The 105,371-nt window shown below is 40.8% G+C and overlaps 1 protein-coding gene across 1 annotated transcript; it reads left to right on the top strand.

The window, feature by feature from the left end:
• Positions 1-13,245: 13,245 nt before the first annotated feature.
• Positions 13,246-96,328, top strand: DGKQ (diacylglycerol kinase theta). The gene is made up of 23 exons (XM_065745624.1): positions 13,246-13,468; positions 33,700-33,779; positions 43,085-43,184; positions 47,929-48,014; positions 48,997-49,122; positions 50,554-50,707; positions 57,757-57,825; positions 66,117-66,217; positions 67,526-67,749; positions 68,548-68,638; positions 71,106-71,160; positions 73,038-73,099; positions 74,067-74,217; positions 75,093-75,131; positions 76,728-76,843; positions 82,569-82,720; positions 83,943-84,091; positions 84,660-84,841; positions 86,175-86,275; positions 91,869-92,015; positions 92,548-92,659; positions 94,248-94,400; positions 95,207-96,328. The coding sequence occupies exons 1-23, from the start codon at positions 13,261-13,263 to the stop codon at positions 95,303-95,305; spliced, it is 2,757 nt and encodes a 918-aa protein (XP_065601696.1). The 5' UTR covers positions 13,246-13,260; the 3' UTR covers positions 95,306-96,328.
• Positions 96,329-105,371: the final 9,043 nt, after the last annotated feature.

The raw sequence follows: 105,371 nt of genomic DNA, 5'->3' as shown, positions 1-105,371 counted from the left end.
ACTGATTAGGTCTGAAGAGACCTTAAAGCCATTCAGTCCCAACCCCATGGCATGGGCAGGGCTGCCCAGGACACATCCAACCAGGCAACACAGGGATGGGGATGCCCTGGGATGGGGCAGCCCAGCTGCTCTGGGCAGCTGTGCCAGGGCCTCACCACTCTGAGCTTTCTCATGATTTGCGAATAGTATCTTATCTAAATCTATGGTGTTGTTTTTTTGTTTTTTGGTTTTTTTCAGTTTAAAACCATTCCCCCTTGTACTGTCACTATCTGACCCTGTAGAAAATCAGCATCCCTGCTGTTTATAAGCTCTCCTTAAGTACTGGAAGGCCACAAGGGATGGCCTGTTATTTTGGCCATCCCATCACAGCCCTGCCACATCTCTCCTAAGGCCAGCAGCAGCAGCCCCTCACAACCCCGTCCACTGCCCCCTCACAATCCCATCCACTAAAGCGGTGAGAAGGCATGAAAAAACAAAGCCTTGTGTTACTTAACAACTTTGAGAGGAGAAAGAGAGAAAGGAATAGAGGGATCACCAGTCCTTGATCCAGCATCAGACCTGACTGCTGTAGTGTTTGTTGTAGGGAGTGTGCCCCCTAGACCTGTCCATGCCTCTACTGACTGGCACCAGTTCCTGGACTTCTGGAACCTTCTCTCACTCCAGTTCCAGGATAGGTAGAGTGACACTAGCCCCCTTAGAAGAGCTTATGTTGACTCATTCCTTATTTGCATGAAAGGAGCTTAGAAGTCTTATTCGTCCCTGGAGAGCATCTTGGAGAGTAGTGACAAGGAGACTTGTAGCCTAAACACCAGGATAAATAGATGGCTAGTAATGTTTTCTTGTTGTTGTTGTTGCTTTGTTTTTGTTCTTGTTTTCTTTTTCCCCTGAAAAAAGTTCATGAAGTAAAAAACAAACAGGACTACTTGCTGACATTGCAGGAGAGGTGTAGATCTAATATGCAAGGAATAAAAATTGAAGCAATGCTCTCTGCTGGGAAGGGCTGCTTGAACCTAGTAAAAGGCTAGAGATTGCTCTTCTGATTGTTTGTGGGTTGGATTCCTGCATGCTGACCTGTGCCAGCAGGTCCTCCTGCCTACGCACTGCCCAGTTGGAACACGTAGAAATGGTAGGATCTCAGAGTCTAGCAAAGAAGATAACACTGATTTTTGTTTTGTTTTAACTGAATACTGCAGTCCTGACCCTGGCACACTTGATATTGATTTCAGTGATATACTTATGTTTCTTAGAGTCTCTCTGTCCTTAAGCCTACTGTTGTATCGATACCTTTTGATGCCCTGTTATCTACAAAATACAATACTTTTGAGTTATCACTCAAAATCTTTTATAGGCTGACTTGCTTTGTGTTCAGTATAAATACCTCATGGAATAATTTATATGTTCCAACTTCTCTTTCAGAATTGAATGAGTTTTGAGAACATTTGATTGGCTTTGACAAATGGTTAGCTTGGACATGGGAATGGACATTCATTCATAATCTTCTTCTCCTTTGCTGGAGAGATTCACTCAACTGAGTTTCTCAAAATGCAGTCATATGTGTAATTTGAAAGTAGAAGGAGAAAACCAATGTTTTCTTTGGGACACTAAAAAATAGTAGTGTCCTATTATTACCAATAATTTTGGTAGTAAGAAAAGTTGGAGAATTTTTGAAATCTTAGTTCTTTCCTTAGGATTTTGGGTGGTGCATTAATTGTTAGCATTCTTGATTTTTGTACATGTTTAATTAATGATATGATTTCAGTACATTCCTTTTGTTACAATAAACTCTGGGAATAACTCTGGCCACTTCCTCTCAAACAAAAGGACTGTGACTTTCATTATTATTTCCAACAAAACAGACATTCAAGACCTATGTTTGCCACCAAGTTTTGAATGATTAACGAAATCCTGCATGCTTAGAATGCCAAAGCAATTGCTGCAAAATCTAATTGATCTAAGATATCTTGGGTGGAAAATAAAGAATAGTAAAATAGCAACAAAAAGAGGTAAGTTGTTCATCAGCTCTAACTTTCCTCAGTCAATATCAGCAAGGCTTATAATTTCTGTTCTGTGTGGAAGGATGGCCCCCAAGACCTGCTGTGGGAGGTAAGCCTTCTTAGTGCAGGAAGAGGCAGCACCTCTGCAACATTGCTGGTTGTATGCAAGGACACAGAGGCTGTGAGGGATTGAAAGACAGGCTGTTCCTTCACAGGTTTATAGTAATGCTCTCTGAAGGTTACTGTAGGTTGGCCTTTGCAATAAAGAGTGTTTGAGGCTGTTATTCCTCTTAGGAGAGTTGATTTTGTAGTAATATATTTCAGACAATTTAATGACTGTGGTTTTTTCTCTCTCCGAAGATTGCTAGGAGGTGAGTAGTAGGTGAAATCCATTATTTGTATGGAAGATATTCACTGACAGATTCTTAGTTTTACAAGCAGATTGCAGGGACCTCTCACAGTTTTCTTGGGCAATGTGCACTGTATGGAATCTGGGTTAAAGTTAAAAAAGCAATAAATAAATAAATAAATAAATAGAAACAACCAAAAAGGCATCGTGACTTCCTTCAGGACACAAACAGTAGTGTCATGCTTTTCATACTGCAATTCTGGGAGTCCCAGTGCTCGTGACTTCCTGTTTTTTGGTGTTTTTCATGAAATAATTTCCTAACAGATGAGGAACTATATAAGGTACTTTGTCCTTCTCTCATTACTGGGAAAATCACTTTACAAGAGGCTCTTCTAACTTCAAAATGCTTCTAGGAGTATTCTCTGGAGCTATCCACCAAGCAGTGTACTAGGAACCCGGGCAGAGTATCATATCTGTTCAATTCCCTGCTGACTTGGTGGATTAGTGGACAAAAACCTATGAGCTAGCAATGTGCATTGCAGCCTAGGAAGCCACCTGTATACTGTGCTACATTGAAAGAGGAGGGGCTGGTTAGGCAAGGTAGGAAATTCTTCCCCCATACTCTATTCTCATGAGAGATAATCTAGTACTGTACCAACAGATAAATCTAGTACTGTGTTCAGCTGTGTTCAGCTCTAGGGCCTACAGCATAAGAGAGTTGTGGGCCTGTTAGAGCAGGTCCAGAGGAGGACCAGAAGGATGGTGAGAGGACTGAAGCACCACTCCTACAAGATAGCTGAAAGAGTTGTGGTTGTGCAGCCTAGAGAATACAAGGCTCTGGGTAGATGTCATCGATGCCTTCTAGTATCTAAATGGGCATACAAGAAAGATGGGGGCTCGTTAACAGGGTGTGTAGTGACAGGACATTTAAATGAAAAAGAGGGTAGATTTAGATTAGGACATTAGGAAGAAATTCTTTGGAGTGAAGGTGGGAAGGCACTGGCACAGGCTACCTGGAGAAGCTGTGGAAGCACCCTCCCTGGAGGTGTTCAGGACCAAGTTGGATGAGGCTCTGAGCAACCTGGTCTAGTCAGAGGTGAAACTGTATGATCCTTAAGCTCTCTTTCAACCCAAATCATTGTATGGTTCTATGACTTAATTATCATACCTGTAAACTTACCTCATTTGTTCTTATCCTGTCGACAAATTACAAATAAGTGAGATTCTCAAGGGGAAGTTTTCAGCTCATTACAGCCTGAAAGCCTTTGGATAAAGTGTTTAGCAGATTTCTATGTTGTGCACATTCCACCCACAGAGTCAGCTGATCGTTGAGATTGCATCAATCCTCTGATTGCTGCCACCTTTTTCAAACTGGGCTAAGACTGGGATAAGGGAGACGGTAAATTAGAGCTTGTCAGCCTGAAGGATCCACAAGTGTTGGCCTTTCAATGTACCACCTGAAAAAAAGTGTCCCTCAGTAGCACAATATATGTGCATCCTCCAGCTTGTCTTGGCTTTCTGAAGTGGACAAATTGGTTTGCTCCAGAATGCTGTATTCCTCCCAGGCAGCAGCAGAGGGTACATCATATTACATACTACATTCTGTGAGTTCTGAATCGATATTGATATGAGTTAATATTTTCATATAAATCCAGCTCTCACTAGAAGGGCTACACCCCGGGAAGCCATCTATGAATCAGAGCTTGAGAGCTCCTGAAGTGGAAGTTTGCAGGCTATGGCCTAAGTACAGGAGAATATGTTTTTTATGTCCTCTCATGGAGGAAATCACACTCACATTTATGCAATCCATCATTTTAAGCTGTTTGAATTGTTGCTGTAGTACAAGTCTGAAAAGTGAGGACCTAGAGTCTCTCAGAAATCCTGTTAGAAATACCAAAGTGTGTTCTGGTAATTTAAATAAGTGATTGCCTACCAGATGCTTCTCTATCTTTAATTAGATGATTGTGCATCCTCTAAAGGAAATTCTGTGGTCAGAATATTATAATAAATACATTATAATTTGTTTCTGATCATAGCACTGATTTTCTTAAACGCTTTTCTTTAAGTGATTTTTCATTTAACTGTGCTGAGCTCTTCTTGACCATCACTTTAGCTTCAGTGTCAAAACGAAGACCTAACTTACGCCATCTACTGGTTAAATGGGGTTTAGCAGTGTCTTTGTGTCATTCACTGACAACTGGGGGGCAATAACACTGAGTTCAGATGCCGGTTTTACTACCCAGCTAAAGTTCATAGGTGGAATGTCAAAGAAATCCCTAAGCACTCTTGTGGAATAGAAACATTTTTCTGATCCTGACACTGGAACTGAAGAAAAAGGAGAGAGAAAGGGACTATCTGGCTTCCAGAACCACGCTGACAAAACCAGACCTTTGCAGAATTTCTTCAGAACTGGATAACCTCTGATGAGATTATAGTCACTGTACTGAGCATCAGAAAGAAAACCTGTGTACATTACATAAGTAGTGTATTTGCAGCTATGTAGTCAAGTATGCATGTAAGTGTTTATAGGTTTTAAGTGTTATAGTGTTTATTCAGTATGAGTTTAATCCAGACATCATGTATTCTGGTGAAATTCAACACTTTGAGCAATTCTTGTGATGGGCTTTACTTCAGATGTTTGGCTTCAGGACATGTAAGCAGTAAGAGTAATGTATGCCACGTTTATCTTATCTCCATCCCATCAAAACTTTAGATGCATATTTTCTCAGAGATTCATTTTCTAAAACTTTGACATCATTTCTAACATGCCTTGTGTTTGTGTAAAAATAACAATTATGGAAAACTAGTTTGATATGAAGTGTGAAGCTTTTATGTAGAACTAAGGGTGATTTCAGAACCATCTGCAATTGAATTAAAGTAATTGTAAAGTCAGTTGCTTTAAGATCGTATAGAAACTAAGCATCTTTAAATGGTCTTCCAAACGTAGAGTGTGAGAGAAAGTCATGCAAAAATGCTTTGAGAATAAAAACATGATTGAAAAAAAAAGAAACTAAGTCAAAAAGAAAATGTGTTGAAATTCATGATAGTCACTGTAGAAGAATGGGCCAGAAGCCATTCATAAATAAATTCCAGAATATCCCAAGTTGAAAGAGACTTACAAAGATCATTGAATCCAACCCCTGACTTCACGCAGGACCACCCAAAATCTAAGCCCTGTTATCATGTCTAAGAGCATTGTTCAAATGCTTCTTGAACTCAGGCAACTTGGGGCCACGCCCACTGCCCTGCAAGCCTGTTCATGCTCACCACTGTCTGGTGAGAGCTCTCCTTTCATAAATCTGTCATTGAAATAATGTTCTTGCTAACAGTCATGGTATGCATCTTACTGTAAATCAAGTCTGGACTGCACTGTGCAGAACTCATTTTAGTGAGATTCATTGAGGAACTTAGAAGAAGATATGCAAAAAGAACAAAAAAATGGGGAAGAGAGCTCTGGTCTGCTAAAAAATATTCTATTTCAGTTACTGAGAGTGTGAATCTTTGATTGACAATCTTTAAGTTAAAACAAGAAGTTAATTTATCAGCCAGCACACTCATGGTGGGCAATCTAGAAGAAAGACCATTAAAAAAGAAAGACTATTAATAGCTACACAGATTCTTCATAATTATTCTCAGGAAAATCATATTCAAAGCAAAACATTTTTATTTTTCAGTTCCTATTGGATTCACAAGTCTTACCAAGCAGAAATAGTAGGCTGTTATTCCACATGGATATTTACACAGAATCACAGAAGTATAGGGGTTGGAAGGGATCTCTACAAGTCCAACCCCCTGCCACAGCAGCTCCCTAGCCCAGGTTGCACAGGTAGGCGTCCAGGCGGGTCTGGAACGTCTCCAGAGAAGGAGACTCCACCACCTCTCTGTGCAGCTGTGCCACTGCTCCGTCACTGCACTGGGAAGGAGTTCCCACACACATTTGTGCGGAACTTCTTCACATAGGAATATGCTTCAGTTTGTGGCCATTTCCCCTCATCCTGTCGCCACACACTGCAGAGAAGAGTTCAGCCTCATTCCTTTGCCTCCCACTCCTTAGATATTTATAGACATGGATCAGATCTCCTCTGAGTTTTCTCAAGGCTGAACAGTTCCAGGTCTCTCAGCCTTTCCTCATATGGGAGGTGCTCCACGCCCTTTATTACCTTTGTAGCCCTCTGCTGGACTCTTTCAAGGAGATCCCTGTCTTTTTTGTACCAGGGAGCCCAGAACTGGACACAGTATTCCAGGTGAGGCCTCACCAGGGCAGAGTAGAGAGAGAGGATCACCTCCCTTGACCTGCTGGCCAAGGGAGGTGGAAGCAGCTCACTCTACCCAGTGCTTGTCAGCTACCACATGGTAAATTTCTGCATACTTGGCAGTTCAAAATGCAATGTTAGCTATTCCATTCATAAGAATTACTTATGTTCCCTAGGTCCAGGGACAAAACATGTTTAAATAAATTCGGCTAACCATACTTCACAATAAATAAATTAAATGCTAGGTTGTTTAGTTTTTGTTTGTTTGTTTGTTTCATTTCGGTGGGGTTTTTTTGTTTTTGTTTTTTTTTCTGGAGAAGTGATTGCTTAACTCCAAGCAAATCCCTTATGTTCTTTCTCAGGAAGTTATCTGTACTAGCACGTACTCCAAACAGAGCAGGAAATAAGAAATGTTAAAAATCAGTCTATCTGTAGCACAATTGCCTTGCTTGTCCAATCATTACTTTGGCTGGATGACTGGGAATTAAGCTTTAACCTCCCTCCTGACCTGTTGCATGTTTAATTCTGTGATATATTTTATCATTTAGGAGTCACTTTTGTAAGAAGAACCAGAGATGGTCCTGAAAAAGGAAGAAATGAAAATGTTAAAATATGGCATGAGGTCTGCAGTTCTGTCTGCCTGTGATATGTTCTCCTACATTTTTGTTAGACTCTTTAGTCAGGTTGATTATGTTTTGGGTTTTTTTTTGTTTGTTTGTTTGTTTTAATTAAACTGAATTATGTAACCTCTGTAGGTTTTCCCAACAGAAGAGGCTGAAGCAAATAGCACTTCCTTCTCATTTAATTCGTTATATCCATATATGGAGTGCTATGTCATATGTGATTTATACTAAAAAAGCAATTCTGTGGTGTTCAAGAGGATAGACAAAATGCTTATTTTAAAATATGCCTGAAAAGCTATAATCTCTTAATTTGGCTTTATAAATAATCAAATAAAAAATGGATAACCATACCAACTATCTTACCAGCACAAACTGAAACTGAGCCCAAACTTTCCACATCTGTGCTTTTGCTTCATGGACAGTTGGTTTATTTCTAGTGTGGTTAGTGTAATTGTCTTAAAAGCTTTATTGTCTAGAAGAAAGCTACTACAGGCTACTACAAAGCATAAAGAAAATTAATTAGATACTAGCTATCTACTGGTAATCCTTCCTAGTGCAGATCTGAGAAGCTGGATTTCCATTTTGCTTTGCATTGCAATCAGTAGAGTGCACAGACATGAAGGAACGTTTTCCTGATCTTTTCAGTTGTGTGGGTTTTTTTGCAAATCTTGCATTTGGGCTCTGTGAAGTGTCAGTGTCCCCGGACAGTATTAAATTTACTATCTCATTTAAAGGAACAGCAGAATTTGCTTTTGTTTCAGTCATTATTGACTGAAATATGGAGAGGTGAAAAAGCTACAAATCTAACACTTCTGCCTAGGAATCACAGAATTGTTTGAGTTGGAAAGGACCCTTAAAGGTCATCCAGTCCTCTGCAATGACCAGGGACATTCACAGCTCTATTAGGTGCTCAGAGCCCCATCCCATCTGACCTTGAGTGTCTACAGGGACGAAGCTTCCACACCTCTACGGGCAACCCATGTCCTCGTCTTACCACTCTTATCATAAGAAACTTTTTCCTTATATCCAGTCTACATCATCTCTCGTCTTCTACTTTGAAACCAATTCCCCTTGTCCTGTTACAATAGACCCTGCTAAAGGGGCTCTCTTCTTTCTTATTTTCCCCCTTTAGATACTGAAAGGCTGCTCTCAGGTTTCCACAGAGACAGAACTCTGTGTTTCAGTTTGTGTCCACTGACTCTCGTCCTACCACTAAGGACACCTTAGAAAAGAGTCTGTCTGTTTTCTTTGCACCCTCCCTCCAAGTAACTAATACATAAGTGATTATTACTGAATTATTCCTCTAATTCCAAATGCTGACACGCTTATTAATATAAAACAAAGCAAATCAGAGCAAACCTAAAACCCCATAGCTCTTCCTTCCTTCTGGCTTGCTGGAGGAGAATAGATTCAAAGCTCTGTGTTTAAAACACTTTGTTGTGTGAAGCTGCAGATTATTCTGAACGTTACTGCCCTATCTGCACAGATACTTGATGTTATGAACACCTTTCGGTGCCCAAGTGGTTGGGAAAGAAATTCAGAAAACAGAACTCTTCAATACAACAGATCCAGCTAAACACGTGTCACATCACCCAGCAGTCAGCCATTCTTTTGGTGATCGTTGATAGTTATGTATGTCCTTTTCCATCCCCTAGCCCTCATGAAGAAGTGGCATATCTTCTTCATGGAGTCCCAGATGAGAGGGGAGATTCAGGTTGGGTATGTGGAAAAGATTATTCCCTGAGAAGGTAGCTGGGCACTGGAACAGGCACCCCTGGGAAGTGGTCACGGCGCCAAACTTGTCCAAGTTAGAGAATGCTCTCACAGTTTGGACAATGCTCTCAGGCATAGGATTTCAATATTGGGTGCTCCTGTGTGGGGCCAGGATGATCCTTGTGGATCCCCTCCAATTCACACTATTCTGTGATTCTATGATTAAGCTTAGACTTTTGCTCACAAGCTCACTGTGAGATAGATCACAGAATTGTAGGGGTTGGAAGGGACTTTTAGAGATTATCAAGTCCAACCCCCCTGCCAAAGCAGCTTCCTCACCCATATTGCACAGGTAGGCATCCAGGTGGGTCTTGAACGTCTCCAGAGAAAGTACCATTGGACATCACCAGTATGTAAAGAAAACTGTCTAAAGAAATAAAATTTGGCAAGTGCATTTGACGTTTGTGAAGCTAGTAGTCCCTAGCTCTGTTCTGTGAGTGGTGGAAGGTGTCTGAATCTCTCTCAACAAATGATGAAATAATTCCTCCTACCTATTTTAGATTGCCATATTTGGTTCTACTTCTTCAACAAAAGTCTTAAAAAGGACTGATAGTCTTGACTCTCTTTGGTGTCAAACTAATCTTCCCTGTGCCTGACTTTACCCTGATTATTTCCTGTCAGTTCTTTGAAGTTTCCTCATAATTTTGCTTCATAAAACATGAACTTGCTTCAAGAAAGAGTTGGGTAATTGGATTTCATTGTTCTGACTGACAAGAAAGCACTGATACAATTTTACACTGGTACTTAAAGGATAAAAATATGATGTCGTAATGACAGAACATCAAATTTGTCTAATCCTATTCATAAAATGGGAACAACGTACCAGAGCCTGCAATTCTCAATTGTATCAAAGGCTTTTTACCTGTTGAAATGTTTCCTCTTGCTAGATAACCAGAGTTTAATGAGGTTACAAGAGATCTGGCTGCAAAGCTGGAATGATTTATAGAATACACCTCAACCAAGTCCAAAGTCTTAGAAAAATGAATGGTTTGTTTCATGGCCAGACCTAGAGTTTTATCACTGGAGTTTTTAGGTATTACAGAATACTGAGTACTGCAAAATCTTTACCTGAGTGTTATACCAAGTGTAAGATATTTGCAGAAGAATTATATTTTTATCTTCTTTGCTAGTCTCATCAAAACATGGAAAATTGACATTCTTAGCTTCTTTTCATTAGTGTGTGGCACTTCTTTAATACAGAAAAAAGTACAAGAGGTGCTGCTCTGAAAGTGATACCTCCTATTTTATTAGCCCAAAACATCAGAGGTGACTGGAGATAATGCAGTAGAGGCTGAACCTCTCCACCAATATTCCGTTACATGTTGTTGCCCTGTGACAGACGTCAGCAAAGGGGTGGTTTGACAGAATGGTGTCTGGCACTGAAGTGTTTATGGAGCAAAGGTGTGCCACTGCATTCCTTCATGCAGAAAAAGTGACAGCCATTGACATTCATCAATGCCTGATGAACATTTGTGGAGCCCAAACAGTGTATGTAGGGACAGTGAGGGATGAATGGTGCGTTTCAGCAGTGGTGACAGTGATGTGAAAGATAAGCCACGTTCCAGATGGCCGTGCACAGCTGACATATCACAAAATGAAGAGCATCTTGATCAGTTCATCTATGTGATTTACCTAATGTAGAGAAACAGGTGGTTTTTGTAGATGAGAATTTGCCCTATCAAGTAGTGTTACTGTGCTCTTTGCGTGTTGTTGTTTCCATGGAAATTAATAGGAGGCAATACTTTTGGAGCAACCTACCGAAATCTAAGAAGTGGCATAACTTTTTGCTTCATCTTTCAGTTGGCAGTCTATGGAGCAACGATTCCTGCATGAATAAAAATCTCTCATATTTACCTCAGCTTGGAAGTCTATGTAGATATTTTTAAATAATAGTTCATTAAGCCACGATCAGTACGTATATACACATAAACTTAAACAGATAGAGAAAGATCAGAAGAATCAACAAGGAATATTTAACAGTTTGATCTCTATTAGGTCTAAATTTTACTATCAAAGCATACAGAAATTACTTATTCATGTATTCATCTGTGATCCATGACAGAGGATGTGGGAATCTTGGTTTAGAATGGAAGACTTGCCTGAATATCACAAAATCTTCAAAACTGGAAATGCTGCAGGAAGATTACTCATATGAATACATAACTGGTTAATCAAGATGCTTTTTCCCCCAATATGCCTTAATAGCTGAGTTTAATTTCAGTGTTAATAACACTGAAACTAGTTTCTGAGCATCTGAATGTAAAGTTGACAGTTCTTTATAATTTCTTGAGAGTTATCTCCCTCACATAACCCGACCCACCCAATCTAACACAGTTTTACCAGAATGGGCTGCCAGCCATGAATGCACTAATGCCTGAAACTGTTGATAACTCCGTCCTTGCTGAACCACAGAAGATGAACAGTACTAGGACTGAAATTATAAGTGTGACCTTGACCAGTAGCAGCTATTTTCCAAGCTTCACTATGATCCAGTGACCTCAGATGAACTGTTTCTGGCTAAGATTTCGCTTTGACATTTCTGAAGCAGGCAGCTGCCTTTATTCTTTTAGTTTCATAGGTTCCTGTAGTCATCAGAGCACAGACAGACACTTATGCTAGCTGCATACAACTCCATCTTCCCTGGCTCAGAAAAACTGCAGTTTCTTCCTCAAAAAGAGTTTGGATACCACTTTTTTTTTTTTTTAAATAAAGATCAGTAAACGCCTGGCTTATAAAAGACACCTTGACAGCAAATTAAAAAGAAAACTTTCTAAAACTCATCTTGTATTAAACACGCAGAAATACAGTGAGCAGGAATCAAGGCACGCAGATGTCAGGGTGCACAGACTCTATTTCTTAGTCTTAGTTCCCCTCTTCTATGTTCAACTGGAATTTAATCATATATGTAGTTTCTCTGAATTCAAGTGCCCTGTGTGCATGCCTACAGTCTCTGCTGGTATATACAGAGCCAAAACTTGAGGAACTACATTAGCTCATAGCAAATGACAACACTGGCATACCTCTAAAAGAGATAGTGCTTGCATGTGTACTGAGGTCCATCCAGATTTCAAAAGGCTGAGCATAACATTCTGAAAAACAGCATCATGGGATCATTCAGGCTGGAAGAGATCTCAGGCACCTACTCTAGATTCTGATCTTGCAAATGAAGGCAGAACAGTTCGTTCATGGCTTAACCAATCATGTCTTGAAAAGTTAAAAAAAAAAAAAAAAGAGAAGGCATAAGTTCTGCAGATAACCCACTTCTCTGCTGGAATGTCCTTGCAGTGGAAAGTTTTGTCCTTATATCCAGATTGAAAGCCTCATGTTTGAAGTTAGCCCTTGTCTTGTCCTTGCAGCACACACTACAAAGAGCCTCGCTAAGCCTCCTCAGAAATCTCACTATAGATATTAGGGGACTGCGATGAGGTCCCCCTGAAGGCTAAGCAGTTCCCGTTCCTTCACCTTTCCTCCCAGGATGAGTGCTCCAACCCTCGACCATCCTGGAAGTTCTCCACTGAACTTAACCCAGTTTGTCAGAGCTGTTCCCCACCTCCAAGCTGCACAGCCCCAGCTCTCAGCCTGTCCTCATAGGAGAGGTGCTCCATCCTGGGCCCATTTTTGTGGCCCTCCTCAGGACACGCTCCACGTCTCTCCTGTGCTGAGGGCTCCACGTCTGGATGCAGCACTCCAGGTGAGGTCTCCCAGTGCAGTGCAGAGCAGAGGGGCAGGATCGCCCCTCGCCACGTTGGTCACGCCACTCTATTTGCAGCCCCCGGGCTCACTCAGCTTTCCGGGCTGCGAGGGTACAGCGCTGGGTCACGTCCAGCCTTCCATCCAACACTACTCCCAGGTCTTCTTCGACAGGGCTGTGCTCCGTCCTTAATTCCCCCACGTCGGTATCGGTAGCAGAGGTGCAACTCCTTGTTCCGGGACTTTTGGAACCGCGCGATCTTCTCCGGGGCCCGGCAAGCCTGTTGTTTATCAGCAATCAAAAAACAAACGTTTCGGAGGCAGAGAAGAAGGCTAACGCACGGCAAAGTCCCGCTGCGCGCTTCCCAAAGCCACCGGGTTTTCTGCCAGGTCCCGCCGCTCCGCGGGCGGCCGGCAGGGGGCAGCACGGCGCCGCTCGGCACAGCGCGGCGCGGCCCGGCACCGCCTGCGCCCGCCCCTCCCCGCCGCCGCCGCCGCCGCCGCCGCCGCCGCCGCCGCCGCCGCTCCGGGCGGAAGCGAGCCGAGCGGCGGCTGTTGCCGCGCCGCGAGAAGCGGGCATGGCGGATGGAGCTCGCTCGCTGCGCGGCGGCAGCCCGGCCTCCAGCCCGCTGCTGGGCGGGCGGGGCCGCGTCACCTCGTCGTCCTCCTCCTTGTCGTCCTCCATCCCGCCGGGTCACAGCTTCCGCAGGGTGACCCTGACCAAGCCCACCTTCTGCCACTACTGCACCGACTTCATCTGGGGGCTGGCCGGATACCAGTGCGAGGGTAAGGGCGGGACGGAGGCGGGCAGGGCAGGGCAGGCTGCGCGCCGCCGGCGGTGCCACGCGTGCTGGCACGGGGCGAGCGGGGAGTGGGCCCTGCTGCTCCGCTCGTGGCGGGCGCATTTCGGGTGTTTTCCTAGTTGGGAAAGTGCAGCAGCAGCTGGTGGCCCGGAGTCGGCTCAGCCCTCGGCTCTTCAGAGCGTCGGGAGGTGCTGCCGGGACGCAGCCCTTGATAGCGGGTCTGAAACCCGCGGCCCAAACGAGCGGTGCGCGTGGGAGGGAAAGGAGAGAGGAAAAACACTCGTGGAACATCCCGAGTTGGAAGGGACCCGCGGGGATGCAGCCACGGGGCCGCCTGGAATCAAACCCTGCGTCTGAGAGTGCTGTCCCGATGCTCCGTGACCTCCGCGCTCAGTCCGCCGCTCTTCGGTGCCGGGAGCTGCCCGAGAGCCGGCCCTGGCGGACACCGCTCCCCGCTCCGCTTGGCCGTGTTCAGGCACGCGTGTGCCGCGTTCGGCTTCGCTTTTCCTGTAACATAGGGCAAAATGACAGATCTCACGGATAGCTGATGTGCTTGGCTAACGCTGGCTGCGTTTGACAGCCGTGTGCCTGCCTTGGTACCTTGTTGGACAGCTTGGCGGCTCGTTCGTTCTTATTACTGCATGCTGATGCCTTTTTTTTCATGATGTTATAAATAAATTCGATTTAATAATTATCTCCTTGTCACGTTTGCTGTAACTAGTGGAATTTGATCGCTGTTCTTTGGAAAGTAATAAAAGGGTGACCTCTGGGATTGGTTAAAAAAATAACCCACCCTACTTTGAGGGAAGGAACTGTCTTCAGCAGCTTGAACAATTTGGTGGGTAATGGCTATCTCCTCTTTCTTCTCTGCAGAGAAACAGGGCTTAACGTGTGTAATCACAGTTGAGCTGGTCTCTGTTTTATTTGGACTCCTTTTTGGATCTGTGTGCAGGCTTCAAAATGAAGCTTATCAATGGCCTTTCTGCAGGTAAATTACTGTGGCTTGTCTTCCAAATCCAATGTCATGAAGTGCCCGGTCAGCCAATGGCTTTCTGTGTGATGACTGTTGAATGGAATGACCCCCTTGGCTCAGTGCTTCTCACTGCAGCAGCTCTTCCCTGCTGAGCATCCAGCCCAGCCCTGGGCATGTTCCCATTACTAGACAGCAGCCAGAACGTTGATGTACTCTTGACATTGTTTTCACTGAAACCAAGATAGTGAATTACCCTTGTCTGTAGAGTTTTTCAGTAATCCTACCTGTTATTGAACACTGTCTGGCATGTGCTCATGTGGTTTATGTGGCTATTAAGCAAAATGCAGGAAAATGTAGTGAATTATTAATGTACTGACAGCTGTGTAGGCCAAGATGCGTGGTCCTCTCCCTTTTTTATTGTGGTGCCTGAAAAATACATAGGAGAAACGCTTTGATGCCCTTCAGATGTTAGAGAGTCATAGAGTCATTAAGGTTGGAAAAGACCTCTAAGATCATCAAGACCAACTGTCAGCTCGTCAGCACTACACCCCCTCACAGCACCATAGAGTCATTAAGGTTGGAAAAGACCACAGAAGACTGAGGAGTCCAGCCACCAAACCATCACTACCGTGTCCACTAAACCATGTGCATTGGTGCCCCACAGCATCCTGCACTGCATGCCTCTGTTTTAAGAAGCTCACATGTTCAGTGAAGAGCGTGTTTGGCTATTGCCAGGGCTTTTTATGTGAAAGGAGGCCATCCTGCAGAGAACTGCAGCTCTTTTGCTAGAAAAGAGTGAGTATTTAATTAAATGGTGTTTCAGGTTGAAGCTTCCCATGTGGACTGTGTCCATTCGGGTCTGAAGATGTCACTGTATTACAATTTTGTGCTCAGATTTATTGAGGTCTGAGGTCAGCTGGACTTAATTATTTTTTTCTTCAGATTTGTTTTCCATAAACCTTTTAAAATGACTCCCTATTTTTCTTGCCACTTTACTCTCCATAGCTGTCACTTCCTTTGATAGATGTGTGCATGTGAAAGAATAAATTATGTTTGGATTGTAACGTGAACAATGACTCTCTTACATTACTCTTGCTTTCTAAAGCCTGGTTGTTTCAGTTTTGATTAGCTTTTAAATTTCCTCGGACTTGGCAAAGAAGAAGCAGTGTGACTGGGTTTCTGTGCATGTGTGCATGCACCTTGTAAGTGTGATCCACAAGTCTGTTCAATATACAAACTTTGAAACAGAGTTGAGTTCTTACAAGCAGTGTGTAGTGGAATGAATTTCATGCACTTAAAAAGAGTTTCTGAAATTCTTTTGGAGAAAAGCTTAGTTTGTAGCTTTGGATTGATTTTCACCCACCAGTAAGCACCTTTCTTTTCACAATGTTTATTTTTTTTTCTACTATAGAAAAGTTTAAAAAAAAAAGTATGCAGGTAGAATGTATGTTTTGGACACTTGCAAACACTTCCAGTGCTGTGAATCTTTCTAATGTGAAATTACTTTTACTTTGGCTAAATGTAATCTGTAAGGTATTTAAGTTGGTTGGCAAATGAAACATAAGAATAATAAGATGTATAAGTATTCTGTGTTTATTGGAGCAGTTACATGAAGCTACTGTCAGAGTCTGTTTTGTATGTTTTGTGTCTGTTTCTACTGGGAAAATGTCACTTGATGAGATAAGGTGCTTTTAAGTCAAGTATAATTTCAGGAAGAGAGATCCTTGTTTTCTGTGTGTTTGGGGCTTTTTTCAGGCTTTGTATTCTAAGCAGAATGGCCAAGCTTACTTCAAGGAGCTGAAATCCCTGTTTCTCCTAAGCTGTTTCTGATATTGGGTGATGACACTTTTTAGCTTCTGCAGAATAAAATGCAAATGGTGAATTAAGGTTATGTTTATGTCATAAAAACTCACTTAAAAACTGAGGTGTGAAGGACTCTTCTAGGTAAAGCTGCTGTCATTTTGATGTGCGTGTCCCAGTTGTAGGCAAACTGGGCTGTATCTTGTTGGCATTAGAGAATGTGGAAGTGTTCAGACATCGATTCTTAATTGGGGTGGAGATCTGCACTGTGGATGTCTTATGAATGCAGTCTTTTCCAAATGAAGATTAATGCAACTAATTGGAGTCAGAGAGGGTGGGTGTGTAAGCACTCTGATCTTGGTTCAGTCTGAGGCTGGAAGTTCTATCCACAAAGAGTTTCCCTCTCTGGGATTATAGAAATAGTGGTAGGGAAGAGAAACAGTCCCCTTGAAATCTCATCCTTTCTGGTTAGTTCTGTTGTCCTAACAGGCAGCTGGAACATCCTTGACCCTGCTGGTTTAGTTCAGCTCCGTTTTGAGAGAAGTGAATGAAATATGAGATTCCCCAGAAAGTCTTAATGCTTACAGTTCAAAAGAAAAACAAATTATTCTGTCTTCTGATGAGCTTAGCTTGCTTTTGGTGCTTTTTAAAATGAAAATAAAAGCTGTGAGGAGGTAAAACCACAGTAAAATCTTGCTTCTATCCCAGACAGTTCAGAACTTGCTTTCTTATTCTGTGTTGTATTCCTTTGTCAGTGGTGAGGCCTTTCAGTGCAACAATAGATGTGTTTGATGTTGAGATACAATATGAGTTTGTTGTTGAGATGTTGCTGAGTGGATGCAGCTTTGCTGTGCTTAAAAATGCAGCTGAGTCACGTAATGCTGAATCCATCTGAGGATTCAGATGTCAGAACCATGTCAAAACAAGTGCCCAAAAGAAACCCTGAAACAGAAACTCTGTTCTTGTCAAGCTAAGGTAGGAGTTGGGGTAAAGGGCTTGTGACACAGAGTGGCATACTGAAAGATGCAACTTACTTAAATATCTGGATTTGAGGAATAAGCCATTTTGTACTCAGTAGAATTTATGTTATTCCTTCTCTGACTGTGATTCAGAGAAAAATCTCAAAAGTCACCATCAGTGTCAAAGCCAGTAAGGCAATACTAGGCGTTGTGCAGCACTTGTACATCTCATCTCTGTTAGTGCCTTGGACTGTTTTGGTGCTTGATGTTGTTACGAAGGCAGCAAAAAGGGTACTTACCAATCCATCCTGTTGTGGTGTGGCTGAGGGCTGCAGCTTGCTCTCTGTGGTTTTCCTTTTCAGACTTCTGTCATGTTTGGGTGCTCTCTGGTCATCTTCTAGGCTTATATCCTCTAGTTCCTTTCCTCCTGCAGCCATACTTTTCAGCCTTCCTCTGCTGAGTTCCCAGCTCCTGAGTTAAGGCTCTGAAAAGCCCTTTATTACTTCTTGCAGTTACAATAGGGGGATGAATGCCTGGCTAGTTTTTGTTGTGATTTTATTTTTTTTCCTGATTAACAAAACACATTGAAATTGAAGGTTTTCTCTGTAAAGCCTTTTCCTAGCATTGTACCTCAGTGCTTTAACAACATTTAAAAACAAAGTGTAAAAAGACGTCTCCCCCACTGATTACTCTGCTCCTATGGGTTTAGTCATCCACACGTTATTTTAGTAGTGATTTTACCTTTATTGCAATGTTTTCCTGAAATAATCTGTTAGCGTTAGGCATGGTATCCCAGGGTTTCCTATGTGAGATAACCTCATAAAGAAACCATTTTGCATGGGCAGTTACCTTACTGCAAGGAGTATAATGTGAGCAGTAGGCTTTTACTACCCAAGTGTATATGCTGCTTTTAAGGTCTCCTTACAGTCACATGGAGGATGGACATGCAACTGTTTTAGTTTTCATTGTCCTCTCAGAAGCTTATAATGAACGTTTCTGGTGTAGCTTGCCCCCACTTCTCTTGCTTGTTCTGAATTCCAGGCCCAAGAACAAGGAATTCACTTGCGTTACTTTCAGTGAACGTGCTTCTGGGCAGGCTTGTGTCATGTTTTTCTCTTCTTTGACTATGTACACTTTATAACTCATCCACAGAGTTGTTTTTATTTTTACCATCCCATCAGAAACCCCTCTCTCTCTTATTTTGGAGCTCTTTGCTCAGGTGGCAGTTTTTTTCCTGGCTTAGCTCTGACTGAGGTTGTTCCTTTGCTTTTTCCTTATGTTACTTGTCTCCCAGTGCTGTTTTTGGTGCTGCATTTTATTCCTTCACATTGTCATCCCTCTGGACCACTTGTTGCCCACAGGCTCCATCCTGCACTGTCTTAAAGTCTCTGCCTGCTTATGTAAATCCCTTTGGAGAAACTGTGTTTGCAATACCTGGTGAAACCAGATACATAAGTTACTGTAAAGTATTTACTTAGATTCAGCCACAGTGGGGAATAAGCAGGATGTATGTCTAGCATACAGATCTTTCTGAATGATAAAATAAAGTCCTTTGATCTTTCTGCTTAATTGCACCTTGCAGTTGTGAGAGAACACCTTAAGGAAGCACATGCAGGCAAAGAGCAAAACCTAATGTTTGAGTATCACAGTATGAAAAGGATCTCACTGGAAGCCTGCTATCTTATTTAAACATGCCCAGAGCATTCTTCCCTTAAAACTGTATTTTTGCCCACTTGTGGAAGTCCTATTGAGTTTGCTACTCACTGCAGTAGGGAGAACCTCTAATTTCATTTCCTGTTTTGATTTAAGTATTTTTATTGTCTTGAATCCTGAAGAACGTGGGTGCATGTTTGCATATAGACATTTGTACATATTCATTCACACATATACATGTGTTTATATGAAGATATGTTTAAAATAACTTGTGTCTGTATATTTGTATATCTTTTTATTCTTTTTTCCACATCTCAGTGATCTAGTTGGAGGCAGGATTAGGATTATAAATGCATATGTACAGATTATAAATAAATAACTACCTGTATGATGTATAGGTGATACCTCTTACTATGTAAAAATGACATCATTTGAGATTTTAAAGCAACTAAAAATGAGAAAGAAGTATGACTGCAGCAGACCACAATTTAAACCCTGGAGGTTTTCCAAGCAGAAGAGTGCTGGAGGCATTCTAAATACTGAGCTAAGCAGCAGTGCTTGGGAGAAACTGGATGATTTGAACTTCTGGAGTTACACTATGAGCGGTATTTTGTTCTTTGGGATTGTGATAAGGAGATAGGACTTCCAGCTCAAGTGCAACAGTTGATAGCAAAAAATCACGTCATTGCATTTTTACCTTGGTGGAATGTTTCATGCTTAAATGCCTTGGTTTTTTTTTCATGATGTAATTCAAGAAATGTGTCCTTTCTCTGTAGAGTGTGGAGATAAGAAAGAGTGTGGAGATAAGAATTGGTGCATCTTGTTAAATGATGAGTGTAGGTGTACTCTACTAATCAGTTTCAGTGTTTTTAAGGAGAACACTGCCCCACGCTGAAATCATTGCATGGTTGGGAGCTTCAAAAGAAGGCAGAAGAATACAAGGAAATTACTAAGATTCCTCTGAGTATGAGGAGGGCATGAGGGAAGGATCTGAAGGACAGAGTGTAGGGGTTCTCTCAGGTTAAAAAAATGTCTTTTCTGCAATGAAAGATTTTCTTTGGAGCTTCCTTTCTTTGGTGCCAGAGTAAGTGTAAATCATCACAAATACATGTTTGCAGGGGAAATTGATTAGGGCAGGAACTCTTGTGCTGTATCTGCTACCAAAAAAAAAAAAATAGCCTTTAGTGCAAAACAGAGATGAAAGATGAGCACCATGACCCAGGAAAAACAACTTTTTCAGGTTGACATATTCTCAAAACAGTATTAATATGAAAGATTGGAAAGGGGGATTTCAATTTTTGTGAATATTCACAAACTTTTAGGGAATTTAAGGGATTCAGGATGCTCTTATGAATTATTGCAGAAGTTTTTGATGGCCACAGAGGCTGCTGTGTGGGCTGATGATACGGTGCTGGGCTGGGACAGTTGTGCCAGGCTTGTATGTGCATGAGTTGGGTGCAGCATGTCTGCACCACTGCTGGAAAGTGGTGCTGGGAAAAAATAATTACAACAGTTTAATAAAAAATGAAAAATGCTACAACAGCCCCCCTAGATGAGCCTGGGATTACAACATGAGGAACATACTAGATCATGGAGATAGATCTCTATATGGTGAGGAGGCTAAATTGTGCAAACAGTAGATACTGGGTGAGAAACCAATCATGTGACCCAGAATAAGGCAGTATGGAGGAAGAGGTCCAACCTTTCAAAAAGGAGTGAAATATTGAATGTGATCTGTGAGGCACAGGGAGGGGACATGCTGTTTGTGCCATCACAGGGAGGAGACAGGCTCTCTCTGTGGTGTAAACCGCACAGACAGCTAATAAGAGCTTCTCAAGTTTTGAGACAGGAGCTTTTGACTTGAAATGAAGCACCTGCTCCTTTTATGGTTTTCTTGGTTTTTTTGTTTTTTTTTTCTTACATAGGGATGTCTGCCCTGTAAGAACAAAACCAAATGGAGCCGTTCCTGTTTCTGTGCCATTGACTGACTTAACTATAGTTTCTCTTTTTAGTGGTGATGGAAATAAATTAACCGCTGCCTCCTATTCCCAGGAGGAGCTGAGCCCATCAGACCTCCCCAGCTCAATCCTTTGTCAGAGTAGGCTACAAAGGAGGTAAAGTACCATAATGTTATAAGTACCCTACAAAACAGTTGGGTATGCTCATGTCCCTGCTACTTCTGACCTGTCTCATTCAAAACCTTTCATTTTCTCCTTGCTCCAGAATAATTCCTCTTTCACTGAGTGCCTTCAGATTTCTTGAAAATATTTTTCATTCAAGCAGTATTGTTCAGGAGGAGCAAGAAGGTTATTTGAAAAGTAAATCCTCCTCCTCTTTCTTCCCCTGGGTCTGGAAATATAACAGCAATACTTATTCAGATGTATTTGTTCAGTAATTTTGCTGAAATATAACTTTTTTTTTTAATAAATTCAGGAATGTGGGAAGCTGTAAAAATCCTTCACTATATTTTGGTAATAAATGTGTAGAAATTAATCACTGATTATGTTACATAATAAATTAAGAGCTAGTGCCAAAGTCTGCTCAAGAACACCTCCTGCAAGGTCTGATTCATTGAGAAATAAGCACAACAAAACAGAAGCAACAACAACAAAAACAAAACAGAATAAGCAGAATCTTGAGGTCATTTGGCCCCTTGTTAAAAATGATTTATGATTTCAGAGGGGTAGGTTTTTAATTTTTTTTTTCCTTGGTGAGCTGAGCTGTTGCACTCTGAAAGGTATGGTGTGCTTGTGAGTGGTATGTATAACATTTTAACATTGCAGCTTTCTGTTCTCCACTTCAATGACAATGTTCAGCTTCTATGAATTATATATGAACTTAATAATGTGAAAGAGGCTGTTCCTTAAATTTGTGATAAGTGTAGTCCCAAATCTCATTAGTGACTCAAGAAGAATTGAAATGCACGCTCATTTCTTAACAGGAATCTTTTTAAAATACCTGAGATTTGTAATAACTTTAGGGATGGCAATTTAAAAAAAGTGACATTCAGTTTGGGAGCCTTTCTATAAACAGTGCTTCATGAATATTTTATTTTCTCCCTCTGGTCTGGCCGTACAGGAATAAATCTATTTTCTACCCCTCGTCAATACCCATGTAGTAAGCACATTAAAATAAATATTGAGTGTACTTACCCAGCTGGCACAGGAACCTGTTTCTTTGAATATATATATATAAATTCTTGGTTCTAGCTCCATTTTTCGCTTGTATCCCATAGTTCTATACACTTCTGTCTGTGATGCACTTTGGAAATTGAACTCTATAGAAGTGAGAGGGTTGCCATGGCAACTATTCTTTTTTTGTTTTTCTCCCTTTTTGTTATAAAGTGTAGAAATGTGCTGGATAATACTGTAATCACCCACACTAAATGAGTGAGAACTCTTATGTGGGATTGCAAATCAGAATAATTTCACCTGCATTTAAGATGTACTTGTTGCTTCTGCTAAAATTAGAAGTGTGCAATGGAGGTAGATGGATGCTATTGCTGTTAAGATTATCAGTGGTTTTTATTCTACTCTTTTCATGGTTTTTTTTTGTTGTTGTAGTTTTTTGTTGTTGTTGTTGTTTGTTTAACTGCATCTTAATGTTCTGTGCTTGTTTTCTAAGGCATGGTTAACTGCATCTCCTAGGGACCATAGCCCTCCTGCATTTTGGCTATATTGCTGAGTGACTAAGGTTTATTTCACATAATTATTTTTCTTTTCTTGCTTCATACAAAGACTGAAGGTGTTGTGAAGGTTAATATTGCTTTTGTTTTTTTTTGTCCTCCTGAGTAAAACTCATTTTGGCTTGTTCTGCATGTGATGCACATGTACTGCAATGCATGTCTGTGCTCCTTGTGGTGCCCCTGTGGCTGCCGGTCTGCAGTGAGACCTTTCTGCATATTGCAGTGTTCAGAACATCTCCATGTCTTGATGTTTTGTGAGGGATCCCAGGCAGTTGTTTTTCAGTACCATAGTTTGTTATAAACATGAACTGTTTAAACTAAAGTGGGGGTTGATATAAAAAGACATCATGGCATACACAGTCCTACCATGCCTTACATTCAATTACGTTCTCTGTTTATTTAATTCAGATTCTTATTTTTAAAACCTGTTTGTGTGATTCTGTGTTTTTTTTTTCATTCAAATAAGGGAGACATTTTGGCTTGCATTGTGTATAAAACTGCAGGAGCATTAACAGGACTGTTTTTTCATTTTTTTGTAGGAGACCTCAGTGTTGTCTTACCTGAGTTTTCGGAAAGTAGTTACTGAAGTGTGGCACTGACACTGTGGTGTGTGAAAGTGATGCAGGGAACCATGCACTGTATGAGTGCTGGGAACTTACAGTATTCACTCTGGTCCTGTAAGTGTGATGAAGACATAGTTAAAAGGATGATTACAGTGTATGTCAGATTCTTCCAGGGGAGTTTCCTTAAAACTGAGGGCTGGAGTACAACTGCTTTGTGTTTCTTATTATGTTTTCCTCTTTTCTCAACACTGTAAGCTGTAGCTCTTTGTTTTGCCAAGTTAACTGTGAGTCAGCTAGAGAATGATATTAAACAATTGACAAAGTTTTTCTTTGTAAAGCATCACCTTAAAATCCAAGAAGCTGTCCCAAGTGCCATGTTCTCAGTGTTTATGACACTGGTGTGCACATGCTATGGACTGAGTGAGTCATCCTTATCGCTTTCCTGTTTTTAACCATTGCATGTTTCTTTCCTCCTGGCTTCCCACTTTGGTTACAAGTACTGCAGAACTGCTAATTCCCTTCTTCAGTGCATTTTCTGTCTATAGTTCAGTTGATATCATGTAGAAGAAAATTTGCAGTAGAAGAAAGAAGAGGCTCTGATTTCAGTCAGAGTCAGAGGAAAACACTAGTGATGAACTGGTAGGTACTACTTGATTTTCTTCTTACACCTGTGACACTTTGCTGGAATTTTGACTTGAGTGCCATTGGAAGGTTTCTGCCTTTCAGAGGTGTAAGGAGCTACACTGCTGGTATGGGCCTTTGGGATTCCTAGCAGATGGTGATGTGTAGGACCAGCACATACTCTCTCAGTGTTTAAGTGTGTTGTCCACAGCACCATTCTGGGCTCAAGACCAGCAGGACTTTAAGCTGGGAAGGCTGAGCAGGACAAGTCATGCTGTTTTTGGAAAAACAATCGTTTCTGCTGTTCTCAGAGAATGTACACAGTACCCATGGCATTCAAATGATGAACAGTTTAGATTGAATTGTATTAATCTTGTTGGTACAACAAAGGGTTGTAGTTTTCCATAATCTTAATGCTATAACTAGTGAAAAGAATACTGTTCTGTTGCAGGGGCCATGAGTTTGTTTGTCTGTCAGGCCCCAGACTAGGTTGACCTTTCCTAGGTGCATAAGGGCTGCAGTCTGGAAGAGGTGGCAAAAAGCCAGGGCTCAGGGGCACGGGCTGGCATCAGTTTATTTGGGCAGGCTTCATGTGCCAGCCTTTATGAGAGGGACACCAGAATGGTTGATTGTTTGTCCACAGATAGGCAGATTTCTGTGGTTTGCAGCTGCATTTGAGCATGACTTTTGGAGGCTGTGATTCCTCTTGGCTAAGAGTCACAGTTATCCTAGTGGGCTTCTCATGCTAGAACCACACAGCAGACAGAGGAAAATTGCATTGCTCCATGCTCCTTGTGCAATTCCACATTGTGAACTGGATGCCTCTTCCTCTGAAGCATGTTCTTGGGAAAATGCCAGGAGGTAAGGTGCCAGGTTCTCTCCCAGCACTATTGGAAATTTCTGGTTTTCCAGTAGTGAGGCAGTGCCTCATCCCAGAACCCAGTGGACCTGTCTTTGGACTAATGCTTGAGAAAAGGGAAGGCATTGGTGCTTTCTGGGTGTGATTAAGAACTAGCCATCTATCCCTCTGTAAAATCTCTTAATGCCAGGAACTTGGTCTGTGCTGGAACCATGTGCCTTTGAAAATAACCACCTTAATTTCAGAGGCAGGATGTCTGACCCAGCTTTCTATTGAGAGGAAGAAAGTAATGTCTATGCAGAACTCACCTTTCTTATTTCCTTGAAGCTAGTAATCAACTAGGTTGTATGGTTTAGTGTACATATCTTAATGGGTTGAAACGACAGAGGACTTGGTATGCTAGCTGAAGAGGAAGGTCCTTTCTTGGTATGAGTGCAGCTGGTGGGATGTCTCTGATTTCTGATGATTGTGTTTATGACTTAGGAAAGCCTCTTGACAGGTGGAAATGGCACTTTTGCCACCAGTGTAGCTTGCTTTTGCTGTTGTTATTTGCTGCCCAGAGCAAATTAATGCAGCCCTGATGGAATAGAGTGTATGGTGCCAGTGTCTTTGTTACCTCTGCAGCTGTTGGTGCTCTGCCTGCACAGTGAGATTTGGGAGGCTAGCTTTGGTTGAAATCAGGAAAAGGAGAGGGATGAAGATGAAGGATGCTTAACTGACCAGTGAAGGCCTTTAGTTCATCTGCCAGTTTAGGCTTACTGTAGCAGTCAAGATGGAAAAACAGAGTAGGGTTTGTTGTTAGGTCCTGGAGTGTTTCCAACTGACTGATAAGAGCCAGAGAACAGTCCCTGGTGTAGCACAGGGGCTTTGTAAGGCTGCTACAGTGCAAGCAAGCCTGCTATAACCAAATCTGTGTTATTATGATTGACAATTCAGGTATGTCATTGGATTCATTTAACTGCTTTGTTATGCAGTGGTTTGTCTTGTTTTCACTTAGCTTGTTGCTATGTTATTTCCCAACAGCAAGTCTGACGTACAAATGAACAGGAATTCAAATGTGCTGTCTCGAAATTGCAGAGCTCAGATGTTACAGAAACATTTCTTTTGTATTTGTACCTATTTAAAGACCTTGTTGTGTAGACAGTTTTGGAAACGTAAAATACTGCAAGATTCCCACTGTGCAGGGAGAAAATGCATTTTCTCAGATAGAGCATATGCTTGGAGCTCTGTTTAAAGCAGAGTCAGGCATGACTGATTAGTTGGTAAGACAAAGAGAATCCTGGAAAGGACATGGTGTGTACAAGTGATGATTGAGATGTTCATTAAAAGCTGAGAAAACCCAAAGAAGTGTTTTGTTTCCTTGTGCGTTTTCAGAGGAAGAGATGCTCTTAAACCTTGACAACTTGAAGCTTTCAGAGACTTTTCTGTTATTGCCTTGCCACTGTCTGAAGTGTCTGGGCTGGCCACAGCCTCTAGTGACAGCTTCTATGGTGGCATTAACAAGCACTGCACAGCAGACTTCTGAACTTATCCTAGGTTGTGTTTTGCCTAAGAGAGCACACCAGTATTGCATACAAGTCTTCACGTGTTTCTGCTAAAATGAGAAATAAGCTGGCAAGCCTATGGTTGCATCCAGCATTCCTTTCAGTGAATAGTGACAGTATTCAGACTGGCCTGTGGTCACAGGCCTAAACAAAAAAGCTCAATGTGTCTGTGTGGGCAAGCTGTTACAATGAAAAAGTTGTATAATATAAAATTTAATCCTGCTAACTTCCTGTGTAAAGAGAGTGATGCTTTCCAGTAAATCACGAAAATAGCCTCTCATCCAGGAGTGCAAGCACTTCTGTTTGTGCAGGCTGTCTGATACCTGTGTGTTTTGTTTTTTTAAAGAGTTTCTTTTTTGTTGTTGTTGTTTTTATGTCTTTTTCTCCAGTCTAGGACTGCTTAGCTTCTGGGCATTTCCTCAGAGCTATTGTCTTCTAATTATCAGTGGATCTCTCGGTCCTGCTGAGCAAAAGAGCCTATTTGCAGGACCCAGGCCCACTGCAGTGGTGAGTGGAAAGGCCCCTAAATGATCTGTGGTTTTGGCCTGTGTCATGACAGGAACATGCTCTGGAAGAGCAGGAAGGGAGGAAGAAACAAACTGCCTAATTTTGCCCAAAATAAAACCTCGCTTTGATTGAGTTTGAGTGACTTAGCCTCATTTGTCTTGATGCTCATGTGCCCTTTAGGTCTCACCAGTTGTTTGGAAGGCAGAGACTGAGTTGTCTTGCATAACAGCTTTGTAATTCTTGTTTATTCCATAGCTTTGCTAGATTTCTTGCTTGTCTTGCTCTGTCCATCTATGGGCAATTGCCCATCCTTCTCCCATCATTTGTGGACACTGCAGCAGCTATGCCTTCTGCACAGGACACTGCATATGTACTTTTATTAAACTGATTTGAGCAAGCTGAGTTCGATCTTCAGCTACTCTGAACCTGTCTTTCCTCCCCAGCTACTCCTCAATAGCTTCTTTATAAGCTACTGCTACTGTGCTGAAACCTGGAGCCCTGCAGAGTTGGATTGAAATCTACACTATCCTTACAAACGCTGGCAAATAAAACTAGTTTGGGAAAGCTTTCCAGCTCCTGAATTAAAGTAGTTTGGTTTGGTGATCCACCAGAAGGCAAAAGACCCTTCTATATTTTAGGTTAAACGCAGGGAAAGTGGCAGAACTGAATAAATATTTGCAGTTCCTTCCTGCCATTTTTTGTGTTTTATTCTAGCAGTGGTTGCAAGTGCTCTTAAAAACAGTTTTTAAACTTGCTGAGCAGCCTCTTTTCTTTTGAGAGAAAGATAAGTATAACCATCTCAAGGTCTAGATAAGATTTACCACTTTATGTTTTCTGCTGCGCTTTCTGCTCTGTCAGAATGTGCCCAAAGTAAGCCCCTTCAAACTGTTGAAATAACTACCACGTTGCCTCAATGTATGTCAGTTGCAAAGAGCGAGGAGCATAAGTGGTTCTTTAGGGCTTCAATGTATAGAGAGAAAAGTGTTGCACATGCATTGTAATAGGGGAGATTCAAGCACCAGGCTCCTAACAGCTAGCACTTTGGAGCATGTGGAGTGAGCTTTGACCAGAGGCTGTGTAATCTCTCCTAGGTGGATCTTTGTAGCAGGTTTTTCTGATACTTGTTAGCAACATGGCAGAGTCCTTTTAGTCCCTTCCTCCCTGATTATTCTGGAAAAATTAACGTGATACCTCAGTTATTTCATTACAGTTAACTCTGGAGCATGCCAGAAGTAGCATGTACTTTAACAAAAATGATTTTGACAGTGTAATTAGATGGTACAGAAGTAACACTCAGTCTCAACCCTAATCTGTAATGGTTTGAAATCACTGAGACAGATCTGTTATGACTCTTCTGTCTTTCTACGTAAGCTGACTTCAGTTCATAGCTCTGAGAAAACAGTTTGAATCCTAATGCTTCCATCATTGATTGTGTTCAGGGATGTTTTTATCTCTTCCTTCCTGGGTGGACAACTTCTCAGTGGTACACCACTTGAGAACTCTGAACTCCCACAGTGATTTGTTTTGATAGATGTTAGGGTTATTCTATTCATTGCTGAATTTGTAGCATAATCAGGCTGGAGCTGGAGAATCTTTTGTAATTCTGAAAAATCTGTAATAGTTCTGTCTCTGGAGGGAGGAGATGCCTGTAGTTAGAGTAATAGTTGCAATATTGGCTTGATGTAGCATAGGCCACTTAAAGTACTATCTCTTCTGTTCAGAACAAAGGTTTGTAATAATGTCTATGTTGGATGCGTCTTCAGTTCCTCCAGTGGTAGTGCAGGCTGTCCTTGAGGTCCAGTGGTCTTGTGTTGTTTGTTGGTTGTTTGTTTTTTTTTTCCAGACAACAGCACGTGCTCCTGAAGTCAGCTGCTGGGGACCTGTTCAGGTGGAAAAATAACATTTTGATTACAGATGAGTTTTCTCTGAGGTGTAGTATGGAATGATGAATTGAAGGCTGTCTGTGAAGAAAGGGGAAGAATCTCCGGTTATGGTGTATTATGGTAAAGATGGAAGTTGTACAACCTGCATCTAATGCGGGTGTATATTTCTAAGTGTGCTTAGTTTTTAAAGTGAATACATAAAGGTTTAAGTCTAAAATATTGAGTGCAACACATTCCAGTTCTGAACAGAAAGAGTAAAGTTGCACTTGAGTTTAATGACTGAAGACTTTTTCCCCATCTACTGTTTCATCTTTTGCAGGAGGATGTGTTTTGATAGGTATTGTCTCTAACACCTGCTGTTGGACAGAAGCTGTTTACAATTTTAAACTAGCAGAAACATATTTTTTTGTTTGTTTTCATCCTGTACATTTTTTATACATTCCGGAAAATGTAGGCGATCTTTCTTAGTCCTCCCACAGAGTGTACTGTGGTACATTCACACAGGTGGAACTGTAGGCCCAGCAAAGGGTGCTCAAGTGTCAGAGTCAGTTGTCTGTGGTAAGCAAAGCCTTTTCTTCATCTTGCTTTTTTGAACATCTGACTAGAAGTTAGATGTAACCAGAGTGCTGTAGGTGGGAAGGGCCTTTCTAGAACTGAAAGCTGGCATTGGGGATGTGTGAAATGCTGAAACAAAACAACAGACGCTGTAGGCCAGCTTTTGGGTGGTCAACACAAGCAATGAACTTGATCGAAGAGGTGAGTGGGTTCCTGACACTTGGTAGCATGAATGCTACTCAAGTTGAGCACCAGCACTGTTAAAAAGCAGAAGTGAGCTGAGAGTATAGTGCATACCAACTGCTGAGTGTTGCAGGAGACTCTTTGAGTGAATTAATTTTAATCTGAATTTTATTCCCAGCAGTTGATAAATGCAGAGTACATGAAGGGGGAAAAATATTCTTGCAAGTTGTTGAGCTTTGAGCAAACCTTTACAGACCAAACAATAAATGAAGTTAAAGTTGTAGTAGTAAGTGTAAGGAAACATGAGCTCAGTGCGTATTTGTCAAAGAAAACCTAACTGAAAGCAACAAGTTATCAGGGACAGCCAGCTCTGTGCCATTGCAGGAGCTCAGTGTGCATGTACTATGTGCAGCAGCTGGGTGCTGGCAGGTCAGTAAAAGCTTTGTGCAATGCCAGATATGTAGGAAGGGCTTTGCTCCCCACACCCTGAACTCACCAATGCTATCGAGCAGGTTTTGTTTGACAAGGGAGTTATCTGTGTAACTCTTTTTTTGTAGGGGAGTGCAGTTTCATGTTTGCTACACTCTTGCAGGTGTCAGGCAATACGTCCTATAAACCCTTTGAGACAGATTTCTTCCTAGTCCTAAATTTAATGAGATTCCCCAGAGAATTATTTGTTTTCATTTATTTTTATCTATATTCACATTAATGAGTTCAGTATGGGCTTTAATGCCTTGCGCTTAGATTTTTCTGGAAATGAAAAACGTATTGTGTGCTGAAGCTGGGAAAACAGTCTTGAGTTTCTAGTCTATTTGTGGCTAAGCTAATGTTTGTTTTAAAGACAAGAATAAGCCATTTAGTCAACTTGGTCATTTAGTAATCTGTAACCATTGCTAAAAGATTGGAAGAAGCTTTGGCAGAGTTGCAGCTGGATCAGGTAAGTGCAGTGCAAGCTATGGCACTTGTGCAGAATGAAACAAAATGATTTCCCAAGTCACCCAGCCAATATTGAGGAGTTGTGTTGCCACTTCACAGTGGGAAATGAACCCTCCCCACACTGTCTCTGTGACAGGCAGCTGACCAAGATGTCATGGTTTCTCAGGTGCCTCCAGTACACGAGCTCTCTCTGTGTTGGTCCTCAGCCTGACCTGCCATGTGCAACGAGAAGGGTGATGGCTCCCGAGTGAGTAGGGGACCATGTTCTGCAAAACCCAGGGCTCACACCATCCACGAACACACAGCAAGAGAGTGCTGCCAAAAAAGAGGAGAGTGTTACTGCTGCTTGTGATGTGAATTTGGGACATAAATGGGCAGGAGCGTACTGTCAGGATGAGTCCAAAGTGCAGTGTCGAAACTGTTAGGTTAAGCCCTGATCCAAGAAAGTGTTGGAGGGTGTGCTTGGTGGAGGAATTGAAATTTACTTTGGAGGTGCCTTTGTTAAGCTCAGACTGTGTGCCTGCTGAAATGAGAGGAATGCTCTTGGATACAAACACCTCTGTGTGTAGGTACAGGGAGTCTTGTGTTAAATTTATAACACTTCCAGGAGAAAAGCCAATCCACTTTGGTCTTTGAACTGACTTTCCTTGGTTCTCTCTGCAGAGCAATTTATCTTTTAGAGCTACAAGTGCTAAACATTTTCATATTTAGCAAATGCAAAATCAGATACTTATAAATAAAGCTGTTGAAGTTAAAAAAAAAAAAAAACTAGTAATTTTATTATTTATACATTTACATATTTTGTTTCTAAAAGATCCCAGGACTTTGAATTATATTAAACATCTCCTCAAAGAAGCAGCAAAATTTATTTTCATAGCATTATTGGATTCTACTCAAGTCTGTGGTCTGTTCACAAGTGGGAGAAGGTAGTATGTTGAATTTGGCATTTTATGATTCTCACCGTGCCCTCACTTGCACACTGATACATTGCTGTAGTCAGCGCAGAACAAAACTGACCTCTTTCCTTATTCCACTTTTGAAACCTGCTCTGAATTCTGAAGGGAGAATAGAGAGGGAAAAAATGTTATGTGAAAAAATGTAGCGTTTTAGAGATTGCAGTAGCCTTTGTTGTTCTAGTTACAGTTACACTACACTGCTCAGCGCCTGTCTCCTGCCATCCAAGGCTGGGAAGTAATGCTTTGCGTCTACCTGCAGGTGTTTGTTGGAAAGCTGCATGTCCCAGCTTGTTGCCCTATGCTGCCTTTTTCTGCGACACCTGCTGGCCACCTGGCTTCTTGCTGTGGATTGCAAACATCGAATTTTTTATGTGGTTGGAGTCACCAATTTCTGGGCAGCAGAGAGTGAAACAACAAGGACGAGTTGTCAAATGTGATTGCCACTGTATGCCTGAATGTACCTAGGTGCTGAGAATGGTTGCTCCTTACTGAATTCAAACACTCAAAGAAAACCTCTTCCTGTAGAACATCTTAACCTCTTCCTTTCCTTTTAAATCTTGGGGTTTTTTTGTTTTTTTTTTTTTGTTTTCCCTCAAAATTTTGTGTCTTCTGAAACTTCACAGTGTCTTTCAGCTTGATTTCCCTGGTCAAAGATCACCCCTTAAAATATCCTGCATGCTGGAATAAATTGACCCTCCTGCAAGCCTGAGCAGCAGCACTGTGGAGACCTGGAAAGACAGTTCCATCCAAATTCATTCATAGTACTAGTGTGACGAGAATTTACCACTTCATTGTAAGGTCTGACCAGTTTTTGGGGCTGGAGATATGTCTTTCCCCAAATAATTACCATGTTCTTGGTTTCCTCTGTGGTGAAGTGCTCTGTGCTTATTCATGTGACATTTATATGTGTTTTATATCTGCATTTTCTGTTGAGAATCTTCTCTGTCACCTCTTTGTCCGTTTTTTCTGTTCATCTGCACCATTGAATCAGGCATGCCATCCACCCTAAATATAGATGTGATGCTTCATAGCAGCAAACTGCAGGTTTTGATGTCCTCTCTTCCTGCTCCACTTTTCATTGCTGCATTGGTCACAGTGTTGAGCCGCCAATGATGAATGTCTGACTGCAGCAGTGTCTTGCAGTGCAGGTTTTTTTCCCGTCTTGAAGACTAATGAAAAACAAATATCAGCCTATTGCACACATTAAAACGTGAAAGAGGTCAATTTGTGCCATCAAAAAGAGAGGTCATTTGCATGGACTGGCAGTAAACCACATAAATAAGTGGACTTGCATTAAGGTTGTTGTGTTGACATGTGAGAAACAGCGAAATCAGAAGGAAATGAGCTGCAGAAGGGAGAGGAGAAGGAAATGGTCTGTTTTTGATAGCAAGAGTACGTGCTATAAGTAACAGCAATATAAGTAGACTGCATGGGGTGGCAGAAGGGAAGCTTGAGCCAGGTTGGATTTTCTGCAGTTGCCCATGAAACTTGAAGTGATACAGCACACTCCTGAAAAGCAGGGGCATGAGAAAACTTCCTGTGTATGGTGGCTGTTGCTGCTTACAGATGAGAAGTAATGGGAACGTACTTCCCCATGAGCTGTGTATGTTTGTACTTGAACTGGAAGAGTCAGTGTGAAAGTTGGAAGACTCTAAATTCATCACTGCGTGGCAGTTAGTGTGAGGTTGTAAGCATGAATAAAAGAATCCCTTCTTTCCTGTGTGAGCCATAATATATAAATCAAATCCACTCTGTGAAGCTGCAGAGGATATTCCCATGAAAAATGATACTGCAGATGCCATTTTGGTAAAATGTTTGGAATCATACAATTATTTGAGTCGGAAGAGACTTCTAAAGGTCATCTAGTCCAGCTTCCCTGCTATGAGTAGGTATGTCTGCAGCTCCATCAGCTGCTCAAAGTTCAGCCTGACCTTGAATGTCTCAAGGGACAAGACACTCAGTAAAGCCTTAGTGGAATTCTAAACTTCTTCTGAAGTAATAATAGTAGCAATAGTAGTAGTAATGTCTAAGAAGATACTCTTTACTTTCAGAGCTGTACATAAAACTGGTGACATTTGTCTCCTTCCATTACAGTCTGTGTGTACCAGTGCTGTTTTTCCTCCCATTTATTCCTGACACATGCACTTCTAGTAGAGTTTGCTTTCAGACATATCCATCTACTTTGACTACATCAAAGAGTTATTTTGGACAATCAGCTGCTTAAAGTCTCTCCTGAAAATTAAGAAGTAATTTTGATGGTTATAAAGAGTAAGAGTGTGAGAGGGAGAGGGCTGCTGCTACCTTCTTCCATTTTCTACCACCGGTGTCTTGGTAACAAAGGTAGCTGGAGTTCATAAGCTGCAAGAGATATGACATACTCATTGTGTACACTCATAGTTAGTGGGAAGTAAATGTAATTTAAATTACAAGTTCACAGTTGTGTTTCACCACATATGATTTTTGTTTGTTTGTTTTATTACCGCAAACATCTAATCTTTATGAGAGAATTAATCACTGTTCTCTTTTGATTTCCCTAGTTTGCAACTTCATGTCCCATGAGAAGTGCCTCAAGAACGTCAACATACCTTGTTCATGTATTGCCCCCAGCCTTGTAAGGGTGAGTACACAATACTGTTATGTCTCATGTCATAATGGCACAAATTTATCACTAAGTAATGTGTGTAGTACAGTTGTGGCTTGTTAATGTTATAATACTTAAATCAATTGTGTTAGTCATCACTAAAGCTTTTACTGCTGCTTAGAGGCAAAGTTCAGCATTTCCTTAAAAACTTCCCTGCTACAGGCAGCTGCAGACAGTCTGTCTTTGAAGAGCAGTTATTTGCATTCTTTAACTGTTACTAGACCTTTCAAATTGTGTCAGTACCTGGAAGTATCACAGTAATGGAGTGGGATGACTGATGGCTATCAGTACTCTCAGGAAACCATAACGTGGATATCATACTTAAAGAACTCCGTATAACTCCCCCCCCCGCCTTCTTTTTTTTTTTTTTTACAGTAATTACATCTTACTGGGAAAATCTTAAGTATCTCTGCCTAGTGAAGAGGCTGTCTTGCTTCTACTGATTATTGATCTTAAGAATTTTCTTGCTTATTGTGCCTAGAGAATAAAGTCTTTGCATTAAAAACACAGGATTTTTAGATGCCTTGCAACTTGTTCTCCCGCCTGACTTTGGAAGAATTATATTTGAAAAAGAGTCTGAAAGATAGACTAATTTTGAAGATATTAATAGTATGCAGCTGTAGTTATAAGAAACTAAAATGAGGAAAAATAGTGTTTTCTCCACCTGGGAAGGGGTGACAGAATCACAGAATTGTAGGGGCTGGAAGGGACCTCTAGAGATCATGGAGTCCAACCCCCTGCCAAAGCAGCTCCCTAGCCCAGGTTGCACAGGTAGGCGTCCAGGCGGGTCTGGAACGTCTCCAGAGAAGGAGATTCCACCACCTCTCTGTGCAGCTGTGCCACTGCCCCGTCACTGCACTGGGAAGACGTTCCCATGCATGTTTGTGCAGAACTTCCTTTGCTTCAGTTTGTGGCTATTTTTTCTTGTCCTATCACTACACACTGCTGAAAAGAGTCCAGCCTCTTCTCTTTGCCTCTCACTCCTTAGATATTTATAGACGTGGTACAGATCACCTCTGAGTCTTTTTTTTTTTTTTTTTTGAAGGCTGAGTAGACCCAGGTCTCAGCCTTTCCTCGTAAGGGAGGTTTTCCACACCCTTTATCATCTTTGTGGCCCTCTGCTGGACTCTTTCCAGAAGATCCATGTCTTTTTTGTATCAGGGATCCCAGAACTGGACACAGTACCCCAGGTGAGGCCTCAACAGGACAGAGTAGATGGGGAGGATCACCTCTGTCAACCTGCTGGCCACGCTCTTTTTAATGCCCCCCAGGATCCCATTGGCCTTCTTGGCCACCAGGGCACACTGCTGGCTCATGGCCAGCCTGTCATCCACTAGCAACCTGTTGAAGAGGGTAGAAGGGGAAGGAAGCAGGTGAGAACTTCTTATACAAGTGGAAACACATTACAACTACTGTAAGGAGCCATGTGCAAATGTCACACGCAACACTGTAAAATCAGAATGAGTAAATTGTGAACATTTCAGACCTCCCTGTCTAAAAGCACAGTTAAGAGATATTCATTGTGTAGATCTGCAAACTTGTGAAAGGAAGCTGCATTACCTTCTCTGTACACAAAAAATCATCATAGGTTTGTTTGCGTTGTGGAAACCTGGTTAGGGGTTGAGAGGTTTAAACAGCACATAACTAGAATTACTGGAAGTTAGCCAGTCATTTTATTTAATGTGTTTTGTCTTAGATGTTAATACAGTTCAGTCTTTGCTACACACTTCATCTTCCCCACATACTTTCATCTTGGGATGTCTAATTTAGATTGGCAATAAAAGGAGTCTGATGCACAGAATGTTGCCAGTGATAATAATAAGAAGTGTTGCTTTTAGTCTTAGAACCCACAACAAAGGGATGTGCAGATAGTGACAAATGCTATTACTAAGAATTCGCATCTATTACTGTTTCAGTATGCTATCAGTCATTGTAGCATGGGAAAAGGAGTGATGAGTAGAGTATACAGGGAAATTTGCAGGAGTGGTACATAGCTGACAAGCATTCATTTTTTTCAGACTTTTAAATACTTCTTGTTTCTTTGGTGAATTTGCTCCAAATTTTATTTGATGTTCTAAATAATATTTGTTGCTTTGCCTTTGAAAATCCTACGTTTAAACATTGCATCAGTTGTGGACATCAGTTTATGATTTTTTTTCCCCTGCCAATCCCTGTTCTCTACTTGTCTTAACATGTATGTTGTATTCAATTGTGGGTTTTGGGTTTTTTTTTAATTCGAATATTCTTGCTGTGCAAGTGGAACATCTGAGTGCTGATGTCTGTTCTCAAAGCTGCTGGCAGTTTAGTATTGCTGTACTTAGCCTTGAAAAGTCTTGTGCTGAAATCTGTGTTGGGTTGTAGTGGTTATGCATAAAAAACACTAGACTGTGCAGACAGAAAAGTGCAGACTTGTCCTTGAGATGATCATCTGTGTTGCATTAATCCTGGTCTCCTGTGTCAGTGAAGCCTGCCCTATGGGACATGTTGTTACACATGCAGACTCTGCTGAAGTAAATATCAAACTGAGCACTTGGCTTCAGAAAAAAAAGAATAAAAAACAAATGATGAATGTTTGTAGAATGTGTGCAGTTAGTTTTTTTTCTCTCCTATCAGATAACTGAAATCTATCTTTTTATGGAAATATCTGATTTAGAAGGAAGCATGGATAGGATTTTGTTTCTGATACTTTCTTAATAGCTTGTTATTATTCAGTGTATTACAGGTTGATTATAATTTTTTTTTAATCACAGATCTCATCTAGAGAAAAGGGCAATTGTTGAAGCTCATCATGCTGTGTGTCATTCGATACTAAGCCATACTCAAAGAATAATTTTTCAGTAGACAAGTCATGGAAACTTTTAATTCCTTAAATCAGGGCTTCCTTCCTAGGGTCAGGTAAGTGCCCTCGGGGTCAAAAGCATGCCATGTCTGCATCCTGTCTCAGATAATTCTTGATGAGTTCACTCTTAAGGTTACCCTATGGAGATTTTTTCTGCACTATTATTAATCTTTCCCACTTCCACGTACTGTTCCGTATTGGATCCAGGTCATGATGTTTCAAAATGAAAATTCACAGATCTGTCTTCTGAACACATTTGTGTTTTTATGATTTGCAAGGGAAATGATTTCTTTCACTGGTGATATCTCTGCAACTCTTTCAAGTTCAGATTCTTCTTCCTATGTTCTTGCAAGTATTTGCCTACTCTGAGGCATTTGTTAGAAGAGAAAAATCTAAACAAAAGACAAAATGACAATGAAAACAAAAGCTGAGTGGGTGTGAAATGCGAAGTTTCCTTTGTTAGGTCAGAATGAGTTACAAGTTTTTTGCCTCTTAAGTTTACTGTATATATGTGTGGGAGTGTTTTGTATATGACTATACTTTAACTGGAAATGATAGTATAATAAAAGCAGTTGTAGTGAAATGAGGCATTTGTGATGGATGTTTTTCTGGAGTCCTCACTGTATGGATGCATTGCTGTAATTGTTTCTAAACACTTCCACTTCAGGAAGGGCTGATAGACTTTTCAAAACTTCTTAAGAGCTTTTCTTCTTACAGCCAGGTTGTCTGGAGTGGAAACATTCTGATTTAGGTCATCAGCTTCTTGTGAAGATTTTAGTGCTAGAAATAAGATGTGGCTTGTGGTTCAGAGCTTGGGTGGCAGGTGCATTCACAAGTTGTGTTACTGAACAAGATTATGGAGCTCACAGAGGTGCCTGCTGGAAGAGCAGGCTTGCTGACCAGAGCCTCTCCCTCTGGGTGCTGTGTTCTGCAGTTGGCTGCATGGATCAGTTCCTAAGTTTCCCATTATCTGCTAGAAAAGTTGAAAATAGAGAATAAAGATTGCTCTTTAGCATCTTTATTAAGGTAATTAATACATTACCCTTAATCTTTAGGGTAAAGACACCCAACACTGGTAAGCCGCTCTGAATTGAGCGCTTCATTTGTAGTAGACATTCAACAGCAGCATCCAATTCTTCTGGAGATGGAGGGCTTTTATTTTGGGATTCAACCTCTATTTCTCTGATTTTTTTTGTCTCCTTGCCTCTTCTTCCATGCTGAAGAAGCAGTAGGGAGCCCCCAGTAAAATGGTTAAGATCATCGAAATGGCAAAAGATTATCTTGTAAAGTCTTTTCCAACCTTGGTGATTCTACAATCAAAGTTTTTTTTAACTGCTTCACTTGCATTGTAGTTATAAACTTCCCTCAGTCTCATTCAGCTGTCAGAGAGGTCTGATGGATTTTTCTGTCATTGCTTCAGGAGAGCAGAATCCTGTTTTGGATAATCATTACAGCAGTTGCAGGTGTTAGAAGTTCTACTTGGGGAAAGTGCTTCAGTGAATGCTTGGTTGAACATTTTCTGACTTATCAGACTTTGTACAAGACAGGCTGAAATGCAGTATTTGTAAACAAGCTGGTTAGCATACTGTTGTTAAGTCTCATCTTCAAATTATTGTGTGTTTGACCTGCATCTGTCAGTGGACTTTTTTCCTCCCCCCCCCCCTTTTTTTTTTGTTTTTTTTTGGAAGCACTTTTGGAAGAAGGGGAAGAGGTTGATCTGTAACATGAAATTAGAAGCAAAAAATGAATGCTCAATATTTTTCTTACGTTTTATGAAAAACATTTGCATGGAGAAAATTCCTTTTTATTCTTCCCCTTTTGTTTGCCTGCAGTGTAGAGGCTTTGTTAGTGATCTGTGGGGCTTTTTCACCTGCGTGATCTGCTACAGGAAACCTGCTTTCTCAGGTGGACTGGATTCAATGTTATTTCCACTACTTTTGTGTGGTTCTGGGATTCTGTGTCTATCGTAGCAATGGCTGGACTGCAGACTGATCTAATTTTGCCTGGGAGCTTGCTGGATGTCCCTGACTGCCTTCTGCAAGAAGGTCTGACCCCCAACTCAATACCTGGCCCATACCTGCATTGTGATTCAAGTGCAATTGCTTGGAGCATGCCAGCCACATGCCATAATACAGAAGCCAAATAAGGTGTAAAAACGTTAATGGTAATCCTTTATGTGCCCCACGTTTTCCTGTTTTTCTTCCCCAAAGTGATAGCCAGCCACCTAGGTAAAAAGAGAAGGCTGGCACTCCCTAGTTCATGAACTGCAGAGCTCACTACAGTAGGCTATGTTGGTGTAAGCTGCCTGGTAGCTCAAACACTCCCAGAAGAGCCCCATGGCTGTACCAGTGACCCTTCAGATTGAGAAGCTGTATGGGATGTCACTGAGTTTGTTTCTTCTAATTAGTGATGTTCATCTCAACAATAGTTCGTTTCCACTGTAGGAATAAAAGCAAGGAGTGATGGTACCTTGCATATTAGCTTCCCTTTCCAGTGTGAGAAAAGCTACTACAAGAAACTGTTAGTTGCAGTGCAGAGTTCTTACACAGATCTTACTTCATCACTGAAGTACAGTAGATTCCTGATTTGAAATGGTATGAAATTTGCTGTACATTTTTCATCCTGAAGAGTCCTTGAAAGCTAATTTACATATGGGTAGTTAATGTCTAATGTTCTGTCTTAGACATCTGTGGCATGAAGAAGTGGTTTGTGGACATATAGACTTCAAGTGAGTGAAATGGCTGTCTGTGGTTACTGAGCAATAATAACTGAAAAGATGCTAATACTGGGAAGGTTGAGTCACAAAGTTAGCTTCTCTCAGAGAGAGCATGGTGTTTATGCAGCTATCAGAAGAGTGGACATGGACTCCAATCAGATCTGAACACGCTATAGAGCAAAGGTCTGGGTGTCGTAATGAACCCTGAGAGCTCTGGATGAGAGTGTAGTTTTCTACTGAAAACATTAGCCTATATAGATGTTCTTGTTTCAGGAACACCTGCACATTTGGATTTTTATTGGCAATGCTTTTGGTACGCTGTAACAGTCCTGTATTCTTGTTCTATAGAACAGTCCACAAAAAATCTCTGTTACTAGCCTTGTGAGCAAATTATGAAGTAATTTTTTTCCAAGCTAATTTTGCTTATCTTAAAAGTGCCACAGTGCTGTTTGAGCTGAAAACTCTTGACTTCAAGTTGAATTCTCTTTGTCCAGCCTTTGGAGGTTCTTGTGTTTGTATCTTTGACTCTGTCCATGACCCACACAGTTTAGGTGGTAGCTGGGCTGTTCTCTGCATAGTGATTGCATCTCAGTGTAAGAGCATGTTAAACTGATAACTTGCTGTTGTCCATGTGCATGATGCCCTATGGCATTTCAGGATGATGAATAAATTTAAAAGATTCTTTGCCACGCTTTTATTCTAAAGTTCATAGTAGTTTTCTTGCTGGAGATGCATTTGTTGCTGTTCTTTGTGTGAATACAAGAAAGTGTATTCAGAGCACAAGCTGTGGAGCAAGATAAACAGCATGAGAAAGGAAGGCTGAGAACCAAGGACATTCCAGAAGAAAAGGAAAACAAGTTCAAGTAAGCTGTGTGATGGCTGCATGATGATGGCCCTGATTGGATGAAGAGCTTGTGGCTTGGGATGACTCATGACCCCAATTGGATAAGTGCCTGTATGCACAGTTATGGAGTGTTTGGGGAGTATTTTGTTGACATGTAAAGGCGGGTGGGAAAGTTAAAAAAGAAAGCTTGTGAATGTATATAAGGGATGTTAAAACCTATAGTAAATGATTTGGATTGCCCATATCTGAGTCTGTGCCTCAGATGCTGCAGTTCATATGTATGATGCAATTGCATGGTTTTGTGCTCTGCGCTTGCAGAGATCGCACTGAAGGGATAGGAATCAGCAGGCTTTAGATTTCTGTAGAATCAAATTTCATTTCTAGCTGATACAAACTTTTACAGAAATGTGTAATGCTAATGCTTTGGATTTCTTGCCACGTGGCAGTAAACAAAATAGGGACTAGGAACATCCTGTTCAAGATTCCTGTACAAGATCATCGTGGAGGTTATGCTGGAGTGTTAGCATTATACTTTCTGTTGATGGATTTCTGATCAATACTGTAAGGGCACCTAGAAGTCACTTAGTGGTATTGCTAGTAGAAATTTTCTGCGTCTTTCTCTGGAAACTGATTTTAGTGGTTTGCATAAAGTAATTTAAGGAGCTGAGCTGAAAAAGAAGTTTCAACTCTCAACAATTATTAATGTAAGCCCCCTTCTGTATCTGTAGTTTGCTGTGCTTGTACAGGTGAATATAAATTAATGAATAATAGATAGTTTTTCATATGCTGACATGCTGCCTCTCCAGCTTTCCCTGTCTTAAGAGTTTGGTATTGTTTATATATAGGGTGCTTGGAACTTCTTCAACAACAAAAGTGATGTAGTGAGCAGCTAGGAAAAACTGTGTGATTGATCAGCTGATTCATTATGTTGTACTGGCTGTTCTCCATATTTTTTTTTAAATCATTCCATCTCTTTTTCCAGCAGGCTCTGCAATAGTTTTATACATGCAATTTGTAGAGCAAGTTATAGGAGCAGTCATAATAATCAAAGGTTTTTTTTACTTGTTTTTGAAAGCAAGAAGTTGAAGGAAAATTTTCTTTTTTCCACCCAAAGTTTCAGTCAGTTTTGGCACAGACTCAAGTCTTCAGAGGATTGTCACCAATGTTTTAATAAAATTTAGACTGCAGAATTTAGACTTGTCTTTTTTCCCTTTAGCCTTCTAGATAAGTATGGTCAGGCCCTGGATAAGTTTGTCTCTTGTCAAAGTAGAGTCTAACAGTCTTTCCCAAAATAAATGCTGCTTTGCACAAAACTGTTTTTACTTACAGAGTGTCCTCCAGATAACTGTTCTTGCTTATTAAACACTATGGCAATAATGAGAAGCCTGCATTTCTGTGCCAATTGTAAGATAAAACAGCCAGACTCAAGGCAGGGAAAGTAAAGATTGAAATTTCAAACTGGTTGTTGAAAGGATTGTGAGTCCATGCTGGGTGTCCAGAGCACGTTATTGAGCACTCCAGAGCTAACAGAGGTCTCTCCTGATTAACGCCTTGATTAAACTTCCAGCGATACTCTTCTCTTTTCATGTTACATCTGGCAAAGTTTTACCTTGCTTTATTTACTGTGCATGCTCAAAGTACAGGGTTGGATAGCATAATTATGCCTGTGCACTCAGATACAGAAATACAAATGGGAACTAGGCCTTCATAAGTGGAAGGGACATTTTAGGTCTACAAATTCTGTTTCAGGACATGACAGATTTACTGCTAGTTTTTTACAGGAAAACTCCATAAGGAAAATGCTCAAATCCTTCTCAAAACATTGTTTGCTTATGCATCTGATAGGAAAAGATGTTTGTGGCTATGTGTATCTTAAGTCACTATTTCTTATGCTTTTTCTGGGAATGACTGATTATATTTCATGCTTAAAGATACCGTCTGTTGGCCCTCACAAGATCTTTTCTTCTTTCTGTAATGCAAGAGACAGAAGCTAAATCAGATACATTTGTCAGGAAGGGCTTATGTGTTACAAGATACAGAAGTTTAAAAATCCAGAAAGTTACTTACCTAAATCACAGAGAAATTTTATTGAAGTTATTTGAATTCTGAGTTCTTAAAGATGCAGTTCTGCTTTTCGCTTCTAATGTAAATGTGAGTTTTGACAAAGATATGCATCTTGTAGGAATAATGGTCTCTTGACCAAGTATAACACTCAAATATATTCCCTCAGGGAATCACAGAATGCATTGTGGCCACATTCATCTTTTAGAAACTCTCTTGAATGTATCTTCAGAATGTTTTGCTATATAAGTTTTGATATATATGTATTCAGCAATTATTGTTTAATGGTCTTCGATTTAATTTGTGTTGTAAGGGACCTTAAAGGTCATCTAGTACCAATCTCACTACCGTGAGCAGGGATATCATGTTAGTGGTTGTCTTTCTTCCTTCTTCCATTATCTGTTTCTGCTCCAAGTGGTACTGTACCTTCCAGTTTTTGATATGGACTATATCGGTACTGAGCTTTTGTAAATTGTCTCGACCGTGTCTTTAGGGTATTTTGTCTGAGTGTCTGTGTGCAGCTATTACAATTTAATGGTCTTTGATTCAGTTATGAATACTCAAGAGATTAACTGAGGTTTCAGGTAAGTTGTTTGACTCAACACAAAGGAAGTCTTAGCATTCATGGCTCTGTGAATCATCAGAAGACAGACTGGCACTTAAAACTGTATTCATTTATTTATATACTTATATATAGTATTTGTTCTCAGGTTTACTTAAGTACACATTATATTTACTGTTTTGCCTAATAGAACAGCTTCTGTAAGCTGTAAATACCATTCTGTAAGCTGCAGTTTGATGTTTCATTTATTCTTTGACAGGTTCCAGTTGCGCACAGTTTTGGGCCTCCAGGACATTACAAAAGAAAGTTCTGCACAGTGTGCAGAAAGTCACTGGAGTCACCCGCCTTTCGATGTGAAGGTAAATTAAAATGCACAGTTTGTGTGACCATCCAGTAATTTCTGTATCATCCACTAATGTATGCTTTGTGTACACTGCTTATGTGTATACATAAATGTGTGTATGTATCACAGAATTGTAAGGGCTGGAAGGGACCTCTAGAGATCATGGAGTCCAACCTCCTGCCACAGCAGCTCCCTAGCCCAGGTTGCACAGGTAGGCGTCCAGGCGGGTCTGGAATGTCTCCAGAGAAGGAGACTCCACCACCTCTCTGTGCAGCTGTGCCACTGCTCCGTCACTGCGCTGGGAAGAAGTTCCCACACACATTTGTGCAGAACTTCCTTTGCTTCAATTTGTGGCCATTTTTTCTTGTTCTATCACTACACACTGCTGAAAAGTGTCCAGTCTCCTCCCTTTGACTCCTGCACCTTAGATATTTATAGGTATGGATCCTTTTGCTGGATTCTTTCCAGGTGTTCCCTGTCTTTTTGTACTGGGGAGCCCAGAACTGGACACAGTACTCCAGGTGAGGCCTCACCAGGGCAGAGTAGAGCGGGAGGATCACCTCCCTTGACCTGCTGGCCATGCTCTTTTTAATGCACCTCAGGATAACATTGGCCTTCTTGGGCACTAGGGCACATTGCTGCCTCATATGTATATGAACCCCTATATATATGCGTGTGTATACATATACATACATACTTATATGGCAATAATGCCCTCAGCTGTTTTTAAGGCTTTGTTATCCAATTATTGACGATGGAAATCTGTACATTAGATTTAAGGCACCACAGATCTGTAGTATTGATGATGTATTGCAAGTCCATACGGGAGATGTGCAAAGAATGATAAGCTGTTATGTCAAAAACTTCCTCTGTTGAAATAATTCCTTTTTCCAGTGGAAGCTTTTGTTGCACAGAACTTCAGGTATTCCTGTTTCTCAAACCTTCTACGTTCTACAAAAGAATGGAATATAACTTTGTGTATTACTAGTCTCTGATGTCTGTTGCCCTCAATGGGGATGAAGTGCCTTTTGTGGAAAGTAACTTTGATTATCAAAGAGGTAGTATTCTGTGTTCTGCCCTAAGCTCTCTTAAAAAAAAACAAAAAAAACCATAACTCGGGAGATCACTTAAGCACCATGATTTCAGGATACATTGATTTGTAACATATGTTGTCAGTACTTCACTGATTTTGACGTGAGGCAACTCCTTAATTCTCCCCTGACACTTTTGTCTTAAGCTTCTATTGATCTTTGTTATGTTGATGTTGTGAGGTTGAATAGAACGTAGTGTTTTAAATGAATGCTACCTGTGAACTGTTTTTTTCTTGTTTTGTTTTAAAAAGTTAAAAAGCCTCCTGAGAGGCTTTCAGAATTGGTCTTATGCTGCAGATAACATCTTACTTGATGTGGTCACTTAGGTGCAGCGTAAGGAAAATGTTTCTCCTTGATCAGAGAATTTAGACTTTAAATTATGCTGTATCTTTTTGCTTCTGCTTAAATCTGGTGAGTTGCTTAACAAACCTAAAATTTATTCTACTAACAAATTGGAATCTGTCACTTAATATAGTTATCATGTGAGCAGGCTGCTTTAGTGAGATGGTCAAGGAGCTACAGATACCACCGAGTCTTTTCCCATGACCTGTCATAATTAGCTTTTGAAACTGGTGTGGGACATGAAATAAACCAAGAATTTGAAAAGAAAATTTCCTCTAGCTATGTCTTCTTAACTCCTGAAAATAGCTTTAGCTTAGTGGTCTGTTTTAGTTCAAGCTTTCTAAATTTTGCCATCATCTTCTTAAAATCTTAATTATATTATATTACCTTTGTATGTGTTGCAGGTGAATATATTTTTTTCAGAGGTTTCCAAGCAATGTGTGAAATCAAGTTACAATTAGGTAATACAAATGGGTAGGCTTTTTTTCTAGTTTGTTGAAGATTCTGAATTGTGTTCTGTGGATTCAACAGATTTTATTTATTTATTTATTTATTTATTTTGCACGGTGTGACTTTGCTTTTCCATGTTCTGAATACCAGTAGCTCTACAACTTTTTTGTTTCTTTGACTTTTAAAAAATGTAGCACAATCGAGATTAATAAAATGTAAAAAAAAAAAAAAAAAAAAAAAAAAGCCTTCATTTTCTCCCTGAAAATGCTTTTAGAATTTGTTTTAGAACTCAGCTTTTAAATACAAATGTAGATGTTAGACTTGCTTCCTTTTTTGCTCTTTTGTAGTGACTGTGCTTAACAGTATGTGTCTGCTGTTGGTTATGATGTTCTCCTCTGACGCTGAGATTTAAAGAATCTATCTTGGAAAATTTGGTGTAACTAAGACAGAAAGTGCTAGCAACTTGAAATTACGTTTTCTAAGCAAATGACTGACATAATTGGTCATACTTTTAAAACAATTGACTTAGGTTGCTTTGCTCTCTCCATGTCTTGCAGTATCCTTTTTGGTTTTTATTTGTTTGGGTTTTGTGGGTTTTTTTGGAAAGAAAGTTATCAGACAAGTGCTGTTCACTGTGTGTGCTTGATAGGGCATCTTTTTTCAGAAACTAGCATATATATGTATGTTAACTCCTGATAAGTTTGGTGCATATGCTTCATAGGCAAAAAATTAAAATATTTGGTATCCAGCCTCAACTGACAATTCTTAGTTGCTTTGGATAGCTGTTCTTGCTGTAGAATTCACTAGAAAGTGTTCAACCCAGACCCAGGATACTGGATGTCCCATTTCCTCTTCTTTCCAAGAAGGAATTGAAATAAAAGAAGAAAAAAGAGACTATCACAAACATTGGTTAATATTGGTTCCGGCATAATAGTTTCTTTTTAAGCATCAGTCAGGAATAGTAAATTGTGAACTTTTACTTAATAAATGGATTTTATTATTTTTTGAGGAGTGTGGGTAATATTTTAAAGGTTCCTATCCAGTTTATGTTTCTGAAATATATTCAGAGCACTTGAGTGATAAACTTGAACAGAAATCCTTCCTTCTGTTATGACTTAAAGTGCTGATAAAGGTAGAACTGGTAGGCACGCTGATTTGAATTGATCTTTACATAGGAACGACTTTATCTTTCTTTTCAGTAGGATTGCTGCCTTAAGGGTTTAACTCTTGTGACACTCCTGCCTTTCACATGCGTGCATTTTCTTTCTAATTGTGAGTGGGGATTACTGTCAGCAGCAACAGGGGAAACAATAATTTAAAAACCTTCTGTATTCTTACACAGGATAGCAGAGGGTGGTGTGTGTTTGTGTTAGCAGAGTTAATGATAAAAAAATGTTTTCATTAATTCCTTGAAACCATAATGTGATCTACAGAAACTTTTGCCACTAGTGAAGCTATGACTAAAAGCACCTAGCTTTCCTAGTGTGTGAACATTTGTTGTTGAGATGGTAAGCTGTGCTTCGGTGTCATGGCAGATCGTGGCTTTCTTCAGGGTTATAGTAACATAGTTTTCTAGAGCTTGGATAGCACTTTCATAAGAGGTATTATACGTTCAGAAATCAAACACAGTTTTCAGGATGCTTTCTGGTAGCACAGATAACATTCACACTTCCTGCCTTCCAATCTTCAGGTTACAGTCTTCAGATTATTGCAGCATGCTTAGATCAATCACCTGTTTTACAGGGAAAAGAATACATTTGGAGAATACAACTGTTACCTCTCACTTCTGTTTACTTGACCAAGAAATTGGGTGCCTTCCCAGAGCACTTGTGTAGAGAAGTCTTTAGAAAGCAGCTATATGTATATTGTTTTCATACATCTGTCTTCCTTAGAGAAGGGTCCTAACCTTTACAATAATTAAGCTAGGTGTTGAGGTCTTTTAGTTGCTTTTGTGGGGTTATTTTTTAGCTACTGTAGCTATTTTTTCCTATGTACCCTTTTCTTTTACATCTGATATATCAAGTTAGATTTTAAGAAATAAAGAAACCTACCCAACAGTTTAGCCTTCACTAAAACTTCTGGCTGAAGTATCTCAGGTGTTTTGGATGACAGTGTGAAGCTTACTTAAGAAAAGGCTCTGAGAAAAAATATCATTTTCCTTTTCCTGACAACAGTATGCTACCATAGCTTAGACATATCTCTAAAGTGAACGCACCCATTTGTTCAGGTTGAGCTTAAAATTCAGTGCTCAGTATCACATCCAGTAGTGAAGAGGATCTATTTTCTGAGCACATGCATCATTCAGGCCACTGTACTCTGCCCAAGAAGGAAGCCACTTCTTGTGTTTGGGCTCCACCGTGTTTGCAAGGGCTTTGGAGCATACTTTTAGGAAGATAATTTACATTACACGCAACACTTGATGTTCAGATGCAAAAGAGAAGCTTACTTTCTGTTCCTGCTTCCAACATTGAGTTTTTTTTATTTGATTAAATCAAAGTAGACTTCAGGAGTGATAATACTAGAATAGGCATCTGTTTCCACGAAAAGGCGATTCGAGGCTGTAATAGGCCAAACAGTTGCTACAAATTCAGCTTGTTGTATTGGAAGGAAAAAGGCAAGTAGTTATGAGCAAAATTAGCTCAGCCTTTCCTCCTATTTGCAGCATTGATTTAAGACAAAGGAAATGGAGCAACACACAGGGTAATGCTGAGAATCTTTTATTGCCTACCTTTGCCAGACAGAAAAGAGCATGAGGGGATGAAAATATGTTGCAAAAAGGTATTGGAGGGAGGTACAGGATGGAGGGAGGAAGGAACAGAAGAACTGTAGAAACCAAGGTACTCTGGCTTAGAGATTTTCTTGTTTTCATCTTTTCAGTCTGTGAGCTGCATGTCCACACAGATTGCATCCTGTTTGCTAGCAGTGACTGCCGGCAGTGTCACCAGGATGGACACCAGGACCACGTAAGTGTCAGTTCCTCTGCTGCAGAAAGCAATCACACATTTTCACTGCAAAAATAAGGGTTAGAGGTGTCAGAGACGAGAGTCCTGACCATTTTGTTTTTCAGTTTTTGGTGGAGTTTTTTTTGCACAGCTTGACAGTTGACAAAGGTCTTTTGAAGCCTATCTGTAGACAAAGATTTGTGGCTGTGGAATGTGTTGGAGATAGTGAGATGAACTTAGTTTCATGAGGTTTACAGAATTCTTGCTGAAAGTCTGTGCAGCATATACAGTGTCCTAATTAAAAGCTGAAACCAGTATCTGCCATCTTTCTAAATACTTAACTTGTAGAAGCTGGTACAGAATCATAGAATGACCAAGGTTGGAAAAGATCTACAAGATCATCCAGTCCAGCTGTTCATCTATCACCAGTCTTTCTCACTAAACTATGTTCCACAGAATAACATCTAAAAATTCCTTGAGTACCTCCAGGGTTGGTGACTCCACCACCTCCCTGGGCAGCCCATTCCAGTGCCTGACCACTATTTCAGAAAAGTATTCCCTAACATCCCATCTGAATTTCCCCTGGCACAACTTTCTCTCTATTCCTATGAAATTATTTTTTTCTTTCTGTAGAGTAAGCTTTTGGGTGCAGTGCATCCCTGGTGAATGACATTCCTGTCTTCCTGCAGCTTGTCAGCTGAGACCTCCTGACTTCCCACCGTCCAATATATGTGCAGCACTATTCTTCTAGGATTTATTTTTTAGTCTTTAAGAATGTTTAATTTTGGTGGACCGCAAAGACAAAGCAGTGTGTAATAAATGTTTGGGTAGTTCAATAAGGTCTTTCTATGAAATATAATATCGAAGATCTTACTTCTAGTAAAAAAAACAATGTTCCAGATACTCTTTCCTAGAGCTTTTTGAATTACTCATTTTAAATGAGGTTGAAAGTGTTTCTGTAACTGTTTTCAGATGTAACACTAAGTTGTAATGTTTCCACCAGGACATTTACCATCACCACTGGAGGGAGGGAAACCTTCCTTCAGGAGCTCGCTGCGAAGTTTGCAAAAAAACCTGTGGCTCTTCTGAGGTGCTGTCTGGCATGAGGTGTGAATGGTGTGGCATCCTGGTATGTTGTGCTGTTGGGTGTATTTGTGGGAACCAGATCTATTTAGATATATGTAGAAATGTATACATAAATTAATATATGTGTGTGTGTATAGTAGTTGGTTCCATCCCTGTCTATAGCAAGGGGAATTTATATTAGATGATCTTTAAGGTTCCTTTCAACCTATTTGTGAAATAGAAAGAAAATTTTTTTTTTGTCCCATTAGCCACTCAAATGAGCAGTTTGCAAAACTGAAGTTAAATTTGATGTATAATCAACAGAATTAGATCTGAATGGAGGCTAACTTATGCTTAAAGATTTCAGCTTGTAAGCCTGCAGTGATTCTGATACACAAAGTCTGTAGTTCTTTTAAATTATACATGTTCCAAAAGGTCAAAGGCTTACATTCTAATGTGCATTTTCCTCTGCCAGTGCCAAATAGTCTGAACCTGTAATTTCATTTTTAGTAGTGAATGCTAAGTTTCTGTCTTTTTTTTTTCCTTCCACATGACTGACAGTTAGTTCCTGTGCAGGATGACTATGTCCTTCAGTAGACTTCATGAATGCCAGTCTCCTGCATACGTCAGAATTAGTCCCTCAGCTGAATGCTACCTTGTGTTGAAATATAATTGCAGTGCAAATTAGCACCAGGTGTTGGTGGGAACTGAGATATGCATCTGGTGAACTACATCGGTCTGTCACGTAATGCAAGATGAGGCACAATATGTAGTTAAAATTTAAAATAAAAGTCTGATGCTATGCAATATTTCAGACATTATTTGAATCATTTATTTATTTATTTTAAAAATAGTGTTTTTAATTTGGAATCTGATTCATGATTTCTGAGGCGGCTGGAGCTGTCTCTGCAAACAACAAATGAGACATGCTGCGTGGCCACAGTTACAAGGCATGTATATTCGACAATGGTGGAGAATCTAGGACAGTTAAAAAGTCAGAAACAAGCCAAGTCTGACTTGGAATAGAACTCCAAAACATATCTTAGCCCCAAATTTTGCAAGATAGTATTTTGCCAGCAAGTTATTTATATACTTACACTAATAGCAGGTTACTGCCATTTTAAAGTTCTTCAGTTTAATCTGTCTGCCTTTCTCACATAACCCAGAAAGTATCCATGTCAAACAGAAGATCTATTGCCTGAAATAAAAAATTTAATTTAATTTTTCCAGATATCTGTCTGAAAATCTCTAGATTGTAATAGAACAGATTGTCATACAAGTTTCTTCACTTGTTAAAACTTCTCAATGTTCTGTGTTTAATAGTTTAATGGAACAAATTAAAATCTAGTGTGAAAGAATGACTGATGTCAAGAAAGCGATGTACAAAAGGTACATAAACATCAAGAATTTTTGCCATTGCAGAACATATTTTGTTATATGCATGTTAGTTTTCTTGGTGTTTCAAGAAATGTTTAACTGATGCTCCTATTTACAGGCTCATGCTGCTTGCTACATAGTTGTCACACCAGAATGTACTTTTGGAAGACTAAGGAATATGATTCTTCCTCCAAGCTGTGTGCAGTTATTTTCTCGCAACTTCAGCAAACTGCATTGTTTTCGAATATCAGAAAACCTGCAAACAGAATCAGGTAAAGGCTTTCAGAGTTGTATGCAGCTAACTTACATGAAGTTAAACGCACACATCAAAGTCCTCTGGAGCCTATGATCGCTGATTTTTGCTGACATTTTGTGGCAGTGCTATAACTTTTTGCTGATGTGAGGGACAGGGTAGAGATTGTAAATGCAGTGTGCAAACTCTGAAACTTTTGTTTGCTGTTACAGGGCAATTGGAAAGCTGCTTTTCAATAGTAAACATACTGAATGTAAAAATTTAAACTCCAGAAATTTTGTTAACAGATTGTTGTTGTGATAAACACTTGCTGATATACTTGCTTTTTGTTTAGCTTGTGATATATAACACTGTTTATATTTGCCTCTCTTTATGTGTTTGCCCCTCTGGAACTTATTTCCTGAAAGTAAGTTTAGCAGGGTAATGTTCTGCTGCCATCTAGAGTGTATGTTTGTTTAACAGCTCTTTAGTATCAAGGGAATTCTTTTGGACCACTGAAGTATTTTTTGATGGATATTTTGATTCTGTTTTTGAAAAGCCTTTCTTTTGGTGCTTGAACACATTCTTCTACGAGGTAGGTAAAATACAGGCCTTGAAAGTCATATGTTTGCAACTGCTCTTATTCTTTCCCTCTTAGTGAATTTTCGGCTTTGAAGTCCTTTCTAGGATTGCTTTTAGTGCGCTTGGAGGCAGTTATGTGCTAGTAGGAGCTATGTGTTGGCGTATGCAGGAGCTATAGCAGCAGTGATGCTACTGCAGGGGGTACATGACCGTAAGCCTACATAGCATATGTACACTGAAGTTACCTATCAGATGTGCAGGGGAGTCTTACGTGGCTTGTTTGTTGATGATTGTTGTTTCTTGATTTTAATCAGTGAATTATTTTTCTATTTATTGAATTTGCTTCCTTGCCGGGGAAATGTGAAATACAGTACATACTTGAAAGTGGTGCAGTCTTTAGATCTTCCAACATAATACCAGAAATAAATAATTTTTATACTAGGAAAGTCCTTATGAATCTTGATCCATGTGTTGCTAGGTATTTGACAAGTTTTCCAAAAGCTTTAATGAAGGAAAGTTTGTGTTATTATTAACAAAAGTTAATCACAAGCCTTTTAAACAGCCTGTTTTGGTATGATGTCTGTGATATCAAAGAAATTTGTCTTCTAAATAGTGATGTAGTTTTTTATTTTTTTGGTTTTTTTCCTAATCTGTAAATCACTTATAAATAAAACTTGAATAGAGACCAGCCTAAGGGAGAGCATCCAAGGTTATGGCTGTGCCTTCTAGTTTCTTCTTCATTATTTTAAGTGGTGGAAGAGAAAGATTTTCTCTTCAGTTTATAGGGTACTTGTTAACCATGCCAGTTTTATTATACACATTCAATTTTACTGAAGTAATAATACTTGCATTCCTTTAATTAAAATGTACATCTGGTACTTTGAGTCAGAAGAATGCTGTGTAGATCAGTTGTTAGATGGCTGTTAGCTTGACAGGCTTGAGGGGGAGGGGAGGTACCCTTGTCCTCTTCTATGGTAATGCTGTGTGGATGGATTAATCCGTTGTCAGCATGCCCTCTGAGACCTTGTGGTCTCAAGCATAATGCTGAATCAAGTGACCTGAGAAGAACGGTGATCTTTTTTAACCTGGATGCATCTCTGCTGGTTCCATTTGCATTACTTTCCTCTATGGGGTCTACCAGGTAGGATCTAATGTGATTAGCCTAACTGTTGCCCAAAGTAACAAAGGTAAATCAGAGAGAGCACACACTCTGATGAAGAAGATTGGACAATGGCTTGTCATGAATTTAGGGTTTTGTTCTGAATCGACTCTTGTGCACAGTGATAAGTGAAGACTGGAGACTTGTGGGTGAAGGACTATTATCTCCAAGTGATCTAGATGTTATGATGTCTGACGGACTGGGACAACGTGCATTTATTGCACCTCTGGAAACCATGCATCTTAATGCAGAAGGTATTTCAAATTATTGTTAAAGATACCAAGAAGGGATGAAGCTTGTTCTGAACACCTTTGGACTGGTTCCAGAATTTTCAGCTGATATTGAACAAAAGATCAGTCAGGTGATGACTGGAAAAGGTCCAGCTGTTCTAGAGCACCTGGGCATAAGAAGAGAATGGAGAGGTGATTGTCTCATTGGTCTTGTCAAACTGAAAAAAAAAATGAAATCTAACTGAGGTGCACCTTGTTTATCAGGACAGGCCAAATGAAGTCTGGTTCTTCATAAAACTTAGTCATGCAGAAGAAGAGACCAAATGTGCAGGAAGTTATATGCACAAGTAAGGAGACCAATGAAATATTTAGTCCAAATTTGTCATGACATAATTAACAAATAACTGGGAAAAAAAACATTTAAGAATGTATCAAATCATTACATATATGCATCGGATGTGTAAGCATTAAGTAGTTTTAGCAGTATTAATACTGTGGACTGCTGGAATATAGTTATATTTTAAGTTTTTTCAGCTTGCTTTGAAATTCAGCACTTGAAGAATATTTGCTTATGCAGGGAAATTGGCAAACATCAGCTGTTCGTCAGTGGAGAAAATGAGCCCTCACTGCTGATTAGCATGGCAGTGAAGTTAATTTGTAAAGCACTTACCTCAGAAAGGAGATTGTGCTAAGCAGAGAGTAGATGTTTTGGCCAGTGAGCTGAGACCTCAGCAGCACTAAGGATCACTTCAGCTTAGCTCTGTAACCATTTCACAGTGCAGGGGAAAGAATTGTCATCCCTGGAAACGTTCAGGGCTAGGTTGGATGGGGCCCTGGGCAGCCTGATCTGGCAGGTGGCAACCCTGCCCACTGCAGGGGGTTGGAGCTCGATGATCTTTAGGGTCCCTTCCAACCTAAGCAGTTCTGTGATTCTGATTCATTTATTATTTACTTTTTTAAAAAATTGACTTCGCTTGAAGTGAAATTGTAGAAGGCATTCCAGTTTTAAACTTCATCTGTATGTCACTTAAAACAAGGAAAGTATTTCAATACTTTTATATTTAAAAAAAAAATGTACATAAAACAATTCAAAAGCATTACTTTTAGTTATTCTTGCAGTCTGTTGAAGCATTAACCAAATGTTGTAGAGGTTACTTGGCTTACTCCAGATTAGTAATATTCTTTGCATGTCGTAGTTCTGCTTCTTGGAAAAATTTCCTCCATTAGGATTCTGATGTCCCTAACACCTTTTTTGGTCTAAAGTTGTATCTTAATACTTCTGTATTTTTGTTTTTTGTGGGTTTTTGGTTTTTATTTTTCCCTTATTTTGTTCCCCAATTTCCTGCCTTCTGACTGTATGCCTATTTTTTATGAAATTATTGCCTGGCTTGTAGCCCTGTCAAGACTGACTGAGAATTTCAACAGGTGGGACTATGAAAACCATGATATTATAAGTACACTGAGTTTGCTTTTGTGGCATACTGCTGCTTCCCTTAGAGAAGAAAAGTATATCACTTTTAGGATTTGCACCAGTTTCCTTTAATGGACCTGAGTATCAGGCCTGATAGTGTAGGCATGATGTTATCTTCATGGTATCAAATTTAAATGTTAGTAGGTTTTCTTGTAATCTTTTCTAAGCACTGTATGTGTGATTGTACAGGCAGTGTTATAGTGGGATATGTTATCTTCTAGCTTTCAGTGAAAGAGATGAGCTGCATACAAAATCCACTTCTGGAGCACAGTAATTTTTTACTTTGTCAAATCTGTTTTTTCATTTATGGGAGTTATTTATATAATACCCATTCTTTTGACTAGAAAGCTGCCACTACAGTTTCTGGGCTGATTCGACAAAATTTTAAACTTACTTATGGAATTACTGTATGTTATTTTATGAAGGATTATGTGGAAAGTTATATAAAGAAGGGTGGAGGACTACATTAGAAGAAGAGACCTTGAGCTAGAAAACAAATCTGAAGAAGGTCAAGAGACTTGTTTTGCAGTTGTCTAGATGATCACCAAGACAGCAAATGGCACCATGGAAGGCTGGAGAAGAGTAGGACCAAAGAGAAGGAACAAGGAAGTACAAAGCAGTGAATCAGAAGTTGCCACTTGGCTGATGTGGCTCAGTCCTAAGTTGTTTATCACAAAAGTTGTCCGTAAATACTGATCATGTTTGGAATAAAGTGTCTTCGTATTATGACTCTCACAGAGTCACTGTGAAGTCCATTGTGTTCCTCCTGCATGTGGTAACCCAAACATGATCAGAGGAGAGTGTGAGGACACTGCAGGAGAAGCCCCTATTGGAGGTACTGTCCCAGCTGGACCCAGAGACAGGGAAAGGAAAAGTCGACGTAGAAGTCACCCAGCAAGGTGAGCAATTGGGGGCAGGATGAGGATGAGTGTGTCTGACGAAGAGGCAGCAACCACCAGCCTTCACCTGCATATTCTCTAAGAGAGCACATATCCTCTCTAAGAGACGACAGAAGGTTGATGATACTAGTTTGAAGAGATTGCTAAAGTGGTGCAGGTCTCGGGGATTTCAGGCTGACACCGTTACAGCCTTTGATCCAGAAGCATGGACCAGAGTGGGTTACAGCTTTGTGGGACATGATAACTGACAGTGATCAGCATGCACATGAACTCATCAGTACCTGGTGGGTAGTATGTGAATGTATTCAGACATTGAGTGAAGAGAGGAAAGTAGCAAATGAAGCAACTATTACTTTGTCCATGTAGACAGTGGCAGGGTCTGAGCGCCTGTGATCGAAACCTAAGCCCTCAGGGTACAGAGGAGAAACGGGTTGCTTTAAGGGGGGCTCTGACCCCTCTGTCCCTATGGAGAAGCCACTGAGCCTAACGTAGTCCCTCCTGAAAGTGACAATTAAGGCAGGTGATGCGTTTAGAACCACCTGTGCCACCATTTAAGGATCCCCTACACCCTCTGCATGCTCCACCTGTGGATGGCAGTGGGGAAAGGGATCCCCAAAAGCATTGGGAAGAGATAATTTAACAGGTGGCAAGAGAAGGGATTCCTTTCCTGCAAGCATTTCAAGTCTTGGTAAGGGAGAATGGATCCCAAGAACGTAGCCCATTTCATTGAGGATTGATAAAAGACATCTGCAAGGCAGTTCTTACATGCGGTCTGGGAGCACCATTTACACAGGCGCTATTGGATAATGTCTTCAGTGCACAGCTATTAATGCCATGTGGTTGTGACCAGTTAGCCAGTCTGTTGTTGAAACTTCCACAAAGATTGCTAAGGATTGATCATTGGCAGCACTTGTGTGAAGACAAAACGCTTAGGAATTTGAAATGACCACAGACACATCCCCTGTTTGGGATAGGTACAATATCAGGCATGACTACCAGTAGACTCTCTTGAAGGCGCTGTTAACCCTCCATGAGGATGGAAAAAGGGGGTCGTCAATCACACAGATTAGACAGAGACCTCAGGAATCTCACATGCAATTTATCTACAGGATACATGATGTGCTTGATTAGCAGGGGGTAGATGAGGATATGAAAAGTGCCATTACCATGAAACTGGCTGTAGAGAATGCAAATATGAACTGTCGTAGGATTCTGCTGACGTTAGCAAGACAAGCTGCCCTGGTCGATATGATAGAGGCTTGCATTAGGATGAGATCTACAGAGTTCTCAGTGACTGCCCTAGTGGAAGCTTTTGCCACCTCACTGCATCCTGGCAAGGACAAGAGTCATTAGAATTGTGGGAACAGCTGAAGGTTCCAAGCCACCTCAGCCAACAACCTTTAAATTCAACACTAACTTCAAATCTAAGGATGGAGGCTTTAATTTTTTTTTCTCTAGCTGCAACACCACCTGCTAATGGAGCTTTTAATAGCAGTGAATGCCTTCTGAAGCTTTTAACATCAGATAAACCTTTAGAAAATGAGGGATGCATTGAACAATAAGGAGTTGACAGTCATGCAAGTGGCCAGAGTTCCAGAATTGTTTACTGCCTGCTGTAAAGTTCTGAAAATCACTTAGGCTTTTTCTTTCTCCCTACCTACTTTGTTTTCCTTTCTCTATCCCCATAACTTTGTTGTACAAAGGTTGGATTTTTGACAAAATTACATGTGTCAGTGTGTTTATCAACTAATTCACTTAAAATGATAACTACTGTTTACTGGTATATTGTCATTGAAAAGTGCTCTGACTATAAGCAGTGCAATTATTATGAAATGTATGGCCTGGAAGATAACAAGCCACTCCCGTATGTACTAATTGTTTGTGGGTATCTCTTTGTTAGTTGTGCCAGGAGAACAAAGTGCTTGTAAGCCTCTGAATTGTTTCCTAGTCTTCTCCTACGGCTAGAATTCTGTTTGACAAATTGCTTGACCAATTAGTCTCTTTTGGTGCAGGAATGAAAATACTGTTTTTCATTATGGTGGGTGTATTAGTGTACGATTTTGGGATGTTTAGAGGTTACATAGGTAGTGATGCTGTATTGATGCTGAATAGTACTGAAGTAATTCGAGCATGTAATGGCACACAACAGGCGATGACTAAAAGATTTAACTACTGTGGATACGGGACTGCATAGCTGGTTAGCTCTGTAAGGTATCACGGGATGGCTGAAGGATTTGATTGTTCATAGTTTACTACCATTCATAATTGTTATGCTTATGATCAATCCTTGTGTTGTTAAACTGTTAAAAATCATAGAATCATAGGGGTTGGAAGGGACCTCAAGAGACCATCAGCCCCCTGCCAAAGCAGGTTCCCTACACCAAGTCGCACAAAATATGATAGGAAAAGTTTCAGTGTGGCAATGCTAGTGCAAAAACAAAAAGGGCATTGTTTGGTAATTGGCAAATGTCGGGTAATTGGCAAATGATTTCAGTATTAAAGCTAACAGTGGGAAGACTTCACGTATGCTTTCACTCTAGTTACTTAACAATGTAATACGTCTTGTTTTTTTAACACTTTGCTTAGTATGGATTTTTATTCTAAAATAACTAGATGAGAATGAGCTTCTTTTTTTCTGACTGGATTATTTTGTGTTTAATCTTCCATGGAAACTTTAAGCAGTGACTACTTTTATTTACCTAGTTCAGATAAAAAAGAATCCTCCCTTAAAATCTTTCTTTTTCACAGATGAAGGTGATGATGTTGATGGGTCAACACAGGGACCAGCGAAAGATGTCCAAATTTCAACAGATTCAAGTAAGTACAGATAGAGTAAGTGGTAAATATTCACCTATTCTAGTTTTTAATCCATTCAGTCTTAATTTGTTTTAGTTTATGAAAAAAAATATTAAATGGAAGTTCTTCTAGTGCTACGTATCAATTTGAGGTCCAGCATATATCCTGGGGTCTTACCATCTCTGTTTGCCACTGGCAGATTACCAGAAGTGACAATCTGTTCATTAACCTGTCAAAGCAGTAACAAAATTTAGCTTTCCTAAATTTCCTTTCTGCTCTTCAGTACTTCAGCATTAAATTGCTTCTGAAGAGAACATACTGCATAAATCCCAACCAGCCATTTCGCTCAGCATGACAACCAACTAAAAAAGGAATGGTGTTACAAATCCATATAAAAGAAAATAATTTAAAGGACAGACATTATATCTTTTCAAAAACTTCTTCCTTTAAGATAGCTGGATCTGAATCTTACTGGAGATACCAGGTGAATTTATAGCTTTGATCAGAAGTGGTGTAGTATAAATGAATGTATTCCCCTGCAGCAGGATTGAGCCAGGCTGGCAACTTCCAGTGCATTTTGTAAATGCGATAGTTCTTGTATTCTCTGTCAAACCCTGACTTTTCAGATGGTGAAGCCAGACATGATTTAGGGGGCATCCCAGTCCCTATATTCTTATTAGTAAACAGAAAAACATGATATTTGTTACCTAATGTAGCTGCCTACAGCCTGGATTGCTGTAGAAACAAAGCAAAAATCAGCAAGTAGGGTTTTTTCTTCTTCCTTCTTCTTTTTTTTTGGGAGGGGAGAGGGGCAGGGGGTGGTTGTGTGTTTATTTGAAGTTCTCTCACAGGTAATATGCTAATTGAAAGTGTTGTTTGGATTTAAAAAAAAAGTTAACTTATTTATGGAAGTGATCTCAAGTTTGCTTTTATTTCACTGTTTGAAGCTGGAATCTCTTGATGACTGATTTAAAAAGAGAGCGTGGTTGTGCATTATAACGAGTGCAGACTCTGATTAACTGCGTTTCATTTAAAGCCTTCGGCACTGTATTGGTTTAACAATGCTGTGCAGCTGCATTCCGCCTCAGCCACTGTCTCCCTCCTCAGAGGAGCACAAGGAAAAAATACAATGGAAAAGGGCTCGAGGATAGATAGGACATTGCTCATCAATTACTGTCACAGGCATAATACACTCAGTGTTTGAAGATTAATGAACGAGCTTTGACAACTAAAAGCAGATCGTTAACCCTTTCTCCCATCCGTTGTCTCCTACCTCCTCCCCACAAGCAGCACAGGGGAATAAGGAATGGGGGATGTGATTAGCTCATAATCATTTTGTCTCTGCTGTTCCCCCATGGTCACCTTCTGCCCCTTCTCCTATAGATGCCATAATTCCCAAAATGATCCCATGTGAACTTTCCACAGGCTGCAGCTCTCCAAGCATGTTCCAGGGTCCCACCAGTCAGGCACTGCTCCAGCAGAGTCCCCATGGGCAGTAGCTCCCCTAGACACTGTGGGCTGCAGCTCCAGCCTGAGGCTTACTCCTGAAGGGGCTGCCATGGGCTGCAGCCTCCTGCAGACCACATCCACCCTTCTGGCTGTCAACAAGAGCAAATTATGTATCCAGATAGTGCAGCTGGATTGGTTTGGAACTACTAGCACAGGATATTTCAGCTTTAGAAAACCTTCCTAAAAGAGGCAAAAAGGATGTGAAAATGTAGAACTGGATATAAACTTGAATGTTTTGATTCAAATGTCCCTCTATGGACTGGAGAAAGCAGCAATAGATGGTACGTTTTCCTTGAAAATATAAGGAATCATTCCTTGAGTTGTAAATACAATAGTTCTATTAAAATAAACCATTCCCTCTTAATATACATTTTCACAATACAAATGCCATTATAGGTCCTAATCTCTTTGCTATGATTTAGAAAGTAGAATCATTCCCTACTTGTTGAGCTATCTCTTTAAAAACAAATTCAGGAATAAAAGTTGAAATGTTTGGAAGCTTTCATTCAGTTCTGCTATAGGTCTTCGAATCTGATACCCCACAGTTTACACTTCTGCAGCTCTATGTTTCCAAGTTTCTCAGTGGACCTCCCCCAGACTCACCCCCAGTTTATCTACTAGTTAGCCTGGGCCCTCTGGTCTTTCCAGTAGTTATCATCTCCAGGCAGGTGTATCTTCTGCTGAGACACATGCACACATGCCTCCTAGGCTGCTTACCTTGCAGGCCAATAAATCTTGGTTGATTTTTGGAGGTACTGTGGCCCATTCTCATTCTGGTTTTGGGTACTGTGGACATGTGGGTCACAGTGACCTGTAGTCCCACTCAAATTGCTATTCCAAAAAACACATATGAATGCATGCAGAAGAGCATAACACCTAGAAAAAGTTAGAAATAGCCTTTCATGAGAAGACAGGACAGTATGTGCTGACCCAGGTGCGGGCTATGGGGAATACCTGTGTACAGCCTCTTCATATGTGACCAGCACTTTTATCTCCTTATCCCTCTAAGTTTCCCATGCTTGTTCCTTCCCACAGCACTTCCATCCCTCTTCTCCCCTCTAGGGGTACATCCCCTAAGTATTTTTTAGCAACTCTTGTGCAGTCCTTGTAGCGCTCTTCCCAGGCATGTCATTAAAGATCTCCACATCTGTAGGAAGTGAGCTCGGTTGGTGAGGTGACCCACCTTGCTTTTCCTGTAGACCTGGTGGGTGGCACTCCCAAGAGTCTGGGGCTCATTCCCTTGCATCAGGGTAGGGATTTACTTATCTGTTAACTTCCCTGACAGCATTGTTGGGGTTTGCCTGCCTGCCATTGTAAGCTTTTATTAACTTTAAAGCTTATCCACTATAGGTAGTGCTTGATTGATGGTGTTTCTCCATGTCCTCTACTTCTTTTCTCAAAAAATCTTCTATTTGGCAGTCCTTCAAGAGCTATTAACTTACATGTTGAAATCCTGTACATGATGTCATGGCAAAAACTTATTTTTTCCATAAGTTAGCTTCCTTAACCTGCATTTGAAGATATTCTGAATTACTGCTTTGAATGCTGGAGAAGGTTGTACATGTCTGTTTCCCTTTCTTGGCCTAATTGTCTGTAACTACTTGGAAAAGAAAAATAAGACTTTGAGAAACCACATACTACATTTGTTTTGTTTCACTTTCCCACTGCAGTGCTTATCTTTCTTTCTTCCTCCCTTAGCCCCCTTTGCCTTTTCTGGCACTTGATATAGACTGCTACTGTTCTCACTTCTGAGTTGTGTTATATTTTCTTTTGTTAAGTTGTCCATCACTAGCATCTCCTGGTTCCCCTCCTTGCCTAGTAACAAATTTGCTCCCCAGTTTTGCTGCCTGTTTGGTTTGGTTGTCTCTCAGTCACCCTGTCTCTGTTTTGCTCTGTGAATACTTCTTCCTGTCACCCTTGATGTCTCCTACCATCTGGTGGTCAAAACATTTACTACTGTAGCTGTTTTTTTCAGGACAATCAAACACTTTATCTAAGTGTACTTCCTGAAAATTTAAAGATATTTTCCAGCAAATATCTTCAAGAGGAAATAGTATAGAATCTCCCTGCATTTCTGTACCATCATTACCAGAAGGGTATGGAGAGAATTTTAGCTAATAATATTGCCTGTCTTAAGGGTCCGTGTGACAAGGCTTGTCAGGAGATCTTGCTGCTTCTCCCTCTTTTTCTTTCTTCTTCTCTTTTTCGTGTCTGAGTCTTTTGATAATGTTCCAAAGTAGGATGCAGAGTTCTTTTATTAGTTTTAGCCAAGTCTTTGGCTTATTGCTTGTTAGTGTCTTCTCCCAAACCTGCTGACAGAGCGGAGGAAACCTTCGCCTTAATTCTTCAGGCAGGAATACACCATTTTCAGGAATGAGCAAGGACAGTGTGTGTGTTTTTTTTAGGGATTTTTTCTCAAAAGGTGCTTAGCAAAATGTTCAGCTGCTTTAAAAAGGGGCATTATACCCTGCTAAAACCACCTCCAGATAACTGTATGTCACATGTTCTTCTGAAATCCAGTTTAAATGGATTTAGAGCCCTAAAGCAAGGGAAGAGGAAGACACAAGTGAAAACAGCAGAAGTGTTGATATATACAGTATGTGCTTAAAGAAGGAAATCCTGGAGGAAATGGATGAACAGTTGGCTGTGAACATGGAAGAGCTGTCACACAGCTCTGGTCCAGAACTGTTGTATTATCTAAGCTGATCATGAAAACTGGTTCAAGGTTCAAATCTGTCAAGGGCTTTCTTGGAAAAACATCCAGAAAAAGAAAGAATCTGTCAAAGACTCTTCTCGTAAAGCCAACAAAAATGAAAGAAAGAAACAAAGAAATAGGAGTCATACCTGTTTTACTGCTGCCTTGATGGCTCTGAGAGGTAATAATGAAACAGCCCAAAGTTCACGTCACAAGTGTTGTATCAGAGCAGATGGCAGATAGTGCACAATTTATTTGGAAGGATGGTTCTTGATCTTGAGCAGCCTAGCTAAAATTTCAGATTGAATTCCACCAGTATTTTTCGTATTTTTCTTGAATGGAAAAAAACTGTCATTTTCCATTCTGCCACAAGACACAGTGTACATCTTTTCAGAGGCTGCCCTCTGTGCATAGATTCTTTAAGTGAAGAAATATGAGTCATGAGATGCTATTTATCATTTTTTCCCAGTGAAACTTAGTACCTTTGCCTTATAAATCCAGTTTCATAGTTTGGTATGTTATGCCTGCAGTTGACCTGCTTGTAGTTGTCTTCCCCTTGAAAACTGTAATGATGAAGAACAGAGTTTTTTCTTTCAGCTGACAGTTCAGGTTGGGTTGGAGATAATTTTCCATTTTCCACAGTGAGCAGTTCTGTGGTATGGAACAGCTTATTGAGGCTAACCCATAAGAATAATAGGTAATAATAAGTAATAATAATAAGTTTTTCAGAGAAAATACCTGATACTGTGTAGTCTAGTGCATTTGGAAAAAAACAGAAGTTCTAAAGCAAAAGCATTCTGCAGTGAAATATTAATTTTGTAAACTAGGCAGTAACTCCTTCGAACTATAAGACTTTAATGCATCTGTTGCATATTAGGAATAATTTTTTAATACTAAAAATTGATGCATGGGCCTCCTTTCTATGATTTGATCATTCTCTTAAACTTCATATTCAGAGCAGGAGAGTGAAATGGCTTTGTTTAACGATAAAAGGAATTATAGTTGATCTTCTTTTACAAGGTTAGTTTGATATATCCAGGCTCAAAAGACACACGGTAACTTTCATGATGTGGATTTGCACTTGATGGTGGAGTGACTGTCCCTGGAGCTGTTCAGTAAGCATTTAGATGAGGTGCTAAGGGGTATGATTCAGTAGTTTAGTGGGTAGGGATGGTGACAGGAGAATGGCTGGGCTAGATGATCTTGTAGGTCCTTTCCAACCTAGTGTTTCTATGAATCTGTGAATTAGTCAAGAAGTAACTAGTTGTCATCAAATAAGTAGCTGTTAGGCTTTTTATTTGTCCCCGGAAGCTGATTTGCAAGAAAGCCAACTTTCATCAGGTTATAGTAAAAGCGATCCCAATAAGGAAGACAGTGAAAGAGTAGTTAAGATGTGCTTTTTTCTCTTCATAAATATAAACTGTTTTATATGATAAGAAACCATATTACCCTAAGGAAAGCAGAATTGAGCAGACTTTAATACAGTAAAGCTGCCTTAAGGAACATGCTTGAGATCCAAATTCTTCCTTACAAACCTATTTGAGAGTCTGATTCAAGACAGCTGTACACAGTGTTTGTCTAGTCCTAAGAAGTGGAAAGCTCATAAAAACCTTCAGATAAAATTACTTAGGATTCTGTCAGGACATCTAGTATCTTACAAGCAGACTACAAAGGCAGATTGAATGAAAACAAGTTCTAAAACTTGGATGTCTGTTTTTATTCTCAGATGGTTGTCTACCATCTGGATTGCTAGAGAAAACAGTTCAGATCTCAATAATGTTATGAAAGTTTATATTCAGAACATTGGTTGTGCTTCAGCAACATGTTTGTTGTGTTTTCTCAAGTCATATTAGCCCAAGAAAAGGTCACCCAGGACACAGTGTCTTTTGGTTAAAATTTGTCCATGCAGCAGTAAGCATGCAGATCACTAAGACAGAAATCTGTTCCTACAATAAGTTCACTTTTCTGACGTTAATCCAGCAGTTTTTAAATGAGTAGATCATTTTTTGGCTAGTGTTTCACCACCCTCACAGCACATTAAAACCTAAGAAAAAAATGTTTTTAGTATCTGCCTGTTGCCTCCTGCTTGCTTATACCTACACCCTTCTGTTACTAAATTGAACAGGTTAGACTCCCTGAGCATTCATTCTCCACTATGAACACTCACAACCTCTCCTCATATGAGGGATACTCCTGTCCTTCTATCCCTTCACCATCTTTATGAGCCATTCCTGTACTTGTATGTATCTTCTTGTCCTGAAGAGGCCAGGGCTGGAGCACAGTCCTCCAGATGAGGTTTCACCAAGGCGGAGTAAAGGCAGATAACCTTAGTCAGTATGATAACCATCTTTGTCAGTATGAGTTTTCTTTCAGCATGAGCATCTTGTATAAAACATGCTGTTTTCAAACATAACATTGGAAGAACCTTTGGTTCTGCAGTGTTTCCCTTTGGATGAAGTCACAGAGTACACATTGAAACATCCTGCAACCTTTATTTGATCTCCTGTTAGTTAGGATGTTCCAACAGGTGCGTTGGATGGACAGTGTGTCTGGGAATGCTATCAGGGCATCAGTGAAGTGCAAAGGAGTTTTCTGCTGCAGTCTTTACTAAGAGGCCCTCACTGTAGCACTGAGATACATAGCAGTGGATTTCTGCCTGGGACACTTGCTTGCTTTTTCCAGCCACCACCTAGGAATGAGTTGTTGTTATTATTGTGGGTTTTTTTTACTCCTCCAGTTCCAGTTCTCCTTTTCAACCATTAAGCAAGGGATAGTTTAATAGCATAGTTCTTCAAGCCTACATGCCAATACTAATCCAGAACGTGAGGTTTTCAGACCCTTCTGGTATGCTATGAAACATTTCTACACATGAAGTGAATGACGATGTCAGACTCCAGCACGTAAGGTACAGCTCCATCACAGTGTGCATTAACAGGCTGCATGATTAACCAGCTCTTCGTGGCTTTCTGTTAAGCCACTGAGCACTTCAAATCTGCAAGTCATCAGCTCCTACCAGTCATAGTGCTTATGATGACTGCAGTATGGCTTTATTGTGAGATAACACTCCATAACACTGCTACACACAGTGTGACTTTAGTTCACAATTCTGCTGTAAAGGTGCAAGGCTGAAAGAACAAATTCTGACTGTGAAGAACAGGCACGGCTGCTGGAGAGTGACCCCGGGCTCCTTGGGGAATGAGCGAAAGAACCTGCAAAACTGAGCTACTCTTCAGGTCCCTTAGAAGAGACTTGATGAGAAGAGTGCAAAAGGTCCCTCTTCTTAAAGCCTCTTACTTGGTCTGCACAGAGAAACATGGTCACTTCCAAAGAGGAAGGACAAGACAGATGCTCTCTCGTATTTAGAACTGCTCAGGATCTGCCTGTGCTCTCAGGACTTGGCCACACTTTACTGCTGCTTTCAAAAGACTCACTTAAATGACACGAAAACTTGGTCCTACAGTGGACTGTAGCAGAGCAGGTCTTACCTCATCTCTGTGGAAAGACTAATCTGAAATGCTTAATGCTTCACACCTTTCAGAGGTGTTTGTGTGGCAACCTGCGCTCCGTGCTCTGAGCTGGGACTTCATAATGCTGCAGTGACATGCAGTACAGCCAAGTGCTGCAGTTCTTCAGTTGCTTCAGCTCTTTCTTCTCATTTTGCTACTGTTCCTCTGTTTTCTCCTGTCACCTGGGCCAAGTATTTCAGTCTTCCTTCATAAGGATCTTTTCTAAAGTGGCACTGCTTTGGGAATTGTTTTGAAGGCAATGGCTTGGGTTTGATGATGTTGTTCACAATGTCAAACTGGTCAATAATAAAGGCAGTTGTGAATGGTGAGAATGACAAAGTGATGAAATAAGTGCTGTGGTCTCATAACGAAAACACAGATAATTTTTTTGCTACTTAAAATACTCTTCTGTATTTCTTCCATAAATGTACACCTGTTCTAAATGCACAGTGACAGAACAAAAAAGTTCAGGCTCAAAACTTGTGATGAAGAAGCAATTCACTGGTTTAAGACCTGGTTTTGAATAGCTGTATGCTTCCTGTGCAGGTAGCTTTACGTTTTGAGGGGTGTGTTACTGAAATACAATAATTGTTTTCATTCAGGTAAACAAACATTAAAGATATTTGATGGGAGTGATGCAGTGAAACGCAATCAATTTCGACTGATTTCTGTTCCAAGGATTGCAAAAAATGAAGAAGTTGTGGTAAGAAACCCAGTGAAGGTCAATACTACAGTGTCATGAAGGAGCAAATAATTTATATATTGCAATATTCAAAGGCTAACGATTGTAGAAATGTAACTCAACAAAACCTGTAAGTGGTCTAGAATATTTTAATGTCATTTGATTTCTTCGTGTAGTGCTGTTATTGTAGAACATCTGTAGATACTGTTGTCTCGATGTCTGTTGCATAATGGAGCCTACAGTCTGTGCAGCAGAAAATCCTTTGTTAAGCATTCTTTTCCTGTTGCGACACTGAAGTCTGATTTTACTGATGTGAGCTGGATATATGCAGAATACGTATACAATAGTAGATCATCAGCTCCTTAGATCTCATTCCTCTTTTGTAGCGTGGAAGTCTTCATTAATAGTTTGAAGTTGATGCTGCTTAGCCACCAGTGTTTCACTTTCAAAAACTGGAACATGCCACGCTGACACCCGTTGCTTGGTTGTGGAAGGAGTGAATTATTGATCACATAATGGCCGCTGTTCAGCTGTTTCAGTTTTTATTGGATGGAAAGATGACTCGATTCTGAACAACATGTTCTGTACACATCTTGATTTTTAACTAAGTAGAGACCCCATGCTGTGCAGAGCACAACCCAGAGTGTGTATGGGGAGTTGCACCACTGAATGCTAAGAACTTCAAGTCATAAAGCAATTGTCACAGTAGTATGTAGAATACTTTACTTTAGAGATTAAAGCTTTTAGCTCATTAAAATTGTTATCTTGATAGTGTGCTTAAAATCAATAAGAGTTTTGAAAATCACTTCTAATGTTCTATGTGTCAGTAGTCTCCATAGAAAATTGCACAGAAGGCTGAAGGCATTTTTCTTTAGAATTGCTGCTTGTAAGTGCATTTTGTCAGGCTGCTGCATACAATATGTCAGATTACTGCCAGTTTTCCTGCATGACTTACTAGGCTGTGTGCACTGCAGGGTATATGTGCAAAACCAAGTGTAACTTCACATCTTATTTCAGAGTAAATTTTGCCTGCCCTGCACATAAATTTTATTGGAGCTGAATTTTACTTCTAAATATGGAGTTTAAATGATTGTCACTTGGCAAAAGTACTGTGTTCAGATCAGTGCTTTCCAATGACAACTCAGGTTTTCTTTTTATTTTTCCAATGAAAATTTGTTTTCAAAACTTCGTTGTTGTTTTTCCCTATTGTTCTGTGCTTAAAACTTGTAAAGGTTGATTCTTAAAGTAGGGTATTTGTGAATGTCAGCTGCTATATAGGTATTATTGTGCAGTGTCAAGGAAATGATAATTTATCTGTCTGTGTTGTAGGAAGCTGCTTTGAGAGCATACCATATAAATGATGACCAGCAGGAGTATGAGCTGCAGACCTTTACGCAGCAGGCACTGCTGTCTGATGATGTTATCAACAGGAATGATGCTGCAGAGGACAGTAACTTGGGCTCAGTATTCCAAGAATCTATTCCTGAAGCTTGGATTATAAGAGCCAAACCAAAAGACGAGGAAGTGATCAGAATTTATCCTGCCTGGCTGTGGTGAGTGTTAATCTCTTTTACTATGAAGCTGTCTTCCTTAGTTATGTTTGTCTGTAGTTCTCCAGCAAGTTTCTATCATTGAGATCTCATTAGTGTTAACAAGACGATGTCATTATTTCTTTTGCATTGAAGGAATCTTTTGCTTACTTTTCTGAAAAAGTAATGTACATATTACTCATTTCATTGCATTGAAACCTGCTGATGGTTTCTTTTGCATGCACAGAACACATTATGTTCAGTTCTGTTACTGTGCATTTTGCCAAGATGATGGAACTTTTCCATAGCTGCATCTGTAAACAAATGAGGACAGATACACATCATTTGGCAGCTTGGTGTTCTTTTGAAAGAAGTATTAAATGCAAATAATTTAGTACAACTTCGGATGTGAGGGTAGGAAGAAAAAGGCGAAATGTCTGTTCTGTTTTCTACTGACACTGTACATTGTAAGCATTTTTAGCAGTGAAGACTAGCTGATGACCTGTTTTTTTCTTAATAACAATGAAATAAAATATAAACATCTGCTCATTTTAATACTGCAACTGCATTGCCAAACTGTATCAGAGACCTGCTGTTATTTCTGTTGAAAGGAACAGATTCATTTGCAGTGCAACAATTTTAATGATTAGTTAAAGTGTTTGCTTGTCTCATGTGGCTGATACTCAATTTGCCTAAAAGAACATTTTCATTTAGTACAAATTTCTTCCTAACTCTTAGTAAATTTGCCATTTATTTTAAAAGGGTATGTAATGAGGTGAAATGATTGTCCTGAGAAATGTAAGTATTCCTTTTTCTTTCCAGGGAAGGAATGGCATACATTTCTCTTCGAGTAAATAAGAATAGCACTACACAGACTGTGATCAAAGAAGTGCTTCCATTACTTGGAAGGCAGGTAATTACAAGATAATGAACATGTCACCTGGGTGACCTTCAGGGGGGTGTGCATGTTTTCCTCAAAGAGGGATTTCTATTGCTCCATTTGCTGTTAATGTTGATATTGTTAATGCTTTCTAGACAGCCTCTTGTGGATCTTTCAGTGGTAAAAGTTGCTCTTTGGTGAAAGTTAATGGCAATCTTCTCCAGTCAAGCAGATTTACTTGTATCAAGTTTCGTAGTAAGCTGTGTAATTTTTCTGACATTATATGAGTTTAAAATACTTATAGAGTTATCGCTTATCTTAACTCACTGGGGAATTTCAGCCATCATTGCTAAGACAGTCATGTTAGTCTCTGTTTCTGCAAAGAATAAACTCAAGGATGAATGGCACCCTCATGGTTTACCATTTTCATTCCTTCCAACCTCAGTGGGGAGGTCAGATAGTTAGATACATCTTGTATCTCTTGATTATGAACATTTTCTGTTGAATATTATCTGTTTTCAATCTGCCTATTTTACAGTTGGGGCCAAGATAGTACAACTTTTATGAAAGATGTTAGTAGAATTTGTAAGTGTGCCAAGGCACTGGCAGTCTGAATGAAACACACAGCTGTGGAGACATGAATCTGTAGTGTGTGCATTTCATTCAGAAGTTGATGAGCTCACCAGTGATTAGCACATTTCCTCTGCTACAGGGAACAGTTGTACTCACAGAGAGCAACCATCATCTTCCTCAGTTACTTATAGGGCACTTGGAGGCTACACGTGGCTAGTGTTTGGAGCAGGTGATGCAGTGGTACACCTCTGTCTTTGTGCACACACTGTGAAGTACATGGCAGCTCATTTTGCATCACTGGATGATTCTAGGATTTGTTCATTATAGTTTTCTTCAGGCGTTGCAGACCTTCTAACAGAACTTGGAAATTCTTCTCTGAAATCTCTTTTTACCTGCACAAAAGCAGAAGTTGAACAAGATTCTGGGATGCCGTAAAAAGAGCGTGGCCAGCAGGTCAAGGGAGGTGATCCTCCCCCTCTACTCTGCCCTGGTGAGGCCTCATCTGGAATACTGTGTCCAGTTCTGGGCTCCCTAGTATAAAAAAGACAGGGATCTCTTGGAAAGAGTCCAATGGAGAGCCACAAAGATGTTGAAGGGCCTGGAGGATCTCTCCTATGAAGAAAGGCTGAGTGAACTGGGTCTGTTTAGCCTTGAGAAAAGAAGACTGAGGGGGGACCTGATCCAGTTTATAAATATCTGAGGTGTGGGGGACAAAGTGGTGAGGCCAGACTCTTTTCAGCAGTGTGCGGAGACAGGACAAGGGGGAATGGACAGAAACTGCAGCACAGGAGGTTCTGCACGAATGTGTGCAAGAACTTCTTTATGGTGAGGGTGACGGAGCACTGGCACAGCTGCACAGGGGGGTTGTGGAGTCTCCTCTGGAGATATTCAAGACCCGCCTGGACGCCTACCTGTGTGACCTGGTGTAGGGAACCTGCTTTGGCAGGGGGGTTGGACTCGATGATCTCTTGAGGTCTCTTCCAGCCCCTATGATTCTATGATAGCTAGGTTTGGGAAGTGTTTCCACCTCTCTGTATTTGGAAAGCTAGTTTGCATTTGTGAGAGACTTAATTCTCTGGAGTACTTGCAATTTATCTGATACTGGTAGTTTTTAAAAGGTTTTCTCTGATGTCTGCGTGAAATGCATACACAAAGGAAAACACTTCTTAATACCCAGAATTTGCATGTGCTGAAGATCATCTCCAAAGAGCTCTCATCAGATTTCAGGCAAAGCAGGGGTAGTAATTGAGGCTTTTAAGATCTTGGTCCATGGCGTGCAAACTAAGTTCACTTGTCCTCTGAGTCTCATGTAATGAAATGAAGATCTGCTCAGTCCTGAGTGTCATGTGTTTCCAGGGTCACAGTAATCCTTGCAAGTGATTGAACTCCCAGCTTCTCTTCTCCAGCTGCGAGACAGTCATGTGCTCCCTGCAGTGCTGGCAGTACAGTTTGGAGGAGGGACATGTCACGTGAGCAGAGCTTCTTTCTATTAGTGCTAGTGGAGTGCCCCAGGAGATGAAGACTGATGGAGATGAGGAGCCAGACTTTTGCCAAGCCTGGCTCCTGACTGGTCTTCTCAAAGAGCGAGTTCATTCCTTGTCCTGCACGCTAGCTCTGACACTGTGGAAATACATTAGCTGAGCTGCTGGTCACTGAACAAGGAACATCAGCAGTGCCTTGTGGATGTTCTTTCTCAATGGGGCTGTCAGAATGCCCAAAATACTTGAGACCACGGTAGCTTGACAGTATGTGTAAGAGAAGGAGTATGTTAGGGATTGATTTAAAAAAAAAAAAGGTTAATTTTCCATGCTTTAAAATGTTTAATTTTCCATGCTTTATGTGTGTGGTGGATAAGATAATGTGTAACTATCAGGCAAAACTGTGTCATCTTTAGAAACTACTGTTTGTATGCTCTATCTTTTGGCAGACAGAGTGTCTCCAGAATTTCAAACTGGAAGAAGTACTTATGGGCAGTAAGCAAGGTGAGTGAAGGATCATTGACCAAAGACACATCTGTAAGTGATCTTCTAGTGCTTAACTTTCGTTTTAACACAGTCACAGTTAATTAATTTTTTAAAATACATGCCTGCTTGAATGAAACTTCGCCATCATGTTGGAATGCTTATTCAGAAGTTACGTTGACTACTTTCAGTCATGCATGTCCTGCGGGCATAGAACTCCCTCCTGTTTCTTCATCATCACACAGAAATTAATTACTGGTTTCTGATGTATGTTAATACTTCGAACCTTGTTTTGGGAAGCTACCTTTAACTGACATAAATGTCCTAACTGCAGTTAATTAGTAAAGATTATTTGTAACATTCATTTGGCTTCCTTCCTTCTCTTCTCTTTTGTCTTGACACTTACCCTCATACAAGAGCAAATTCAAGTCCTGAGGTAGTTCAAGGGACACTTTTTTCAGGGCTTTTTTTTCTGTCATCCAGTCCAAAGAGTGTCTGTGGATAGCATCTATATGTACTATATTCCTTCATTTGTAAGGTGTCATGGAGAGGGAAATGAAGCCAGTGAAGTGTATAAAAAAGAAAATAAATAAAAAATAAATAATAAAGCAGTGATGGGCCAAGGAAAGAGGCCAGCAGTGTGCCCTCGCAGCCCAGAAAGCCAGCTATATCCTGGCCTGCATCAAAAGCAGCAGGTCAAAAGAGGTGAGGATCCTGCCCCTCTGCTCTGTGCTGCTGCAGCCTCAACAGTAGTACTGAGTTCAGATGTGGAGTCCTAAGCATGGGAGAGACACGGAGTTGTTCGAACGCATGCAGAGGAGGGCCACGAAAATGATCCCAGGGATGGAGCTCCTCTCCTGTGAGGACAGGCTGAGAGAGGCTGAGCTGTGCAGTCTGGAGAGGAGAAGGCTCCAGGAGACCTGAAAGCGGCTTTCGGCATCTAAACAGTGTCTAAACATGGCAGCTACAAGAAGGAAAGGGTCAGACTCTTTATCAGTGTTTATGGTGATAGTACAAAGGGAAATGGTATCAGACTAAAGGAGGTGAGATTTAGCTTGGATATAAGGAAGAATCTATTTGAAGTAAGGTGGTAAAGCACTGGCACAGGTTGCCCCGAGATGGAGTGAGTGCACTGTAACTGGAGATATTCATGGTCAGGCTGGATGGGGCTCTGAGCACCTGATCGAGCAGTGGATATCCCTGTTCATTGTGGGGGAGTTAGACTGGGGACCTTTAAAAGTCTTTTTCAGCTCTAAGGATTCTGTGATTGTAAGTAGTCTAAAGATGTTCTGTCTAGTAAATATCATTGTAATTCATATACTGGACTACAGCTTTGCCTTCTTTTTTTTTTTTAGTGTTTTCAGTTAGTTGTTCTGAAAGATTGTTGGAGCCTTGTGAATCTTTGCTTCTGGTGCTCTGTTTTAAATCATGAGATCATATCATCACCAGCTTATCATTGAATATGATTCTGTGATGCAATTTTGCTTCAGTTGGAAGTTGTTGGAATTGTTCTATTGTTTCCTAGAGTATGGAAGTAGGTTATTTTCAGGGAATTGTTGGTTAGTTGTCAGGGAATGTAGTTTTAAAATCTTCCACTGTCTTAACAATTGGCTTCTTAATAAAGTACCACTTGTCTTTCCAATATCTTCAGACTGTTTTTACCTTTTTTTCAAAAGGAGGTATTTAAGAGCTGTGAACAAATTCAGACAGTGCAAAGTACCTTCATGGTCTTTGAACAATATGTAGTTCAAGTCTGCATTATCCTTTAAGTTAATAATAGATGTATGCCATGTTCTGAATTTTCCCTAAAATTTTGGTTGTTTTTTTGTTTGTTTATTTGATCCTGATAGTAATGTATACTGCTTTCAAACACTGAGTAGTGTTCTTTCTATCTATAGTTCAGCGCATGGTCTTGGACAATCAGGAGCTGATTCTAAACAGACTCGAGGACATAAGAAAGGTACATGTGAAGGAAAAATAAGATCCCTTTTTTTATGGCTGTCGCAATCCAATTACTGGAGGCAATGGTCTGACATACATATACCCAGGGAAGATTAAGGCAGCAAACAAGACCAAATGCTGTCCAATGACTTATTACAAATTCTAAGCTACTAAGAAACGAGGAGAAGATGGGGGAGTTAGTGATAGTAAAAAAAAGAAATCGTAATGAACAGTTTACAAGGCAGGGATAGTCACTACTAGAGATCCAACAAGATCTTGGAGAGGTAGATCAAGAACAAGATCACAGAGAGGCAGCAAGTTGGTCAGGGATGTTGGCCTGCACAGCTGCAGTTCAGCAGAGGGAATAGCAGCTATTCCTTGGAACTGTGTGGGCCTTTATCCCCTCTATAGCATCTTTCTCGTTGCCAGCAGCAGTGGCAGGTTGTCAGGGGCTCTTCTGTTTGATTCATCAGAGGCAACAGTAATTCCAACAGCATGCCAGTAGTACATGCCCCGCCCATTGGGTAGTTGGCAGCTGATGATGTGACTGTCACATGGTGAGCTGCCAGGTATATGCACTGACTGCACGGTGGTCCTCTCATCCAAGATGACCCCCTGAGTCAGCTTGAGTGCCCGAATGAAGCAGCAGCTGAAAAGGTTTCTCCTGGTTGCCCATGTATGTTTCTCTTACCACTGTGCCCGTGGTAACCATTAACCCCAAAAGCTTGTGGAGCAAGTTAAGTCTTGGATGGGTGACACTGAGAAAAGCATTGAGCCAGAATTCATTATGGCCTCTTAAAATAGCAAGCAGGGAGTCCCCTTTCTTCCAGAAGAAAATAAGTACTGAGTTACTCTCCCACGTGGCTCATCTGATATTCTCTAAGCACAGCTGATGTAGTCACTAAGTGCAGAAGTATCTGGGATTTTGTTGCTGATAGCATTGCACAAAATATGTCATTTGTACATATTTTTTTAAATTTTTATAGATTTCAGTGCGTCAGATGAATCAAACAAGATTTTACATAGTGGAAAATGGTAAATCTACTGTACGAGTAAATTTATTTGTTGTTGGGCTTCCACCTCAGCTTTCTTCTGAAGAGTACACAAATATTCTCAAAGATGAATTAGCTATCAAAAGTAAGTAAACAGATGTGCTCTGTTCATCTTATTATATAAAGATCTGTTCATCTTAGTATAGGTCTGTTCATCTTAGTATATAAAGTTTTGTTGTAAAATGTAGTTGTGTCTGATGCTCATTATTTTTCTTAATATCACGTGATCTGCTATGAAAAATCCACCATCTACTTTGGAGCTTTTTAACTTACTTTAGCATGTTCATGCCTGCACGAAAGGTGTGACAGCTGATTATTCAAAAGATGATTGTTATATTATTTGAGTTATATGTGACTGTACCCGTTTTTTAGTGAAAATAATATCTTTTTAGAAGTTAACAAAATATACCTTACACTTTTCAAATTAGGACTGTGTGGTTTAATTCCTGATGCATAAATGTTCTTTGCCTGTATCAACTGCTGATTTTTTTGCATGAGCTGTCCTCCATATTGTCCGTGCCCTCTGTCTCTGGTCACAGAGAAATATGAGCTTTGTGTGTGCATGGACAAGCACTCACTGAAAATAATTTTTTTTCCCATTTCAAAGAAGTGCAAATGATATTACTCTTTCCATCACGTGTTATATACACTGTATCAGGAATGTATCATGCTGCTTGTTTCAGGAAAAGAAGCATTTTTACCAATTTTGTATGTTAATTCAAGAGGAATTAAACTAAATGCCTGGAAGAATGCATAGCCATCTTTTATGAAGATCAGTGTGGCTTTTCTAAGTTGTAAAGTAAACTTAGCAGAGGGAAAGTGTTAGCTGTAGATTCTCTATGTATTTGTATAACTTTTAATATTTATTTATATTATATTTATGTAACTTTTTAAAATACTTTAAATATTTACTCTAAATGTACCCAAGGTTTTATGTGTTTATATTTTTGTCCTTTGCAGCAAATGTAGTATCTCTGAGTCATGTTTATCAAGCACAAGGTAAGCATTAAGATTTTAAGTATTGCAAACAAAGCGTGTTTTCATACAGTAGAGGTTCTAAGCTCAGAGTATTTTAGTCATTCTTCCTACGCAAAAAGCCCTGTAGATAAAATGTAACACGCTGTATTTTTGAAAAGCAGGGGATTAGTGTTTACCGTTGTAATAAAAGGTTGGCTTCATGCCACCTGTACCAGCAGCTGGTAATAATACTCTGTCATAAAAATGAGGTTGGAAGTTGCACTTGAGCTGAACAGCGCTCTTGAAGCACCTTCAAGTGCTTTCTCTTCATTTTGTCTTTGAAACTCTAAAACTGGTGCTGCTCTTAACTCGGTGGGTCAGTCTGACACAGGTCACTGTTCAAGCGTATGGAAATCTGAAGAGAATCAGCATGCTCATCTCTGCATTCTTCCTTTGAAGAGGCTTTTTGAGCTGCTGCTTTGCTTTTGCTGTACAAATGTTATTTGACTGAGAAATGTCAGGGCTGCTGAGAGCTGTTGAAGCACTGCCCCTGTGCAGCATTAATGCAGCAGTCAGGTGTGGATCCACGTCTGGTTGAGCTCACAAAGAAAAGTGTGGAATTTCTTTTTTGAGCTTTCACGTGTCAGTGTTGAAGAATTTTTATGTGCTTTGGGAGGCTTACCTTCAAAACAGCTCTTATTTGGATCTTGCTGTTTTGAAGCACACATTGTACATGTGCTTCCCATGTGTATTTGCTATCTCCATATAGCAATACGGACTTTCATTAGGAAAAACATAAAGCTTTCAGATGTATTCTCTCTTCATATCAGTGAATGGACAACAGTTGTATTTGTGATAGAACACATCTCACTGCTTCATTTAACCAAGTTTACTTGCCTGCATGTTTTTTTTTTTTAATGTTATTGTTAGTATGTATTTTTTTGCTTCTGTAAAAATGGTGAGGTTTATTCACTTTCTGAATATTTTTGTTTCTGACACTTTATAACTCTCATTTTTTGTTGCAGCCAATTTCTGTTGCCATCTTATTTCACATGCAGTCCATTATGTCTTCGATCTTGTCGTGCTCTGTCTTTTAAGTCTGTCCTCCTTACTGAGTATCTTATTTTAAACTAAAGTGCTGGTATTATGTGCTGGATTCCAATGGAAGACCTAAACAGACTTTAAAGGTCTTAAAATGATTCTCTAAGTCTTTGCTTGTGATAATTCCTGTTGACATTTGGCAGTGAATGGTACTACCAGATTTTTAATAATGAGATAGAAAATGAAATCTGATAGCTTTGTCACTTCTACAGCTTGAGAACAGGCTGTTATGTAATGAAGCGATTATGTGTGATACTTGCAAATCCCAGAGGAAGTCTTCAAATATGTGTCAGTCTGTGTTGAAATTCTTTATGTCCTTGAACTGCTTCTTGTTAAAAATCTGGCATGTGTTAGGAGATAAGAAGGAAAGCTTGAAAAACAAAACAGAAAGCCCAGCTTAATGATACCTAACAACCAGAAGTGTTATAGAATAACTTCTACTGAAAAAATATCCTAAGTAAACATTTTCTGTGATTCAATATTGTTGATTTTCTAATAATAGGAAATATGAAAAGTAGTCCAAACGTGTCTTTACAGGCGCTGTTGTACTCGAAATTTCATGTTTTTCTGAAGCTGAAAGAATATATATGCTAGTTAAAGACACAACTGTCAATGACAAGCCTCTGAACGCTGTGGTGATTCCAGAAGTTATGGTAAGAGTTGTTTTTGAGCTTAAAACTTGTGCCTCAAATTAGAAATGCTACCTTCACTCTTTGTTTTTGTTTTTGTTTTATTTCTGGAAGTGAGTAAAGCACATATTTTTCATAGGGCCCTACAGTGACTCTAAGTAAGTAGTGAGAGGAAGAATAATGCATTTCATATATTTTTGTTACTTAAGTTGCTTGTTGTACTATTGAATTGTGAAGAACTGTGAGCATGAGTACACAACTGTAAAGGGGATAAAAACTGCATTTTCATATTTCTCCTATTGATTTCAAAGATGAAAATGCTGGGCACAGTTTTAGTGTAATTCCATAGCAGTTCAAAAAAAAAAAAAATCTCTCTCCCTTTCTAAAAGATTTGTACCTCATGTAAGAGTCCTTTCATAGATTCACACTTGATTTTGATATGTTTTTGTGTTTACAACCCACTTTCCTGTGAATCACGAGGTTTCCTAATAGGCTTTGTATTAATAAAGCAGATTTGGGATAGAAAAAGGGGAATGGTTCATTGAACAAAGTCATTCTGAACCCAGGTAATATAGGTTCTGTCCATAAGTCAGAGTAGCCCTGATCAATTTCTGATGATCATCTTGCTGTTACTTTCTAGACTTGTTCTATAGCAGAAGAACTGAAAACCTTAGTTTGACTTCTTTAAAACTTCAGAGAAAGATGAATACTCACAACAGTGGGAACTGTGAGATAGCTTCATGTGGGATGGTCTCAAGGCTGGTAGTCGCACACTTACATATCTACAGTTCTAATACTCCTGTGCTGGTCTTAGTTTTCCAATGACTATTTTTTTTTTATTTTAAGTAGATGTTAGTGGCAGTGCTTAAATTTAGCTGGAAATATTACAAGCTACTTGTCCTCAAAAAGAAGAGAAAACCTTCTGCTTATACATGCTGTGGGCATTATGTTTTATGAGATGATTACAAACAAATCTTCTGAGTAGGTTTCAGCACTGCTTTTTACCAGAAGCAGAACAAAAGAATGAAGCACAAAGATGAGTCTAGATGTAGTGTAGTGTGTGAAGTTATATTTTTCTACTCTGTTGATTGTGTGTCTGGATTTCTGACATTAGATATGTCGAAGTGAAAATATGGATAATGCTGTAATTCACCTGATGCAAGATATTTCATAGTAAATCTTTTTGGGGGGACTGCTTGGATGAATTTCTAACATAAAAGAATGAGAGAAGGACTGTACATACACACCATATGATTGGCAGTGTGCTTCATAATGGTATGGGGCCTGGTCTTACTCTGTCGGAAGAGAAAGACTGTATTTTTCGGCAGCCTAACCCTGGAAGTTCAACCCTTCATCTTAGTCAGCACCACGACTTGGTGGTCAGTTGATGGTAATCCAACTTCCAGGACCCCCAGAAGGATCACCCCTTTCCTATCTCAAAAGGCAGGGCACAGCACTTTACTCATTGAGGGCTCCATCTAGAACTTTCTCTTCTGTGGAGAATTCACGTCACCACTCTCTGGACTGCCATTTTGACTCTGGCTCTTAGAGGTGACACCAGTTGTTATCCTTGATAAATAAGTGATGTTTTGTCTTCTCACCAAAATGAGCCGAGAGTAAACCTCATTAACATTTCAAGTGCTGTCCGTTTGTGCTTAGGCCACGCAAATATCATGGTTCAGTGGTTTGCTGGGGTAAACTAAAGAGCCTGCTCTGGTAGCAGTTGGGCTAGATGACCTGCTGAGCTGCTTTCCAGCTTGCTGTTCTGTAGCACTATCAGCCCTTGTTTGCACTGTGTGTGCAATCATTTAAATACAGCAAGGAAATACTTTCACAAAATTGAGTAGGATAGTGACGCGTGCTGTTTGTCATTTGTCCTGTGAATGAGGTATGAGGAAATTGGGAACGAAGTTCTAATGTGTAATCTTGACATGGGAATTGGTGATAAGTGAAAGGCCACAGTGTTTTTGGTTACTGAATGGTTTTTCCAAATTACAACTTCAAACGAACAGAGCAAAAGCAGCCTTCTTAAAAGTCAGTAAAAAGACAAAAGGAAAGGGGAATGTGAGCATCTGCTCTGTGTCTTGAGATTTACTCACACTTGTTTTGGTGCACCTATTACAGTTCCTATGTGGCATGGTCACGTCTGCCAGCAGCTGCTAGTCACCTTCTTGGCCAAAGTCCTGCAGAGAGTTACTTCCCACCCTTGAGCCACTGTTCATTTCCCCCAGGATAAGAACCAGTTCCTGGAGGTGCTGCGGTGTGGCACAGCTGCTGGCTCTGGTTGCACCAACACCTTGCTCAGTTTCTCATCAGACTGAAGGCCTCCTTTCCAGCCAGGTGTGGGGGGGTCTGATGCTGGGGGATGGATGTAGGAGTCCTTGCGTGTGGGAGGTGCTGTAGGCAGCCTTCTTGCAAAAGTTCAGTTTTTATCTGGCTTAGAGATTTCCACAGCTTCTGGAAGCAGATCACCAGCCTGGAAGACAGGCCTTAAGTGTTGTGCTGGCAGGCCTGGGGTACAGAACGCCTTGTTCCCTGTTGTCATTGGATGTGATTACACAGTACGCGCAGCAGAGTGGGGATTAGCATGAGTAATAAATATCTTGCTGGAGCCTGAAGCTGCGTTGCGCAGATCCTGACAAATTAAGCCATGTGCAGTGATTTGTGGAATGCCTAAATCACATGCTGTTCGCCAGCGGCCTCTGAGAAACATAGTGAATTCCCTCCTGAATGCTGGCCAGCACACAGCCACTATGCAGGCATGGCCACTCCAGCAGAGCATGGAAGCAACTGGAGGGCACTCTGCTCTGCCATGCAAGCCTGGAAGCTTGTTCTGGGACTTAAAACCCCTACAAAAAAGCTGTAGTTTTCTTACAAGTTGGTCCTTCGGAGCAATTTAGCAGCACCCCTTATCCTTTTAACCACAAGCAGTGGTGAGAAGGAAATTAAATGTGTGGGTAAGCACACTTGAGAGGGCTTTATCCTTTGCTGGGATACTTGGTTTAGTCTGCATAGCCACCTTCAGTCCTAAATGGTTACTGCTGCACATTCATGCTAGAAGATTTTTGAACAAGGATGTGTTTGTGTGGTAGGACTCTTCCGTTTATGCTAAGTGAGGATATTTTGGTTGTTCCAGGCATTCTTTGCTACTGTTTGTTACACTTAGCAGCAGTTGGGGTAGATGTTGCACTTCTTTTTATTTTTTTCAAAACAGTATTGACACTGGAGAAATATGAAATCTAGATGGCAGTTCTGCAGAAACTGTAAATACATATTTGCAGCTTTATATGTACTTGAGTAAGCTCTCACACCACTTTCCAAAACACAGCTGTGCTTTTGCGTATCTTGGAATGTACTGTCTCAAAAATCAGCACAGTTCCCTGAATTTCTTAGTGAACCATTTTAGTTGCTTGTTTTTTTTGACCCTGTATGTAGATTTTGTCTGTAAAAGCAAGCAGTACAAAACATGCGCTTACAATGTCTCTTTTAAATATTCACAATCAGTATTTTTAAAGATTACTTTCCTGAGAAAGAAAAGGTAATCAAGTGCTCCCATCCATGTTCTAGTAAGGTATTTGATGCAAGTTTTGGGCTGGTTTCTGTTCTCTGATTCTTTCATTGTAAAAGTCTTTGTTTACTTTGAACTTGGTGGCTGAATATTTATTATTTCATTTTTCCACCTCCTTCTTCCTCCCACCCCTTGGTTTTTTAAACACCACAAGCCTCCAAGTCCTGGCCCACTGCAGAGGTTCTAGACAGCCTGTATTATTCAGAAATGTAAAATGACAGGAGATGGAATTTTCAAATTTAGGAAGTAAAAAAGGTTTGAAGAGATAAAAGCAGGAACTGATTAGGTGGGAATATAGGGCAGAGCAGTAGCTGCAGCACTTTGCCCTAATGGGAGGAAGCAGCTTTTCCCTTCGGCATCTCTCTGCCTTATCCTACTGGCAGAATTGTCAGGAGCCTTTGTAGTGGAACGTGGCTGATGGGGTAACAAAAAGGACTTGACTGAAAAGCCAAACTTTGTCTGCTGTTTGTATTATATTTGTATACCGTTTGTGTAATGTCTGTAGCAGCTTGAGGGGGTGAAGTCTACCCTTCTTTTTGGATCCTTGAGCTGTTCACCTTAAAATGCCAGAGGTCCTTTTTGTGGCAGGCAGGCAGTGTTTAGTTTAGATTTCTTTTACTGGCTACAAGCATCCTTGCTATCTATTTAACAGACATAAATGTATCCCAGTTTTTATTCATTGGGCTTGCTTTGATGTGTTCTTTCCCTTTTCCAATGGAGCCTGAACGTGCAGGCAAGGCTCATTAGGACTCATCATTCTTTGCAACACGGGTGAGGCTGGTTGCTCAGGGGAAAGAGTTGGGTTGTCTCTCCTTGTGTCATCAGCCTTGCCACCTTCGTCTCTTGTTCTACCAGCAGCTAGAAAATATTCTGGTCTCTCCTGACTCTCTGCCAGCCAAAATAGTCATGTCTGTGCCCAAGGATGTCTGTCTTTGGCTGAAGTTAAAGGGGCAAGAGAAGAAATGTGTTTCTTCTCTGTCACACTTCTCACCTGCTTGGCATTCCAGTTCTCCTGGTGCGTTTTCTCTTTGTGCCTGGCAGTCATAGCTGATGGAAGAGAAGACAGATATTTATGCAGCTGTGTTACCTTAACATATCTGGAACATGGTTAGTGCCTGGCTCTTCCACAAAAGCACCGTTGCAGGACATTTCTTGAATCAATATTTAAACCCCAAGATGTTGTTTGCTTTCCAGCATCTGAGCTCACATGCAGCAGTAACGTGGCTATCTCAGCAGTGGAAGCCAGTTTCCTTCTCCATTTTTGCTTGGTAAAGTGGCCTAATTTCTCCAGCTTTGAGGGTCAGTTCACAGTCCTGGTAGTTAGCACAGACAACAGCTGTGACACTATCTGGGTGCTCCCTCTTCCCTCTGTAGCAGTTCAGCTGTTATCTTCCCATATTTGCAAGCTGTTATCATGCTGCGACTTCAGTGCCCCCTACATCATTCATGTCTAAACTGACATGAAGCATTGTTGCTTCCTGGGTCCATCCTGTCAGCTACCTGACAAATTAGTGTTTCCTGAATGCTGTCCAGTTTGTAAATACAAATTACTGTGACTGAGGGACTGTGGCAGACATTACTGTTTCAAAGTACACTTGCTGACATACCTAACAGACTTCTAACACATACCTACCTCACAGCTTGGTTTACCTGTTTACTGTGATAGGATGAATAAAAGATGTCTTCATGCTTCCTAGTCTTTCTAGAGTCATTTATGAACTGTGTCACTGCATGGATGATGGGGTGTTTGAAGACCAGTCCAGGGGGGATATTTCTCCCCATCATCCCCATACTGTGTGTTGGCTGTCTCAGCATATCTCCTTGTGCTGCTTGCAGGCTCTGCCCTCACTGTGGCTCTTGGAGGGGAGCAGGATGCCTGCAGCACTTCTGTGCCTTGAGAGCCCTTCAGCAGAGGCTTCCACAGTGGTGTAAAGAAGGCACCACAGAAATGTAGGGACTTCCTGACATCATCTAGTCGAACCCCCCTGCTGAAGCAGGTTTCCTACAGTAGGTTGCTAGCCTTGTTGATTGTCTAGATGTTGAGTCTTTTTATATATTGAATCTGGATTTTTTTTTTTTTTTTGCTAAGCATCAGGGAAGTATTAGGAAATACTTTTGAGATGCAGTAGTAATCTTCCTGCCTAGTCATGCTTTGGGCTAATTCTTTCTTCTTTCATTCAGGCTTCCAAGATACCACAGAACTGCTGGCCACTTCTTGTATTTGTGAATCCAAAAAGTGGTGGTCTAAAAGGTCGGGATCTGCTGTACTGTTTTAGAAAGCTGCTGAATCCACATCAGGTCTTCGAGCTTACCAATGGTGGTCCTTTGCCTGGGTGAGTTTTTGATGTGACTTTGTTTGGTATTTTCTGGTGGTGTTTTTTTTTTTTCTTTCTAAGGGAGGATCAGATTCTGTTCATACAAGGTTATTAATTGTTTCTGTTCTTTGCCTGGATGAGAAAGTAGTGGATCAGACTGGTTCGTACTGCTATTTAAACAGGCCTAGACTTTATTCTTCTCTGTAGAGAACAGATTAGTTCCCAATCTATGTACTTTTATCAAGTCTTAACAGATCCCAGTCCTGGGAAATTCACATGTACTTTTCAGTAATGCAAGTATATTTATCATTAAGAATATTTTATAAATAAAAGGATACCAAAAGAGAAATCTCATACTGCTTTACGAAAATGCTCATTTTATTTCCTCTAACGTGCTGTGAAAACTCAACAGGGAAGTATAATATAATTTTCTATTTTGACTCTTGAAACTTGGCCACAGCTGCAGAATTAATGGAGACTGCCTGATCACAGCTGCAGCATTTCTCAGTCTGAGGAACAGAACACAATGTGATTGCAGGGAGGCAGTAACTGATTACTAGATTTAATCTACACCATTTTGTAACACTTTGTAAAACTGAAAGCAGTGATTGCAGCCTACTCGGAGTAGCCTCGTTATGCAGTGCATTTTTAACAAAGAACTCTTGTGACACGACCTTTGGAACAGACGCTTTCAAGGGAGAAATGCCACCTATGCAGTTGCACAAAAGTTTTTGGTCAGAGTTGTGTAATGTTGTTGTCTTCCTAAGGTAGTTGAGGCTGCAGCTGTGCTGGTTAGTTCATTTTGCATTGCCATAATGTATTTTTGGAGCTGTATGGCAGAATGCCTCTACTTGCTCGTTGCTGTGGAGTGTGAATAAAAATTGTTTTGCTGGCTGTCCTGTTATGGAGGATGAAAGTCCAAAAGGAGTGAGAGCAAATAAAATAGTACTACGAAGTAGTTCTATTAGAATTCCACACTTGGCAATGTAGGAATGGCTAAGTAAAAAAAAAAAATTCACAACCTCTTGGAAGATATAAAGCATTATGGATGTTCATGTGGAACCTGTGAATGGTAAAGTCTATTTGGTGAGAAAATAAGTGATTAACAATTGGTCTCCAGCTGCAGAAAACCATAGGCGAGTGTAATTTTCGTGTTACATTAAATAACATAGGTAGAGACTGCTTTCCTTGTACTACATTGTAATGCTTCTTTTCCCCTTTGCTTTGTTTCTAAATGGAGGTTTCATATGTTCTCCAAAGTCCCCTCTTTCCGAGTTCTCGTGTGCGGAGGGGATGGCACTGTGGGTTGGGTTCTTGGCGCGCTGGAGGAGATTAGGCACAAACTGGTGTGCTCAGAGCCTTCTGTTGCCATCCTGCCTCTAGGAACGGGTAAGTACTGGGACAAGTGCTAGTTTGAGGACTACTCAGTGCATGCTGAATACCCAGTCTTCACTCTCCATGGCTTTTCTGTGTTGTGTTTGAAAGGACTAATTGCTGGCAAGAGTGACTGTCGCAGACACAAGCTCTGAGTAATTAAGATAGAAACACGGAGGCAGACAGCAGAAACGTCATCCCACGTAGCTCAGAGTTGTATTAGCTTTTACTTTCTCACAACACTGAGGTTCATGTTCAGCAGATATTGGCCCACGTTCTTTAGAAGTTTATTTTCAAGTAAGGTGTGGATCTGACCTCTCATACCCAGTCTGAAGGTGTCTGCGTGCCACAAGGTTAAATGCATGTGGCCTTCAGTAAATATTTCCTTCATTTTGTCTCTTCAGAAGTTGTCCAGCTGGGAGTTCGGAGGGAGGCATTCACTGGGCCAGTGTGTGGGCTAGCCCCCAGTGCTAGCTCTCTGCTGTCTGGTCTGCATGCAGCTTGTACGCTGGTCCAATATCTGGAAATCTTTTAGCTAACTTACAGAATGCTATCATATTTTGGGTTCTTCATTGTTGCCCAGGTAATGATTTAGGAAGAGTCCTGCGTTGGGGAGCTGGCTACAGTGGGGAGGATCCCTACTCCATTTTGATTTCTGTGGATGAAGCAGACGACGTTCTGATGGACCGCTGGACTATTCTCTTGGATGCTGAAGAGCCTGCTGAAGGTGCTGAGAATAGCATGGCAGAACCTGAGCCTCCAAAGGTGAGCTCAGGTTTGACTCTCAGGAGCTGCTGTCCTCTTGAGAGTCAGAAGGAATGTAATTATTGTCAGAGTTAATCTTTTATTGTCACTTATCTCATGCTTGGGCCTTAGTGAGCTATTTCTTAGTGAACACAGTGTATGTCTAGATCCAGTGCTTCAATTCTGATGGGATGGTTGGTTGCAGAACCCCTTTCTTTGTTGCTTGGCAAAAAGGATCTGATAGCACTCTTATGCAGAGATTTACATGTCAGTGGCATGCCTTTCTGCTTTGCTTAGGAAGAAATGGATTTCTCAAGTAAGAAAAGATTTTTGCAGGAAAGCCAAACGCATCCCAGAAGATTAGTGAAACTGGAGTGTTGAGCAAAAAAACAACTGTAGTTAAAAAATACAGAGGAGGTAAATCCTCCTGTCATCTTAACTGCTGTTGGGTGTCTATATATACAGCATTTGTTTTATATTTTTGGAGGGAAAGGCTGTGAACATTGGTTTGCATTTCTTGTTCCTGTTCAGGAAAGTGAAAGTGTTGATTGTTGATGGTAACTTCAGAATTTTTGTGGATACTGGTTCTGTTTATTTTCAGACAGAATCAAAAAGTAGGGTAGAAGATGGGGTATCAAAAGGAAAGGAGAAAACTATAGTAACAGTAGTCCTCGTCTAAGATTTTAGTCCAGTTGATGGAAAATCATAGGCATTGTGTCAGTCAGAGAACTTAAGTTGCTCCTGTTCTAGGTATTTTTATTGGTTGGAGACAGGGATAGATTTGCCCTGAGTGTGCCTGACCTGGTCCTTAAAGATTAAAGGTGTGAGAATCAAGGTCTGGTATAGAAAAGCTGTGGAGTAAGATGGCATACAAAGGAATAATCAGTAGGGGAGATAGCAGAGATCTGTAGAACCTTGTCGTTATTATATAGGGAGCTATTTGAAATGCATTTGAGTAGGTGAAGTCAAGTTCCATACTCCATGGCACAATTTGCTGCCAAAAATAGTACTGGTGTTAGTGCTTAGTAAGTTATATGTAGTTGTTGCATAGAATTGCTTTGAGAAGTTGGGTTGGCTTTATTTCTGCATTTATTTTTATGTCTGCCTTCTTACATGTGTTTCTTGCAATTTAGAGTAAATGTTAAAAATCATAATAATTTGGAAATAATGACAATGCATACCAACAACTGCTTTATTTTTAGTGCTGTGCTTCTGGAAAATGTTTTCCTAAATTTGTCAAGATGAAAATAACTTGGAAGAATCATCTGCAACTCTTGCTACTGTTGAAAAGTTTTAGAACCTCTGCATTTAGAAGTGTAAGTCTTGAGAAAATAATACTTCTTTTTTTTAACAGATTGTAATGATGAACAATTACTGTGGTCTTGGCATTGATGCAGAGTTGAGCTTGGACTTCCATCATGCTAGAGAAGAAGAACCAGGGAAATTTAACAGCAGGTAATCCTGGGGGAAAACAAGGGGGAATGTAGTATTCCAGAACTTACAATTTACGCTATGGTTGATGATCTTTCTACAAGTATTCACAAATAACATTGCTTGAGGCAAAGCTGGCACAGACTGGAGTTAAAATAGCAACGAGTGCTTAGACATACAATTTGTTTGGCTTTTTGTTTTTCCCTTTTTTGACATTATTTTCCAAGGGGGAACACAAGATAAGTTTTTGGAAGCCCCATTAAAATTATTTACTGTACTTACTTGCCAATAACTTCATTGTCAAATTCAGCAAAATTTGGTAGGTAGTGGAAATACCTCTTATTCAAAGCCTTTAGCAGGAGAGAAAGCAATTCTGCTGCATGCTGTACATTTCCCACCCTTGCTTAGTGCTTTTGTAGTATCTGCATTACAATTATTAAAATATCTCCAAGTCTCAAGTGAGGTAGTGCCATATGGTTTTGTGCTGGGGTCAGGGCAGTCCCATCTATGACTGGGAGAACTCCTTGGGAGTAGCCGTGATGATGAACTTAATGGTCCTGGTGGATGCAAAACTGACCATGAGCCAGCAGGGTGCTCGTGCAGCTCAGAAGGCCAGTGGTATCCTGGGCTCAGTCAGCAGACAGGTGGCCAGCAGGGAGAGGGAGGGGATTGTCCCTCTCTACTCTGCTGTCATGAGGCCCATCTGAAGTACTGCATCCAGGCCTGGAGCCTCCAGTACAGGGAAGATGTGGAGCTGTTGGATCAGCCCGTGAGCGGGCCACGAAGGTGACCAGACAGCTGGAGCATCTCCCCTACAAAGACAGGCTGAGGGAGCTGGGCTTGTTCAGCCTGCAGAAAAGAAGGTGGCAGAAGGACCTCATTGCAGCCTTGGGATTTTGAAAGGGAGATTATAAACAGGAGGGAAATCAACTTTTTACATGAGTAGATTGTGATAGGACCAAATAGTTTAAAACCAAAGGAGATGTAAACTAAAGGAGGGGAGATTTAGATTAGATGTCAGGGGAAAGGTTTTTATAAATAGAGTGATGAGATGTCGGAGCAGGCTGCCCAGAGAGGCTGTGGATGCCCCATCCCTGGAGGTGTTCAAGGCCAGGTTGGATGGAGCCCTGGGCAACGTGATCTAGGGGTTGGCTAATGAAAATTGGTGGCAGGTGCTTGGAACTTGATGGTACTTGAGGTCCCTTCCAACCATTCTTTGATAAAAAAGGTGTGGAAAGAGACCTCTGTCCTTCCTGGCATGCAGATCAGTCGATAACAGCAATTCTTTTTGTTCCTGTTATTACTGAACCTGATGAGAAAAAGAAATCACATTTGTGTAATTAGTAGTAACTCTTCATATAAATTGTTCTTGACTGCTCTTTATTCCCTTATGTTTTCGAGCTGATTTCCTCTCAGTTGCCAGAACAAGCTATTACAGCTGCATAATATTCCAGTCTCATCTATTAAGAACATTATTTGATCTGTTCTGTGCGCAGTAATACTCAGTCTCACCTCTTCTGCATGTTTTATCAGTGCAGGTGTTGCTCATATATTTCCTAAAACAGTGAATAAGATAGTGTTTTTGTCCTTTACTTATTGACACAATATTTAGGAGTTGTGCTTTGATCTTTATTGCCTGGTGTGCTTTTAATCTCTCTCATCTTTACTGTCTTACAGTGTGCATTATCTGCAGTGCAGTGGGCAATACTTTCTACGTGCATGTGTGAACATGGTGCAAGCATGTTTTGGCAAGTGTGTGGGAAAAACAGTGGTTTGGTTGTCTGGGATATTTTTTTACAGTTCTGAAAGGCTGTATAGTTCTGTGATTCAGGGTCTGAGAAAGAAGTATGAATTGATGCTGAAATATTGTTTTGCAGGGGACAAGTAAGCTTGTGCAGACTAATGGTGCTGGCACAATTGTTGCCTTTCAGTATCTGTAATGATGATTGTTAAAATTGTTCTTTCCCCTTTCCCAGGATATGCAAGCTCTTGCCAGCCAGATGAGCACACACTTCTTTTATTAAATGAATTAACTGAAAAACTCCAAATGAAGCAGTGGTTGTCACACAACATAGCTGCATGCAAGATGGGACATTTCACATGGTGGAATCAGAGTCTGCATGTACCCCTTGGAAGAAAATAGGCATGTGTGCTCTTTCTGATTGAGTACCTTAGGTTGGTCAACATCCTGAGAACCGTGAACTCTCTGACCTCATGCTGTGCAGTGCCTTTGCAGGCTCAAGACTCCTTACCTGGGTCTGGTAGCTCACAGTGCAGTGATGACTTCCTGCAGGGTGGTTGGTTGCAAACAGAACAGTGTGTTTTGGCAGTGGTGATTTCTGTGTTGATGAGTGTCTGGTTTTATGAGTGTGTTCCCACAGTGTAAAACTGAGGATAAGGGAATCTGCCGTCATTCCTCCACTCCCATGGGGTCCTGGAGCAGTGTTTATATTGTTGCCTGTTATAGAATAGACCACATCTCCTTTGTGCCACCAGTTGGCAGGAGTCCTTTGTGACCAGCAGGGCCATGGCTGTCAGGTTAAGTGGGGAGAATATTCTGCACATCTTAGTGCAATTAATGCTATTTTAGAATTGTTTTGCAAGGATACAGAACTCCTCTGTCTTCTAGTGGCTTCCCTGGCACAACTTATGGCCACAAGTTGCTCCGGGGAAGGTTTGGATTAGATTTGAGGAAACATTTTTTCTCTGAAAGAGTGGTCAGGCACTGGAATGGCCTGCCTAGGGAGGTGGTTGAGGCACCATCCCTAGCGCTGTTCAAGAAGCGTTTAGATGAGGTGCTAAGGGATTTGATTTAGTAGTTCAGTGGGTAGAGATGGTGATAGAAGGATGGTTGGACTAGATGATCTTGTAGGTCCTTTCCAACCTAATGTACCTATGAACCTATGAACCTAGTGGAGGCGTGGTTTGAAACTGTTGCTTAATTTCTCAGCTCCAGGTTTTAATGTGCTGCAACAAGTAGCATCTGAATGATCATTTTCTGTGCTGGGTCTGCTGAAAGCGAGCCTGTTAAAGTTCTTTCACTGTCAGTAACATGACCTTACACCTTCAGAAAGTCACCCAAACTGATCAGAAAAGAAAGTCATTGATCAGCATTTATAGTGGTGAGGTGGGATTATCAAAGTGCAGGACCAGATATGAATGCTTACTCTGTTTTCTCTGATCTGCTTTCTGAGCTGAGCACTGCACTTCCAAACACTTGTGATGTTACATACCTGTTTGCTAATGTCCGTGGGAAGCTGCAGTCCCTTTGAAAGTGCTTGGCACACAGAATTTTTGTGCAGCACCTTTACAAAACCTTACCTTTCTGGGTACGCAGCAGTTGGCAGGAGCTCTGGAGAGCCTGACTTTTTGCATCAGCTCTGCTTCTCAGCGACTCCTAAAGGGAGGCTTCTTCACTTCATTTTTGTGACAGCTTGGAAAGCAGTTACTGACTTTTCTCTGATCACAAGAGGTTCTTGATGCTTGGGTAACAACCATGGAGACAGTTCAGCTAGCAGTGTAGTGGATGGTTTTGTGTCTCCTTGACTCTATGGAGATTTGGTTGTGGGGCTTGTGTAGAGTCTAGGGTGTTTTTCAGATTTTTCTCTCAGGGATAAAAGCAGTTGTTTACTTTCATAGTCCTCAAAACTGATCCTGCGTAGGATCGCTATTTAACACTGTCTCTTTTAGCATACGCATTTAGCAAAACTGAAGGATCAGTCCAACCTTTTGAGTGTCCTTCTGGAAGGCTGTTGCCCTGTGGGTTTATCAATGGGACGTTAGGTAGTATTTGAATGTTGGCTGTGTTTGTAGTGCGATTCCTGGGCTGAATAGGCCAAGTCTCCACACTGATCAGAGCAATGGGATGTCACCTCAGTCTGCACTCCAGAGCATTCCAGATGATTCTGGGGTGCAGACAAGCTTATACAGAGACTCACAGGCTCCATGGGGATGAGCATCCTATGCAGAAAGCCATGCCTTCCTCCCTCATCACCACCAGCATAATTCACAGGAGTGGCTGCAATGTGAGCCTTAGGTCCCAGTACAGACTTTGAAGTTACTGAGCACAAATAAAGTGCTTCAAAGATAACTTGTCTTTCCCACCTCTCAAATTAAGTGTGGTAAAGTTACTGTCTTCACAATATATGTAACTGAGGGTTTGCTTCAGGAGATCATGCTTCTTTCTACCAAGCAGGCAAGTTAGTTTGTTGTTCAGTAAATCTAGCAACAGGACAGTGACTTTGGTTTGCACTCTTCCCGACAAGTAATACCCTACATGAAGATGCACAAAAAAGAGTGGTGACTGTCTAGTTGGGTAGGCAAGACTCACCCTTCCAAGCCTGGCTAGCTATTTTAACCATAAATTCTGTCACCTTCAAAGCCACAAGGTAGATCTTGATGTGGTAATGCCACAGAAGTCAAATTTTCTTTTTCTTTTTGTCTGTGTCCTAATACAGTTCATAGCTGAAATGGAATACATGTACAAGAACAGAGTGATAGGCTTTGGTGTTCAACAGGTTTTGCTTTTTGTTGTGTGCCATGGGATGCCATACCCAGTGCATCCTGTGGACTCAGAGGTCTATAGCACTTTCTTTGCAGTCACATAATTCAAAACTGTGTCTGCAGTTACAGCTCTTTGTCAGATTCCTTTTGTTTCTGCAGGCTTCTCTCTTGATGTAACTGACACTCTTCTTGGAAGTGTTTAAAATATCCTGTTTCTTACCTATATTATTTTCAGTTGTAATTAATGCATTCAAAGACAGAGCCTGTTTAAGCATAGACGTGTCATGGTTCTTATATCAGGTACCTTTACCTCGGTACTTTTTAAAACTGTTAGCATATATGATGAATCATTCCCAATATAATACTTTAAATGAACTAAACAGTCTCGTCTGGAGAGTGGACTGTAAGCCACGTGGTTTGGCTGTTTTTACCATGTGAATATGTCCATAATTCAGACATAATGTTAGGGATGTTCTGTGGGTTTGATTCCAGTGGCACCCCTGTGCTAACAGGATCAAATAATGGAAATTCAAGCTTTTTATTTCAAGGTTCTTTAAGGTTGCTATGTATCTCAAGGTTTCCGTTACAGAAGAAAAGACTAGAGTTTGTTTGCATAACTCTTAAAATATTTTGACATCTCTAGGGATGCCATAAAATCTTCCTCATCTTTTTTTTACTCTAAAATTAGATACACTAGAGCTGTCGCTGATTAATGCTTTGAAGCATGTTTTTAGTTTCTACAGCTGAATCTGGTTTAAATGAATGAGCAGTATGTAAAGCCAAGATCCACAAGTTTCTGTGCCTTAATTACTCTGTCAGTGCATGATAAAACAGTTTAAAATGTTCCATGAGGACTCCTAGGTCCTAGTCAGCAATACAGTTTTTCAGCTCAAAATTTTACTTCTCAAGGAGCCACTGCCTCTCTGCATCTCTATGTCTTCACAGGCCTTGACACCACAGTTCCTCTCTTAATCAAAAAAATGTATTAAGTAGCACTTTGTGGCTTAGCTTTCTTTCTACAGTTATGCCAGAAGAATTCATAGAAGAACTCTTTAAAGACACCTGCTAGAGAGCAGTGCTTGCATGCGTTCACATGGTGCTTGTCTGCTCCTAGGTTTCACAACAAAGGAGTTTATGTGAAAGTTGGGCTGCAGAAGATAAGCCATACCAGAAACCTTCATAAAGACATAAAGCTTCAGGTTGACCAGAGAGAGGTGGAGCTACCGAATATAGAAGGACTCATTTTTATTAACATTCCCAGGTAAAGTAACCAGTGTGATGTGTCTGCCTGTACGTGTGGCAGTGCTGCTTTTTGTTTGAGCCTCACCACTGTGGTTAAACTGTCCAGACTGGCAGGTCACTGATACTGGGTAGTTTTGGTTACTGCCGAGCTCCAGGCTTGCAGCAGTGCCTGAGGAGTCTCTGTACCATTCTAACAGTGTTATTTTTTCTGACCCTTTGAAAGTCAATCATGCTTCAGTAAAAGGTATTACTACTTGTTTTTGCAGTGCAAACCCCTGTACACCTGCTCCTTCTTCTCCTGTGTCCTAACAGTAACTAAGAATGGTATCATCACTGGAGACAGACCCTTATGGAGTTGGTGATGCTGGTTGTCCAGGAAGCTGTGGAAAGCCCACAGCTCAGGAAACATTCTCACAGTTGCAGACTCTACAAATTTTAGAAGAGCATTTCTTGCTCTTAGTCCACTGGAGAGGGGCAGAGTGCCGAGCTTTTGAATCCTGACAGACCAGATGTCCCAGGTGGGGTGGTCACTGTATGTGTTCTCTTTGCAGCTGGGGGTCTGGAGCTGATCTCTGGGGCACTGACAGTGATGACCGCTTTGAGAAGCCACGCATTGATGATGGCCTGCTGGAAGTTGTTGGTGTGACTGGCGTTGTTCACATGGTAAGTTGTCGCCCCACTGCAAAGAGAGGAAATACGTTTCAGTGAAGCTCTCTGGTAAATGCACTTTCTCAAACTGACGTATTTTCATCATAAACCACACCTTAAAAGTGGATAGTCCTAAAAAAATATGCATCAGTACTAGAGTTATACCATCATTTGTTCAGGCTCTTGTTGTGGAGTACAGAAATGGTTATAGACCATAAACAGAAGTTAGCAAAATCAGTGTCCGTGAACAAATGTTGAGGAGTTAGCTATCACTGCTGTGCCCATTGTTGGGCTGCAGGGCCCTTTGGTAGCCTGTGTGTTAGCCTGCTTGGAAGACTGATTTTTAGGTGTCAAGACTACAGCAGATAGGGTGGAAAGTGAAGAAACTCATGGATGCATAAGAATCATGAGAATTGTAAAGATCTCATTAAAAGAGCAGAATGTTTGGTTCAAAGGTTACATGTATAAGTAGGTGTGGAACACATGCACATATGCACAGATGTTATGGAATGTATACATTACACAACTTCTATTGTGTAATGTATAATGGTGTAAGTAACAAAGAATTAATAAGATTTTCATATCATAAGAACATGTCTTCACTTAGTTTATTTACAAAAAATCTTGTAATACCTGAGCATAATCAAGACAGAGATTCCCTTTAAGAGAGGCAGCTTTGTTGTCTGCCACAGGCTTTCCAATACCTGTGTCTGAGAATCTGATACCAGCCACCTCTGATCCAAGTGCTACATGAAGCAAATGGTATTGGTATACTGGTTCTGCAACAAGATTGTAGCTCAGTCAGTGTAACTTTAATTCTTCATGTGTTATGTATTATTACATGGCCTGCTTTAAGCAATGCCATCCTGAGGAATGGTGAGTTTTTGTTTTATTTATGTCTTCTCGTTGTGTTTCACTGTATTAAGAAATCTGCTGCTGAAACAAATATATGTAGTCAGGTAAGTTGAGACAGCAAATCCATACAATCACCAAAAATGGAAAGGTAGTTATTTGAAAAGAATTGCACAACTCAGCCTTTGGAGACATGCAGCTTTATGGTTTTGTAACGTAGTTATTTTAGGGAAGACAAATGTAAAAACATTCCAGAAGAAGTGGTTCAGTGAGTTGACTTTGCATCATTTTTTACAGCTAACAGTGATCCTTTAGTTGAAGATGAAGTTGAGTATGGCAAAACTCCCTCAGTGTGTTTTATGATAATGTACTTTCAGATTTTGGAGTTCCACCTGCACCAAAGTCTGTACTTGGGTGCTTTGAAAATACATTTACTACTTTATGGAGGGGGGAAGTAAAAGCAAACAAGGCTTTTCTGAGTGCATCAACATGGAAGTCCAAATGACTCCACTGTGTAATTTATTTGGCCTCTGGCAGCGTGCAGACAGAGTTGCTGTTCATCAAGTAACCTGAATAATTAATTTTGTATCAGTAAAGGCATCCTCTGCCGATTTTGCTTACACAATTCATGTACTTGAAACTGAAAATGTCAGTGAGAAGAAAATTGTATCCACCCAGTTCAAGTACAGCAAATATTTCTTCCTCTTGCTTATTGGGGTGATTGATAACATTGGCTTTTACTTCTTAACAGGGTCAAGTCCAAAGTGGGTTTCGATCAGGCATCCGCATAGCACAGGGCTCATACTTCCGTGTAACGCTCCTAAAGCCAATTCCAGTTCAAGTTGATGGAGAGCCCTGGATTCAAGCCCCAGGACAGATTATTATTTCTGCTGCAGGACCAAAGGTAATGGCTGTAAGTTTGTCTCAAAAAACTGGCTTTGTTCCTTTAGTTGTGTTATTTTGTTACCTTGCTCATCAGCTGTGTTCTGATAGTTAGTTTCAGAGGAGCTAGTCAGCACCCTGTAGTAATTGTTGGGTAAGTAAACAGTCATTTCTATGGCGTGGTTTGACAGCCTTCTCCAGCAGCTCAGATCCCTAATATCTCAGTATATACACAGAAGAAAGAGAGCATCATCTGCCTAAGAATTAACTTCTATTTTTACACTGAAATTGTGAAATGAACATTTTGTCTGCAACCTTAAGGAAGCCTTTTTAATTCACAGAGATTCATTGCTGTGGACAAGGCTTAGAGACCACGTAGCCCCATTGGGAGGGCTACCAAAAAATGGCATTTGTAGACAAATGATGGGTTAAAAAGAGAATAATAACTCAGACATTTGGCAGTGTGTAAAGCTGGGAGTTGGGAGTGGGCAGGGAGAGAGTGCAAACTTAAGTTGGCCTTCCAGTGAGAAATACTTGTCTTTAAGGCTGGTGACTGTCAGCGTTATCTGTATGTTTGTGTATTTACATGCTTGTACACTGATATATATGCAGATGTACACTTTGTACACATTATATAAACATGCCTACATGTACAAATCTTATTTATGTAAAAAACTCTATAAGGATAGGTATTTCACTCAGCTATGTATTTTTCAGGGTTTTTTTTTGCAGTTCCAGCACTTATGTATTGGTTGTCTTACACTTGCTAATAGGTCACTACAGGTGTTTGAAGTCTCATTCGTTTTCTTTAAAAACTTTGCATTTTAGGTTCATATGTTGAAAAAATCCAAGCAGAAAAAAAAAAAAACTGGAAGCCTGAGAGAGATGAGAGTGGATACCATGTCAGTAGGCGAAGGAGGACGCTAAATGAAGACCTGTGCTCAGAATCCATGCAGCACGACTACTGTAGGTGCCAAGACAGTTCAGTAAAACTGAGTGCAGACAACGGGCGAAGAAGTGTTGTTCATGAGTGTGCCTTCATTACATTTTGATATTACTGGGTTCTACTTAGTCTTTCAAAGACAGTGCCTCGTCGTTACAAGTAACTGTTGTGTACCACTTGCCTCATTTGAAATGTTTTCTTTGGTTGCTCTTCCATAAACCATTTCCCAGGTTTTCATGCATGTGGACACCAAGGCCAAACAAAGATTCTGAGATGCCAAGATTTCTGCATCTAGTTTCACAAAGACTCTCCTCTCTGCTTTTTCTTGTAGAAAATCATTCCACAGAAAAACATAATGCATCTTTCCATAGATGAAAATATGCTGTTTTAAATTAATGCTTATGGTAACCTCCAAATCAAAAAAAGGCAAAGACATGAGCTGCTGTGAACTCCTTGGATCGGTCCAAATAACACAGCTGAAACAGTACTAGCTTAGAAGAGAGAAAATACAGAACATGGAAGAAATGATTTCTCTGAAAGCCTCTCGTACTATGAAGAAATGAAGTACTGCAACTGTTGGGTCCAGCTATTTCAGAGAGTTTATTTCAACAGCAGTTGGACACTATTAATGAAGGGCAAACAGCTTTTAGAGTATATTATCAATTAAAGTTGATAACAAAGCCTGTTTCAAGGGCATTTGAATTTCAGCAGCTACCCCTCCTAAGTAGAAAAGTAACAAGAATACCTGAGGCAGTACAGCAGTATACTATTTTCTGTCACTGAAAGCATTATCTTTAACAGCAGGCTTTTCTTCTTGTCTCTTTTTGTGTTATCTCATTTTCACTTATTTGTTCAGCTGTTATTTAAAAGCAATCTCCAAGACTTGTAAGTAATTGTTGTAAAACAAGTATCATATATTGTTCTCTGAAGTGAATCAACACAGGTTAGAGTAGAGCTGAAGTGAAATACAGAGTAGCTTCACTCAGGAGTCTTAGGAGGTACTGAAGCCTGTAGAGTGTTTGTAGCATTCTGCAGGGTTCAGGAGACTGGGAATATGATATCCTTCTGAGAACTCAACAGGTCAGCTTGTTTGAGTAGTTTGTGGGTGTTAGCAGTTATGGGCCCAGTGACTCAGTGACTTTAACTTCCCCTGTGATGAGTTTGTGCCCTTCTGAGTTCAGCCCTCTCATCTCTGTGAGATTGACATCACCTCTCTTTGCCTACCTGCCTGCTGATGCTGCAGGGATCCAGTGGCTCTTTCTTAGCTTCTTGCTAGAAACTGGAACTAGATCAGATGGTCCTGTACTACACTACATATATCTGCTGCCCATGTCCACAGTCATCTTGGTCTTGTCACACTTTAGTTCTGCAGCGACTGAACCTTTCCCTTCACACCAAAACTGTGTGCAGAGTGCCCTCTGAGCAGTCAGTTGTGCTGCAGGGGTTTGTACGTTTTTGCCATTTGTCTGCTTGTGTGCATTTGCTCCCTGGAGTTCCTTCAGCTCTGGCATAGGCCAGAGCCAATGAGGCAGCCATCATGTTTGTCCTTGTTGCACAGTAATAGCAAACTCAGCTGTGGATGGTATGAATTTGTCACGTGAGTGACAGCTTTGAGAGGGTACCTTTTCTCAGTGTGTCTATAAAAACATCTCCAGTGACTTCAGGAAACTTCACTGTAACTTTGAAACATGCAGAAGGCACTGTTTTATGTTGGAGACATGTTTGTGTGGGGGGTTAGTTCTTGGTAGATCTTGTTGATGCAGTCTGTACTCTAAGCACTCTGCCAGCTTCAGCAGCATCTACTCATTCCTGTGGTGTGCGCTTTCCAGTCACAGTAAGGCTGTGAATGTGGGCAGTGTAACATGCTCATCTGTACCAGCAGACAGAGCAATAGACAGAACAGACATGCAGAAATGGCAGTCTGTCTGTGCTGCCCAGTGATTCCCTCTGTTAGCAAGTGCTTAGTGTTATCGCACAGATGCATTCAGTGGACTGACTCCTGTTTTCTCTGAAACTTATTGTTTAAATGATAGTGTAATTTTTAGGAATGCTCTTCATGTACTACCGCACAGACAGCAGCTTACCAATATTGAGCATGCAAACTGGATTCCTGCTGTGAAGGAAACACTGCGCCGTGCAGGAGGAGGCAGTGTGGAACTTCACCTCCTGATCACTAGATGTGGGATTATCTTTGCTTCAGAACCTGGACAGGAAGGATCCACTGGAGCTCCTGTGGTGTCCTGGTATGGCATTACAAGCAGCAGAAGTGTGTTGTACTTCAGGCTGTGCTTTCTTAGGATCAAGCTCATAAGTTAACAGAGGAAACCTTACATACATTGTTGCTAGTAGTTGTCCAGAAAACCAGAGAAACTGCTTGTTGTCCTTGGAGATGGATGAATGATGAATGGTCTTTCCAGTTGCTGACTCAAACATGGAGAGGAAAGCTTCACTTTTTGTTGCAGAAGACATGCATAAGCTTTTAAGCTTGTTGGTACTGACCATATAAATGAAAAACCTGTTTGGCTGTTTTTCTAAGTGCATATCATCCTGCAGCATGTATCTTGGCAGTGTTTTGTGTTCTTGGCTTGGTAAGGGCCTGGCTGTGTCTCCCTGTTGCTTAGTATCTGTTATCTGGAATAACATGAAACTCTTAGGCCAGAGTATTTTAATTGGAGGGCTCCATACTGTGACACATCCTTCTTTGGGGATTTTCCATCCCCATAACAAGGCTGTCTTCAGGCAGTGTTGTGGTAGCAAGGTGACACAAATACAAACTTGTTCTCCTTGCAGCTGCCCAAGTGGATCCTGCTGATGCATACAAAGGCTTTTAGTTTTCTTCTTTCCTTTTCTCTTTTTTTTTTCATGAACTGATTCCCACACATTGTTTGAAGAGATTAAGTAGATGAGTGCCACACTGGAATGAAAATGTATGTGAAGAAAAGCAAAGACAGAAAACAAAATAGATTCTTGAGCAGCTGAGATAAGAAAGCTCTTGTAAAGTTTTTAAGAGAAGAAACTCTTCATTGAGTATTTCTATTAAGCTTTTCCAGTTTCAAGTACTGTAAAGGTCAGCATATCAAGGGGATCGCACCATTTTTTTCTTATTTTTATTTTATTATTTTTACATTTTTATTGCACTGGCTATCTCAGAAGGCATAATGTTTTCTTCCATAGTCTGTAAGACTTCCTTGAAGAGAGGTGCTAACTCTTTACACTTAATACGAAACATCTGGACTTCTTAGCCTTTACATTGAAAGTAATGAGGGGGTGCAGTTAATATCACAGCAGGCAGATACATGGTTCTGAGCACTGAGCAGAAAGAGGAATGCTGTGTGAGTACCTGCTGAGTACCTAGTGTTAGACAAGGCAGTACGGAAAGTGTTGGGAAGGAGGTTCGTGCTGCCCAGGCAGGTGTTGAGCAGCACCAGAGACACAGTCAGAAACCATAACTATAGATAGAAGCACAGGCTTGCTGCTGTCCAGGCACACTCCTTTATCCTCTCTCTCTCTCTCTACCCCCTGCCTTCTCTTCTCACCTACAGCCATGTCCGGCACACACAGTACTGCTAGCATCTCTCCTGCTGAGATGCCACCTCCAGATTCTTCACTTGGTGTCTTACCAGGCTTTCATACCATGGTGTAAAGGACCATTTCAAACGTCCTGGTGTAGTAGGCAAGTAAATTGGTCATTTGGTTAGCATCTGCTTTGATGAGTAAATGCACTGCTTCTGTCCTGAATGAGGAGAAAAGATTCAAAAGGTTATCCCTGAGATGCAGGTACTGCATCAGAAAATGTGTTAATTTTTTCTCCCATGACTTTTACACTTAATTTCTATAGTTTAAATTGCTTATGCTTTCGTTATATTGATTTTTATATGAAAGTTGGGTATTTTAACAAAAACACTTTGTTTATATTTGTGTATGTATACATATATGTGTATACATATGCACACAGTGTGGTCTTTATTATATCTCCCCATAGTAGTGTGGTTTTGCAGCTTTTGGTGTGTTGCAGCACTCTTGATAGTACTCTCATTTCTTCTCATTTCTGTCAGCATTGTGTTCTGGAGACAGGGCAGCTTTCCTGCTGGTCCCACCTGGGCTGCCAGCACATACTTGTAATGGATGTGTACTTCCCAGTATGATATGACAGTAATAGAGCCAAAACACAGCTCTGTTCAGAGTACAGTATCCGCTTGTATTCTGTTTGCTCCTCTTGCTTTTTCTATCTTTTATTCAAGTTTTAGGGTGTTTAACATCAATGGCAGTGGTTACTGTAGTGTTTTAAAAGCCAGAAGCTGTAGCATAGTCAGTATAAATACGGAACAAAAAACAAACTGTTGCAGGCTATTGCTCATTAATCTGCATGGTTACCCTCTTCAAAGTACTGTGCAGATTGTGTCTCTTTTAAAGTGCAAATAGTGTACTTGTTCTGAGTGTCAGCTCTGTGGCATCCGCATCATGGAAGGCTCAGGCATGCATGTTACACTGCAGCACAGTCTGCTGACATGTAACTGTACCAAATGAAACTTCATTCTGTGAGAGGAGAACTTAAGATGAACTGTGGACTTACATTGGAGACAGGACAGATGTTGCTGCATGGGTGTTGTGTGGCGTGTGATGCACCATGCATTGCATGGCCACCAGCCCACACCCCAGCATTGATACCAAGAGAGCAGGCAGGAGTCCTTCAGGGTGTTGTGTGGCGTGTGATGCACCATGCATTGCATGGCCACCAGCCCACACCCCAGCATTGATACCAAGAGAGCAGGCAGGAGTCCTTCAGCCTTCACCCCGTGCCTCTCCTGTACCACCACGATAGTAACTGCATCTTCTCATGCTGAGCTGCTGCCCAGCGATCTTTATGCTGAAACCAGTGACAAAGACACAAGTGCCAGGTGCTGAGTGTATGCTGAGGGCATGGGAACAGAGACTGCAGTCTAAGACACCACTTAAGCTACTGTGCTCACACTGCTCTTCCATTTCTGTGTTAGCTTCTGCTTCAGCCATTGCGCAGCAAATGTTCAGCAGCTGCTGGGAATCATGGGGGCAGCACCACCTTGTTCTCAGCCCATGACCTTATGTTCTTCAGTGCACATATGATTTCATGTACTTTTTGCACTTAACAGAAAAGGTTAGATAGTCTTAGGGTTAAACAGGCAAATTAGATAGGCTTAGGGCGTAGCAAAATGGCAGTGTTTGTACTTCTTTGTAAATATGGGGATGATTCTACAGATGCACTTTCAGGTAATGGTGAATGCAAGTTGGTAAAATGCAGCTGTTTAAAATTAAAGGAGCTCCTCTGACCACAGTGCTCCTTGTTCCCATCTCTGATTCTGTTCTCAACAGCTCTGCTTGGGAATGAGCGATGGTATCTTCCCCACATCACAGTATGTATTTATATTTGACTGACTGAAAGTTCACATGTATTTGTAAACAATTACAAATTGGCTGCTAATCTAAGGTGTAGGCTTGTTAGTCTGATTTTATAATGCTTTAAAGTAATGTTGAGGTTTATTTATAATGTCAGCATTTTCTGACTTGACGCTGACTTGGCTTGTAGGAGGGGTCCAGCTCACAGCCTTTGTTCCTTCGCTGCTAGCTGTTCAGTTGCACAGTGTAGCTATTGTGTGTATGGAATGCAGAAACAAATGCGATTTACTGATTTTAACCTGCACCAGACTAGCAGCTTCAATGTTTACAGGACAGTGACTACTGATTGTAAACCCACACACGTCAGTTGATTCCATGTACCCTTTTTGCATCCTGGAAGCACTGTTTCTGCTTCCCATGACAATTAATGACATAGTTGCCTTTTGGCTTAGACTCCTCACTGTCCCTTTAAAGAGATGTACATGTGATTATGACTTTACTGGTGCAGATTTGTGAGACAGAATTTGTACTGTTGCAAGTGTTACATTGAACTTGTTTTCCAAAAGATTGACTTTATATTTTGTGAAGATAATTTATCACAATGTTTATAAGCAGCTCAGTGTTGTAAAGAGGTTAGTCCAAAGCCCTGAAGTTAAATGTATTACAGATGTATCAGAGAGCAAAATATATTTTTAGTAGGACAGTGTTGTTGGTGTCACTACCCCTCTGAGCTCTCCTAGCAATACTTCCTTTTAACGTGGCACCCAGGCTCAAGTATGTTGCTTAGGAGAAAACCTATTTCAGAAGATGTGGCTTCATTTACATTGTGCGTATCCCTATTTCCCTTCTGGCAGCAGTTTCATATGTAAACACCAGCTGTAGCAGGCTGAACTTTTCCCTGATAAAGTCACTCAGTTAAAGAGCCTGTCCTGGTGCATGACAGCAGGGATGCAGCAGGTCTGGTGACCCGTCTGGACCTTACAGCTGTCTCTCCCTGTCCAAAGGTTGTGCCACACACTGGTCTCTTTGCTTTCCAAAGGAAATAAGGCACCAGGCAGACTCTTCCCCTTTGTCAAACAGTTGCAGCTTGCCTAGCCATGGCATCTCTTCCCTTGTGCTGCTAATCTTGCCAAACTGGGTAGCAAGAGGTGCCTGAGGAATTACTGAGTATTTATTGTGTTACTTTTAGGTGCTTATGATGCCTTCACTGCTATTTTAAAAAGAAAATTGTGGGGATCTGTATCATAGCAATAGCTGTATAACTCTAGTTTTCTGAACATGCCAAAAATAAGTAATTCTTGAGGTAGTTAAGTTAGCAGTGTTGTTAGGCAGTAGCAATTAATACCTTGAAGAAGCTGCAAGTTCTAATTAATAGGAGTATCTCTGCTTTGAATGTAAAGCATCAGAGTTTGTCATTCGCTAGAGGTTTTAATGTCACTTCTACTTGCAAACCACTCATGACACATTAACCCTTCTCAGACTCTAGCTTGGCTATTGCTTGAGTAACTGTATTTCACTGCTCATCACATAAATTGGCCAACTTCAAGCAGATTTCCAATGAATGCCTTGTTAATATCAGGATACTTGTAAGTGTCTAGTAACATCTCTTGTGAATGTTGTTGTACATAGGCAACGAATCAGGTTGGCTCAACAAGATGAGGTAAGCTGGCCACCAAACAGTTTAGCCATTGCCTAGTGCTTACTCTTTGTGCACTTACCTAATAGTTCCGGGCAAAGCCTAAGTGTTAGCATCCAAGAGCTCAAAAACTGTTTCCACATTGTGTGCCTCAAACTGGTAATGCATTATCACACCTTTACTTGTGCACTGGTCTCAGAAACAGGGTTTTAACATGTAACTTGTTTCTCAGTGTCTGCCTTGCAAATCACTATGCTGTGCTAACTTGTCTACAAATAACATACCTAATGTACTAATTGGTTTAAAAGAGAGTTATTTATAGATGGTGGGCTTTCCTCGTGTATTTAAACATCTCTTTGTCCTTGGGTCATATCTGTAGAATAATTCTGTATATATTTTGCAATATGTTTGTGTTTAATTTGATTGTACATTTTGCACTGATCTGAAATGGTGTATTCTAAGTGTGATTTACAAGTTCCAGAGATCTATAACTAGAATTTGTCTGTGAAAAATACAGCGTCTGTTCTGCCCTGGTTCTTTGTGGAGTAGTCATGCTTCTTCAAAGCCAGCAAAGTACGCTTATTCAATGAGAAACGTGCTTTCTTTCAGGTGGGCTCTGCTGTGGTGAAGTGTTCTGCCCTGCTGCAGGCTGGGTCAAAAACCACGGCTGTGTTGTACCAGTGTTCTTTGTTTCTTAGTTGCTGCCATTAAAATCTAACACACAGCTGTGGTGTGTGGCAGTCAGCAGCGGTCAGGCACTTCTCAAGCCTTTATTTATGTGGGTAGCACTTATTCCAGCTGCTGAGATCTGAGATAGCAGAGTCAGTGTTGTGTTCTTTGTTTTGAGAGTTACTTCAGTGATGATCCCAGCTGTCCTGGGAAAAGAGGGTAAGCAAACAAAGTACCAACCTTCATATGGAAAAAAAAATAACCTTAGTAAGATGTTCATAATTTAGCCAAGCTGCATGAGGACTAGCCTGCTTTGACAGTGTATCTGTTACTGGAAAAGTAGCATTTTCCATTTATTCATGTTCGAGCAGTGTTTGTAATTCAAATTATATGTGCTTTAACTTTTGTGCATACGTTTCTAGATGCAGCCTGGCATCTATTTAAGATTTGCAATAATGGGAGCCAGACAAAGCCGCCCAGTGGGTACAACACATGTACCTTGAAGGACCAAGGAAATTTCTGTGGGTGCTTTGTGCAGGGAAGTCCTGCCAAATGCTGTGGTACAGACAACAGCACACGCATACATTCATTTACATCCACAGCTTAAACGAGAGTGCTTTGACTGGCTAAGGGCATGAGGAAAGGGAGGAAGGAAGTATGGGTGGAGGAGCTTCCTGATGGCACTCCAGACACCCAAAATTCACTGTCAGAAACAAGTGGGCACATGGGTATCCAGAGGACTGCACCCTGTGTAGAAGAGCATGACACACAACTGAAGTGCCCCGTGGCAAAGAAGTAAAAATAAGAAATCTTACCAGGTCGTAAGTAGAAGACTAACATCTACAGTTAACACAGGAGCTTCCAGAGTACCACAGTTTTCTGCCTATATACACCTCTGCCCTTTGGTGAGCAGGGAGGGCAAGAAGGATCAGGTTTGCAGGCAGAGTGCCTGACTTCCAGCAGTCCCTCCCCTCCCAGCTCACATGGGGTTATGCCTTACATTCTGTTAGTGCAAGAGCCCCATCAAGGCCAACTGGTGTCTGAGAATGAGAAAGATGGTTTGGCCATGATCAGCCCTGTGTTTTAACTTCAAGTGGATTGAGACACAGGTTAGATAAGGTTTGAAACACAGATAAGGAAAAAGAGAAGAAAAAAAAAAAGAAAAAAGTGTTAGACAAGTAATTCAGTAGAAAAATAACCTGACTAGCAGCTGAAGCCACTTAGTCTCTTCCTCTCCTTTCCTCTCCTCTTTCAGGCTTCCTCGGGTTGTAAGTGAGCACAATGCATATTTTTTCATAACCTTTAAATTTGTAATGATGGTGTGTTAGCATCTCTGGTCATAGGCTGTCTACAACCTTCCCAAAGCCCCAGTTACACCTGCCTGCTGAGGTGGGTTTTTGTTCATTATGACTGTGTGCCAGCTGTCTGACAAGTTTTATGCTGAGTGTCGGCACACAACTAAGGAGTGTCACTGCAGTACCAAAGCACAAGCCTGTATTCTGGTGAGTCTGTTTATGTATAAACAAAACCACTTGCTGCTAGGGACAGCTTTACCATTTTGCTGTCAACAGTCGCTGTTAACACTGGAGATTGCTGCCCTCTTGCTTTCCAGCTGAAGATAGCAGAACCAAGTGAACTGGAAAAGGCTTCCAGGAGACCTGGAAGGATCTGATAGATGAAACACTGTAAGAGCAACGGACCACCATAGTTACACAGAAATCCCTGTGCTGTAGCTATTTGGTCTGTGGGTGTGTAACTTGTTCTGTTGTTTTTTTTCTGAAGTCATCCTCCTCCAAACCACAAGGGGTTTGGAGAGGGAAAAATAAACAGTCAGGGTGTCTAGTCTGCAAGTTTGTGAAGCCATTCTCCTGGGTGACTCCACAGCTTTGCTCAGTGGCCCCTCACACTCCATCCCACCAGGACTTGTCACTGAACCTGGACACCCAGAATAGTGTTGAGCATAGAGCTGCAGCCACTCACACACAGCACAGAGAGCGCTGGCTGTCATTTTCTGAGCACACAGAGGAGAATCTCAGTGTTTGTGTAGTAACTAAGTGGAGAGAGAGCAGACTATTTTCCCACCACAGTGTCCCAAAGGACCTCTAGCTGCTGAAGTGTGTGTCACTAACAGGACTTTGAGGGCCTCACTGGGCAGCTCCCAGGGCAGTGTGCAGCACCACAGGCTGAGGTGCTGCCCCAGTGATGTCCTGCCTGTCCCCAGCAGCAGAACCAGGGACGTAGGAGCAAAGAGGAATGTAGGGAACTCCATCAGAACCACTATGAGTAGGAGCTGTGATGCAGATTCACCAAATTCAATTCCCCCTGCTTCTTCTTGGACCACAGCCTCAACTCCTCATTCCACTGCAGCACCT

Source organism: Cyrtonyx montezumae, unplaced genomic scaffold (assembly GCF_038088225.1).
Source record: "Cyrtonyx montezumae isolate F1298 unplaced genomic scaffold, pur_monq_1.0 scaffold_36, whole genome shotgun sequence".
Lineage (NCBI taxonomy): Eukaryota > Metazoa > Chordata > Aves > Galliformes > Odontophoridae > Cyrtonyx > Cyrtonyx montezumae.
This window is presented reverse-complemented; position numbering and strand designations above follow the sequence as displayed.

Coding starts and splice junctions, on each gene's coding strand:
- DGKQ (XM_065745624.1), top strand. CDS start 13,261: ATGGCGGATGGAGCTCGCTCGCTGCGCGGCGGCAGCCCGGCCTCCAGC. Junction 66,218..67,525: donor CAAAAAATGAAGAAGTTGTG/GTAAGAAACCCA, acceptor TCTGTGTTGTAG/GAAGCTGCTTTGAGAGCATA. Junction 67,750..68,547: donor ATTTATCCTGCCTGGCTGTG/GTGAGTGTTAAT, acceptor TTTTCTTTCCAG/GGAAGGAATGGCATACATTT.